Source organism: Mchenga conophoros, linkage group LG19, assembly GCF_057382185.1.
Source record: "Mchenga conophoros isolate Kocher_MC1m ecotype Shallow Benthic linkage group LG19, M_conophoros_male_GT1.1, whole genome shotgun sequence".
Classification (NCBI taxonomy): Eukaryota; Metazoa; Chordata; class Actinopteri; order Cichliformes; family Cichlidae; genus Mchenga; species Mchenga conophoros.
Window position 1 is genome coordinate 27,866,243 of NC_140544.1, and position 141,358 is coordinate 28,007,600.

General features: G+C 41.4%; 9 protein-coding genes across 18 annotated transcripts; 4 read left to right on the forward strand and 5 right to left on the reverse strand.

Moving 5' to 3' along the window:
• Nucleotides 1-713: 713 nt before the first annotated feature.
• Nucleotides 714-57,680, forward strand: asap2a (ArfGAP with SH3 domain, ankyrin repeat and PH domain 2a). 3 transcript variants are annotated; one of them, XR_014890012.1, is made up of 29 exons: nt 714-1,253; nt 17,532-17,604; nt 25,145-25,290; nt 27,134-27,208; nt 34,855-34,904; nt 38,905-39,034; nt 39,896-39,981; nt 40,663-40,738; nt 40,819-40,905; nt 41,993-42,096; nt 42,660-42,729; nt 43,505-43,592; nt 44,329-44,377; nt 44,666-44,832; nt 46,272-46,405; nt 46,941-47,035; nt 47,949-48,138; nt 48,298-48,383; nt 48,754-48,869; nt 50,262-50,329; nt 50,436-50,543; nt 51,528-51,753; nt 52,256-52,396; nt 52,787-52,883; nt 53,310-53,368; nt 53,479-53,558; nt 54,131-54,250; nt 54,866-54,928; nt 55,904-57,680. XR_014890012.1 is itself a non-coding variant. In XM_085257795.1 (28 exons), the coding sequence occupies exons 1-28, from the start codon at nt 1,125-1,127 to the stop codon at nt 55,976-55,978; spliced, it is 2,922 nt and encodes a 973-aa protein (XP_085113921.1). In that variant the 5' UTR covers nt 714-1,124; the 3' UTR covers nt 55,979-57,680. The 3 variants fall into 3 exon arrangements, 2 of the variants coding, with proteins under 2 accessions (XP_085113921.1, XP_085113920.1); XM_085257795.1 differs by lacking the exon at nt 54,866-54,928 and having other exon boundaries at nt 54,134-54,250; XM_085257794.1 differs by lacking the exon at nt 54,866-54,928 and having other exon boundaries at nt 716-1,253.
• A 176-nt stretch (nt 57,681-57,856) lies between these two features.
• On the reverse strand, nt 57,857-62,022 carry itgb1bp1 (integrin beta 1 binding protein 1). Of its 2 annotated transcripts, XM_085257799.1 has the most exons (8): nt 61,980-61,997; nt 61,726-61,846; nt 60,064-60,178; nt 59,901-59,979; nt 59,677-59,807; nt 59,462-59,554; nt 58,916-59,065; nt 57,857-58,831 (listed from the first exon to the last, which is right to left on the reverse strand). In XM_085257799.1, the coding sequence occupies exons 3-8, from the start codon at nt 60,133-60,135 to the stop codon at nt 58,748-58,750; spliced, it is 609 nt and encodes a 202-aa protein (XP_085113925.1). In that variant the 5' UTR covers nt 60,136-60,178; nt 61,726-61,846; nt 61,980-61,997; the 3' UTR covers nt 57,857-58,747. The 2 variants fall into 2 exon arrangements, with proteins under 2 accessions (XP_085113925.1, XP_085113924.1); XM_085257798.1 differs by having other exon boundaries at nt 61,726-62,022.
• On the forward strand, nt 61,944-71,884 carry LOC146552471 (cleavage and polyadenylation specificity factor subunit 3). The gene is made up of 18 exons (XM_085257796.1): nt 61,944-62,280; nt 62,405-62,468; nt 62,719-62,816; nt 62,922-63,050; nt 63,129-63,306; nt 63,415-63,504; nt 63,607-63,757; nt 63,948-64,123; nt 64,211-64,369; nt 64,804-64,950; nt 65,044-65,196; nt 65,305-65,413; nt 65,604-65,702; nt 65,904-65,998; nt 66,417-66,504; nt 70,573-70,639; nt 70,775-70,871; nt 70,951-71,884. The coding sequence occupies exons 1-18, from the start codon at nt 62,210-62,212 to the stop codon at nt 71,050-71,052; spliced, it is 2,073 nt and encodes a 690-aa protein (XP_085113922.1). The 5' UTR covers nt 61,944-62,209; the 3' UTR covers nt 71,053-71,884.
• On the reverse strand, nt 71,879-73,656 carry LOC146552472 (uncharacterized). Its single transcript, XM_085257797.1, has one exon. The coding sequence runs from the start codon at nt 73,565-73,567 to the stop codon at nt 72,527-72,529; it is 1,041 nt and encodes a 346-aa protein (XP_085113923.1). The 5' UTR covers nt 73,568-73,656; the 3' UTR covers nt 71,879-72,526.
• Nucleotides 73,657-73,832: 176 nt separating this feature from the next.
• On the forward strand, nt 73,833-82,020 carry LOC146552473 (transmembrane protein 151B). Of its 3 annotated transcripts, XM_085257758.1 has the most exons (3): nt 76,733-76,868; nt 79,071-79,122; nt 79,296-82,020. In XM_085257758.1, the coding sequence occupies exon 3, from the start codon at nt 79,374-79,376 to the stop codon at nt 80,895-80,897; it is 1,524 nt and encodes a 507-aa protein (XP_085113884.1). In that variant the 5' UTR covers nt 76,733-76,868; nt 79,071-79,122; nt 79,296-79,373; the 3' UTR covers nt 80,898-82,020. The 3 variants fall into 3 exon arrangements, with proteins under 3 accessions (XP_085113883.1, XP_085113884.1, XP_085113885.1); XM_085257757.1 differs by lacking the exon at nt 79,071-79,122 and having other exon boundaries at nt 73,833-76,868; XM_085257759.1 differs by having other exon boundaries at nt 76,819-76,868; nt 78,180-82,020.
• A 1,240-nt stretch (nt 82,021-83,260) lies between these two features.
• On the forward strand, nt 83,261-88,418 carry lrr1 (leucine rich repeat protein 1). Of its 2 annotated transcripts, XR_014889968.1 has the most exons (6): nt 83,261-83,801; nt 85,218-85,316; nt 86,512-86,764; nt 86,978-87,452; nt 87,553-87,933; nt 88,227-88,418. XR_014889968.1 is itself a non-coding variant. In XM_085257424.1 (5 exons), the coding sequence occupies exons 1-5, from the start codon at nt 83,619-83,621 to the stop codon at nt 87,806-87,808; spliced, it is 1,266 nt and encodes a 421-aa protein (XP_085113550.1). In that variant the 5' UTR covers nt 83,261-83,618; the 3' UTR covers nt 87,809-88,418. The 2 variants fall into 2 exon arrangements, 1 of the variants encoding a protein (XP_085113550.1); XM_085257424.1 differs by having other exon boundaries at nt 87,553-88,418.
• Nucleotides 88,419-88,498: 80 nt separating this feature from the next.
• On the reverse strand, nt 88,499-91,004 carry dnaaf2 (dynein axonemal assembly factor 2). Its single transcript, XM_085257423.1, has 2 exons — nt 89,016-91,004; nt 88,499-88,925 (listed from the first exon to the last, which is right to left on the reverse strand). The coding sequence occupies exons 1-2, from the start codon at nt 90,774-90,776 to the stop codon at nt 88,545-88,547; spliced, it is 2,142 nt and encodes a 713-aa protein (XP_085113549.1). The 5' UTR covers nt 90,777-91,004; the 3' UTR covers nt 88,499-88,544.
• Nucleotides 91,005-93,497: 2,493 nt separating this feature from the next.
• LOC146552476 (Krueppel-like factor 11) lies at nt 93,498-97,081 on the reverse strand. The gene is made up of 4 exons (XM_085257697.1): nt 96,894-97,081; nt 95,797-96,099; nt 94,493-95,432; nt 93,498-94,278 (listed from the first exon to the last, which is right to left on the reverse strand). Exons 1-4 carry the CDS (start codon nt 96,906-96,908, stop codon nt 93,977-93,979), a joined length of 1,560 nt encoding a protein of 519 aa, XP_085113823.1. The 5' UTR covers nt 96,909-97,081; the 3' UTR covers nt 93,498-93,976.
• Nucleotides 97,082-107,365: 10,284 nt separating this feature from the next.
• Nucleotides 107,366-123,169, reverse strand: grhl1 (grainyhead-like transcription factor 1). Of its 4 annotated transcripts, none has more exons than XM_085257524.1 (16): nt 123,004-123,169; nt 120,651-120,840; nt 120,302-120,375; nt 119,671-119,804; nt 119,334-119,566; nt 118,627-118,709; nt 118,192-118,345; nt 117,753-117,864; nt 117,268-117,362; nt 114,399-114,642; nt 113,802-113,929; nt 112,167-112,195; nt 111,882-111,967; nt 110,355-110,440; nt 109,887-109,951; nt 107,366-108,657 (listed from the first exon to the last, which is right to left on the reverse strand). In XM_085257524.1, exons 1-16 carry the CDS (start codon nt 123,021-123,023, stop codon nt 108,543-108,545), a joined length of 1,848 nt encoding a protein of 615 aa, XP_085113650.1. In that variant the 5' UTR covers nt 123,024-123,169; the 3' UTR covers nt 107,366-108,542. The 4 variants fall into 4 exon arrangements, with proteins under 4 accessions (XP_085113650.1, XP_085113649.1, XP_085113652.1 ...); XM_085257523.1 differs by having other exon boundaries at nt 120,651-120,843; XM_085257526.1 differs by lacking the exon at nt 123,004-123,169 and adding an exon at nt 122,724-122,977 and having other exon boundaries at nt 120,651-120,843.
• Between the last annotated feature and the right edge of the window lie 18,189 nt (nt 123,170-141,358).

Genomic DNA, 141,358 nt, shown 5'->3' on the forward strand with positions numbered 1-141,358 from the left:
GGGAAGCGATTCCGCTCCCTGAAGACCAACACAGAGAGACTGAGGAGGAGCTTCTTCCCGCAGGCGATACGGTCTCTCAATCACACCACCACACAGTACTGACCCACACATATGGTTCTTACACACACTGGACATTCTGGACATTGTTTTCACTTCATTACTTAAATCACGCTGCTGTTATTGTGTATATGCTGCTGTTATTGTGTATATATTTATTTATATTTCTTCATACATTCTTATATAGTTCTATATTGTGTATTTTGTTGTACAGTTATTTTATTTTCAACTTTAATTTATATATTTTATCTTATTCTCCCAGTTAAATTTACCCTTCATTCTAATTTGTGTTGTACAGTTATTTCATTTTTAACCTTAATTTATATTTTATTCCTTCCTAGTTAAATTTACCCTTTTTAATTTTTCATATTTATTTCCTATCTTATTCATAGCCTTTTCCTTTTTTGTTTTCTTTAGGTCACGAGCAGTTGTCCAAGCATTTCACTACATATCGTACTGTGTATGACTGTGTACGTGACAAATAAAATTTGAATTTGAATTTGAATTTATATATCACAGAAATCACCTTCCTACTGCGGTGCTATAATTTACAAGCAGCACTGAACGCGGCGTGTCCCCATTGGCTGGTGCGGGTTCATTGAATCCCCTCCTCTACCTTTGTCAGTTCCTTGCGCTCCCGTTGAAACGCCTGGTTGTTGTTTCCCGGGGCTTGGAGGAAGGAGAAGTTACCTCTGCTCTGCTGCAGGTTTTCGGGACACCGAGAGAGGACAGCGGGATCTGCCGAGGAAGCTTTTCTTTCCCCTGTGACCACCCGGCTGGCCGTTAAACTGAATGGAGTAGCGGGATAAAAAGGCAGGAGGGATTTAACCTTATCCATCACCTTGTAAAGCACGGCGCGGTGAGAGCGGCAACGTGCAGCACTGCTGCGCTGGATTGTGTAGGGAGCAAACAAGGGAATAACACAAACAGAGATGGTTTACTACCCGCAGGGACCTTCACACACACCACTGCTGCTACTGCTCCTCTGAACTTTTCAGTCCTAGAAGTGCGCAGACGAGAAGGGGGTTAAGAAAAAGGGGCTCGTTCTTATCAGCAAGAAGGGATTAATGATGCCGGACCAAATCACAGTTGCAGAGTTTGTGGCAGAGACCAATGAAGATTACAAATCGCCGACCGCCTCTAACTTCACCACCAGGATGTCCCAGTGTAGGAATACAGTGGCTTCCCTGGAGGAGGTGAGTGATGGTAGCCCCTTGTTTTGCAAACATAAATGAGTTCTATTCAGATTTTCCAGTATTGGCAGGTAGTGACGTAAACGGTTACCACTCACTTACACATCCCTTAACCTTTATATTCACGCTTTGGCAAACTCAGACATCATTAATTAGAGGTTTTTTACTGTTTTGCGTCTACAATGTGCTCTGGTTGTAATTCAGTTTAATTTTAATGTCCAATTAGAGATCAGTCCTCACAGGTTTGCACAGCATTTCCAACATATCTATCCGTAAACCCCCGATTCCCCAAAATGGAAGGAATCTAAAAATGTATAACAGAGGAGAGGGGTTCTCCTTTCTAAGAGGACTAGACATGCAATAGATGTCTCATGTACAGAGTAAATGAATGAGGTAAATTAGGGGCTGTGAGAGGATTTAAAAAAAAAAAGAGAAAGAAATCAGTCAAATATACACGACTTTTCACTGTTCCTGCACAGAGAGCACTTTGTGTTCTCCTTTAACTTGCAGGTCATCAGGAGGAAGGACACTTCCGCTTTGTTTCCTGACAGCCCTCTGCTGCCTCCCTCCCTCTCTTGTTGTAGTTTCCCTACTTTGTGTACTGTAATGGCAGAGCCTCGCCCTGCCTCCTGGTAAAAATAGAATTTCCCACATGAGTAGCTCCGTTTGTTATGTGTGTTAGTGTGTCGCTGCTTTGTTTGCCGTTGGGTGGCATGTGGAGGGAATGGGGGGTTTAATTCTGGTGTCATTAAGGTAAAAAGTTTTGGAACTGGTGCAGTCATTTTTCCATCCAACACCTTTTTATTTAAAAAAATAAATAAATAAAAATGACAAGATGAGGGAATCTGGTGGCTTAGATAATCCACATATGGGCTCAGTGTCAGCTTAAGCTTCCTGATCCTCCACACCTTGGTGAGGGTTGTGGCTTCATTTTTAACCTGTGTATATATGTGTGTGTGCGTGCATGGAGGACTGAGCCAGGCAGACGGTCACACACCTGCTCTAGCTGACAGGTGCTTCTCCTTGGCATCAGTCACCATTCTGCACATACTTTGCCTCAACCTTTTCATTTATTTATTATTTATTTATTTTGCTGCTGCTCATTTTTTTTTAAAAATAGCCACTAATCTCCAGTTGGGAAGGATTTTCAGCACTGCTCGAATGTCTTTTCCCGTAGAAGTAAACATAAAAGTGTTTTTTTTCTCTTCTTAAATAGCAGGTCAGCTGTAATTAGTGGCTTTGTGAGCTTGAATTGTTGGGTTGAGAGACTAATTCAGCAGCTTTGTTTTAGAGTGCTGCTGCCGCTGGAGAGGCGCACAGAGTGGCGTGTTGTTGTTTCACATTGACCTGCCCAAAGCTGAGGCTCAGGGAACACAGGGCCTTATTGTTGGGCCTAGCGGAGCTCGCTCACTTTGGTCTGTTTGACCAATTAAACGCTGCAGTGGAAGGGGAACACTTCCTCTCATTGTCTGCAGGCCTGCCTGGAATTTCAAGCGCATGTACGCAAACATAAACACATTTACATACACATGCGTGCACGAGCACCTGTTAGTGGTGCTCATCTTCCTGGTGGCTCATCTTGGAAAAAACTGACTAGCAGTCAAATGGACAGCGTACTTCACGCATTTAACCTCGAGTATAATAATACACCTGCATACTGTCTAGTCATGAATGCCAGATGAAGATTTTCTACTGCTGTTTTCAGCATTATACCGATCGTCGAACCTTGTGCTGATTCTGGCCTTTCTGTTTGCTGTACAAGTGCTCATTTCTTTGCTTTTACCCTTCAGCTGACAGTCGAGGACAGAGCAGCAGTGTACTCTGTGATGCTACAGTGTGTTGGTATATGATTTCAGGTGACACTTGTGAGCTTTGTTTCCCTGTACAAGCTCCACTCGACAAGTAGAGCTTCTCCACTAAAAATGTGTTTTTATAAAATGACCACACTGCTATCATTTGCACAAAAAATGCATTTTATGGTGCAGTAGTGTATCGTGGTATCTCCTGTTCCACTGCTTTAGGAGCTTGCCCCCCATTATAACTTAGCAATGGGTTATTTATTAGTAGAAAGGAATGATTACTAGTCTTAAAACAGTCCTGTTTGCTGTTTGGGAAAATACAGGAGGTTTATCTGCTTTATCCTGTACTGTTTTGGAGATGCAAACTGCTTATAAACCTGGACGCCTCACCTCTTTGGAAGGTTGCATCCAATAATCCGTTTTCCTAATGAAGCGTGTTGTAAAGTACCTGATGGGCTTACAGTCTCAACTTCTTTAAAGACTCTGATCTTTGTTTCTGGCTGTTTATAGAAAAGCTTTAAACATGTTAACCAAAGCGGAGACTGCACCGCTCTGAGAGTTTATGTCAACGGGTGCACATTGTTGTGTAATTATTTCTTTCCAAACTTAATTGCATCTGACAGAATCTTAATTAGGCTAGTAGCTTTAAAGTGCTGGCTATTAGGAGGCCATTCAGAGAGCTTGTGCGCATGTGGGTGCTCGTTTGTAAAAACCACAACAATAAAAAGCTGTTTATCCAGTAAGAGGATATTGGGCTTTGTGTCATGGCCCCCCTCTGTGCTCATGTAAAACACTTGTGCTGACTTTGCTCTGGGCACACTTTTCAGCAGTCGAGATGTAGGATCTGTTTTTCTTTATTCGTAATAGTCTGTAATCGTTTTTTCTCATTCCTTATTTAAAAATATGACACTGAGGCAATCGTTATTATGTCAGCTGTCAGGTTTTTTTTGTTTTTGTTTTTTGTATAACACAGACTGTGCATATCAGGAAAAACCATGAGCTCAAGTGGAAAGCAGGACTTGCCCTGAGGGATGATCTGATCCCTGTCTATTGATCACGCTGAAGAGTCATGCACTCAAGGCTCACTCGAGGAGAAACTCATGAGTATGTTTCGCTGAAGTCAGAAATTGGCACACATTGTAGTCGTCTCAGGTCTGTTTTTGCACCTTTTTTTTCCCCCCTCTTTCAGTTACTAAAGGCTGCCTGGCAGACAGACACCTAAAACAGCTGCAATCAATAGAGTTGCCTCCAGGAACGAATCTCACGTGCTTTCACTTCTATCTTTGGCAGCAGTACCTGGTAGTTTCGTGTACTGTCACTATGTTGCGCTTGAAACTCACAGAGGAGGTTAAAGAATTACTAGTACATTCATTCTGTGGTAAAGTGGGTCACTTACTGGGTTCGCGATGTGTAACATCAACAGTCCTCTCAAACCGTTTGCTAACGGTATGAAAGAGATGTTAGTCATACTTTAGACTGCTGAGCAGCAGCGTCTTGGGCTGTAAAACAGCCGTCACTACTTGATATTCAAGACAAGCTTTTGTGTTCTCAGCCCTTTGATCAACCCTTTGCAGGCAGACACACAATATCCGTTATGACATTACAGCTGCTTTCTCATTTAAAGTTGTTTGACAGGTAGAGTGCTTGCCTCCCCGGTGTAGCTTCGTATGTAAAAGTATCCCTAACTTGTTCCTCGACCTTAGTATATTTGTCTTTCTGTTGTTGTATAGTTATATGATATGTGTGTTGCTTTTGTGTGTGTGTGTGTTTTCTTTTCTTTTTTCTTTTAAGGATCATGTAAACCATTGTCCACCACAATACACACACAACAAAGGAAGACAATTACTTCATGTAAAGTAGCATAAAGTATTTATGAAAGGCCACTTATCATGCAAGTGTTTCAACATTTGACAAAAAGACACCTTACAGCTTGCTCTAAGTGCATGGTTTAGGTAAGGCCTCAGTTAAACAAGACTAGAGATGAGTCAGCAACCTCTAGCTGCTAGGGAAAATGTGTATTTCCAGGGAAAAATGTTTATCTCCTGGCTGTTTGTGACTGGTAGCTGGCACTCACTGTGAAATTGACTGCTAAAGCCCTACTCACACAGACCAAGAGAGTGTTAAGTGATCTCACTGTTGACCACAGAGTGCTTGGGAGAACTTTATATTCTTTAACCTGTTGAGGTTTCTGGCAGTCGCTGGAGTGAAATTGGCTGCAAAGTTCAGTAGATGGTACTGCACCAAAAACCTTCCCGTGATTGCTTTAGTTGTAAGTTGGGTGCGGTGGTTGACAATAGTTTTCATGGAAGGTGCCAACTTGTCTGCAAACACTCGCTGTTTACTGTACATTGTGTTTACTTTGGTTTACAGTGAAACTGCGATGCAAGCCAGAAGTGGAGACCGTTCACTTTCAAAGTAACAGTTGCTTACTGCTTCAACCAGCACTTTCCAAAAGGTGCAACTTTTACTTTGAAAGTCAACATTTCTAATTTTGGTTTGCATCACAAGCGTTTGTTTCAAGTCACCATCTTTCATGCAGTCTACAGGCAACCATGGTGATGAACTAGAGACCAGTTGCAAGGAGGTTGTTGTAGGTCTTTAGCTTACAATGTGAAGCTGTTGTTGTGATTTGGTGCTGTGTAATTAAAGTTAAATTGACTTGCTACAGCAGCCAGTTTCACCTGGTGACAGCCGGCAATGTCTAGAAACCACTTGCCATCTGGTTGAGGAATACATGTTTTTCTGTAGCACCAGCAGTTTCAAGGGCATTGTCAACTGGGCTCGATGCGATTGTAAGTGACGTGTCAGGATACCGCGTGCAGGATGCAGCACCAAAGACATCTATTTGCCCATGCGTGCATACAGATTTTATACAAGGCAGGTTAAACAACAGGTTAAAGATCTGCTGATGTCCGATCAGGCGGTTTAAAATTTGCATTTTTACATGCACTTCCATTTGTTCAAGAGCCTCGGGGCTGCAGTGCTTTTGTGAAAACGGCTCAGGTTACTGAGCCAGAAAACTTAATGAACCATGACAAGGAGCAACTAGAGGTCCAATCTGAAGCTTTAAGTGACTTCAAGTTCATTGAAATGCTAAAAAAAATCAGTTTCTTGATGTAATGGCAATAGTAAATGACTGATGCAGAATACTGCATGGCTTATGCCCTCTAATACACCCACTCAGTGGGCCTCTCCTTCCAACCTCTATCTCATTGTTAAGTTTATTCATTTTTTGCAGATGAATAACGGTTATTTATAGCCAAGTCAGCTTTTCATGGATTGTTCCTGGCGTTAAGGGCAGTTGGGGGTAACTCGGTCTTGAAGGCTAGCATCATTATTCATCCATCTGGCTATTAATTCACCCAACAGAGGTCCATGACTCTGGCATGCCAGCTATGCATTGTAAAGCCTGCTGGATTATTTGCACTTGATTTTGTAGTGAGATTATTTTGTGAGTATCTCTGGGAATGGAAATGGCATTCACAGCATGCACGGGTGCTGGCTCTGCAGCCCATACCAGTCTGCAGTCTGGTTCTCACAGACTGTTACTAACTTTTCTAATGCTGGTGTGCAACATGGGGATGTGGCTTATGAAAAAAAAAAGTGTGTTTAAAAAAAAAAAAAACAGCAGCTGATTACTGCCTGCCCTGAGTCTTTAGCCTCTCATCTCTTTATAGCACCTCTAAGCCTAATCTGAAGCCACCAGTTGTTATGGGTACATGCTCTAACTTGACGCTATCCTCTGTTAGCACATGGTGATATCTCTTAATTTCTAGTCTGTTCTGCATAACCGGTTGGAGCAGGACAAAACATTTATTCTTCTCCTACTATTTGCGTTGACATGTTTTACCTAAAGTGCAACAATTTGTGGTGGATGTGTCAACATCTAAAGACAAATGTGGTCTCCTAACTCATTTTACACATGTCATTCTGCTGGCTTGTGTTGATTTTCCAGCAGCTCCCGGGCCTAAAGAGAGCGTGGCCTTCTCCTGTCCTGATTGCTGCCCCATCCCAGGCGTGGTTGGTGTTAACGGCTGTGACCTGGTCAGGGACAGCAGCTGCACCCCCATTGGAACAGGTGGCCTGGAGGAAAGTTTTAACAGCCTTCAGACAAGGATTATCAGTGCAGGGACAATCCACATCTAATAGCTTTAGAGCCACACAGTTGGATCTATAAGCTCTTACACATACGGCCTAAATGCGCCGTCTGGTCCAAGTGAGCAACCCAAACCCCCAGCCACCTTGGCCAGTCTTCTGTATCCCACCAAAGAAGCTTAATGATGCTCTCAGTAATTGAAATGGGATTTCTGGCACGATCACAGCAGTCTTGTCTCCTCCCTTCATTCTAACTCTTTATCCGTTGTCCCTCGACTTTGCCTTAACTGTAGTTAAGGCACCAGAATAGGCCAAGTATGTTGAAGCAAAGCCAAATCTTGGGATGAGCTCTTGAATTTTTAGCTTTTAGTTTATTTTCTATAGTAATCTTGCTTGAGGTACTGGTGATGGAATACTTAAAGTTGATATCTGGGGAAAGACATGTTGCATGTGATTAAACACTCTCACTTTATGACTATATCTGCGGTAAAAGTCCCTTTTCATTATCTGTGTGGGACTGCTAACTCAATGATTCCCAAGGGTTTCAAATGGGAGGTGGCTGTCCGGCGTCTGGGGCCTGGTAATGCAGTGTTTGTGTTATCATCCTCCTCAGATGGACTCTGGCCAGGACTCTCTATGATGTACCTCATTAAGATCTATTAGCGGCAAGCGTCCCAGCCTTGTCCCAGTCACTTCAAAGCATTGATGCCTTTTATCCTCCGTGGCTTTGACTGTTACGATGTGATATTTTATTCAGTTTTGTGTGCTGTCTAGACTTGTGGGTGAACGCATCAGGACTTGGTAGCGAATTCATTTTCCTTTATTGCAGCCTGTTAGTCATTGTTAGACCTAATAAGTCTGTTTCATTAGGAGACAGGGTGAAAATAGTCAGAAACTGAGTCCGGCATGGTGAAAAGGACTGAGGTTAAAGGACAAACGTGCTTCTCTCTGTCCTAAACAGAGGTTAGGGGGTTAGACACCAGGGGCACTTGGGGATGCCTGGAAATTAAAGCCCATCTCATCCATCAGAGTGTCCTGGCCCAGATTGTGAGAGACGGCTGCTTTTGATGGCTTTTGTTCCCTCACAGGCTCTACCTCTTCCATTAATGAACTCCGCTATTGATTTGTAGTCCCGTCCACTCCATGTTGCTTAGGCCCACGGTGCCGTGGGAGGGGTGAATCCTCACAGTTGTGCTGTCCTGTTGTCACTTTCACTCAGAGATCTGACCCAGACCTCTCCTTTGTTTGTTCTAGCGTTGCCTCCTCGGAGGCTCTCAAGGCAATCTTAGTTCGATTGCTTCTGACTCGCTTGGGGCCTAAGATCAGTTGTACGGTGTTGGAATTACACATCGGTAGTCTGGAAGGTGTGAAACCGCCAGTCGAACCTGCACCACCACCCTTCAGTTGTAGTACTGCTCTGTAACATCCAACATCTGTCCTCCTGGTGTGCAGTTTTCATAATATCAGTGATAAATTAAATGTTCAGCATAAGTCACAAAGCAAATGCTCTAAAATAGATTTGTAGAATTCATTTGTGGGAGTCTGCTACAGCACTGGAAACAGTGATACTTCCTGTAATTTTTGAAGCATGTTTTATCTGCAGAGATTGCCCGAGTCTGACACTTTTCAGATTGTCTGAGTTTCGTAGAGCGGAGTGAGTTCATGTCAATCGGAGCTCTTTTCAAGTTCTGAGTTCCCGGCGGAGTTCAGAGAGGGTTGTGTGAAATACAGGTCATCCTCGTCTCTACGTCTGAAGTGCGCTCTCAAGCCAACAACGGCACACAAACACAATCGTGGTCTCTGTAGTTTTTTTACAGCAGAGTTTTCCAGGAGAAAACAGGTCATTTTCCCCTCTGTCTCTCAGGCATCATGTTGTAACTGTTGGTCTCTGGCACAGGAGTCTCTGACACCGTGAAGCTGGCACAAACCTCCGTGTGAAAAGAAGCCAAACAGAAACTTTAAGGTGAAGTCAGAGGAGGGTTTTTTCCCCACTGCTTCCTCAAAGTGCAGCACATTTGGTCCTTATTTCCCCCCCACCCTCTCCTGCAAACTTTTATCAGCCTCCTGCTACTTTTATAAACTTCATTAAATACTCCCCCTCAAAGTTAGGCAGACCGTTTTAGCAGGTTTTAAATACATGGCGCCATCGGGGTCTTAAGCCTGCTGCTCATTTAACCCTCATTTTTAAGATCTTTTATGTTATATTTGAAGTCATGCACAGAGCGTGGCGGATACAGTGATGCAGACCTGAATCTGTTAGTGATGGGCTGGGGCTGCTCAGATGCTATAGATGCATTTCACTTTGATGCAGTGCAGCTGTCTGGGGAAACCAAAAGGAAACCATACTTGCATTGGGGTCTCTCACCTTGTAAAATGTAAAACACCCTGAAATACGCCTCGGGACTTAACATGAAAGTTTGTTTTCTCTGCCACTTAAAGCGCTGCAGTTGATGTTGTCATCCCAGTGTGATTTCTGGCAGCTGGTAGTCAAGGCTGTGGTCCAGCAGCGGTCTTTGTAGTGCTCACCGAGGAGCTGTAAAGCAGCGAGTGCGCGGTACTAAAGTACTTGTGGGTGGATGAGATGTTTTCAGAAACTTGCAGTTGGGGAGAAAACTTAAACAGAAACGAAACCGAAACTTCCCAAGTGAGTTCAAGCTGGAATTATTAGGCTCCCTGGAAAAAGATGTTGACTCATAATAAATGTAGTCACTGTTTAGCTTTGTGCTGGAGTCTTCATCAGTTCTGTCGCCAGAGATGCAAAAATGCACGCATTTCTGTGTTAATGAGCTCATGTCAGCGTGGAGTTTTCCATGCTGACCTCGGGCAGACTAACTTCTCACATCTCTGCAGTCGAGGGAACAGAAAGCTTGCAACTATGGCCCGTTAGCAGTCCACTCCACGAAACCCACCTCTGTCCAAATATTGACTTTTCTCACTCAGCACAGAGAAAAGTTGTGAATGAAACACTTGAAAGTGGCTTTAAAGGAGCTCTTTTAAAGAGGGAATTCATCTGCAGCTCAGCTGAAGAGGTTTAAAATCGAGATTATAGATAAAATCTGTCTCGGGTGGAAAATCAGAAGCAGAGACATAAGAAAACGGCATGGCTTGAGCACAGCTTCCTCAGAGACATGCCTCTTGGTTTTAATGTCTGCATGTTTGGGGACATATTATACTCATTATACATTTCAAAGTAGCCCTTATATTTACTTTGAGCCTCGATGCAACTAAATTCATCCACTGTTGGGTTGAGCCTTTTTTTCTTAGCTCCTGTTCCTCGCAAACAAAAGGTTTGAACAGGAAGAGAGACGGGCTTCTGCGCTCAGTGTCGCACCTTTGTCACAAATGAGATGATCATATTAAGCCACATTAAACATGTTGCTTCACATCATACAACATCATACAGAGCCAAGAGTTTAAAAAGCTCTCCAAGGGGATTACTTGTGGCTATTGTGACCTCAATGTTTGTTTAATATAATAATAACCACTGTGAAGGGAGACTTATGACAAGATATAAGGAAAAGCATAGTAGGTCTACTTCAGTGTTCTGAGTTTTGAGCTGAGACACAGATCTTCCTTCACCGACACAGAGCGAGTTTCCCTTCCTGTGTTTACACTGTGAAACATATGGAAGTGCAGACAGCAGCCCGAAGGCTGGTCAGTACTTTGCACTGTGCAGCTGCTTCAACAGCACACCTGCAGAAAACCTGACTTGTCCCTTTTTTGTAATGTTTCAGAGAAGACTGCATACAAATGTAATGTTTTATTTATGTTTCTCTTGGGCCCAAGTATACTTTTTTTTTCCCCCCCCCAGGTGACTCAAAAAAAGGGAAAGTTTTTGATGCAGTCTCACACAGTGTATAGATGGGCGTTAACCTCGTACACCTAATGATAGATGTTCATAAGACACTTATGTAGCGCTAGTGGTCGACCTGCTACCCGCGGTGAGTCAGTTGCTGTTTGGCCTGTGAAATCTTTTACACAGCTCATCTGCTGTTTCAGATATGAAGTTAGATCTGTCTCATTAAGAGATCCTGTTCCAGTTTTTGCTGTGTGGGCTGACCACCTCGCAGTGGGGAAATAAATATCAATGTGATGTTGAGTGCAGTCAAATGATCTTCACATCAAAACTTAGGCTTTTTCTGTCCTATTAACTCACTCTTTTAGTTGTAGTTGTTTTTTCCGTGGAGCTACTGTACCAACACATGCAGCAAATCCTAGGCTGCTGCTTTCTTACTCCCTGGTTTCCACTATATGAAGCAGACGCTTCCTTGGGTCCCCGTCGCAGGCGGTGGGGAGCTTAAAGGGTAAGGCAAGGTTATAAGACGACTTATAAAGACGCACAGACAGAGCGCAGATGTGCGTGTGTGTGTGAGCTTCAGAGAAGTGTGTGAAGATTTCTCGGATTGCCTTTCTTTAAAATTTAACGTGTTTGTTGTCTGCTGATGGGGCCTCTGAGGAAAGAGGGACGGCATCTTGCAAAGCAGACATGCTGTCATCAGCAGATAGTTAGCTGGCAGGAACAATGGGGCTGGGTCTCTGTCTTGTCTGTCAGTCACTCCTGCATGCAATCATCCAGGAATGTGTTTCTTCTTCAGACAGAGGAGAAAGAGGTGGAAACTGCTACGATAAAACAGCCCTGTTAGCTGGACCCACTTTTGCTGGCGTTGTCTATCACTCCCCGCTGTCTCACATGGTCTTCGTGTTCTCTCTACCTCACTGTGTTTTGGGTTTTGTTTCTCTTCTCAAGATATAAAGGTTCTTTTGTCAGTTACAATTATTTTGTCCTTATATAATGTCACTTTTTTCAGTCTGAAACCAGATTTGAAGTAAGTTTTAGTTTAGAGCAGGTCACCTACTAATTGGAAGGTTGTTGATCTGCATGCCAAATATCCTTGTGCAAGATAGCAATCCCAATTTGCTTTCCGATGCATCCATTGGAGAATGAATGTTATCAATGTTGGATAGAAAGCACTTGCATTGGAAAAGCATAGAAAAAAGTGCTTGTATGAATGAATGTTAATGAGTGAAGTTGTATTAAAAAAAAATTCTTTGAGTGCTCCGTTTGAGCAGAAATGATATGTGTCCGCTGTTTTTTTTTTTTTTTTTTTTCTCCTCTTAAAAAACCCTTTAAATTCTTTTAATTTTTTTTAAAATGTAAACTTTAGTGGAGTGGAGTTGAGCATCGTCAGCATTATTCAGCTTTACGGTGTCTTCTTTCCTTCTGTCTCTGATATTATCTATCAGCTGTGGGCTCACGGCGATCAGTAACATGACATATAATACTCAGCAATTCAGGAAATGTACAAACTCAAGTGAATGGATCACTCTGACAGTCACCCCCGTGACCCTGCGTTAGTCTGCGCAGATCGGCTGCAGCAGATGCTGCTTTGTTATAATCACCACGATGATGATGCTGATGTCATGCCTTTAAGATGATTATCAGTAGAATTCAGTTTGGGTCTCTGATCCTTCACAAGATGGGAGAAAAGTGCGCTTCTAGTTAGTTTACTGTGAACTGCTAACAGGGAGGAGAAAACGGCTGACATCGCAGAAATGTCACATAAATTTGGCTGGTGAAGCAGCTCCAGGCCGGGTGACGAGGCCTATTGTGTGTGTGGATTCAGCTCGGAGCCTGGGCTGATGAAATATTACAACACCGCGGAGTTCCCCTCGCACTGTGAATACATTTCTGGGTTACATTTCTGCTTCAAACAAGTTTTTACAAAATGTCGCGCTATGCTCAAATGTGGGCAGTGCATCGGAGTGCAAATGTGTGAAAGTGATTGATGAGTCATGTGAGAATGAGTCAGAGGAGTGTGTTTGGTGGGTTTATTACCCTGCTGGCCTGTCAGACCACTCTGTGCTGATTGATGGTGTGCTTTGTGCTTGAGCGGGGGACACCTTGTGTGTTTGGGAGGCGAGATGCCTGTTCCAATGTGCGTGTAAGCCTTGGACTCGTCACTTAGTGTTGTTATGAGAGAGGTCAACCAGAGGTTTAGAGGTAACGGTCTGTGAGAGCAAAGTATTGACAGCTGAGCAGCCAGAACATAAAAATTGGCTCTTTAATATTGTGCCACTGAAAATAGCTCTGACCCATCGGATCGCACTCCGGCACCAGGTCATTGACCCAGTGTGTGGGGAGGGAATCGTGCACTCTTGGAGCTTATCCTGGGCTAGTTTTGCAATTAGGTAGGGCACATTTTCTTCCAGCTGGAGGCATCTGTTATGGGGGAGTCCCATTAACCTGTTTGGGGAGAAGTTTTAGGAGGGGTGATACATGTCAAAGTAATATCCACAAGAATGAGAAGACTCTAGCCAATTGCAGCACACGAGGCAGCATGTGAGTAGTGAAATGTATTCTGGGATAGCGCCGCATCCACCAGCGCACCCAGTTTGCATATGCATTGTAAACCTACTGCAACACAAACCTGCTTTATGTGAACAAAGCTGGACTCTTTTATTCATCACAACTGTTATAACCTGCACAGGGAAATGAGGTCACATTGAAATCAATGTTGCCTGAATGTCAGTGTTTCCCTGTGTACTTTGCAGTAGTTGACAAATAACTTCTAACATAGAGGCTGTTTGCTGATACTGATGCAGAACACATAGCTGCCATCTGACTGCTCTGATACAGCATATGCACCAAAATCTTTAGTCACAAAACTAACAGATTGCGGTAAATCTGATCCATTTGGCTCGTCGTCCTCCATGAAAACATGCACTTTATTGCCAGAGAGTCCCGCTGAGTCAGAGTAAGAGTGCTCCATGACTACCGACCTCGTCTTGTGTCGTGTATTTTTTTAATTTAACATATCATTCTTATCTCTTGTTATAGAACTCGCTGTTCAACTTAACTGGAGTGAGCTTGCACCTGACTGTTATCTCAGTGCATGCAGCACACATTTTGCACTTGTGTTTTAAAATTATGAATTAAACATACACAGATGATTTATTTTTTTATTTTTTATGCACAAAACTCGTCTGTAAAATTCTGCCACATGCGTTAGCTTCCGCAGCTCACCTCTGTTTGACCTCTCGTCCTCCAAACCAAAACACACTCAACCTCAGATGATCAATAAACAGATGAAAGGTTCAAGCATGTTTTTCTGAAATTGCTGGCTAGCTTAAATTAATTCAGCTATACGTGAGGCAGTTTTCATGACACCCTGAGAGTTACAGGGTAACTGTGAAATTGCACATCATATCGCCTCAAGCGCCAACCCCTCACTATGTTTGATATGTTTTGAGCCTGAAAATCATTAACTCCACCTTATGTTGAAGAGGGGATCAATGAGATCCTCCTGGAAGCCTTCTACACTCTCGCAGAAGCTCAGATACCAGCAGAAATGCTTTGAGTGCTTTTATGGCTTTCGTTCTTAGCACTTGGAGTAGACTTGATGTACAAAGGCAAGCCCCAGGTGAGATTAGCTCTACTAAAAAAATGCGCTCTGAGTTAAAAGTCTTTGTGTAGTTGAATTGGTTTGGCGGCGTATGCAGAGATGATACTCTTTGTAGGAAAGCTGTACTTTTCCTCAGTCCTTTTTCCGATTGAAGCTCAGTCAGAGCTACAGCTGCAGAGTCTGTCTGAGCCAGACAGAGCTAATGGGATAATGGCATATGTTACAGATGAGTCATTTAACGGTAGCTGAAGGAACTAAAACCACAGAACTGTAAGTCCCACTTATATGCAAAAGCTTCTTTTAATTTGCACAGTTCCTCTGGTTAAATACATCATATTTTATTTTTAGCACGTTACTGTTACCAGACGCTGCTGTCTGGAAGCTTAGTTGTATAAACACATATGTTCAGGGGGGGAAAGCAGTTATATTTAGAAATTTGAAATATTAGCACTTTGCACATGCCTGTGTTTTCACAGCATGAAAAATGCCTGAACTGTATATGGGAGAGATTTGGTCTTCTGTGAAACGCCAAGTAGAGGTTGACAGTGCGGATAATGTGCTGCTGTTTCAGGGGTCAAGGCTAGGTGAGCGTGACCGCGGGGTATTTTTCAGCTGAAATGAGCAGACTAAATGCATTTGTCAAAGGCAGGAGTGTGTCATGTATCTTATTAGTTTAGCATTTGTGTTAACAGTTCTGCACATATAAAAAAAAAACAACTATTAAGAAGTTAATAAAGAGAGTAATGAAACAGGAAAATGCCCACCAGTGTCTGCTAATAAGGGAAGGTTAAATCATTCATCACTAAAAGTGAGTGAAGTTGATTGAGAGCTCTCCTGCTGGGGTAGTTTCTTTTTGCTTCATGATGGATGTGGGAAATAATCTTCCTGCTATGTTTCCATCCTCAGTCTGCTAATCTGCTGATCTGCTAACTAATTTTCTCATCTGCAAATTAGTGATTTGCATCAAACACGTCAGTGCCAAAGTGCCTTAAGCTAGCATGCTTTTCCAGTGATTCCAGTAGACTGCTTTTGTTTCAAAAGAGATTTCCTATTGTAAAAGACTCCTCGGCTCGACTCATATGGCCGACCTTGTGAATGGTAAGTTGTATCCCTCTGGTTTTCCGTCAAACCCACTCTTAGTTACAGGCCTAGAGACCAGTGGGGAGTCCACTGGCAGTCACCAGTTCCTCCACCCAGTTTGTGAGTGGTTGCTAACAGCTTCTGTGAAGCCGTTTGCTAAAGCTGCTGTCATGTATTTTGAAAGTAAAAGTTTAGCCTTTTTTGCCTTCACTGCTGCTCGGCAAGTGGTTGGATAGTGTTTGCAGACTAGTTGGCAAGCAGCTGTGATATGCCAGAAAGCACAAGGAGGTTTTTGGTGCTCTTTGCGTCCAATTTAACATAGTGACAGCCTGCGTGACATAAGATGACAATGACTAAAATCATCACCTGGCAGCTCCATAATAGTTGTTAGTTTCATGGTTTCTCTATCCATTTTTTTTTTTTATTTACAGTTTTTTGAAGTTACATCGATTTTACATTGAAGTAAGTGTAAATGTCATAGCTCATTAAAATGCTGTTAAACTATAAAAGTTTCATCATTCTGTTCAAGACTGATCCCCCACACCCCATTAGTCGTTTTTTCCCTCTTCCATGAGTGTAACTGTATCCCCTAACAGACTGACAGGGTCCCCCCTCTTTACCCTTATAGGTGGCCTCTGTGAGCCCGTACTGACAGAAGAGTGAAAGAGGACATTGTGAATGTTCTTGTCTTTTCTCTGAGCTCTGTGTTTTATTCTGTCTGTCCCTCAACCAGTGCCACTTAATTTATCTGTCACTTTCCCTTCAAAGTCTCTCATCGCTTCCTCTTTTTCTGTTAGTGTGGGTGAGATGTGACCTCAGGGAAAACGACGTGCTGAGCAGTTATTCAGCATCTCGGAGCCTGGATATTAAAACGATTTATGGATTTAATAAGTTTTGTCATCGCATCTTGTGCAATTGCAGAGTAGAAAAAGTGCGTGTGTGTGTGTGAAGTATGTGTGAGTACATTGCTGAATGGGAGTCATTGTCTATTTTTGTTTTCAGGGAGTTGAGGGGATCTGATGGGTGTCAGTAAGACGGGGAGCGGGGCAGAGAAAAGTGGCGCCTGCTTTGCCCTGGTCAAGCGGACATACTTAATAAAGTCTCTAAAAACTTAATTTCCTAAAAACCCCCTCACCCCAAAAGATTCCTGTCATCACTGACACAGTGGCGCATTGTGTGAGCTTTTCTCTGTGAGACTGGCCTGAATGCATTGGAGGGAAGGTGTGTGCGTGCATGTGTGTGTGACTTTGGTTAATCATAGACTTGTGTATATATTCATTGCGGGGAAAATGCCCTTGTTGCAATGGACCTCAGTTACTCACTGCTCTTGCCCTACGAGCCGTTACAGTGATGAACACACACACACACACTGACACACACACACACTGACACACTGACTAATGAGGGAGCCCAGGTCTATTCTTGGCTTTACCTTGAATAATGCATTGCTAGGAGCCACATCGGTGGGTTAGAAACGCACAAACTGTAGCGACCACACACAGGCGTGGATTGAGGTTGTGGACTAAACCGAAACCACTCAACGCCTCATTACAATTCAGAGCAGAAGCACAATCTGGGATTAGGAGGTAACTATCTAACAGTACACATTTAATAAAGGTGGTACATTGTGTCACTGCAAAGCATGGCTGCTTGCAAAACCTCAAAATCTCCACACAAATATGAGCGATTCAGATATGTCCATCTACCTCACAGGAAAAGGGACCGTACAGACTGGTGTTTCTGTATTCTGTGCACACTGTTGCACTACATCCTACTGAGTTTACCTTTGGAAGAAGAGTAAAGACCTCATGCAGACTAAACATACGCCATCTTTTTCACGCCATAAATTTGCACGAAGTTGAACGTTGACTTCTTAATGTGCTCTTCTCTGTGTGTCTGTCCAGGCTCTGGATGTGGATCGCAGCGTGCTGTACAAGATGAAGAAGTCTGTGAAAGCTATCTACACGTCTGGGCTAGGTGAGTCTTGACTACGCTCCATCACCACAGCAGATCGCCGGCCTCTTCTGCATTACTGAAAGAACAATGCTGCATGATTCAAATATTATGAACCATTTTAACATGCCAGCACTGAAGGAAAGAGTTAATTTGCAGTAAGACTAGATGCTTATGTCTTACCTTTTGAGTCTCCTTTAGGAGGAGACTCCTTGTTGGAGTGCAGTGAGCAGAATATTTCTACATCTTTATTTAGTAAAAAAATATTTAAGAGGTTGGTTTGCTGGAAATGCTTTTTTTCAGTTCCTTTGGTCTTTATTTTCTGTTTGATTTTAAAAGAAAGTATATCCTCTGTCTTTGAGGGGGAGAGAGAGGTTTGTCTTTTAAGCCCTGTGTATGTGTGTGTGTCATTACCATGCTCATTATGCCTGGCTGTGCCAGTGTTGGGTGTTTTTTAGTGTCTTTTGTTTGGCCTGCCTGACAGAACCCTGCTGAGAGGCAGAAATGGAGAGAGACCTCTGAACAATGTGCTGAGCACGTCTTTTTCAGAACAGTGTGAGCTCTGTTCAGGCAGGAGGGACAGCTGTCTGATCCAGACCCCCGGAAGGAACAGCTGGGGAGGGGCACAGCCTGTGTTTGTATGTGGCCGCTGAGGCATGGACACACACGTTCTCACGTCACTCTTAAACATGCATTTACATTTATAACGTCCAGCACTTTTCAGTCCCATGTAATCTTTCATGCAGGTGTAAGCGTATAAGCTGCAAAATGTTGCCGTAGGCTCTTCATTTGAATCTTTTTACTGGGACGTTGCTGCATTTCAGACGGTTTTTATAAATGTTTGGAGTAGAAACATTGCTTTGTCTGTAGGAATACCACAGGGGATGCTCTTATTTATGCTCGCATGAATGGAGGTCACCTTTTGTTATCAGCAATTATCAAGGAGAAGCAGCCCAGACACCAGTGTGTTTTGAGTATAACCCAGAGGATTTCAGTTTCATGTCTGTGTGATCCTCATGTGCCGAGTACATGGCACTTTTAAATGGAAACACAATAATGACAGTTGTTTAGTATATTTTCCAAATACAGGCTACTAAATTAAAAGCCATATCTTATACTTAAAGTTTTATTGATCCATATTTCTATAATAACGGTACATCCACTGAGTGTTGTGACAAGGGCAGTTTAAATTACTATCTGCCAGTTCACTTCAGGCTTTTTGTCGCTTACATCTTGCTAACTCGCACTTGTTTTTATTATTAGGCGGCTGCAGACCTCCTCTGTTGTGGCTCAGTGTGCTCCCTGCCCAGCAGCTAAGTGTATACAGACATTTAGCTGCTATGTGGGGAATATAGTGGAGTATGTTGCAGGTGAAGCCAGATAATTACCTTTTGGATTTGGTGGTGATCAAAACAAGAAAACCAGAAAAGTGACTATTATGTTTCTCAGGTGACCAACCCAACAGTGTGTATTTCCTCACTCAGCACACCTGTGTCCCAAATGAGCGTTGCCAGGTTGTTGTGTTATCCTGAAGTCTGACAGATCTCGGTATCATTAAATCTAATGTTTGTCACTTCAGGGCGGCAGGCTAATGCTAAGGATTTAGAATATGAGCGATCTGCTTCCTTTGCTGCTGCAGCCGACTACAGAAAGCTCGGCTTGCTTGCTAGTGGCTGCATATTTCGTAGTTGGACGGCAAGGCAGCCTTGTTTGTTTGACAGCATGCCAAAATATCCCGCACATCAGTGTAATGTAAATGGGTTACATAGCGCCGTAAATAAACAATCCCTCGACTGTAGTTTAGGAGCAGTGTTCATGTGGGCGGCTTTGCAAACCCTTTTACCTGCAGAAACAAGCTACATACACTCAAAAATGATCCTATTGGCTCTTTAAAACCAGCTGAGATTAATTAGATTGTAAGTGGTTAATGACACCATGCAACTTGTATCTAAAGCCAAGCTCTAACATAAATATAGAGGAAAAAGGATCACTTGAGTTTTCTTAATGTTCTCCAGACAAGGTGTTGTGGGTAAAGTGTGAGTAATGTGACACATAACAGGGAGCCTCAGCACCTGCTATGGCTGACTGACTCTTCCAAAATTCTGCAAAGATATTTTAGGCTGAGAAATAACGTTTTGTAACGATGAGGAGAAAGAGGAGCTGGGTAAGCAGAGGGAATGTTGAATGTTTAGAGACTGTATTGAGGTCAAATCAACGATTTTTTTAAAGAATTACCATCTCAGGGAAAATCTGAGAGGCTGAGCGTGCATGGTGAGTTTGTAATGTGGATAAAGAAAAAGATGGGAAAGGGAGCGAGAAAGGTGGAGTGGTTTTAAATGAGCAGGAGAACCCTGTGTTGCTGCAGAGACCTGTCAAGGTGTCAGCATGTGGGTTTTGATGAATAAACCAGCAGCAGCATCTCAGACCTCAGAAGGAGCAGGAGCTGATCGCGCAGAGCTGCTCGGACAGGCTTGTCAGAGCTGCTGAACAGAGGATAACTGGAGGGGGATGATGTACCTGTAGCTGGGAAGGACATTTAGTTGCTGAATATAATGCAGAACTCAGACCACGCTGCATCAGAGAAACACTGAAGTTGATCATGTGTCTGCAGGTAGCAGAGAAAACGAGATTCTCCATAAACTTTTAGCACGATTACCTTTAATGTCTGAGATAAATGGGCCGAGGAGAAACTAAAATAAATGCAGAGAGGACTCAAAAAAGAGCTCATGCTACTTGTGTAAAGCGGTTTCTTAGATTTTAGTAAATACAATTTAGAAAATATAACGTTGTCTTTGCAAGACTGAAGGTTTCAGGTGGAGTTTGCAGCTGGTTAAGCTGCTGGGTACATAATTGATATTTAATTATTTATGTTTATATATAAATACGTATATCAATGTTAAAATAAATTATTTGCATGTGCATTGGCTTGCATAGAAATGTAGCTTTAGACAAAGTTAAGTTGGCCGAGCTAACCCCGCCAGTTTCTGTTTTCATTCTAAGCTAACTGGATTTGTACTATAGCACATGTTCTCACTCACTGTCATCTCACTTACTGTCCTCGTTCCAGGAATTTGCAAAAAAAATATTTTAGCAAAACATCAAACTTGAACTTTAAGGAAAGTTTTCTTTCTCCTTTGATTGTCTCTCATGCCTCTGCGATTCCTTGTCTCTGTCCCGTGGGATTAATAGTCACGCTTCCTTTTCTGTGTGCTTGTGGTCATTTTGCTCAGCGTTGTTTTCATTGAGTCCTTAGAGAGATCTGGAATTGATCGGAGGTCACCGGCGCATTGTGTCGCCGAGCGTCAGCTGACCCGGACTTACGAAGCTGTGTGGGAGAGACGGAGAGAGGAAGTTGCTATCTGGTGATTAAATCCCGCATGTGTGGGAGAGAAATGGAAGAGGCTGCAAAACAAGCCTTTGGGATGTAAGATAATCCTCAGCAGACGCCTGGAAAGCTGTACATGTGTGTGTTTGTAAGTTTAGGAGGAAAGATACAGCGGTGAATGCCACAGGCGTGAGCAGGCTTCTGTCTTGCAGTGAATGCAACTTTATCATTTCCTGAGGTTGAGCAACAGGAATCCTTTTCTCTCCCTTTGACGCACAATATGCTGCCATTTACTTTCAAGCCGACTTCTTAAGCCATTTCTCATGCTGATTTTAAATAGACAATAACATCCACTCTCAAAGTTTCCCTCAAAGGAAGATGAAAGTACTGACTTCAGTTATACAAAGGAGAGGGGACCATCTATCCTTTTATTTTCCTTATCTTCATACATTACTGAGACAATATACGCTCAACAGCCAGTTTATTCAAACTGCGTATTAATGATCTATTGCAAATAACACGAAAAAGCTTGTTTCAGAGATACCAGGAGAAGCTAAATAAAGATGACTTATTATGAACTGTGACTCATGCAAAGCTACGCTAGTAGAAACTAAGATTAAAAATACGGACTAGAAAAAAGCACAACATTCCCCACATTGAGTTTTTTGCAGAAGGGTAAGGGTTTATGTTAAAGTGGGCTGAATTGTGGTTATTTGCATACCTGTGCAATAGCCTGAGGAATCACTAAGAACTCGCAGTCAGCCTGACAGCTCTTCACTAATTGTAGCTCATTTAGTGTTGTTATATTCTGAGTTTGTCTTCTCTGAGAAATTTCCCTGTAACCTCTCGTCAGAGCCTGAGTTGGCGTCTTTTAGATCTGCAACAATAAAAATCAGGTAAAATCAGCTTATGTAATGCAACAATCAATGAATCTTTTAAGCTCTAATCATATAAAATCCCAATTCCCCATTTTCTGTTGTTGCATATCTTTAAGTGAGGTTCGGAACACCAGTGTTATTTCATGGAAATGTTTACTCAGTGTCTACACATCTGCAGGTAAACAAGGAATTAGCAGGTTGTGTTTGCAGTGTAAACTACAGGAAAATGTCTCTCCTGTCCTTTGTTGGGTTTTTTCCTGCCACGTAAACTCACACGCCCTCTGCTCTGTACTACGGGGCTGCATGCACGACATGTTTGGGTCATGTTACAACAAATACACATGTAGTCACTAAGCTGCCCTGGAGGGGTTTGTGCTATTTGTCAGCTTTGAGTAGGGCTCTCATGTGCCACTTCAAAAACAACAACAGGACCCCGCCCTGTTGGCTCGAAACCTGGCTGAGCTAAACAGCTGGAGCGGATTTGGAAAGCGGGCTGTGGATGTGTGGCAGTGGTCGGTTTCTGACACATGACTGTGATTGAAGTTTACTACATCTTTGCGTGGTACATCTCACTGCAGGTCTTTGTTATGTAAAAGAGGATTTGGTGCTTTTGGTTTTTTATTTATTTAGTTTTTTGGATGAAGAATTGATCACTTTATCGAAACATGAGATCGTTTTTTTCCCCCTTTATTTATTTTTGTAGGTCTTTTATTTCTGCACAGACCACAGACAGAGGGGGGAAAGTCTCATTATAACACATACTCGCCAGGCTTCTCATTTTGCCACTTCCCTTGTGAGTCTCGCGGCAGCTTTCTTATCATCGACCTCTGTTATTGCGTCAGATGATATTTTGTGGCTTAAATTAGATTCGTCTCGTGAGCATGCCTGCAGGTAGTGACTCAGGCTTTCAGCTCTTCCCTTTTAATAACCTGATGGATACGTCAGCGGCCAAGACGTGAGCTTATCTAGTTACCTGGAACATCTGTGCAGTTGCTCGTTGTGTGTGTGTGTGTGTGTGTGTGTGTGTTACCTCTTAAATGCTGAGTCATAATGTGGTTGCAGGTGTCTTTTGGCATGCATCCTCACAATTTCAGACCCCCCCACCACCACCGCATCCCCTTATTTATTTATTTATTTTTCTTTCAGTTGTTCCTACTTCCACCCCCTTCCTTCCACCTCTGTTGCGTTTCTCTGCAAGTTGTCGTCATAGCAACAGTCCCCTGGCGCTCCATCCCTGGCTCCACGGCTATCCCAGTGGCATTGGTTGTTATCAGCAGCCTAGTGTGGCGTGAAGTGCATTAAGTGGAATCTCCTAGGCCTAACCTTGTGGTACATTAAACCGATTTTAGATGCACTCTGAGATTTTGGGGCAGCAGGCGGCATTAGATGAGGGAGGCCTTTTGTGTGTGTCTTGCGGATTACATTGAAAACCGGATGGCAAGCTTGACACGATGGTATTGTCACAATACCCAGGAAAACACTCAATAACATTTTTCGATACCACAAGGAAGTTTCACCCCAGATTTAACAAAATAATTTCAGATTATCATCAGAGGTTTCAGTCATTTTACAGATTATGAACATTTCTTTACAAAACCTAGTAATAAACCAAGGGTACAACAACACAATACCTAAAGTCACAACAACTTAAGTTAGAAGAGCATAAAAGTTGAACTTTGGATAAATTGTTGTGGTTAACATTTCTGATAACTGGTTAATTATTCAGTGGTATTGAAATGGGAATTTTCCTGACCTTGTTTAATTTAATATCAGTGTTTATTCTCTATTAATATTTGAGTATTGATACATTTTTTTTTTTCCTTTTTGACAACCTTAGTGAGGATTTGAGTAAATTAAAGAAAACTTGAGATTGGGCCGTCTCCGGACCAGTTCAATCAGTGGTGATCAGTGCTGCCACAGGGTCGCTGGGATATCGGCTTAGTGGGAACTGTTGCACATAGTGACCGAGCCCGGCAACCATCAGATGCTAACATTACGTGTAGTAGTCCAGCTTGCTCTCTCTTGCAGCCTTTCACCACACGGGCGCTAGGATATTTCCTGGTGGCAATCTCGTGCTTTTGGACGACTGTGAACAGTGAACCGGAGTTGGTGGTTTGCTGATTACTAACTGTCAGGATTTGCATACATACATCCCAGGTCTGCACAAGCAACTCACTGGCAACAAAATCTAGATAAGATTGGCAAAATATTATATAAAGACCTTGCCTAGATGATAGCTAAAGTATATGTAACACATTTAAAAGGGACCAGTTGTCCTTTTTTCCTTATTTCTGTCATTTATTGTTACAATAAGCATTCATCAGTCAATTTTAGTGTCAAAATTGGGAAGAACGATAAAAGAAACTGCTGATCTACTGCAGTTTTCCCACCCAACATTGTTCAGTCTTTAGCATGAAGACAATGAAGACAAAATCAAGTCCATCGATGCCATCGAGTGAAAAGGACGGTATTGTAGGAAGAGGAAAGATGGCAGGCGGGGAGAAGATAAAAGAGTTCATTGCTACAGATGAAAGCAAATGCTGAAAAATAACCCTCAGATAGGGACCAGTTCTCAAAAACGTGAGTGAAAGCACAAACACGCTTGGCCTTATAATATTATTATTGCATATCATTTGAACATTTGCTCTCTCTGTGTATCATTCTGTTTAGGCTAATTATCTCATCATTTGTATTTGTACGACCTATAAAATATGAGTATGCCCAGTGGGTGTAGACACACTGTAGCCTACCAAGAAAACACACTTCTCTGGATAGAGTCTGACCAATTTATCAGGCAGCAGATATTAGCCATTTGTCCGTCTATTGGTATCGCCAGTTATATCAGTCATTAAAGGGAAAATTTAAAAAACTGAAGTAGAGACTGGAGAAACACCCTTCAACCATGTTATGAGTGTGGATGTTGACTAGTTTGTCCACCAGAGGGCACTGTTTGTAATACCACAAACACGTAAACATATTATTATTGCACATAACAAATATTAACTCCTGTATTGTTGGTCTCTATAATTCACCATAGCCTCATTGGTCTGTCCCATCCTTTTTTTTTCTTTCCAAAAATGATTGCAACTATAACTTGACTGAAACATTTTATCAACATGTAGGGTTAATTTGTAGAATTTATGGTTTGTGCCGGGGGTGAGTATCTCTTTTGGTCCGTCCCTGCTGACCACCTTCACTATAGATGTGTGAGGAAAACCGTGTAATGGAAGGAAACTGGATTGTTTTACACTGGAAGACTATCACCATGCATTATTAATACTTATTGATTGACTTTTAACTTGTTAGGATCAGAGAGAAAAAGACTTTGGTTAATCTGTGTGTATATATGTGTGTTTTTCAGCACATGTAGAAAATGAGGAGCAGTACACTCAGGCCCTGGAGAAGTTTGGAGAAAACTGTGTGTACAGAGACGATCCTGATCTGGGCTCGGCTTTTCTCAAGTTCTCCGTCTTCACCAAGGAGCTCACAGCGCTTTTCAAAAACCTTGTGAGTTCACACTGTGTGTGTATGTGGCTGTATGTGTGGGTGGGTAAAGTCCTCTGGGACAAAGACAAATTTTCATGCTGTCCTTAACTGTGTTTATTCCACCGTGTGTGTGTTCTCTAACACACACTGATCACACACCAAGTCCAGCTTGAACTTAAAGCCCTGAGGACATAGCCCTAGTTTTTCCATCAAGACATCCGAAGAGCCAGTGCAACACCAAATATCTCCTGGATCTAATACTGCCTGATCTGTTAAGCCCAGGTCTTGTGTGAAAGCCAACGCTTCATTAAAAAAATTTGACTCCATCTTGTGAGGTCTGTCGCTCCCCTCGCACACTTTATCAGCTCATACCGAGAACAGGAGCTTTAGATTTTGTGTTGGTGTGATCTCAGCGTCTTATATTAAAGAAATATGAGCTTCTGCCTGACCTGGATGTAAAGATGTAATCTCCAATAGCTTAAGAAAGCACTGGGTTCCTAGATTGCGTGTAGGGGCTGGCCTTTATAGCAGCTTGGAAACAGCCGAGTTAAAGGCAGAATTTGTGTCTTTAACAAGTTTGAAATGTGATTAAAAATGAAAATGATACCAAGGGTGGTGGAATTTTTATACCCAAGACACTGAGCTATGTGTAATTAACCCTTTTGCACCTTCACTCGATGTTTTCTCACAAGCTTAACGATTCCTGAATCCGTTTCAGACTAAAATCTTAATAGCATTTCGTTCAATTCACTTTTGTTTAGATGCCACCGATTCACAATAACAGTCACTTTGTATAGTAAGATCTGACAGTGTTAGAGAGGATCTCCTACAGTTGAACAAATGATCAATTCAGGTCTCAAGCACACAAATCTAGAGCTAAGTCCGTGACTCTCGTGGCAAGCATGGTTTCCAGGAAAAAAATCTGCATTCCTGGACTGGTTAGCAAGTATAATCAGTCCCAAAGAGCGTGCCGCAATAAAAACCTCCCTGTGATTGCTTTGGTTGCTAGCAGACTGTAGTGATCGCCTATAGTTTGCATGTACATGGACTTTTCTGCAAACACTCACCGTTTACTCTCCGAGAAGCAGTGAAACTTGAAAAAATGGAACACCAACCAGAAATCGAGAGCATTCTCCTTCAAAGTAAAAGATTTATCTCACTGCTGCAACCAGAAGATTTTCAACTTTTATTTTGAAGGAGAACAGTATTTGCTTCCTGTTTGCGTGACATTTTTCACAGTTTCACTGCTGTTTTGCAAGTAGTTTGCAAGTATCTGGAGACTTCTGTGCAAACTACTGACGACTGCAGCAACCTGCTAGCAACTAAAGCTATCACAAGTAGTTTTTTGCTGCCAAATGGTCACCAACACGTAACTAAGCCTGTGTGACTGAGACCTTATCTTCATTAAGATGCTACATACTGCAGGCTTAAAGAATAACAAAACGAATGACCTGATTCAGCTGATTTCCAACCTTCCTTGACTGAGAAACCATCCATACCACTGCTTTTATTGTAAAACATGACCAGTTGTGTATACATGCTGTCGCAGTAGATGTTTACACATATTTATTTTTAGTGTTTAGTGACTGTTTCCACTGAACCTGTGTGACGTGTTCTGTGTTACAATTTGTCTGCTAGTGGCTTCTTTATTTGCGCAGCATTAGCCTTTCAAGGCTATTATTTACTTAAGATGAAGAGCTGAAACTCTGGATACTCTGGATTTTGTATGTCCACTGCAAGGAGACGCAGCACACAGGACACTGCTGAAAGGATTACGTCTCAGTGACTTTCAGTCTCCTGCTGTCTTAAAATCTCTGACGTAACCTTTCGACTCTTATTTGTGTCTCTCTTCAACTTCCTCCAGTTCCAAAACATGAACAACATCATCACCTTCCCTCTGGACAGCCTGCTGAAAGGAGACCTGAAGGGTGTCAAAGGGGTAAGGAAACTAAACAGCAAGTCTTTGTGTTACTCTCCATGTGCTGTGTTTTATACAGGAGGAAATATTAAAGCCATTATTCTTGGATGATGCCCTGAAGTACCTCTTATTCTGCGATAGTGGACGGACACTAAGGGTTGTTCTTGCACTAATTTCAATGTAAATGTCAGCTGATGAACATATTCATCTTGCAGTTGTTTAATCCGTCAAAGAAACCAGATCGCAGAGTGAAAACGGCTCACTAGACGTACAGAGAGACCTTCTGAGTGGTTCAAAGCTGCTGGACAATTATTACCCTCCTTTAGGTGCTGCAGTCTAGCTATCAAGGTTAATAACACGCTGCTTTGATCTCAGACCACGTTCCTGTTCCCAAAAAAGTAAAAGTGGAGCTGGCAACACAGAGAGAGAGAGAGAGAGATGGTGGATGAAGCAGTTCCTGGAATATACCTGTCTGCAGCAGAGCTGATTCATCAAACTGCAGAATAAAAAAATCAGCCTCTGACTGAATGAATATTAATGTTAATGTTTTTGTGTAGTTATGCAAAACTATGAGGGATGGAGTCCACAATCTCTCAGCTTGAGTGATTATTTATTAATGTCTTGCTGCTACAATGGTGCAGGTTCATATTAAAATGGCCATAAGGTCAGCAAGCGTGCAAATAACAACACCAGTGAGAGCAGATATTCTTAATAAGGTTCTCTCAGGAGCACAGCTGCTTACAAACATGCTATTTATATGCTTTGTTTGCAAGGGGAGGCCAATCAGATACTTGACTTAAAGGGAGAAGGGCGCTAGCTAATAATGTATTGACTTTTTCAGATCGAGGATGAACAAGGCCCAGAAAATAAAGATTATTTTGAACCATGAATTATGCAAAGCTACTTTTTAGAGGCCGTGAATAGAAATGCGGAGCATATGAATGTTTGAGAACGTGTTACTGTGCATGTGTTTGCAGGATCTACTGCAGTGCTTCTCACTTTTTCTGTTGTGAGATCTAAAACAATATTCATTTGCTTGGCTGGTTCAATCTATAACTGTGTGTTTCTTGTTTAGCTTGGAGAAGCAAAATAGTTTTCTGCCCATCATGGGCGGTTTGTTTAATTTTGCAGTCCTTTCAGGTATAGAATAATAAATATGTTCTCCTGTAAACTCTTCTTCTTGAAAGCCTACTAGGAGTAAACCCTGAAGCTCTTCTCTGAACTTAGTGCTTTCTGTGACATTTCAAGCCTTCTTATAGAGGAAATTAACTGTGTGTGCATCAGAAGTTAGCTGGGGTGGTCTCTGCCTGTGCAGCTATGCTCTGAAAAACCTGGAAACTATTTTAATACTCCTTAAACGGAGTCTTTATTGATATTTTACGAGGTGTCAAAACAAAGTCGTCTTTATCGGGGGAAGAGCTAAACAACCGTGAAATGCCACCAAAACAAAAGCAGTAAATTAAGGTGGGAATAAAAGACCGTAGCTCAGTATTTTCGCAGGTTTTTAGTGCTACGTTTGGAGACTGCAGTAAGCGAGGGGAGGGGTGACACAAAGACTCGCAGCAAGGAAATGTTTAATGCCTGCAAACACGCTTTGGTCTGAAATAAAGTGTGTTGAGGTTTAATAGACAGGCCTGTGCCTTGTGTATTAATGCAGTCTGCTAGACGGTCATGTGTGTCCACCAATCAGACTAAACCCAGACAGACACTCATCAACAGTCTCTGCCAATCTGTAATGCAATCAGACTGTCCACAGTGGTCTGTGACCTTTCACTCTCTAGGCACATGATTAGATTTGGTTTCCACTGAGGTATGATGTAGTTAAGTCGGCTCTAATGAGGGTGGTTGCCATGGAGAAGCCAGTTGTCCCCATGACCCCTGGCCACTTTGTGCTGTCTGGCCCCTGAACTGCCCCCCCCCCCCCCCCCTTTTTTTTTTTTTTTTTTTTTTTTTTTTTTTTTTTGCGTTCTTTCCTCAAGTGTTGTCGTTTTGGCTTCAATCTCCTTTTCTGTTCTGTGATTTCCTGCCTTTGTCCTCTCGTCTCTGTTTTAACTCTGCTGATATCTCCGCCTTTCTCTCTCGACACTCCCCCCCCCACCCCGCCCACCCGGCTTTGGCAGCCAGTTGTCTCCGCAATGCTTGCCCACTTATTGCTCATTAGCCCACAGATGATTCTCATTACCCCAGTGGCAAAGGACTAATGAGCTGCTGGTTATTTTATACTTCAGGGCACACTCACATTTACACACACTTATATAAATGTCACCAGTGATGTAGTCACTAAACCTGGAAGTTAGGCTTCTACACAAAGAGAGAGAAAAGGTCACAGAGATGTACAGTAATATTTACCTGTTGCTCACTTACACAGCCCAGAGGCTTTCCCTCGTCTCTTCCTTATTGCCATTCATTATTCATTATTCCACCACTACCACGGGAAGTACCTGTTAGGAGAGCGGGTGGGGGAGTAGGAAGAAGTCCAGACATGCACGACAGGCTGTTTACACTACAGGGAGAGGAACAACTGAAGTATAATATATTAATTGGCTGATGTGGATGTCATTAAAGAGTAATGTATTTAAAAGATCAAAGGAGCTTACGAGGAGGAATGCATTGCAATGCGGATGGGAATTATGTACTTCACCAGTCACAAGCAGGAACAAGATTTACACATTTGTACGCTCATTTTAAACGAGTTGTGGTGTTTTTGGAACAAATATGCAACAATTTTACAAGCAAATCAAACTCGCCTCGAATAAATGTTGATGACGGAAACCTGAGTTCACTTTTATTAATGTAGCTTCGAAAGCAGACCGTGCTTGAGGTAATAAAATGAACTTGTGCTGATTTCCCTATTTTGTTCTTTGACTTTAATAGAATGGCTTTGCATGATTTAGGGTTCAAAATAATGCTTGTTTATGTTATACCAGTCCTGAATAAGACATCTGAGCTCACCTACCGTTTTAGCACCTTAAGCCCGTCTTACCTATAAGTCCCCCCCCCCCCCCTCTTTTTTTTTTAATAGGTAGGATTAACCCTAACTTCTGCCAGTAACTCTTTACTCAGCATTTAAGGCTAAATGTATATCTTGATCAGATCATTTCTCAAAAATTTACACACAAAAGAGGGCATCTAACAGTAACACCTCAACAAATGAGAAGTATGCTGCGTATTTTGAAATGTACTTCCCTCTTGCCGTTCAGTGCAGATCAAAAATGCAGTTTGGTCTCTTAAAATTCTCCACGTTCAACGCTGCGGTGTGGCAGCTTCAGTAGTTACCAGCCTTTACATTTGATTTAATTCAGGATTTAATGGCTTTCTGGTGACCGGTGCTCACATAAACCCTGTTAATATTCTGCCAGTGCTGTCTTCAGCAATGAGTGCAATGAACTCACTCTGCAAGAGGCAGCAGCTAATGGCTCTGGGATTAGAGGGCTAACACTTAACAACCTGTCACTGCTGTTACTTGATTAAAAACCCCGACCATCTTATCACAAAGGAGAATCAAGATTTCATGTGTAAAAGTCAATTTTAAGGCAATGCAACACCCTTCTTCTCTTCGTATTTTGCTAGGAAAATGTGAAATGCATTTGTTATGACCATCTTTATTCTTCAACACAGCCTGAAGTCTCTCAGGCTTTTTGTCATTTCTTTATGTAGTCTTCAGGAATAGTTCTCCAAGATTCTTGAGTGACATTTTGCTCTGTTTTTTGTCAAGATAATCCAACACTGCTTAATAATGTTGTGCTCTCTGGGGAGGCGATCCATGTCTGATGGTGTTGCACTGTGTGTGTTTTTTTTCCACTCATTATGTCTTTACTGAGATCATTGTGATGCTGAAAAATGAATGTGTTCGTGCTGCCAGTGAGAGGCTTTCCAGATGGTACTCCATGGTGAATTAAAAACTGATGGCAATTTTCTGTGTTCATAATTCCATCAATTTTCACAAGCACCAGTGGCTAAAATGCACCTCAAACCACGACAGTGTTTTACAGATGGTCGTGGAAGTTTTGGTATACCTCAGCATTATTTCCTTGTTTCCCTTCTTATAGAAAATGGTCAGGTACAAGGACTGGACTGAATGAAAAATCGGCCAATATCCAAAGCAAAACCTTGAAAGATTTCAAAAAACATGAACTATTGATCAAGACCACTTTGAAAAAAAATGACAGGAGTAGAAGAAAGTCTGGCTGCTATGAAGAAATTAGTGGTGGCTAAAGAAGTTTTGCACAGTAATGAAATTAAGCCCTTTCACTGTAGTACCAACAAGAATGCCGCTGTGAGGGTCAGTGGAAAGCCCAGTAGTGTTATTGCTGGAGATAGACACACTCCCACTCAGGAGAAATTAGAAAGTGTTGATTTCACCAGTCTGTTCTGCTAATACTGAATTGTGAGAGTGGATGCCTGCATGACATCATACCTGCCGTCTACTCGCTCATCACATGCTTATGGAGAGGTCTCTAACACACCGTGAATCATATCAACTTATCAGTATTCAACCCCAGTGACTAAGGGGTGCAGAACCTAGTGTGTGTGTTTGGAGCTTTGGTGGGGGGAAGCTAGTGTGGACTAATGCATTTGGATTGAGGGATATTAGTCCAGCTGTGTCCCCCCCCTCATTGTGTTTCAGTGGATCGTGAACACCCGAAACCGCCCACGCATGCTAGCTGTTGGAGGTTTTTTAGATGAGAGCTGATCTGTGTTTGCTGATCTCATTAGTTTGCAAACCAAATACTCTGCAGCATTAGTGCTTTTAAAAATGACATTGGCAGACATTTAAAAACAGCACAAGGAAGTAGGTTAACGTGCCAGTGGACCTCCGCTGTAGTAACCCTTTCGTAGCACCACGTCACATGTAACACAGGCTTAGTCATTATTCTGGTGGCCTCGCATCAATTCAACTCCAAGCATTTTTATTTATTTTTTTGCAAGTCATCCCTCTGCTTTCTCCCTACTTTCCTGCCTCTCTGAACCTCTCTGTAAAAAAATGAAAAAATAAAAGGGAAAAAGTAGGTCAGTAGACAGTTCTACAAAGTTTTAAAGTTAAGAGCCTCCACATCATTGATACATTCGAGTTTCATCTTATTACATCCCTTCTTCTGTTTCTCCACTCTTGCCTGATCATATCTAAGATCCCGCTGTGACATTCAGGGGTCTTTTTGCTGCTCACACTTTCTTCCTTTCTCTCTAAATATTCTTTAGCCAGTCTGTTAAATGATGACAGTAACATTTCATTTGTTTCTCTTCCTGATAGGCCCCCCAAAACATGCTTTTATTTTGTCCATCTTTGGCTGTGACGATAGAAGGATTATGGGCTGCCAGCCAATGCAAATGCTACGTAGTTCTTTGTCTTTTGTGCCCTCTGTCTTCTTTGCAGCAGGCGATAAGCTAACACACAAAAAAGATCCCAAACACAAGCAAGAGTAATCCACAGTACTGTTTTTTTCACATGTTTTTGACAGCTGCAGCATGTAGTGATTCTGCCAGGGTGTACATAGACCCCACACTCCCCCAGTGGCACCCTTACCTCTCATCAAGAGCCCTTGAAAAGGACTCCGATCTACTTTAGGTTGCACATTTAGTATATCTGTAGGAAAAGGTGTGAGGCACGTATTCCAGGAGCTGCTAATCCTTCACATGTATGCTCCTTGTATGGTCCTGGGTAGTAAAAGGTCGCCTTCTCCATCTTTAGATTCAGCCAGACAGGATACAGAGTGCTAAAAGCCTGCATATCTCTGAGGGAGTGTTTTGCCCCTGTGCCTTGTCCTATTCTGCTCTGCCCTTCCCTGCCCAGTGATGCCTCTGTCTGGTATTTTTAGCCATTGTTACCATTTTTCCTCCTCTCTCCGGCTCTGACATTTCCTTCCGCTTACCCTTTTTTTTTCTTTTTTTTTTCTCACTTGCTCTCTTGACCTGCAGTTCATTCTTTTAGTGGCTTCCTTCTACCCTTTGACAATTTTCCCCGCAGTCCTGTTCTTTTACGTTGGATTTTTATAACCTTTTATACTCTCTTTTCTCTGGCGGTTTCTGCCGTTGAGCTGGATGAGTGAATGGCTCCCTGCCCCTTGAATTGGCCCAGTGAACCATGTTGTGATCCTGTGGGCCGACAGGTCGAGCCTGTCACTCCTCTGCTGTTGAAGTGGAGGTCAGCGGTGGGGATCAGCTCACTCTGGAGATCTAACAGTGGCACTGAAGCCGTAAGCAAAACCTAAGGCAACAGAAATTCATAGCAAGGTGAAGAAAAGTGCTGCATGATTTGGTTTGGCTTTCTGTGGTGAGCTCACTGTAATGTTTTAATTACAAGAATTAAAGCAGCTTAATTGCAGCTAAATCCTTTAGTTTTTTTTTTCTGTTTCTCTGCTGTACAGCAGATTTTCCTGGCCTCCTGACCCCCCTCCACTCCTCATAACAACACAACAGTTGATTTTGGTGTATTGGTTGTTTTTTAGGGAATAAAATGGGCAGCTGTACCCAGTAATGTCTGCTTTGTGCGTCCTAATCACTGTTTAATCAGCACTGGAGGACCAAAGAGGTGCTTTAATCAAGAGTTTTGCTCAAGCAGCACACGACGGCAAGAAATCGTTACCAGAGAATTTGCGTTATGAATGCCAGAAACAGTCACCTTGTGCTCCTGCTCACTGTTGAGACAAATGCCGGCTGTATAGATTAGCTATATTTTTTTTGCAATGTTTTGCTATTGACGTGGTGAAGGCTGTGTCATTCTGCATCCAGTTTCTTGATTTCTGCTCGCTATTTTAACAGTGTAACCACACAGTTCCCGAGTTTTCTGCTTGATGCGCTTGTCTGCGTTGATTATGTATAGTACATGTAGGGCTCTGACTATCAGTTACTTTCATTGTTGAGGACCTAAGAGTATTTATTAACCGTGTTTGGAAGTAATATGTGAATAAAATCTTTGCACCTTGAGAAGCTTTACATAAATACAAGAAATGGGTAGAAGCTGCTAGTCTCTCTTTCTGAGAGGTAAAAAATAATATATATATATATATAGATAGATAGAGATATAGATATAGATAGATATTTATTTATTTATTTATTTATTTATTTACCTGCTAGCGCCTCTGACTAAGTCTGAGGCTGGCCAAGATGTAGACAACTTCCCACAAAAGTGCAGCAACTTGGACTCATTAAACTAAACAGCTGTCACGAGTATATTAATGAGCTTCAGAGGCCTTTTATTATTTTTGAATAAACACAAGCTGTTTCCTCCTGTTTTCAGTCTTTCTTGTAACTTTTTGGCTTCTCCTTCGTGACGTCCGAAAGTAACTTCCCAATGGGTCTCAGCTTTCTTAATTAAATGTATGTGAGGATCCCAAAAGTTGCACCAATCACAGGAAAACCACAGAGTAATGTTTTTTTGTTTGTCTGTTGTTGTTTTTTTATGAAGATGCAATAAAGGCTTTGTTCTGATAAATGAACCAAACAATTAATAGACTGTAAGAGCCAAACTACCCCGTTCATTCAGCACCTGCAGCTTTGAATGTTACCATGTGCTCCACTTAAGAAAATGTCGTCCCAGTTTATTTCTCGTCTATGTTCTACTCAACCCTCGATCGTCTCGCTGTCTTTCAAAGAGCTTGTTGCTGGTTTTGTTCAGTTTTTAAAAATAATTATTATATTAATTAATACTTCCTTTTGTTTTTTCGCAGGATCTGAAAAAGCCCTTCGACAAAGCCTGGAAGGACTACGAAACAAAAGTGTAAGAAACTAAGCGCATCTAATCAGCAGTTCTTTGTGTGTTTTCTACCATATTTGATGTTTGCACTGTTGTTAGTCCATGACTTGTGCTCATGTAGTTATACGTAGTTTAACACTTCAAGTTAGTTTTGTTTGAATGATTTTGGGCAGTATGTTTAAAATCAAATGTTTAGTAAGTGTCTTGTGTCTGTCCTCCATGTTTCCCTTTTAATGCCTCTTCCCTTGATTAACAACTCAGGCAATTCCTTATAATGTGAATAACCCACTGTCACCTTTTCCACTTCCACACTGAGACTCCATTTTCACCGACACTCCTTTGTGATTGTGCATGCAAAGAACTCGGGAGTTTTTATAGCACTTTCATATATTTTACAAGCAGCAAAGGACATTCTTTACTGAAAGGGTAATGCGTCTTCTCTCCAAACCGTTTTGATCAAGCAGTGCAGACTGTGTGCTGACATTAAGGGTTCATCTAGATGCCATGTGACCATTCCCGACCGTCCTAACTTGTTCTATTTTGTTCGACTCCATTGATGGCTAATGGAGGCCATCAATAGAGTTTTCTGCCTGATATGAAAAGCATCCAAACATATCAGTGATCATCTAATCTATCCGCTGTCTCCATTTCATAGGCTCAGTCAAAGAGCAATTACAGTATTTGGTCAACATGGCATTGATTTCTGGTTTCCTAATTTTGTTTGCGAGCTCTTTGCACCCAATGCCTGATTTTGAATTCCTTGTTAGGGGTTCATCCCACATTAAAAGCTGTTTATTCAGGAAGTGTTTTGCCTTCATTTTCACAAGTGATTCATTTATATTTTGTTTAAATGTAGAAAAACTCCAAGTCCTTTGTCTTGTGGGTGCTTTGCTTCCTGAACCAACAGTAGTGAAAATGAATGGACTCTCAGCCCCGTCGTCATTTGAACAACTGTCAGTTTGGCTAGCAGCCAAACAGCCTGGCTAACACGTGTCTCTGTATTTGTTGGGGCTGAAGATTCATGTGCTGACAAAGGCCGGCAGTGTAAACCTAATGAAATCGGGTTTGGCACCTTCAGCAAAGCTAAACAGAAAGTTTAGGACAAAAACCAAAAAGCTTTTGGGACTAATGTCTGTGAGTGTGAGGTTGTTTGTGTGTGGTGTGCTAACTGTGTCTAAGGTTTTAACACTGTACCCATGAATATACACTCACTGGCCACTTTGCTAGATACACCTGTTCAGCTGCTCATTAATACAAATATCTAATTAACAGCTGAATTGATGCCAGATGCCACATTGCAGCAGCTCGGTACATTTAGGCATGTAGACACAGTTAAGGTGACTTGCTGAAGTTCAAGCCAAGCTTCAGAATGGAGGAAGGTGACCTAAGAGCCAGATGGTCTCTGAGAGAAAATATCTCATGAGCGGCTGTTCTGTGAAAATGTCTCGTTGATGTCAGAGATCACAGGAGAATGGCTACAGTGTTTCGAGCTGGTAAACAAACAGCCACTTGCTGCTGCCTAAGTATGCAGAAGAGCATCTCTGAATGCTCAGCACGTCAAACCTCTCACTCCATAACCACTCCTGTCAGCTAAGAACAGGAAACTGATGCTGCAATTCTCATGTTCCCACCAAAACATTGCCTCACTTTCAATGATGGCTGCTTCCAGCAGATTAATGTGGCGTGTCACAAAGCTCAGACCATGACGATGAGTTCACTGCACTCAAACGGCCTCCAGATCTCAGTCCAGTAGAGCACCAATAGACCTGATACCTCAAGATTTAAGGCACTTCTGAAAGCAAGAGGGGGTCCAACCTGATACTACCCAGGTGTACCTAAACACAGTATCCAGTGAGTGTACCTCCAATGAAACCTAGACAAATGTGACTGTACAACTAAATACAAACAGCTCATAATGTCACAGGTAAGACAAAATATTTAATTAAATAATTAATGGACTTGAAAGTAAAATTTTAAAGTTGCTTTTTTACTTTTGCTAAGATTCTTAATTTGAAGTTTTGAATATTAAGTTTAAGGTTAATAAGTGAGTTAAACATCAGGTAGTGAGCTAAAATGTCTCGATGCATGCTCAATCCATCCAGGTAAGGAAATCCCAAAAAGTCGATTGTGTTCATGAACACAATCAACTTTTGTTACTTTAATGCACATGAAACAGGCTGGACTCTTACGCAGCTTTCAGTCACATTTCTGCATAACTGTTTAAAAAATATGCTGTGAGAAAATGCGGCACATCCAAAAGAATGACCTGTTGCATGAAAGGTTCCCCCCCCCTCCCTTTGTTGTCTTTCTGTGTTGTCCTGATTGCCTGTGGAAGATGGAGAATTTATGGGAAAAACCGGCTCTGAGCGCTGGCTGTCAGGCAGCATGTATCTCATTGGCTTGTAGTCTCTTAGGTCCTACTCCTGACCTTTTTAGTACACTAAACCCATGGCTAACCTTAATCATCTTTAACGTAATCATCCTCAAACACTAAAAAAAACCCATGCACAAAAGAATCCTGCAAAAAGTGTGGAATCGAATCGCTGAGTCAAACCCCTCTCCCTGGTCGACATCTGCGCTCTAATTCCTTCTGCTTTATGTACTGATCTCAATTGTCGTCATCAGCGAGAAACTACAAGTGTTTGATTTCCCAAACAAGCTCTCAGCTAATTATGGAAACCTTCCAAAAACAGTGCTGATGAGCTTAGTGCAGTTTGACTCTTGGCACTTCTGTTCAAGCAGCTTGGATTATTTATTTATTTATTTGTTTTTCTATCATCTCAGTGAAATCGGTGCAATGAGCCGTGCGTTCCTCCTGTGCAGACACACCTACGCATTTGGTGTGTTTGCTTCAGGACACGATACATCTGGCAGTACAAGGTGATTAAAAAAAGGCGAAATGAGACACCAGCTCGAATTACTGAGGAATGAATGAAGTCGGCTTTGCAAGAATTACTTTCTAATTCATCATGATTGTCTGACATAGCTGGTGGATCATTTCTAATGGGGTGTCTGCAAAGGAAGCAGTTCGCTGATCACAAATTCGGAGAAAGTCGGAGAGATTCAATGATGACGGGTAAAAAAACAAAGTGGGCATTCCCCCGAGTTAAACTTTTCTCACTTTCAAGGCGACATGTGACAGAGTTGTGAAAAATCGAGGCAGCTAGAGCCTGGAATATCAAACATCAGCTGTATTCTTTGTTCTCATTGGTTGACACTTCAATCACTTGCTTTGGAGTTGAGAGAGGTTTATCTCAGGACCGGTCCACTCTTCATTCCCGAGCCTTTTTACACCCGTCGCTTGTCCCTTGAGCTTCAGAGCAAAGCGTGGCGAGTTAATCGTTCCCCGTATGGATGCCTTTTTGAACATCTCTCAACTCTGAGGCCAGTGACTGAAGCGGCCATCAATGAGAGCAAAGGATACAGTTGATTCACAGAGGGTTACCTAGGCAACTGGAGCCTGGAATGTCCTCTAGCGGGCTGGATCACTGACATAGGAAATCACTTCCTGTGCCGACGCCCCTCGGTGTTGCTCAATACTTTACTACGCAAGAACTTTAGGCACTTGACTAAATCTGCGTCCACGCAGCATCACTTTGTCGCTAACGGATGGTTTCTAGGAGACGTTTCAGGCTCCGGTTGCCTAGGTAACCCAGTAACATATTTAATACCAGGTTATGTCAATCCTGTGCTCTTATCAGGAGCTTCTTCAATTGCTCGCCTCGATATTTTCAGGTCATGAGACAACTTTTTTCACTCAAAATCGCCAAATGTAATCAACACTCTATGGTTTCTAAACATTAAGTTTTAATAAAGAGAATTTCTGCTTCTTCATGTAAGCCCATCTACTGCCTTGACACTTTTACAAAGCTGGCTTTTTCTCATCTTATATGTAGCTCAACCATGAACTGCCTGACAACTTTAGGGCTGATTTTTCACATTATGCCTTCTGTATGCTTTCGGTGCTGTTATGGATCTATTGATTGCTCTTTGACACCCTCTGCCACGCTGTCACTCTTGCCAGCACCAAGATAGAAAAGGAAAAGAAGGAGCATGCGAGACAGCATGGGATGATTAGGACGGAAATCAGCGGGGCAGAAATCGCTGAAGAGATGGAGAAAGAGAGAAGATTCTTCCAGCTGCAGATGTGTGAGGTTAGTTGGAGCGATTATCAAGAGACGGGTTTCATTTGGTTACCAGTGTTTTAAATATATATAACATGAATTAATGAAACATTAAAATTGTATGAAATCCTGTACTCAGCATGGATGATCTGATATCCTCGTGTTGGTGTTGTTCCCAGACCATCATGAAAATGTTGTTCCAGGTTCAACATTGCAAGTGACCAATCACATTGTTGTGACGTTATTCCTTTGCGCGCCAAGCCATTCGTGCATTTATGAAATTCCAATGTTGCAAGGACAATATTAATTCTGCTTACTGTTTATTAAAGGGTTAGGGTCAGGGTCCGTTGATCGGCGGACAGAGGCGGTTTCACGCAGCTTAAGTACAGTTTTTTGTTTTACGCCGGTTTTTCCCGAAGTCGCAAAGGTATGACGTCACAACATTCTGATTGGTCACTTGCAATGTTGATCCTGGAACAACATTTAGTATGATGATCTGGGAACAACACCAACACGAGGATATCAGATCAACCACTCAGCATAGTGTTTATCAAGAAAATAACAGGCAGTGGTGGGTTGAGAAAACAGGGCAGTTTCTGTCAAAGTAACGGTAAAAACTGAATACTGCGCAGCCTGATGGAATACAAAAATCACATTACATGTAAGCATGTTTATGTGCTGAATGCCTTTTTTTGATGTTTCATTTTAATGAAGCCTTGCTTGAAAAATTACATTTTTGCCCTTTTGAAGTGTCTGGGTATGAGATGAAAGTGATGTATACATTTGAGATGGTCCATGAGTATTTGAAGTCTCAGACTTCAAAGTTGCTTTTCCATCTGTGTGAACCTGGACTGACCCCTCTTCCTGGATCTGGATTCAATCTGTTTACAGTATCTCCTCAAAGTCAATGAGATCAAGATCAAGAAGGGGGTGGATCTGCTGCAGAACCTCATCAAGTATTTCCACGCACAGTGCAAGTAAGACGTGCATATTATATACGTCAAATTTATTTTACATCGTAGGCCACGTACATACTACTTTGATGCTAAGTGGACCTGACACATTGTGTAAAATTACAGAAAAGTTCTGGTAGTTCATCATCATCCAGACAGTCTTGTAATTATAACATAAAAAGATTATGTTATCATATAGAAAACTTTTGTCCTTTCTGTAAATTCACTGTTAAAAAAAACAAAAAAACACGTGCATTTATGTAGCAGATGGTGAAAAAAGTTTATGTTATTTAACTGTTGATGAGGCTCCTTTTATCTAAATAAAAGGCTGTAAAACCTAGGAAAATGTGGTTAAACGTTCAAGATCTGTGCACTCCTTTACATTCTCAAAAGCCATCTAGCGGGCGGAATAGGAGTCTTTACCAGGCCCATTCTGGCCCCTAGGCCCTATGTTTGACACCCCTGATACACGTGGTTAAATTGAGTATATATGAAAAGCATATTTTTACTGTCTAATAGTAAAGATTTAGTTTGAGGTATGCATACACAGTTGATGCTATTTTTAATGTATTATATCAACAATATATTTAGGATTTAGGCAAATCCAGTGCCCCGATCCACTGTCACTGCAAAGAAAAAGTTACTCACGTATACTGTAAATCTGTTTTGTGGCACTGGGATAAATTTGTGTGCTTCGTCATTCAGTTTCTTTCAGGACGGTCTAAAAGCTGTGGACAACCTCAAACCTTCCATAGAGAAACTGGCCACAGATCTGCACACGGTCAGAGCCGTTTCAATCCAGCCTGTTTGTCCACTCTTAAACTTTCCTTCATGACTTAGACATGACTTGTGTCTGTACAGATAAAGCAGGTGCAGGACGAGGAGAGGAAGCAGCTGGCTCAGTTACGAGACGTCCTCAAGTCGGCGTTACAGGTGGAGCAGAAGGAGGTAACACCCACAACAGAAACGAAACGATCAAATGCTTTATGATGTACCGGACAAGCTGAAATCTGCTTATTAAACTTCAGCTTCTCTCAGTGGTGACATTAAGTTGGGACTCACGCACACACTAATGTATATACGACTCCATTACTAATCTATCCCTCTGGGTTGGGATCTAAACTATAATTGAAAAGAAGCACATCTTTTTTTCTTTTCTTACATCTGTCTTGTTTCTTGCATGTGCTATTAGTCGTTTACTTCTCTACCCAAATGAACTGAGGTAGACTGCTCATCAGCTAGATGCTCAGTGAACTGTTAAATATGCTGCAAAGCGCAGCAGCTTCAGGTCTAATCTGAAGATTGTTTTCTTCTCTCCTCTGCCGCCGCCGCCTTTTGTGAAACAAGTCCAGAAGAGTAAGTGGATTTGTGGAAAAAAAAAGAAAAGCTATAGCATCTCGTGTTCCCTGTGGTGATGTCGTTGCTTCCAGTGCTCGATGTTTTCGATGTAGTCGTTCAGTGAGAAAAGTTTGAGGTGGGCCTGTCATATCTTTTTTTGTGTGTCTGCTGATATCGGCACACATCAAGCCGCTCCACCACTCAGAAGTCGTCCTCTCTGTTTCCCGTAGTGTTTCCACAAAAAAGGAATATGCAAAACAAAAAAAAAAAAAAAGTCTGGGTCCTCTTTCATGGTAGCTGATGTATTTAAATGAAGCCTATTCAGGCTGCATGTGTTAAAACAGCAAGAATTGCTAATGAGATTAAAATGCTAATGACACAATTTGGCCAGCTGCTGCTGCAGACTCTGACTTCAAAGGTGTACAAGCTCTTATTTTCTCCCTTCCCTTTATTTGCACAAAATCACTCAGGCTGAGAGGAGCAATCTTAACATAATTGATATTTGCTTTAAAATCCTCCGCGGAGCAGGAGACCCAGAAGCACAGTGTAATCCAGAGCAATTTTGCGCTTGTGCAGCTTCCCCTCGACTTCATACTGTTTTTTGCTAATTCGGTGTGTAGCTCCTGCCTTCCGCACCTCATTTGCTGAAATGACAGCTCTGCTTTGTCGCCTGTGTTTTTGCTGTTTTTTTCCTCAGGATTCACAGGTGCGTCAGAGCACCACCTACAGCCTGCACCAGCCGCAGGGCAACAAGGAGCACGGCACCGAGCGCAGCGGGTACCTTCACAAGAAAAGTGATGGGTATGTTTAGAAAAGGGCGTTCAAAAGATCAGATGAGTCACTACACAACAAACTATTTCTTCAGTGAAGAACGCAGAGAAGGCTGTGGCGTTTAGAGGCCTCATTATTCCTCCACCTCTGTCTCTCTCGTGTTGGTGGGTTACTAATGAGTGTTTGTCAGCAAGATTGTGCAAAAAATTACCTGCACAGTTTCATGCAGCGGCTTGGTGGAGCGATGGCACACGTGCAGTAAAAGAGCTGGCAAAATAAAAGATGTGTGGTTTGCTTTGTTTAAAACGAGCAGTCTGCAGATCATCTTGAATGCTGAAAATGTCCATAACAAGTAGTCAATGGTTACTTTGGCGATCCTGCTAGATGACATTAATTTGTCAAAATTGATTCAGATCATTTTGGCTTTTAATTCTTTTTATTGTTTTATTGTAGACATGCTCACCCCGTGTGTCATAACTAATGCATGTGAATGCTAGTGGTAATGTGATAATGATAAATATTTCATAGGCTTTACCGATTCACTGCACGGGTGTACGCGCGACATACTAATCGCTGCCGTCTCTGCGTCGCAGGTTGAGGAAAGTGTGGCAGAAGAGGAAGTGTACAGCGAAGAATGGATTCCTCACCATCTCACACGGCACAGTAAGAAAACAGTGGAAAGAAACACAAGACGACATCTTTTCTTCTGAAAACACACACAAACCTTTTAGTTTGTCTGCAAGCCTCATCATTGCTGCTTGTCTTCATATACATTGCAGTGAAAAAGCACAAAAGTGAATTTTTAGCATTTTTCACACACTTTTAACACACTTCAGTGTGTTCAGTGTTTTTTTAAAGTTTTTAAATGATCATTTTTATTTATTTAAGGGGAAATCTATCCAAAAGAAGGGAAAAAAGTGATTGCCCCCTTGTTAAATTATGATTTTTTTTTTTTTTTTTTTTTTTTTTAATAGTCCATCTCTGATTGAGGTTATTAGGTTTAGAGGACAATGGCTTTTTCACACAGGGGGAGGTGAGTTTGGATAACTTTTTTCCTCCTTTAATTGAATTAAATTATCATTTAAAAAACTGCATTTTATATTCAGCCGGCTGATTTTAAATTGCTTTGATGATCTGAAATATGACAAATAGGCAAAAACTGAACTGCACATTTACATTTTCCACAGATCAAAGGACAAAGTCTGCAAGTTTACACTCCTCGGAGTTTCAGTTCACTCGGCTCATTTACATTAAAGATTCGGTCAACCCCTCTCGCTGACACGGTTCATCTCTCACAGAGCTGCTTATCAGATGTTCTGTTTGGCTCCAGCAACAGTCAGATACACTTAAACCAACACTCCTGCTCACTTGTTCTCTCATTTTTCTCCTTCTCCCCCTTTCCTTTCTTTCCCTCCCTCCATCTGTCTCTCTTTCATAGGCTAACCGGCCACCAGCTAAACTCAACCTGCTCACCTGCCAGGTGAAACACAATCCTGAAGAGAAGCGGAGTTTTGACCTCATATCACGTACGTTCAGCCTCTTCTCTTTGCTTTCTGCCGCCTGTGTTCTCCAGTGTGTTGTTGTAACCAAATGCCTCTGTTTAATTGGCTTCGAGCAGCAGCTGGCTGAGATTTGTTATGTAGCTGAGCAGATTTCAATTATTTCCCATGCAGCAGAAAACAGAGATGATTAAGAGACAATATTAACACGTCTGACGCATCTGAATCCAGCGTGTAGACTAGACTCAAATACCAAAGAGCAAAATGATGGTCGAATAATTGCTTTCATGGCTGAGAGAGATTGAAAGGCTACAATGTTGCTTTCTTTTGTTTGTTTCTGGCGAACAAATATTCAAATAACACTTGCTTGGAAGTCTGGTCATAAAGAGATGGCAGGAAAGGAGGATGGAGAGAGGGATGATCTGTGTGATGATCATGTGACAAACATGGCAGTTTGTGGCTATTTAAATGAAGACTAAACTTCAGGCTTTAGGGATATAACACAGTTTAAGTTTCCTTTCATTTAGTTGTATAAAAAACTCCCATGTGAAGATGGAAACACTCGTACTTTATGTTTTTGTTTTGCAGCGCGCCCTCAGTCTGACCTTTCACTTGAGCACTTTAATGCCCTCTGGAGAGAATCACTCAAAGCTTTTTACTGCATATCTGCAGCTCTTTGACTGATCTTCTTCCTCTTCAGTTTTTTTCTCCCGCTCATCTTTTCTATTCCATCATTTGTTTCCTTTCTTTTTTTTGTTTTTAGATGACAGAACGTATCACTTTCAGGCCGAGGACGACCAGGACTGTCAGATGTAAGTGCTTTTCCCTTCCTTCCTCTTGTGTGTGGGTGCGCCTGTTTATCACCTCCAATGCTTTCCACACACTTCCTCCCTGACACACACTCAGTCACTTTACCTCCCACCTCATGCCCATTAACTGCCCTTTTACTCCAGTCTGAACCCCCCGTGTCTGCCTTAGCTGCGCCTGTTTTTACCCACTTTCCCCCCTTCTCCTCCCCGTGCTTCTCCTTTTGTCATTTTTCCTCTTTTCATCTGCCCGACTCATGTCTCCCGTGATCCTTTACTCTGTCCCTCCTGCAGCTGGATCTCGGTGCTACAGAACAGTAAGGAGGAGGCGTTAAATCAAGCTTTTAAAGGGGACCATCATGTCGGCGAGAACAACATCGTGCAGGAGCTGACCAAGGCGATACTGGGGGAAGTCAAGCGGATGATAGGAAATGATGTTTGCTGTGACTGCGGAGCCCCGAGTGAGTGGCACAGTTGGACGGGGGAAACCCTCAGATGCCTTAATAAAGTTCAATTTAAGCCTAAACAAATGGAAAACTAACTATGTTTTGAATCTTACATGATCATTATGTGATATCCCACAATTTAGATTATGCTAAACTCTTATACAAGCAGCTTTTTAAGACCAGAAACGACTAAGTATGCCTTTTTTCCATTTAAATACAAGGTTTACATGCTTTTCATGTTTTGTTTTGTTTTTATAATTGAAAGCATAGTGATGCCAGCTCATTTACTTTCATAAATGGACCAGATTGGGTTGAATAACAGGCGTTGAGAACTCAGGATTTCCTGGGATTTTCCTCCAGTATCAGCTCCTTTTTCCCTGAAGAACTTGTTTATGTGTTCGTGTACTAAGAGATGATTTATGGGAAAGACACGATTGCGTAACTGCTGTTGTGTAGACCTCAAATTGTAGTAATTCAGAAACCATAACGATCTCAAATTTTAGTAGGCTGGCGTGCGCACATAGTTGGTGGGTCTCCAGTCATGAGGATCTTCCGATTTCTTCAATTCCTTAAACATCATTCGGATTAAAGATTTTTAAGTCTTTACATTTAGCTTCAAATATTACTCTTATATAATTTCAGGTGTTTTTTTTTCTGTCTTGCTTACAGCTGGGATCTTAGTGAATGCATATACAGTGGACCCTAAGAGTATTGTTCCAAATAGAGCCGCACCGAGTGCATTTTACACAGCACAGCAGCCGATAACTTCATTAATTATTTAAATCTCCTGACACAGGGGACTGGATCAAATCAGAAATCTCCACAGTTCTGCAGTCACGATCAGATTTTCTGGAAAAAGCAACATTGACTTTAACATCCTTCCGCTTGTATCCTCGATTCCTAAAGGCAGCGGACACTTAGAAGCCTGCCTGGAGGCAGATCAGACATGTGCACACTGCTTTGGCAAAGTGTTTGCTGTAATTTAATGTAGTATACAGTACTTACGGGGAGCGGGTAGTGTAATTCATGCACACCAGTGGTATAAATTCCTCGTATTGAAAACTCTTAGAGTGGTTCCCCTGAGGAAATATTCTGCCACAACCTTGAAATTAGTTTTGTGAAATCCCCCAAACCCATGAAATACCCCCACCACAGATCTGTACTTTATTATAGTATGTACGTACGGCAGGCACATATACCTACACATGCACAGAGTAAGAAGTCCAGCTCGGTCACTTTCCTGTGACAGTGTGTTAGTGTTAGTAAAAGGCTTTTCAGGCAGCCATTGGATTTCCACAAGGACACATCAAAGTTGGCTCACAGGCTGCTGAAGTGACTTCTGCTTCAGTGCTTTTCACCCACATACACTCCTCTCTCATGTCACTCATGCATTGTTTATGTCCCTTTTTCTCCATTTTCTTTACAATGATCTTTCCTTTTTTACCCCTTAACAGACCCGACATGGCTATCCACCAACCTGGGCATCCTCACCTGCATTGAATGCTCAGGGATACACAGGGAGCTGGGAGTCCACTACTCGCGGATCCAGTCCCTCACACTGGATGTACTCAGCACCTCAGAGCTCTTGGTAAATCACTACCCATCTTCTTGTTCCTCTTTTTCTTATCCAGAGCTCTCTGGAATATTTTAAGCAGGATAAGCTTGGAAAATGAAACAAGAAAGGGAAAAAATAGAGGGAGATTTTAAGGACAGGTGGACAGTAAATAAAGATTGGGTGAAAATGAGAAGCCTTACAGTGCCTTTTGCGTCTTCCTCTTTAAAAGACCTCTGGAAGTCTGCACACTCAGAATAGCTGAGATTTTGTTTGGCTTTTCTAATCACCGTTTGGAGTAGTGATTTACTGCCTAAGGGACGGTCGGGATTAAATGCTTCCAGCCATCATTGCTTTCCCTGGTGTTAAGACGCCAGTCATGTTGGCCACAGTCAGACGGGGCGTTGTGGAGTCTGTGAGGCTCCACACTTGGAGCTCAGGATGTCTCCTGCCTCCCGGTGGGGGCGTGATTGGAGCTGATGACTTTTGAGTTAATCGATGTGGCTCAGAAAATGACACATAACTAGTTTTAATTACTGTGTGTGTGTGTGTGTGTGTTCGTGTTCCACAGCTGGCCAAGAATGTGGGGAATGTAGGCTTTAATGAAATCATGGAGGCTTGTTTAAGCGCTGAAAACGTGGTGAAACCCAACCCGGCCAGTGACATGTAAGTCACCCCCTCACACTCCATTCTTCCTCTATCCCCTCACCTCACCTCCATAGCTCTTCTGCTGCTCCCGTCTCCTCACTGATCTCAGTTTACACTCTACACATCGATTTGCGATCCTTTTATGTGACCCTTTAACACATTTTAAGTAACAAGTTTGACATGTTTTTATTGATTATCTCTTCTGTTTTAAAAAAAAACTAAGAAAATAATCTGAAATCTGATCAACTTTTTATCATAATCACAAAAGCTGTTTTTGATCCTCAGAGTGAGAACAATTAAGGCGACTTCTGAAAGAACAGTTTAATGCATTATTGAAACCTGGAAAGGTAGTGTTGAGGTGTTGTCTTGAGGGAAGAAGTGTGATTGGGGGGAAGAAAATCTTGAATGATTCTAACTTTTGATTGGATGGTCGTAGATCGCTAAACATTAGCAGAATTCATGGCTCTTGTTAATGATAGTGAAAATAAGAGCATTTCCACATGCACGGTGCAAAGAGGACTCAAGGGTTTGGGGCTAAGCAGCTGGATAGCCTTAAGAAAACCACTTGCCAGTGAGACTAATCGGAGAAAAGGGTTTCAGTGTGAGATTCAGCTCTGGAGCAATAGAAAAAGGTTGTGTGATCTGATTACTCCAGATTTAGCCTGTTCCAGAGTGATGGGTACATTGAGGTAAGAAGAGAGGAAGATATGGTCATGCACCCTTTATGCCTGGCGTCCACCCTACAAGGGCCAGAGTGATGATCTGGGGTCACTTCAGCTGCTAGAGCTGATAAGTTCCAGGTTCAGCAAGATTAAAAAAATGAAGACAGCAGATTAGTTTTTCCATCAATGGATTTTTTTCTTCCCTGATGGCACGGGCATATTCCAAGATGACATGCTAAGAGCATCTGTGTCCTCGTGTTCTCCCCCAGGCAGGCGAGGAAAGACTTCATCACAGCCAAATACACGGAGAAACGTTTCGCCAAGAAGAAGTGTCCGGATGCGATGTCGCGGCTTCACACGCTGTGCGACGCAGTGAAGGCCCGAGACATCTTCTCCCTCATCCAAGTCTACGCTGAGGGGGTGGACCTCATGGAGCCCATTCCTCTGGCCAACGGGCATGTCAGTGCACAACATATGTTAACATTTTCCTGCGTACCGTTTCTCCTCCTATTTATAATAATCTGTGGCATTATTATTGCTCTCTATCTCCTTCCATGAACCTGAAATCCACCACACGTTCCAGAGATTTCATGCAAATGCTTGATCGTTTTATTTCAGGAACAAGGAGAGACGGCTCTTCATCTAGCGGTGAGGCTAGTGGACAGAACGTCCCTTCACATCGTCGACTTCCTCACTCAGAACAGGTAAACACAGCACTGAAGGCAACCAGAAATCAATATGCTGAGATGGTCTGTCAGACCATCATAAAAAGACCAAAAGCTTATTTTCAGTCCTGCTGGTTTCTTGACATCCACTTTTTTTCTGTTAACTCTCTTTTCTCTATGGACAGAAACTATTTGCTTAATAATAACAATGATGCATTAAAAACAACAATAGAGCTTTGTTTTGCTGTGGTTTGCGTGCTAAAAACACAATTTTACAGAAAGTGTTTGTATTGGCAAAACTACTCCCTGGTCTTATGGAGCACTGAGGCAGGACAGAAGAAAGCTGGATTTTATATCCTCTGTGTTGGGATTTAAAGTTTTTCCCCTCTTTGTTTCTCTTCCCTGGAAGTTTAAATTTGGATAAGCAGACAGCCAAAGGCAGCACAGCGCTGCACTACTGCTGCCTGACTGACAACAGTGAATGTCTGAAGCTGCTGCTGCGGGGGAAAGCCTCCATAGAGATTGGTAAGGAAAAACACCAGAAACAAACAGCACAGCCGCAGTGCATCAACAGTCCATTGTTCTTTTTCTGCAGCAGCTAACAAAGTGCAAGGACTGAAATATTGTAATTACAGTTTTGAGGTAATTGTGCTTTGGGTGTTTCCATGTCCATCTATTTCTCTCCCTGTACATTTAGTCCTTTACATTTTTCTGACAGCGTGAGACACCGGTCATTTTAATCAGGAATCACAAGCACAAAAAAAACAATTTTGCAGATTAAACTTGATCACAGTACAGTTTAAATTGCACATTATTGCACTGTGCAAAAGTCTGAAGCCCCCCCTCATTTCTTGATATTTGGATTTCAAGGAGTTAGACTTTCTTATAGTTGTAATATTAACTGGTTTAAGCACTAGCTCTCCAAAGCTTTCTAAAATTGTCAAAAAGGGCCTTTTAGGACAATTTTCTATCATTTTCAATCCACTCCTTGTACTTGATCATTTTCAGAGTATTATTTTTTTGTGTGTTAAGCCACTTAACACTGACTTCTGAATCATTCGAGCTTTAAAAAAAAAAAAAGCACCTAACTTAAGGGATGAACCATTTTTTCTGCCTACATATAACATACGACTTGGCAAAGAATTGATTTTAGGTCTGAAGTGGTGTCAGAAGCCATTCTTAAGGAAGGGAAACTGAGAGAAAAGGCTGAGGTGTGCCGTATTATGCAAGAACTGGACTAAAGAATCAATGAAAATAGATCTTATATAGTAATGAAATGATAAAATCATCAGTTTGTGTGGAGGAGACCATGAGGGGCACAGTGAGTGTAAAACATGGCGTCATGCTTTGTGATCTGGTCAGAACTGAATATAGAAAAGTCACTTGCGTGCAATACCATAGGAAAAACTTCTAATCAGCATGGCAATGTTCTTATTGCTGCACCTATTTACTAGTAAAATATAAAGAAATGAGGGGTGGCTCAAGACTTTTGCACATTATATAGAGGCCACTGCAATGGAATTTCTTCATAACAGTGTGCTTAATACACGAAAGCTGCTCGTATTTATAAAGTTGCTTTTGAGTGAGACTTTTGAGTCCGGGAGTTTGTTTTCTCTGGTGGCCTATCTTCATCTCACACTTGGTTCCCAGAAAACAAGCCGTGGCAACTTTTTCTCACAGCACTTATCTTTCTGCTCTGCTCTGCTCTGCTCTGAAATCAAACAAAACAGCCAGATAACAAATGAATGGAGACGGAGCACAGAGAGACACCAGAGAGATGCTCGGTGTGGGAAACTGTTTAATTATACATTTGTCTTGTCACAGTGACAGGAAAGGGAGAAAATGGGCCGTGTGTTTGTGCTCATGTGGCTTGTGAGTACAACAGTGATTATATGTGTCTGTTGTTTTGCCTTCTAGCTAATGAGGCCGGGGAGACACCGCTGGATATCGCTCGAAGGCTCAAACACCTACAGTGTGAGGAGCTGGTGAGCTTACTATGTTTAGACTTGGCTTAATCCTGCAAGCACATCGTCGCTTCGTGAAATGTAAGAGCTGTCAGTCATTTGCGTTTCCGTACGTATGTGTTTACAGCTGAACCAAGCACTGGCAGGAAAATTCAACGCCCACGTCCACGTCGAGTATGAATGGTGCCTGCAGCACGAAGACCTGGATGAGAGCGACGAGGATCTGGATGAGAAGGTGAGGGATGCTTTTGTGAATAGTAATAGTTCCTTTTTTCTTTTTTTTTTTTTAAAGATTTCAAGACAAAAAAAGTTTTAAAAAAGTGATAAAGAGACAAACAAACAAACAAACATGAAAGGGATGAAAACGACTAACGCTTGAGAGAGAGATCAAATCAGCTTTGTAGTGAGGCTGCTGTGAAAAACAACCTGAAGAGCTCTGAATTTCTGCAAGAGGTTTATTTTATTTTGTTTCCACTAAATACAATCTCCTTAAATTAAACACTAAACTCCTTATTTCCTTTGTGCTTTTTAATGCGCTTTGTCATTCTTGCTGCCTGAAATGATTGAATGTGATTGGATTTTGGACAAGTTTAATTATTGATAGTTAAACATGTTGTTTTCAAGGCTGAATTTTAACACAGGAGCCTTATATATATCTAGGAGGAGAAATGGTGCATTTTAATGCAGGAGTTAACCTGCCTCAAGTGGCCATTCGAGGAACTGCAGCTTTGGCGCTGGCTTGATTTTTCAAACCCTGAAAGTTGCCACTTAGATTTGATTGGACCTGAGTTCATTATTGAAAACTCATCAGATAACTGAAACTGGTTCAATTTTTGGGGGGGAATAACCATGTTTTAATTTTATTTTTGTTGTGTTGTTGCCTTTGTTGAAGTGTTGTAGCCAAATGAGAAATCTCCTAAATACTAAAATAATCATTCAAAGTAATGCTAGAAGATTAGTGAGAAGCTTTATTAAAAGGCAAAGACAAAGTCCCATGACTGGGACATTGCTGCCTGCGCAGAGCGTGCAGGAGTCACATGACAGCCATACTTCACTATGAATGCTCACGTGCACCTATGTCAAGTAATGTCAATAAAAAGTTCATGATTGTGGTGCATGTGTAAAGTGCATGGTACCTAGGTTAATCATATATGATGTGCTCCTGTCTCACATTGTGTAACTGTAATGCTCACATCCTCACATGCATGCCTCCCCTCAGCCGAGCCCCCATCGGAGAGACGAGCGACCGGTCAGCTGTTACACTCCGAGCAGTAACTCCCACCACGTACAGTCCGGCCTCGGCTCCGCCGGCCGTGAAGCTAAGGACAAGCAGCGCCTCTTCATGCCCAACCTGGTCAACAACGAGACTTACGGCACCATAGTCAACACAAACCCCCCTCAGCCCACCACCAACTCTGCTCCACCTCTGCCCCCGAGGAACCTGGGTAAGCTCAGACAGGAGAAATAAAGGCGAATGTAGGTAGAAACCACTGTGAGCGAAACACACCGGCAGGCATTTAATAAATCTGTTACAGTTTATATGAATGGAAAAAGATGATCTCATTCTCCAGATAACACAGATAACCTCACTTCTTCTGAAGCTGGCCTCTTTGCCTGCCTATAAGGAAGTGATATGAATAAAAAAAATCAATAAATAAAATCTAGTGACTTGCCACAGTCGGCCTATAATACCATTAGTGTCTGTTTGGAGTGCTGCCAACAGAGCAGAGGACGAACAGCCAGCTGTGTCGCCCCCCTCACGTCCCCACAGCTCTCAGCCTCGGCATTCATTGCCCTCATTAACCGTCGCTCTCAATTACACTGAAATGGAAACGACTTGACTTTATTAGTGGACGCTGGTTCTGGCAAACAGCCCTGCTCTCTCTTAGTCTCCCTTCTTTTTCATTTTAATAACCCCCATCTCCTTTTTCCCCATCTCGTCTCCAGTCCAGTTGTCCGGCCCGGGAGGCTCAGCGTCCAGCACCTGGAAGCCCAGTCCTTTAGACCTGACTGGCCGACAGAGGTCGTCCTCAGACCCCCCTAACATGCATCCTCCGCCGCCGCCCATGAGGCTCACTTCCACTGGAGGTATGGCCCCAGTTTTGTGCACGCTTAAATGCTGCCTTTAAGGCATAGAAACTCGTTCTCAGTCTTGACCAGAGCTACAGTGAAGTGATTTAATAAGACGTAGTGGACATTTTATAGATGTGTTTGGATCGCAGCTCTTCTCAGCGTCTAATAAAACATTTTACTGGAAGAAAGCTGTTAAATGTTTCATTTACATAATCGACACATGCACTTAGCTCACGTTCAGTTTTCTTTTCTTTCCACATGCATATGTCAAAGGTTCTTCTGACCTTAATTTATCAGTTGATCTATTTAAAACCAGACTTCCTGACTCATCACAACATCAGCTTAGTCACATTTTTCTTCACACTGTAAACAAATGAGCTAAAGCAAAGGATTGCTGTGTTCCAGCTCTGGGTCTTCCTACTGCGATGAAGATTGACTCCATGAGCAAGTCAGGTCAGGGGCCACTGGGGTCCCGGGCGGTGCCACCTAAATCTCCCGCAGGGTAAGAACATAAAGGCGCATTTATTTATGCACAGCAAAGTTTTAGATTTCCTTAGATGTAAAAGGCGTGTCGACATGTACTAGAGCTTTCTGAGCTACACAAAAATATTCATGCATTCACACATACACATGAAGATTGTGCACTGCGGTCGTGTGTCTTGTTTTGGCTGCTTGTTTTGTGGCGTTTCTTTCCAAGTGGATAGAGACGCTTCTTTAGCTTCTAGGCTAAGCTCCACATCAAGCCAGACAAGTAATAACTTTCCTCCACAGTCGTCCTTTTGTCCTTTTTTTTTTTTTTTTTCTTTTTCCTTCCCACAGGCCTCATAGTGTTGTGATAAATGCCTTTGAGCTTCCTCAAGAGCTCTTTTCTCCATCTTGGTACGACTATCACTCTTCTTCTTTTTTTCCTTCTTTTTTTTATTTCCAGAAATGATAAAAGCTTCAGCAGAGGGCCCCTAAATCGAACAGAATCTAAAGAAAGAGCATGTGAGTAACATTGTGTGTGAGTTGTTTGAGTATTCGCTCAGATCCCGTTTCTCCTCTGGAAACGTGGAAAGTTTTGTTGTCACTGTGATCTAATTTCCTTTTCATTCCAGCTAAGGAACTGCCAGGATGCCCTCAGAACTCCATAGGTCAGTCTCTGCCTCCAGCCCCCATGCCGAGGAAAGCATACCCAGTGAGTCCCTGATTTTTATTTTTTCAATTAACCCCCCCCTCCACCCCCTTTAATTATCATCCAGATTTTACTTTGCATATTCATTCAGTTTGCAGTACAGACTCATCTGCAGCTTATTTCCTAATTCATGGCTTACTGCCTTTGTAGAGCTGTGTAAGTCCCCTCCCTATTGTTTCAGTGATTCTAGTGCTTGCTTGTAAATTCAATCCCTTCTGCAGCCTGACTCCATAATTTGGCCTTATTCTGCATGTGAGAGGGCTACTGCTGGCATTATGTGTTTCATGTTAGCACATTTTAAGCGTTTTAATATTGCAAAGCGATTTGAAATTGACTAGAAAAACCAGAAAAGAGTGCACGTCTTTCATTTGCATGGTCTGTACACTAATCCCCCTCGCTGGCTTCTAGTTGTTGGTATTTGCCAGTCCAATCCCATGCAGTGCCGCGATGATTCACAAACCTCATCTTCTCGTCAACTTTGCCTTAGTTTGCTATTTAAAAAGTAAAATCCCACAGATTAACGCAAATGCCCTTGAAATCCTGTGTGTGTGTCTGTGCTTGTTCCCGTGTCCCAGAAGCAGAGGCCAAAGCGAGTGAAAGCCATGTACAACTGTGTAGCCGACAACCCCGATGAGCTGACCTTCTCCGAGGGCGAGGTGATCGTGGTGGACGGAGAGGAGGACCAGGAGTGGTGGGTCAGTATCTGTCACGTTGAAGACTCGGTGTGCAAGTTGTTTTGTGCATCTTGGATGTTTGCACGTGTTTTCAGATTTGAGATATTAAGCATTCTTTGATGGATGTAACTTTGATAAACCATGAGCTCATTCCCTCCTCCTCTTTTTCCGAATGCTGCTGCTTCTGCTTCCTCTGTGGAGCCCCTTGTGTGAACGCTGACCAGCTGCAACTTGTTTTCTCTGAGCCACCCCTGCAGATATGACCGTATTTAGTCAGTCTCACTTTGTGTCCCTCCATGGATCCAGAGTTTCCCCCCGAGGACCCCGTTGCCATGCTTCCTCTCTGTCCTATGTCCAGCTACATTATCACTCTTTTTGTGTCTGAGATATCAAATAACAGCACAGAGCTGCGGCTGCACAAACGGGTCTATCATACACTATATAAAGTCTGTTTCCTATGAAAATATTCTAGAAAACCGGCATAATGAGGAAAGAATGCTTTACAGTGTTTAAAACGTGACTTTTATCTCTGACGTAGTTCCTCTGATAAGCTTTGATCAGCATTTGATGTTGTTACTTGCCATGTTTCATTTAACTTTATCGGAACAGAAACATGTCCTAGCTTTTTACTTTCAGGTATAGACGACCTTTAAAATGTCTTTAATGGAGATAATAGGTACTGTCTTCTTTATCCTCAAGGTAATTTAAAAGGGGAAAGTCTTTTACATGTAAAGCTCTCATGTTTGTTGTGACGTAGCCTTTTATTACTCTTTGCAGATTTAGATGGTGTTTCTGTTGATTCAGTTTTGTTTGACAAAATCCCGATTGATTTACATGGATACATGCTCATTTTTCATATAGCTGAAGATGTATTTTTTAGATTCTGAGCCAAACACAGAAAATATAGAAGTATATCAACTAAATCCAAGCACTTTAGAGCCTCTAACGCTGCCTGCTGTATATCCTGATGATACTTGCACACATGACAAATGCTCGTTTCCCCCTCTGTGAGCACTGAGGGACTGTATTTGTGCATTTTCACACTTTTAGCTCAGTATACTTGTGTCAAGCATTATAATATACACCAATAAAAGCCAATGAAGTATGTAAGTAGTAGTTTTGGGATTTAAAATCTCAAAACTGAATCACATGGGTTGAAATCACAAATATTGGAAAAGTCTTCCCCACCTGTTTTTAACTACTCTGTCATTTTCTGTGGTGTTTGGTACTGTCGTAGACTGTATGTTAAAGATGGGCGTAGCTTCCTGCTCTAAAAAAGTGAAGCCAATGCTGAAGTGCCTGAAAGCTGCATTGTTTTATAACGGCCAGCAGGAGGCAGCACTGCTTATTGCCAAAACAGGTGCAAAAACAAACCCTGTTGCTCATTTGATTTGATTTCTAACCTCAGTAAACGCTTCAAGTCTTATTGCATACAGCTCAGTCAGATCCAGGTGTTTGTCCAAACGCTCAGCCTGAGGCTACACAACTTTAGTCAGCCAGTAGGTGACTTCCCCGTGGCTATGTCCATCTTTTAGATGAAGTCTGTGTATACTTTAGTTGACTCAAATAATTTAAGCATTTCTACCCAAACAGACTAAACCCCTCTGTTTTCTTGTCATGGCTGCCTCATATCGTCCTCCGACCTCACGTCTCATCTGTCTTTGCTCTTCGCAGCTGGGCCACATCGAAGGCGAGCCAATGAGAAGAGGCGCCTTCCCCGTTACGTTTGTGCACTTCATCGCCGACTGAAATCCGGGACTCGGGAAGTATCACACGTCCCACTATCACCGACAAAACATCCACCATCGCCCCAGTGTTTGCAGTCGACGTCATCGGCACCATCATCACCATCTTCGCTGGCGTCTTGAGCGAGCTCGTTCAAGCGTCACTGCTGCTCCAGCGAGTCTGGGTGTCACAGGGGACTCATCGGACTCTGTGGTTTTAATGCTTGCAGTTAAAAAAGAAAAACAAAACAAAGATGATTGTAGTGAATGTCCTCTCACAATAAATGCACTTTTCTTGTCTTTTCCCTTGTTGACATGTATGTACAGGATTCCTGTCATCCATTTTCTCCATTATACAGACAGTCCTTAAAGCGACAGCACTGAGAAGATCACAGCGTTGTGTTTTAACTTACTAACAGCTGTCAATGTGAACTTAGTCCCCATGCTTACATTCCATATCTGTGCATGAGCAATTCTGAAATGCCTGCTTTTAGGTGCAGCTTTCCACATATGTAGTAGCCCTCCCGTGTGGAGGTTTTTCTAATGGTGCTAAGTTAACCTTAAAATATGCTGGAAGTTGCACCCAAGGGAGCCTTTCCCTGACCCAATTTCAGTGACTGACTGGCAATCGAGAACGGGGATGCTGCATGTTAAAATAGCCTCCAGCCCATCACACCTGGGAGAGTCCACTTTCCCGAGCCGGCATAGAGTAATAGGAACATGCATCCTCTGCAAGGCTTTCCCCCACACATGCACACTGTCTGCCCCAATTTAAGCTGCGGGGCAGGGGGTCATATTCAAAAGCAACACTCCAGTTATTCCTCCTCTTCTTCCTCCTGATGCAGTGCTGACTGGAGCTGCAACAGGCAGTAATTACCTTTATGCTGAGTCCTGACACCTCAGGCCATCTCTGCCTGTCATCTGCCTTATTAGAGGAATAGAAGCGTGTGCTTGTATGTGCGAGTGCATGTTTTGTCTGTACGGAAATAAGCTGCAAACGAAAGCATATTCAAATAACAGGGAGCAAAAAAAATGAGAGCGTGGGAATGAGATGAAAAGCGGGAGTACGCTCTGTGACTTTTGTTGCTTCCTCGAGACTTTTTCTTCACAGATGAGCTAAATAGAGAGGGAACACCCTTCCTGCAGCTTAAGCCTCATATAGTACTTTTAAGACAAGTTTATCTAATGCATTGTGAAATAAATATTAAACATAGTGTAATTAACTTCATTTTAGTTGCAGAGCAACTTTCTCTCTGTTCATATTGTTGATATTTAGGCATTTAACCTGAAATCGGAGCCTTTTGTGGATTTGTGAATGGCGAGAGGGTGGTAGCTGATGCGCACTCTCTCCACCGTGTTGATTATTAACTCACTGGATTGTTAAATCTGTTTGTGTAAATAGAGCAGGTTTTGTTTGTGGATATTTAAATGTAAAATATTGAAAATAAAAGGAGGGGGAAGAAAAAAAAAAAAAAAAGCAGGTTAACCCGGGCAGTAAATGTCTTTTAATGCACTGTGGTGATGAGCAGTCACACAACCTCAGCTGGGCCTGTGTGTGTGCTGTAAACATGAATACAGATACTAATGTGTGCACGCACACACACAAACACTATTCAAATCATTCTCATTAACAGTCTGTGAATCACTGCATTGACTCCTAACTCTGTTGTGCAAGTAAATCGGAGAAAAACAAACAAACTGGAACAATAAAATCTGAAATAGTGCAAGGCGTCGGTGTGTTTCTTCTTCAGAGTTTGTGATCCAGCAGCAAGTGTTTTTTCTTCCATTACCATATTTCGTGACCTGCATTTTAAAAACAATCTTGTCAAGCTAAGAGTTAAATGATGTCTCATGAGCGCCCTCTGCTGGCAAATGCACTCAAGAAAAGGAAAACGCTCCTCTGCTGTACCTGATCCACGTCTTTATTTTCCTTCTTCACACACATTTTCAACTGGACCAAAGTATTATTTCACAAGGTGAAGTCAAGTTAGTACCACAACTGTAAACAAGTCCCACAAAATCTTACATGTGTCGCTACCAGCCTGTTAAAATTTACTTTTTCCCAGCTAATCACACTTTTGGTACCAAGAGTTTAAAAAAAAAAAAGAAGAAAATTTTAAAATAAGCTCAAGTAAATCTTTAAAAATGAATAAATCCCACAAATTAAGATCAATGTGTCCAAAAAGTCAGGCGATATTTGTAACATTCCTTCTGGTCAAAAAGCGACCACTATTGTACCAATACTGCTGTTAGAAAACAAAACACTCACAGGGTTTCAAAACCTGAAGAGGGATTTGAGTGATTTCCTCTTGAAGCCAGCTGTCACATCTGTGTACCGAGCAGTTAATCCGATGATTGTCTTCCATGAATTAACATATGCCAGCAAAGTTTTAGCACTATGTAGTACCATTGCGTACATTAAATACACTTAACGTTACACTTATAAAAGCTCTGCATTGTGTCCCAAAGCTATATTTAATGCAACCGTTTGCCTCCTTACTACACCTTCTTTTAATATTTATTGTGAGAAGGCAAAAAAACAACAAATTCCAGGGAAGTGACTCAGAAAAATTCACCACAGTTCTGTTTTAACTGGATGGATTACAGGAAGGGGAACAACAGCTAGCTCACGCCAGACTTTTCCATCAATAACAAAGATTACGCACCATCAGATCTGCCCTTTAGATGACCTCTCAGAAGGGTAAGAAAGCAAAGGTGCAACATTTTTGCCAATAACAATGCTGGTTGTCTAACTGTTGCTGGTTTTGCAGATGTTTCGCTCTCATCCCAACTCTCACTCGGAGCCTCTGGACTTGTCTGATGTCAGAACGCAGTCGAAGGAGGCCGACAACACTTTGCAGATGGACTGCGCCTGCTCCTGTTCAGACAGACAGCAGATGTCACGCATCAGGGAAAGGAAACGCACAGTGACCGTGTAAAAGACCTTCCATTTCGTACTTACTGAGCTGCTGCACTGGTACACCCAGATGCTGCACTCTTCTTGCTCTGTGTCAGTGGTTTTCAGAGCCAGCAGGTTCTTCCCCGCGCCTAGCCCGTCATCGTAGCACAGCATACGCACGATCAGGTAGAGAGGATGGCGATGCAGCACATTCTGAGAGTGTAGAACAAAAACACATAGTAGGGGTCTTTTTCAATTTGTTAACTCCGTTTCCAAAAATGATTTGCAAATCATTTGTGTGCCATGTTTAATTTAAGTTAAATTACGTTAAAATTAAACTGTTAAATCAAATCACATCAAAGGTTGGAAGTGTGAAATTTCACTGCACATTCACAGAATTCACGCTCACTTTGAATTTGATGCCAGCAACATTTTTCAGTGCATTGAGGGCAGGAGCATGTTTACCACCCTGTTGCATCACCTCTTCTTTTTAAAATTCAGGTAACCGAGGAGCTCAGTTGTTGTAGTTTAGACACCAAAATGTTCCTCCGTTCTTGGGATACTCTTCGAAATGACTGTGTACCACCTTTCTATTCCTTTACTACTCACACACTGGTCCAGCGACGCCACCTTGACGCCGTACTTGGACACTACGAGAACCATCTCCTCATCTCCGGGAACAAATGGCAGCTTTCCATCTTGCTATGAGAAGAGGAAGCAAAATTTGCAGTACCTTCTCTGTTTTATATCAGAATAATTACAGCATGTTTCCAAGGAGAAAGGTTAAAGTTAAAATGTGCCCAGATCTTTCTCCAGCTTCTTACCTGAGCAGCATCAATGTAGTTGATGAGGTCCAGCGGTTCCTGGAGGGTCTTGCTCATGTCAAACTTTAACTTCTCAATAGCACCCACATATTTCACCCGAAACTCAGCGCATGTCTCAGATGTGTTGTTCCCTATAGACAAAAAACAACAACAACAAAAAAAACACCAGTTAGAAAATTAAACTGCGAGGCTGCTTCAAAATTTTAACAGGAAGTCAAGCTGACCTGAGCTTTTGGTGGAGTCCGTGTCAAGGCTGGCAACAGTACTCGATCTGGAGAGTCCTCCCAAGCTGGAGTCCACAGACTGCAGTGAGACAGAAACATTAGACAGCGCCGCCTTAATGAAACGCAAAGACACACGTGTCTGCATGCTTGTGTTGTTAACCACCTTGCTCTTTGTGCTGATCTCACTGCTTTGCGAGCTGCTGCTGCTGTGGCGCTTTTTGCCTTTCCGGAACATCCTTCACCATGACGACCGCATCCAGCCCTCCAGACCCGCTGACCTGGATCATCACAGGGCTCAGAGTTAAACGCGCAGCATGGCTGCCTTCTCAGGTGTTAATGGAGCCCATAAATAATTAAATGCAGGACACAGGAGCATATACGGTTTGAATAATTGATACCTAGTTTGTTCCTCTTTCTTATAAGAGAAGAAGAAAAATAAAGATGATCCCACACTGCTTAAATGACACTGGGGGTCTGGGCTCTGGGGAGGCCAATCCATGACTGATAGTGTTCTACTGTGTGTTTCTCTACCCTGGTATACTTTTACTGCATTGGCAGTGTTTTTGGGATTACTGTCATTCTGGAAAATAAAGGCGTTGCCAATCAGGCCCTTTCCCGATGGCACTGCCCAGTGGATTAAAATCTGATGGTACTTTTCTGTGTTCATAATTCCATCAATTTTAAAAAGGTCCCCAACAGCACTGGCTGAAAAGCAGCCCAAACCATGAGAGAGTAGTGTGTTTTACAGATGGCTGCACACATTCACCATTGGACCGTTCTCCTCTCCTCCTTTATACATGCTGATGACATTCTGAACCACTAATGGCAATTTAAAGAAAGAAAAGATTCATGGGTGTGTGTTTAGTGGCTTCATTGAAAGTAAAATATTAAGAAATGAGGGCTGGCTTAAAACAACTGCTAAATATCTTTCATGAAATTCATGAGATTTCTTGGATATTTATATAATTTGTATTACTTTGGCAAGTACATGTTTCCGGTTGGTTTCTTTTTAAAAAATTTAAAAATAAAAATTGGGCTTTATTTTTATTCTAGCGAACTAAAATCCTTTCCCTCAGTCTTCTAGACCAGTTTTAGTTAAACTATAATAACCTTGAGTCATCCACACAAAAAGACATCCTAATTAAAATAACAACATCCACAAGTGAAAGGTGAGATATTTGTTCGAGTAGTTTCTTCATGTAGGAAGGTGTACTTGTCCTGGGAACTCTGAAAGCAAAGTTAAACTAAGGCTAGAAAAGCTACAGTATATTCAGTCACCACCGCTGCTAAACCGCATTTCACTTTCAACTTGAGTTTAATCACGTCTGAGTCTGAAAATAACTCAGGACCAGAAAACTCAGAATAACAGACGATATAACACTCAAACAAGAGCCTAAATTGATAATATCGATTATAAACACAAATGTGTGAGATTATTTGTACTTTTTAACATTATAGTATAGTATTACAGTACTATTTAACAACGCGTACAACCACCAAGTTTAAAAACAGGAGCACCATTTAAACAGGAAACTACACCTGCAACTGTAACAGCCTCGTTTAGGTGCGGCTTGAACAGCGTGTCTGTAAACAGATGAAGCTAACGGAGTCCCAGGCTACAGACACCAAAGGTTAAGACGCCTATCACCCAAACTACGAGCTGCTCTGTGCTTGTAGTGCTGTAGCTACAAGAAAACCTGAGTGACTCAAACTTATCCTACTCACTCTTGGTCGCATTCATTTTAAAAGTTACAAGCCGAGGACTTCCTCGGAGGGGCTTGTAAAGAGAGTGAATTATCTAACGCTAACATGACTCGAAACATACCTGTTGTAACGAGGTGCTCTCAGTGTACCGTTTATCTGCTTTTCTTCCAATCCACTTTCTATTTATCCACAGTTTGACTCTTCGGCTTCCCTTTGAGCTTTGAAGCCTACACCCAACACCACTTAAAGGGGACGCAACGCAGAGGAAAAATAAACACATAAAAATCCTACGAATAGTACGGATTATTGTGTCGATACATTGCTGAACTTAAAATAGATAATCCTAAATTGAGCTAATATATTTAACTTCCGTGCCTCTTTTTGCGTCGGGTTGTTTAACAAATGTTAGATCAAAGCTGGTAAAAGCCAACCGACGTGCGTCTCGGAACTTCTGTCACACGACTTGATTCCAGTCGGGCGTATTTTGGACACGCCCCCGGAAGTTCATTCAGAAAACACATTGAGTGCAGTATTATCGGATTTGTTATTATTATTTTATTTTATTTTTTTGTATTTTAAAAATGACACTAAAATTTTAGAACAGAATGGCCACAAAACGCAAAATAGAGATAATTGTCCCTGCCGAGGAAAGCGACCAGCTCCTGATTCGTCCACTGTGAGTTAATTTCTATTTTTTAGATATATGCACATACATATAAATATTATATTTTATGGCTGATTCATTGTGCCACCATAAAACCACATACATGCACTGATACCGTATTTGGCTCATGTTGCAGCGGTGCTGGGCAGGAGGTTGGGCGGTCATGCATTATCCTGGAGTTCAAAGGAAGGAAAATTATGGTAAAATAAATAATAACAAATAATTGGTTATACACTTATATCAATAGCAATAATAACTATATTACGGTTACCTGTTTGAAGGAGTACAAAGTGCAATTTTTTGTTTTTGATCCATTCATTCAATACAATTAAATTAATTTTATTATTTTATATATTTTGACATATAGTTGCCATTGTAGTATTTCATGTCCGAAAGCAGCATTGATGCAGATTGGATTTAAATGAACAAAGCTGTATTTGTGTGTGGCAGCTGGACTGCGGCATTCACCCTGGATTGGAGGGGATGGACGCTCTCCCATACATAGATTTGATTGACCCAGCTGAGATAGACCTGCTGCTGATCAGCCAGTGAGGCTCAACTGCCCTGTCTCCTTTACATTTTCACATTTTTCCTGCACAGAAACGACAGTTTAGATCTCTAATTATTGCTGGTTTTATGTGTTCTCATTTCAGCTTCCACCTGGATCACTGTGGAGCTCTGCCCTGGTTCCTCCAGAAGACCAGCTTTAAAGGAAGGACCTTCATGACTCATGCCACTAAAGCCATCTACCGCTGGCTCCTATCAGACTATGTTAAAGTCAGGTAGGGGCAAAGGTGCCTAGAGACAATTACCTTTTAATTGCAGTGCAGCATACAGTCATATTTTTATTATTATTGCAGTAACATCTCGGCAGATGACATGCTTTACACTGAAACCGACCTGGAGGAGAGCATGGACAAGATAGAGACAATCAACTTCCACGAGGTCAAAGAGGTGGCTGGGATCAAGTTTTGGTGCTACCACGCTGGTCATGTGCTGGGAGCTGCTATGTTCATGATCGAAATAGCTGGAGTCAAAGTAAAATTGCTGTTGTTTAATCGATAATGATAAGAAAGGATTGTTCGCTTAATTTTTAAAAAAAAGCTAACCTACATGTATATTCCCCATCTCCTTTTCCCTCCAAAGCTTCTGTACACAGGAGACTTTTCCCGCCAAGAAGACAGGCACCTCATGGCAGCTGAGATCCCCAGTGTCAAACCTGACATCTTAATCATAGTATGACATTATTTAACTATAATAAGTCATATTGAACACCTTTTTAAAAGGCTCCGTAGGTGATCGAAACATAGTCAGAAACTATTATTTGTCTTTCTGCAGGAGTCCACCTACGGCACTCACATCCATGAAAAAAGGGAAGAGCGAGAAGCTCGGTTCTGTAACACCGTCCATGACATTGTCAACAGAGAGGGTCGCTGTTTAATCCCTGTGTTTGCTTTGGGACGAGCACAGGAACTGCTGCTTATCTTGGGTTAGAAGTCATGTTTGACTCCCTGATACTGAAAATGTGATAATGTGTGTCAATATTGTTAACCTCAATGTTCAAATTTATGTTTAGCACTGGATTTCCTCTGATAGTTATGACTTTGGTTATTTGTCTTCTCTTTATCCCATTATCACTCATAGAAGTCTGTAAGATTGGGTTTAATGTTCTCTTGCAGACGAGTACTGGCAGAATCACCCAGAGCTCCATGACATCCCCATCTATTATGCTTCTTCCCTGGCCAAGAAGTGCATGGCTGTGTACCAGACATATGTTAACGCAATGAACGACAAGATCCGCAAGGCCATAAATATCAACAACCCTTTTGTCTTCAAGCATATCAGCAATCTGAAGGTAGAGACTGTCACAGAAACCCTGTGCATATTCTCAGGCTTGACTGTCTCTCTCCAAAAATAAAGCAGCACTGTCTATTCTTTCCAGAGCATGGATCACTTTGATGATATTGGCCCCAGCGTGGTGATGGCGTCTCCGGGCATGATGCAGAGCGGGCTCTCCAGGGAGCTCTTTGAGAGCTGGTGCACCGACAAGAGGAATGGAGTTATCATCGCCGGTTACTGCGTGGAGGGCACACTCGCCAAGGTTAGAGCACAGCAGGACAGCAAAAAAAAATTTTCTGAGCAAAGTGGGAAAAGATGCTGTGATCTAATAATCGATATGCTGATTCAATTGCACCAGATTGCCGTTATTTACAGCAATTTTCAAGCCATCAAATTTAAAACTCAGAAGCTGTGACAAAAGACAGGAATTACTCATTTTTTAAAGAAAAGAAATTAAGTTGCCACAAGAAGAAGGAAAAAAAGTTTTCAGTGTTCTTTGTTCATTTTCTCTAATAAAAATGAATCGAACATGTGAAGTTTTTAGGTCATTAATTTGGCAAAGCAATCAAACTGAAGGCTCTAAAAGCAATTTACGTGCCATTTTCTTTAACTATTTTCTAAATCCTTTCACTGACTAAATGATTTATCAAGAAGATAATTGTAAAATCAGTCCTCAGTTATTTGCACACTCTACAGCACATCATGTCTGAGCCCGAGGAGATCACCACCATGTCGGGACAGAAGCTGCAGCTAAAGATGTCGGTGGACTACATCTCCTTCTCCGCCCACACTGATTACCAGCAGACCAGCGAGTTCATCAGAGCCCTCAAACCGCCACATGTGGTATGAGAAGAAAACAGTGTGGTGAAATTCACAGTTCTCTTGACTCGTCTTTTTTTGTCCTTTGCATAAAATGTTGCACATGTTTAATTTCAGATCCTGGTACATGGGGAGCAGAATGAGATGGCGCGCCTGAAAGCCGCGCTGATCAGAGAGTACGAGGATAACGACGAGGTTCACATCGAAGTCCACAACCCTCGCAACACTGAGGCTGTCACGCTGAACTTCAGAGGAGAGAAGCTGGCTAAGGTGCAGTACGCTTTTTGTGATCAGCAGTCGCTGAATTGTGCGTATGCTTTTTAATGACACTGTTAAAAATGACAAATCCACTGAAAATGGATACACTTCTCTTCTCAGGTGATGGGCTCACTGGCTGATAAGAAGTGTGTTCAGGGTCAAAGGGTATCAGGCATACTGGTGAAGAAGAATTTCAACTACCACATCCTCAATCCCTCTGACCTTTCCAGTAAGTTCACTTTCATTGTCCCCAGATGGAGAACAGGGCCACCAAGGCATTTTAGTAGCGTTGATGCTTCATGACTCTGTCATTGTTTTGGGGTATTTGGCCTCAAAACTAAACCAAAGTAGACTATGAATGAATGAATGAAACATTCCTCCTCTCGGAGCTGTACTGACCTGATCTGTCTGTTCTGCAGCGTACACAGAGCTGGCCATGAGTACAGTGAAACAGACCCAGGCCATCCCCTTCACTGGACCCTACTCACTGCTTGTCTGCCATCTGAGGAATCTCACAGGTAAGACTGCGTGACCATTTCTGTGGGAATCTCGATGACCATCTCTGCAGACAGTAGACTGTCTGAGACCATCCAAACTCATAAAAAGAAACAAAAAAACACAACTGCCCACATTGTTGCAGTTTGACACGTACTGCAACCTTTTGAGTTTTGTCAGCGTGTGAGTGATTTTTACCCCGTAGTGGTGACCGTCTTTCTCAGGTGATGTTGAAGAGCTGGACGGAACTGAGAAGAACACTTTGAAGATCTTTAAAAACATCACTCTAATCCAAGAGGCCGGCATGGTGCTGCTAGAGGTGAGAGCCCACAACGTAGCGCTGTGCTTTTCACACCAGTGTGCAAAACTGGGAGTCCTAAATGTATTTCTTTAGAGGATAGACACAGGGTTTGATATCACTGAAACACTCTAATAATCCTTTTAACAAGGTAAGAAGGTGAACACTGCACCAGTGTGCCACGTAATAGCAACTACTCATTTATGTTTTCTGCTGCTTTCCACGTGCATGTGTCCAGTGAACTACAATCCTGGGTTTGGTTCGGTGCAGACTATTGACTGGATCACTCTCCTTTGTAGCCATATAAAATCTAAGGGACAACTTTATGATTGGTTATTTCTGCTCCTAGCCACAGATTTTTAAAGGGAGTGTACGTTGTGATGCTCAGAGACAGCTTGGGACTTGTGTTTTATTAATTTGTCTTTATCTGCTGTTTCAGTGGATAGCTAACCCTCTAAATGACATGTATGCTGATGCTGTCACCACCGTGGTACTGGAGGTGCAGTCCAACCCAAAGGCTCAAAAAGGTCAGCTTGGTTATATAGACCCATATAAAAGATGCATGTAGGTAAGATGAAATCGCACACTGGTTTGTTCACACACACTTTGAAGCCTGAAATTAAACAGTTTGGCTGTGACATTTGAGCTAAGGGCTGTTGAAATCCCCAATCCACCTGATGTCATAGAAGTCATAGTCTTGGTGATTCTGGCCATTAGATTGTTTCTTTAATCATTTCTTTTGGTCGATGATCATGCACTCCTTGTTAGTTTTTGGTTTTTATGACATATTAAGTTCCCCTTTGTTTTTCTCCTTGCTATAATCAGGACCTTTGGATGTGTAATACACCTATTATGGTCTAGCATCCAGAAACTGCACAAATGGATTGGGTTCTGTGCACAAAGTACTCATGCACTATATTAACAGTTCACTCAGAACTTTATATATGGGATTGTTATCACGAATACCCATGAAACACCTGGAGTTGCTTCATGGCACACTTTTTGGGAATTATTGTCTTTAATCCTGCATTTGTGTGATTGAAAAGTGTGTGCAATGACACCGTTTTAAAGATTTGGCCTAAATAATTCTGGAGTGAATGAGCCTAAACATGATGACCGGACTAGTGACACCATATAACCTGTGACTCTCACACATGCACGTATGACTTGCCAGTTTCAGCTGAAACAATTTCAGTGTTTCAAACCATGTTCCAGAGTTTTTAGTTCACCATTCATGAGGTTTCAAGAAGAAAATGAAAGACAGATCTGAATGTTTGAAAGTGTTTTGGAAAAACTCTGTAAAGATTAGATGAACAATACTCAAAGGATAAATCCAACTGGTTTATTTTGTTAGATAAGTTGAACAAAAAGTTAAACAAGCAAGTAAATAAAGAAACAAGGTAAAATGAAGTAAGAGCAAAAAAGTTAACAAGTAAATAAAGAAACAAGGTAGAGGAGAGAAAACCCCAACAATCCCCTCTGAGCAAGCACTAGGCGACAGTGGGGAGGAAAAACTGCCTTAAAACGGGCAGAAACCTCCGGCAGAACCAGGCTCAGGAGGGGGCAGTCAACTGCAGTCAACCGGGACTGGTTGGGGGGGTGAACAGAGGTGGAGCAAGACGAGGCTACATCAGTTGAAGAAGCAGTATTGTCCCTCTTCCGGAAAAAGCTGAAGAATTTTTTCTTCTTTTTCATGGACTTTTCCACGAGGGCCTTTTTGTCCAGGATGAGGGTTCTCAACTCATCGATGGTTTCGGTCTTTTACTTCTCAAGTTTCTTGCATGTTTGTTCCACCTGTTCTAATGTTGCTTGTGTTTCTTCAAGCTTTTCTTTGAGGTCTTTGGATGTTGCCTCCTGTGTCAGCTTTGCCTTCTGCAGGTCTGCATTTCTCAGTTGATCTTCTTTGTGCAGGCCTTCTAGCTGCTCATTTCTTTTCTGGATATCGTGGAGCGTACACTGCAGGTCTTCATGCGTTCTGTCTTATTTTTGCTTTTGGGCCTGCATTTCTGTGTTTTCCCGCTTCAAGTTGTTGAATTCCAACAATATCCCCTTAATGAGCTCTGAGTTGTTTTTTGCCATTTGATCGATCCTTTTCTGCATCTGTGAGCATCGTTTTTCCAGTGTTTCCTTTTCTCCCTCCAGCTCACTTGTTTTGACCTTCAGTTCATTACAGAATTCTTGCATTTTTTGATTTTTACTCTCAAAGTCCTTGATAATGCACTTTTCTTCTGTCAGTCTTTCTTGCTTTTGCTCTTTCTCTTGAAGGAGGTCTTTCTTTTGGACCAGTGTTTGATCCAACCTTACCTTCACCATTCTGTACTTTTCCTGCATGCCTTGGAGTTCGCGCTGCAGGTCGTTTTGCTTTGTGTCCTGTTGTTCCTTCTGTTGGAGGACTTCTTTATTTTTTTCTTCAGCTTCATCAAGCTTTTTTTGGAGCAGGTGATTCTTTTGGTCCATGTATTAGAGATCCCACTCTATCTTATCAATCGTCGCTTTCCTGCCTTGAAGCTGCTCGGACATTTCTTTAACTTCAGCGCTCTTTTTCTTGTTTTCTTTGATGAGGGATACAATCTGCTCTCTGGCTTGAGCAAACTTGATCCCCCAGCCCTCATTAATAATGTTGATGTCGGGCTGGCGCTGTAGTGTTTCTTCCAGGTGTTTGTTTTGTGCTTCCATTTGTAAGCACTTCTTCTCCAGGTGACGTTTTTCTTCTTCAATATGTTGAATTTTGTTCTGGAGATGGTTGTTTTCATTCCTACTCTCCTGTAATGCCCTTTGGGAGGCCATTTGGAGAAATTGGCCGGCCACGCGTTGAAGGAGAGGCGGCGTAATCTTTTTGTCTTGGTTGCCGTAATCTTGGATACATGTTGGCGTTTGTATCCGATGACTCTGAGAGGTTTCCAAATTTTTCTGTAGTGAACGTTTGAAGGCTGCAAACAAACGAACTAAAAATTGCTGTTTCTCACCCCTACTTAAGGAAAAACTTCAAAGGATCAAAGATCCTTGTGACATCATCACTCCTAAGCCAATCAGATTGTCACATGACATTTTGAAATGTGGAATGGGGATATATATTTTTTTAAACAGTTTTCAAATTTAACTTAATATTTAAGTGTTTCTTACTTGACCCGCTTAGTCGATTAAAAAGTTAATTGCCACGAATACCCCTAATGTTATATAACAGACCACAGAAAAAAGACAGGTTTTTTTCTACGTGACAGAGCTATAATAAATGTTTAGTTTTTTTTAATCATCCTACTTTTTATAAAAGGGAACATTATTTAAAGAATATGTATTTAATTAAAAAACTCTGTATTCATCTAAAGGGTATAACAAGAAGGGTGACCTTCCTGCTCGAAAATGAAATGACCAAAATAAATGTATTTCTCTGCAATTACAAACTCTGTGTAAACAGTCTTGATGTCAAAATAAAGCTAACACTGGTGAGATGTCATCAGAGCTGTAAATATTACTGCAGAAGTTACTGTGACTCAAACATAGAAAATTAGATTTTTTATTTCCCTCACCTAATTTTTAAAAGTATTTTATAGCAGCGGTCCCCAACCCCCGGGCCTCGGACCGGTACCGGTCCGTGAGTCGTTTGGTACCGGGCCGCGAGAGTTGAGGCTCAGGTGTGAAATGTATAGTTTTCAGGGTTTTTATCGGTTTTCAGCGTTATTTTGTTATCGTTTTTATTGTTTACTCGGTTTTCCTGGGTCTCTTCACGTGTGTTATGAATAAATTTTCTTTTTTTCGGTACCGGTACTAGTTTTATTTTGTTGTATTTATCCGCGACACCTTAAAGGCCGGTCCATGAAAATATTGTCGGGCATAAACCGGTCCGTGGCGCAAAAAAGGTTGGAGACCGCTGTTTTATAGCATATAACACCTTTGAAAATATGCTTTGGTTCCCATTTAAGTCCAGAAAATCCTAAATCAAGATATGGATATTACCTGTCCACAGATTCATGGTGACGTAACTGCTCTTTTAACTGTCTGGTGTCTTTGCTTTGTTTGTTGTTTGCAGACATGGTTTACATGAGCTTTTAGCTGAGATTCAGAGGTTTCTGTGGACACTACTCATGTCAGCACTTATATTTCGGACCTCGTGTTATAATCGATTAAACGCGATCTCCTCCCTTTTGCCCTCATTTTTGATGTTTTGGGTGCAAATGATCAGGCATTACATTCTCATAATAAATCAGATAAGATACTGCAAATAATTAAGCATACTATACTTTGTCATATATATTATGTTACATGTGACCATAATTTAAAAAAAATATTTAAAAGATATATAGTCTTAGTCTTTAATTGAAGAATGTTTTTACTAAAGTCATAAATCAAATGAAAAGCAGGGAAATTGTAACATAAAAACTGACATTTTTTGCTGTAAGAGGAGTCGCCCCCTAAGGGCCATTAGAAGTACTGCATTGGTTTCACATTTCAGAACTCGATGTTACATCCATCTTTTAAACACAGTTAACAAAGCGCCATTAAGCACGTGGTTTACACGTGTGTTTAGTTGCTGCTGTAAGTTTGAGGCGGGTGCTATCTGGTTAATGCCAGTGATCTGCTTTCTGCCTTATGAGCAGTGATGGAGACCCAGAGCAGCACTATGGACATGGATGTTTTCCATACTCGGCTAGAAGTCATGTTGCAGTAAGTGACAGAATAAATCCATAAAACATTTTTATAATGCAGTAGCATGAATATTTTTATGGAAATGAAGTTCCTCGGATAAATAGTTGCTAAGCTCTTAATGAATTATGTTATTTGTCTGCTGTCTGTTTTCAGGGACATGTTTGGAGAAGAATGCGTGAACTTCAGCGATGGTAAAATCATCTCTGTGACTGTGGACGGGAAGACGGTGCACATTTGCTTGAAAACAAGGGTGAGGATCTTTTGTCCTGTTAATGGGAGCTGCTGATTTGGTGTTTGAGTATGTCGCTGACTTCTTATCCCCTCACCAGTCTGTGTGCTACGAAGATGAATGCACAGAGGACGATTCACTCAGAGAGATGGTGGAACTGGCGGTGCAGCGGCTCTATGACGCTCTAAACCCCGTTATCTGAAGAAAGACACACACCTGCCTGCGGGTCTCCAGACATTGTTAGTGATCAGATATACACACACAGTTGGGACATCGTGTTAATGTAGATTAAAAACAAAATGCTGTGATTTGCATTGAAAAACACATTTTATCCACAGAGCATAGAAAACATCAAATGTTTAAACTGAGAAAATGTATGATTAGCTCAAGACGAGCTCATTTTTACTTGGATGGCAGCATCACTTCTTAGGAAAGTTGGAACAGTCATGTTTATCCACCAGATTGTCTGTTTTATGTATTGTAGATGATGAGACAGTCTTCGTAATTTTACAGAGGAACATTCTGAAATTGTTCCACAGTTTACAGAGCTGTTTCACAGACTGAAGAAACACAGTAACAAGTGAGCAAGACTGACTTGCGAGAATAAGCTATGTGATGTTATTTAACAGATTCTTGTGTTGTTTGTATTGTAAGCACTTTTAATTATAAAATACATCATTATGTTAACTGCGTTTGAGTGTAGATTCACTGCAGGTTTCATTTGACCTGAGTTCATTATTAATATGCACTGATATGACTTGTTTACTTTTAAATGTGATGATGTGTGTGAATTTCTAAATGCACTACATGTGCTGTAAGTATTTGTTGTTTTAAGAAGGCTTCTACTTTAAAAACAGTGTTGTGTTTACTTTTGTCAATTTTAAATATACAGTATTCATTGTAATCGTGTGATCTTTGGACATACACATGCTTGTTTTATGTAATTTAATATTTATTTTTGTTTTAAAATCTGTTCTCACTAAAAGCACTACATGCATTGACAAAATCAAATAAAAAGAGGCAACACAAACAGTGCCCATAAGTCTTTTATTCATTAAATATCTGAAAAAATATACCCAGTAATTTCACAATAAATATAATCAAAGGCACATTCTTTAAAAATAACCATCTGATTTTAACCATAAAGTTGCTTTAATTCCCATTTTGGCTGGACTTTCAAGATATTACCACACCCTTTACTTATATTACTATAAATATGTCATAAATAGTAACACATTACCATTGAAGCTTGGCTTGTCATTAACATTTGTATAATTTCTACCAGACAAATGACTTTATTAAAGCCAAAGGAGCTGAAGTGAACGGTTGTAAACCAACCACCGAAGCGCTGCTGTGCAAAAGGTAATACAGGATGAACCAAGACCACAAGTGATTTCTATTTTGTCATATTTAACCTCTTCTATATGATGTATTCACAAACAGCAAATGTGCATGTTGCACATATAACTTTTTTTGCTGATCAAAGCTCCAGAATGAGCTATTTTTAACAACACATTTGAACGGGGGGGAAAAAAAGCTTTAACTAATGGATGCTTGTTGTTTATTTTCATGACAATTTACTACCCGACTTAAAATTAGGTGAAATGTTTAATAGTGTGATCAGTGGAGGAGTTTCAAGGGGGACCACAGTGTCCCTCATTTCCCAGCAGATTTATTCATCCCCGTTTTAAGTTGATTAGTAAACCTATGGCTACCACCAGCAGCATACCAACTCCCAGCTCCATCATCTTGCCCATTTCCTTCTCGCCTATAGTGTCCTGTTTCTTCTTCAGTATCTCCTCTTTGCGGACTCGGATGTCTCTTTGCCTCTGCAGCTGCTCGCTGTAGTGGGACTTGTAGAACTGGTCGAAATCAAAGATGCCTCCTCGGCCGTCTGGGTCCACCATGGAGCGTCGGCTGTCGGTTTGCCGTCTGCCTGCGCTCCCGCTCGTGTCCTTGACGGAAGGCCTGACTGTAGCGGTGAGGTCTGCCAGACTCAATAGTCCCAGGTCATATTTCTTCCTGAGCCCCTTGTTTCCCAGCACGGTGTAGGCCTCGCTGATCTCCGAAAAGCGGACTGTGGCCTCTTCGCTGCCAGTGTTTCTATCCGGGTGGTAGGTGAAGGACTGCTTGTAGTACGCTGTTTTTATCTGGGTTCGAGTGGCGGAAGGTGCCACTTCAAGGATATCATAGTAGCCAGTTTTGGTTTTGTAAAGAGGCTCGGATCTGGCTCCATCACCGCTGTAAGCCCTGATAAATGACCGCTGCCCGTGTTGCCAGTACAAATGCTGACTATAAGGGCTCTGCTGTCGGCGGAAAGTGCGGGGCGAAGTCCTCCAAAACCCGGCGCGTCTCCACTGTCGAGACAGATTCCTGTTTTCTCTTTGTACCTGGTTCTTATTATAAAGAGAAAACTCCTCAGGAACATAGTAATGGTAATTTTCTGCAACCGCTCCGTTCTCCCAAATAGCACCAAGCACCGGCTTTACACTTGTGTAACCGTCCCGAGAAGCTAGAGCACGGTCTGTGTGCGCGGCGTCTTTGGCTCCATACGGCCTGCCATTATGACTATCACCCCAAAGAAGCCCTGCTGGCAAAGGCGAACCGTGTGAGGCACCTTTCTCGTGTTTACTGTGGCTGACACGTAGGCAGTAGTTATTTAATTTGTGTAAGAAACCGTGCGCCCTCCTTCCAAAACAACTCCTGACCTCCGCCATGTTTCCTCTGACGAGTGCTATGTTCGAAGCGTGTGTCGGGTAATCTCGGGGAGTTTTTGTCTTCTTCTTCTGTATAGGGTTTACTGGCGGTCGGCAAACAGCAAAATGGTGCATTACCGCCACCAACTGGTGTGGAAAGAAAGAAAGAAAGAAAGAAAGAAAGAAAGAAAGAAAGAAAGAAAGAAAGAAAGAAAGAAAGAAAGAAAGAAAGAAAGAAAGAAAGAAAGAAAGAAAGAAAGAAAGAAAGAAAGAAAGAAAGAAAGAAAGAAAGAAAGAAAGAAAGAAAGAAAGAAAGAAAGAAAGAAAGAAAATCCAAATTCTCCCGAACAAATGGGTCTGCCTTAAAAACCAAAATACAGCCTGATAACTTTCACCTATAGAGGTCGTGCGAAACAAATCAAGTCGAACTTCACTTCCAATATAAAAGAAAGAAAAAAAGTATTGCTATTTATTGAATACTTTCTCTCTTTTTAAACTGGGACGTAGAAACACTGAAATAAGAGGTCATGCATAAATAAACTAAAAATCAAGACACTTATATGTAATCAATTATCATCTAGCTTCTTAATGAGAGAAAGGTGAAGCCAGATACATCAGTAAAAAATATGGACACTCTAAGTGACTTAACAACAGTGATGGGAATAAAGGCGTTACAACTAACAGCGTTACTAACGGCATTACTTTTTTCAGTAACGAGTAATCTAACTAATTACTATTCCTATCGTTACAACGCCGTTACCGTTACTAACAAGAAAATGCGGAGCGGTCACGTTACTATTTTTCAACAAACAGACGGTTGAAGCTGTGTTTAGGTTACTGCACCTTATATCAGTTGCACGGAAGTAGCTGTAAGTAATCTGGACGCTACAGCTTTAAGTAGCTGCGCGTGCTCCTGCGGGTGGCAATCACTTTCTGCCCAACGATCACTTTTTTGCACAACACCTGGAGCTAAGGGGGCAAAAGAATCGCATGAGTGCTGCTGTTTAACTGAGGAAGAATAAAGTAGTCGTAGTCGGTAAGCCAATCACATGACCACTTCAAGATGACAAAGCAACAAGGTGATATTTTTAAATTTTGAATTTTTAAATTGTGTTGATAGGCCACGTAAAACCAGAGTCATGATAAACAATATATACATGGCGTTTTTTCCTCAATAGTTTTGTCAAGTTTACTGTCTAAGGACAGCGCTAGCAAGCACTCTGCTTATGACCAAAAAACGAAAACAAAAACCCACCCCTTTCGTGTTGGTGGAAAAATTCACAATGTCCACCAATCAAAAACTGATAGGGCAACCTGACATTTGGTTGTTTAGGAAGAGGGGGAAGTTTTAGGAGTGATGAGAGAGAGAGAGAGCAGAAAAAGAGAAAGAGAGCGAGTTTTGAGATGTGAGAGGTTTGTGACGCTTAACATGTTTGGAGTGTGTAGTTAATGTGTTGTCTCGTGTAGTTAGTGCGTAGTGTTGTGTGTGTGTGTCATAACAATGAGGTGACTGCTGTCTGCAGGTATCAGGCTGTGATGTTCTCCTTTATAGTGGACAGAAATTATTTTTTCGGAGTGGCACAAATAATTTGTGTGGCATCTTATTGAATGCAGAACAGCTGATTGTTCTGTAAATAGTTTGAAATGGTTATTTAAAAAAGGGTAAAAGGTAAATGGCTGCAAATAACTTTGTCTGCGAAACTTGTGCATATGATTTTAAAATTGACAATTTATATTAAAGTTATGAAATATGATTAAATAAACATGTTTGTGGTTGTTACAAAAAACTTTTCTACTTGGGATTTATGTTTTTTGTCTGATTTTGGATCAATTTTATTAATACAGTATGTCAAAATGAAAACATAACTGTAAATTCAAACACGTGAGGTTGTGCTGAAAACAATGATACCAAACAAGGCAAAGTAAATAGTTTTTAACGGTGAAATGTAGAGGAAACATCAAATGTAATGAAAAATGACCAATTATACCCTGGACCCCAGAGGGTTAATTTTTTTTTTAAAGTAACGCAATAGTTACTTTATAAGTAATTCATTACTTTTAGAATATTGTAACTCAGTTACCAACTCAGTTACTTTTTTGAAGAAATAATTAGTAACTATAATTAATTACTTTTTCAAAGTAACTTGCCCAACACTGCTTACCAATATAAATATCACTGAAAAATGATATGACATATATTAGTGGACATGCAAATGTCAGACTTTAATGTCAATTTTATTTCTATAGCACATTTGAATGCAACAAGGTTGAGCAAAGTGCTTTATAAGTTGGTCAAACCAAAAAAGATAAAACCGTAGATCGATCGAATTAATGGAATAAATATGGAATAAAAACAAACAAAAACAATAAAATGAGCTATATTGGTGGCGGGGTTAGCACAGAGAGACAGATAACCATTCACCATCCACAATCATAACATAAAAAAAACACATGGTACTCAAACTTAACCCAAGTTAAAAAAAAAAAAAAAAAAAAAGCGACCAGAGCAAAACAAAACACACAAGTAAAATATATGTGTCAAAAACAAAGACATAGCCTAACATATTAGAAAACCTAGCCTTATTGTAAGGCTGTATTTGTTGTTTGGTTAAAATGTAACTAGTTATAAAAACATTATAACTTGACTGACTTAAATTTCATAATTTCTAGAAGATTCTTTTGTCCTCAAATATAATGATTAAATAATAACAATTTAACGTATATATTTTGACAAATCTATTCTAAATCAATTTAAAAAAAAAAAAGAATGCATTTTTATTGTGAAGGACGCCGTTTGATCCTAACCGGAAGTGAGTGCGGTCTTCTTTGTCGTCGTAAAACATTTCATACCAGCGTTTCGGATCCACTTAGTGCCTGCGTTAACAAATGCAGCGATGCCCCTTTTTTATGGTCTTTCTCAGGTAACTTCAGCTACTGACTTAGTACACTGACTGCATCATGGTTAACCTCTGCTGTCTCTGCTGCGGTGAACTCCCTGAACCCCGCCCCCCTCCTCCGGGAGCAGCGCGGGACTCCCGCTCCGCACAGCAGCAACATCAGCAGCAGCAGCCTGCTGGCTCCGGCCCAGACGCCTCGGGGCTGAGGGGGCCACCAAAGGGGGGAGCGAACGGAGCGCTATTAGGAGCGAAGCAAGTGAATAAAAAGGAGTGAGCTTCCAGTTTCTCTCGGACATGCGAAAAAGTGCAGCATGCTCTCATCCGATCAGGACTCTGCGGAGGACGCGGCGGCCAGCGGTCTCAATGATGTTGATGGAGAAGAGGAGGAGGAGGACTCACCGGCTGAGAGTGATGTCCCGGAGGAGGTAAGAGCAGACAGATGTAGTCATTATTTTTTCTTCTCTGATAACTTCCAGAAAAGTAAGTAGTAGGTAATAAAGAGCCATATGTTCATTGTTCAAATGTAGGAGGAAAAGCCACACAAAACATGCGGTTTTGTTTCATTACTGCCTTTTTGGTGCCCCGTGCAGTCATCTCTGTGCCATCACTTTCACCTGCAGCCAAACAGCATCATTGCTTCTTGAAATGTCACAGCACACTCGAGTGATGTGGAAAAGTACTGTAACGACAAAAGCACAGATTATAGTCTTGCACAACACAAGTTTACATGCATGTGTCTGCATTAGTTCCTCCACGCCCTTGGTGTTTACTGTCATCGCGTAATTACTGTGCTTCTGTCTGCAGGGGGATGACTCTGACCACATTTCTGTGGTTGCAAACAACTTGTGCCTATTTTTCCCCTTACATTTCCTGAGTTCAGCTTCCTGTAAACTGTCTCCATGACCAAGGATCTAGCATATATGAGTCAGCTTTTCTTTTTTATTAAAGGGTAACCTTTTTCAGATGTCGCACCTATGATGTCTGCAGTCACAAGGCTTGGGCCGCTTCAAAGTCCGCCCTCTCTGGTTCACAAGAACCGAATCCCTCATTTGCTCCACAAATAACTCAGGTGGAACCGGCAGTGTAAGGCATCTCCACCCCTGTGGCAGTGCAGTAATGAATGGCTGGCTGTCAGGATAAATCCTTTCACTCCATAAAACACCAGAGGTAGTCAATGTGGAGGAATATCACCACGAGACAAAAACAAATTTAAGCATTTGAAATCAGGAATCTCAGATAATTGCTTGACAAAATGCAGTCAATTTAATTTCAGTAAATAGTCTGAGCTAAGGTTCTCTTTATGCACTCTGGAAGTTTTGACTGTTAGTGTTACTGATGAAATAGCATTCAGCCAGTGTGTTTGCTGAATAGGACTGTTTGACCGCTGCTCAGTTTTGCAAATGGGAGCACTTTATGTTTCTGTTTGGGCGCTCCGCTCCAAACCTCCCAGTGCTCCGCAGAGTGATGGATGGGTTTGTGACAAAGTGGTAACAAGAGAAGCTTTCAGGACATGTACTCAAGGGAGAGTGAAAAAAAAGTGGAAAAAAAGATACTTTTACCCTACTATTTCTTTGGGTAGCTAAAAGCTTTGAGATATATTTTATTCTTTACTAAGAACAGTATAGGCCAACTGCAAGTAGAATAAAATGGACATGTTCAAGAGAAGTACTGGTGCTTCATAACTGAAATTAACTGTGGTCCATCTATAAATTTTCTTAACTGCTTATCCTGTTCAGAGGTTGCGGAGGATGGAGTCTGTCTCAGCTGTTATGGGGCAAAATGAGGGCTGCAACCTGGACAAGCAGACACCTACGGCAAGTTTAGAATCACCCATTAACCTAACATGCAGGTTTCTGGAGGAAGTCAGAGTACACGGAGAACATACAGCTCCATGCAGCCTCACCCAGCTGGTGCATGTGAAGCCAGGACCTTCTTTGTGTGAGGAGACAGAGCTATGAGCCACTGTGAACCCACTGTGTTCAGTTACAGTCGACCTCTATTTACTTTAGCTGTAATTTAGCTGTTAATGCAACTAAAATGTGTTGTTTGGAGATGGAACAAACAAACTGCTTCCATTATTGATAACTGGTGGAACTTTGTTTTGCAAAATAGCATGAAAAAAGCTTGTATCCATGCCGACACTTCCATTAAGAGTCTTTCTTTCAGGAATAAATCTTGTTTCTCTCTCAACATCATGCAATACTTGATTTCTGCCACTTTATTTTTTACCTTTATTATGGTGATCTGACTTTTACGAATACACCTGACCTTACCTAAAAAGATCAGATGCTGTCTGCCGTTGTTATTTACATTTTTATCAGATTCTATCATAGTCATGTACACCATTGTTCTCTGTATGCTGCTGTTAAGCGGCTGTCTCTGTGCGCCCGCAGGCACAAACGTTTGTCTCCAGACTCAGAAGAGAATTAGAAAATAAGACTCTTTAATAAGCAGCCGCTATTATCCAGGAACAATCTACAGAAGGTGGTCCTCCACAGTAACCGGTGTAGGATCAAGAAAAAAGTTCCCTTGATCTGCTTAATTGCTCTCATAATTGCTCTTGTTTTTGATATGGTATTGCATATGATCCGGTTAACTCACTTGTACATGTTTTACTTACATTACAGTCCCTGCTGAATCCCAGTGTTCTTCCTTCAGTGTGATTTTCTCTGTGCTTAGGTAGGGAAAAAGCGCTTCGATTTATAGCTTAACCACTTTCATTTGCATTTCTGCTGCGAGCCTTAAAATCGCTGCCATGTTTAGCGGGTTCATTGCTTTAAGTGTGTTTTTTCATTACTCTCCCCTTCATTTCTTTTCCATCCCTTTCCCTCGCTCTCTCTTTCTCTCTGCAGCAGCGTCCAGTCAAGCAGTCCCTGGGTGCTTGCGTCTGTCGGGAGTCCCACTGGCGCTGCCTGGTGCTCTCCCTGCTCATGTACAGCTGCCTGGGTGCAGTGGCCTGGTGTAAGCTGACCCGGGTCACCAAGATAAGCTTCAACTCTGCCCTCACCTCCTCTTTAACATCCTCCTTTACCTCCTCCCTGCGGGGCGCCTCTGGGGTGGGCATCGGAGGACACGCTATGATCTACCACGACAGCCCCTGCTCGGACGGCCTCATCTACATCCCCCTGGCCTTCCTGCTCATGCTCTACGTGCTGTATATTGTGGAGTGCTGGCACTGCAGGGCCAGGAGCGAGCTGCAGTGCAAGGCAGACGTGGACAGCGTGTACGAGCGGGTGCTTCGGATGCAGCGGGCCCAGCCTTGCATATGGTGGAAAGCCATCAGTTACCATTTTGTCCGGCGGACACGACAGGTGACCCGGTATCGTAACGGGGATGCGTACACCACCACGCAGGTGTACCACGAGCGAGTCAACACTCACGTGGCCGAGGGCGAGTTTGACTACAGCCACTGTGGCATGAAGGATGTATCACGTGACCTTAGAGGCCTGGAGAGGCATCCAGCCATTCGCCTGCGCTTCACCAAGTGTTTCAGCTTCACCGAGGCGGGCCCAGAAAATGATTACCTCAGCCAGAGAGCCAGGTTCTTCTCTGAAATCGAAGGTTTGGATGATTACATGGAGGCTCGGGAGGGGATGCAGCTGAAGAATGTGGACTTCAGAGAAAACCTCTTAGCCTATGTAGACCCAGACAGCATGCCTTGGTACACTTCCCAGGTTGCCTTCTGGCTGGCAGCTCTGCTCATGCTTTCCTGGCCTCTAAGAGTGCTCACGGAGTACCGCACTGCTTACGTGCACTACCGCATCGAGAAACTGTTTGGGTTGGAGTACACCCACAGCAGCCCCTCCCCTCTAGATGAAGACAGGCCTGTGGGGAGAAATATTGGTTGCGTTATTCCCAGAGTTGACACGCTGGACAGCACTGAGATGGAGTGGCACATACGCTGCAATCGCCAGGTGATTCCCAGCTACTCTGAGGCGATGCTGTTAAACATGAGGACAGGGGCTTCTAATTCATTACAAGACACGTCTTCCTCTAACTGCCTTCTACTGGACAGCAGCCAGACTGCTGAGAGCTACGGAGCGCTCCAAAGCCAGGACGACTGCGAGCAGTGCAGCGAGCTGAGCGGACAAGGAGCTGGAGGAGGCAGGAGGAGGACGATCACCAGCTCCAGCTGCTCCTCCATCCTGTCCTGCCGCGGAGCGCTGTTCCACTCGCACCTCTCCTTGGACACTTCTCGCTTTTCCCTCTGCCGCATGTACGGCTCCCATCGAGGGAGTCGCAGCAGCAATCTGACGGAGCCCTGCTGCGCGGACGAGCAGTGCTGCCGGTCGGACTCCAGCCAGCTGGCGCTCAGCAACAGTCCACCAACGTACAGAGACGCACACTTCTTTCCTGTTCTCATTGTGCACCGGTCCGAGGGCAGCGAAGGCGGGAGGGAAGTGAGGCGCTACTATGTACGGAGGGGGTCATCCTGTGTGGAGACGGCCTTGTGAGACAGTGGTAAATACCAGATATGATGGAGGGTATGGTGGGGTTCATTGCTATGTGGATCAAATATGCACTTTTAGCAAGTTTCACAGTAAAAAGAAATTAAAACAAAAGGAAACCAAGAGTGTTAATTTATTTATTTTGAAAAAAGTTACAGATAGCGATAGCACTGAACTTCATCCACATCCTGTTGCTACACCAGGGAGTCTTATCTTGGAATTTTCATGTCTTTGCTGCATGATCTGCGCATCCTGCTAATTTCATCATCTGTCATTTGCAGAAATATTTTCATTGTGTGTGTGTGTGTGTGTGTGTGTGTGTGTGTGTGTGTGTGTGTGTGTGTGTGTGTGTGTGTGGGTGGGTGAGGTACCTTTATGGTTACAGAGCGTTGATCCATTCAGAGGCACATGTAAGAAAAAGAGGTAAAATTTAAAAAGTTGCATGTTGTTGCAGACCATTTGAAAAATTAAGACACGCCAGGTTGAAGCCAAAGACTTTTTTTAATGTTATTTTTTATTGAGACCTAGAAAAAAACAATGTGGAACATGTGAACTGAAGACCGTGATGTGAATGTCTAAGTGAAAACAATAAAGGTGTCAAAATGTCTAAAATCCCAATGAATGTTATCACTAATAAAATGACTTTTTAATAAACTGTAACAAATATTATAACATGTGTGTCTGTGGGGCCCTCAAAGCACAAGATGAGAAAGAAAGGAGACAAAACAAGGAAACAAGATCTGAGTTAAGTTTTTTTTTTTTTCTCTGATCACATTGATCCAAAGCGACAATGTCACACACTCTCAGACTCACAGCTCACTGTTACGTCTCCTGTCCTTAACTGCAAGGGCACAAACTCTAAAGATAGAGTTGGGACTTCACTTCAAATAACACCAGAGGGACGAGTGGTACAAATGAAGCATATATTGATACAAAAATAAATTCAGCATGCCTTTTAGACTGGAGAGTTCATTTTCTGAATAGCAAGCTAAGTTTTTGATTCACTCTACTTTAAATTCACCCAGTCTTATTAGCATAGTAAGTAACTGCGCATTGTTAGAGACTTCAAAATGTTTTTCTAGAAGAATTTCTAGTAAAATTTGGGGTTCTAAGACTAAGATCTTTAACTGAGGAGAAAGATTTGATCCTTTTAAACTGGAAGTTATCAATCCTTTTATCTCATTCAACTCATGCAACTTATTGTAACAATTGGTGGATTCCCCCCCCCCCCCCCCCCCAAAAAAGAAAATGTTTAAATAGTGACATTCTTATTATCAAATGAACAATTTTTTTCTTTCATCTGCCTACTACAAAGCACCGTTGGTAATACTCCGTTTTCCACTTATTTTCAGAGGAGATTTTCTATTTTGAAGATTGTTACACATCAATATTATTCAATTAATATTAACCAGATTAATGTTTATAAACAAATTTACAATTTTAATGTAAAACCATTCTAAATTTGCACACTACAAATTGTAGTTTGAAAAACACAAGGCCACTTAATATTTTATTTCATTTTATTTTATGTCAGGCATTTACATAATTTGCAAAAAGTCATTAGTAGGCTATATAAAATAACCTATATGTGTTATAGAGAGATCTTTGTTAAAATTATTATCATCTGAGAGGCTGATATTAGTTATTTGCCGATATATCTGTATCAGTATTTATAAGGGCCAAATAAATATGTTATTAGTATTGATGTTGCATAGTTTGTCCACTAGTGGCCACTCACACAACTGGAGGAAGGAACACATAAGCTGAAGTAACCAGTGATTTGTTGTGACAATAAAACCATTTTTAAATTCATTTTTATATTATCTTATTGAGGACTCATGAGTAATCTGTTTATGTTTAGTGTGTCTAAACACTGGCGGATCGCTTTTTAAAATCCCGAAAATATCAGCTAGTCTTAAAGATCCTGTACCAGTCAGGCGCTAGAAATTATAGGAATTTTGCGTTATACTTTGGCCGGAGTAATACAATAAATAAATATGGGCATTAATACCAAATCTGTAAAAATAATAAGTATTCATATCAAAGTATAAAATATTTGTAAAACCCAAGTAAAACTAAACATTTTCAAACAATAAAAACTACAAACTCCCAAACAAAAAGTCAAAACAAAATAAAAACTAGTAAGATAATATAAAAGTATAATAACTCATATTGGAAGATTAGAAAAAACTTTGGATGGCCTTAATTTTTACTTTTATATTCTGATCATAGGGTAGGAATTTGTTGTACAAAACACTAAAAAAATAAGAATTAAAGCACTTCTTAAGTCAAACTGGAGTACCTAATGAAGTGGTCGGTATGTGTACATGTTTATCGCGGGCTTGGTCTCGCGCCTCCCTGACGTCACTTCCCTATACACGCGAGGTTTGTGCTAACGGCAGCTAACAAACCAACTGACAGCCGAGAACGTTCACTGAGCTCTGTAGCTTAGTCAAATTAATGCGAGGAAAACCCAAGTGACTATCCCCGCGGTAGATGCCGGCTCATTTTTTCGTCAGCGGTTTAAATGCAGCTGCGGCTCTGTGAAAAAGGCTGGTCTGTTGTTGACATCCATAACGAGCACGGATGTGTCGCCAGCCTAACCACAAACGCTTCGAGCTAGCCTAACTTTCTCACGGAAGTTTTCCACCTGGTATGCTTTTCAAGCATTTGCTCACTGTAACGCGGCGTTAGGCCGGACTTAAGTCTGTTACTTAAGAGATTGCGATGAAGCTCCAGTGTGATGTCGAGGTGGTGAATCGGATGCTGCCGACGTTTGGGATGAAAAGTCGAGGCAAAGGGACAAGAGCAGTGCTCTCTATTGGAAAGCATTTGGACAAGACGACTCAGCGCAGCAACATCTACTTGATGATCTGCACAGCCAAAGACAGAGCCGGATCAAAGTACAAGGTATTTTACTCCTTACTTTAAAAGCTATTGTACAGCAAGTACTATCTGTTCAGTCTGGAGCTAATGTTTATCTCTGGGTGTGGTGCGTCTGTTTTTATTTGGTCCCTAAAGTAAGCAAATTACAAGATGATTAAAGCTAATTATTTTATTTAATTTACTCAATTTTTCAAAGTACATTTTAAGACCAGAAACGTGTAATTTAGTTCTTCTGGCGTCTGTTTGTTATGTCATGGATGGCATGAGAAGTGAAGTGACGCTATCCCATCATGCCTTGCTTTTCAGACACTCAGGGGGAAAAAGTAAATAAATATATAATGAAACCCAACGGCACGGCTCTAAAAAGTTAATAACTTACTAAATCGTGAAAACTATCAGTTGATCCGGCGACTCAGCATTGTTTAGAATATTTAATAAAGTAAAATATACTTGAAATGTTACGGTGTTGTGCCAAAAAGTGATCGCTGATGTTTATGTGTTTTTAAAATCTAATATCTTTCCTTAAGTTGATGAGTAGACTATAGTCAACTGGATTTAGTAAGGGGGTATATATAAAATAGAGAAATTACCTGTTTTGCTGCTCTCTTTATGACTCTGTTCTGTATTATAGTGGCCACCTACGATATCTTTATAGAACTAGTATGTTATATTTGTTACAATTTCTGCTCTCCTCTTGTTTAGACCTGTTTTGGTAAAAGGCATTTTTAATGTCAGTGACACTTTTTACCTGGATAAATGAAAGATATAGAAAAGCCACTTTGCCAAAAACATATGACATAATTTTTGACTCAAAGTGTATTTATATCATTAATGAGAGATATGTTTTAGATGTGTTTGACAGATTACACCCTAACAAGTCATTTAAGACAGTTTTAATACCAGTAATCTTTTTTTTCGCAAATACCAGAAAACCACTGCCTGTGCTGTTTATTGGTCAGTGAGAACACACAGACCTTTTCTTTTCATTTTCAAGCTCCAGCAGCTAATATATTAATCATTTAGTTTATTGATCTATGACCAGTTTTCATAGTGAGTTAAAGATTGGATCATTTTTCAAATAGAAATTCACTAGTTCCTGTGCACACACACTAAATGATATTTAAGAAAAAGAAAAAAAATTTCCCAAATTTACCTAAAGAACAAACATCAGGAAAATCTCACTGGAAAGTACTGCTGGAGTTAATCAGATCTGCCTTTTAAAATATTCATTATTTTTCCAATAGTGACCTAAACTGGAAACCCTCGTCATATTGTTTTCATTTTGTCAGCCTCTGATGTAAACGTTTGCAGCTGTTGTCACCTAGCTGTTGAATGTTGAAATTCAGTATTCCAGTCTTAACTTGCTTGATGCACCACCGCCCTGAAGTTGTGTAATGTTTTTTCCCACCGCTGAAATTTGACCATTTATTTCTCTTCTAGCTAAAAGGCAACATAGAGAAGTTCTTCACTTGGTTTGTGGAGGAAGGCAAGGCCACTGTGAGATTAAAGGAACCTGCTGTTGACATTTGCTTGAGCAAGGTATGACATAGAGCACACCGTGACTGCAGTCTTAGTAAGGAGTATACAACTGAAGACCCTGAATTAAATTAGAAGATGTATGTACATTACAAGAGTGAAACAAATTGTTTTGCATTAACTAACTGTCCAATTCCACTGTTACATGGTTGTTTATTGAGCTTTTAGTCAGCTAGTTAATAAAAGTTTGACTGTAACATGTAATTTTTACATTGTTTTTACATTTCTCACAGCAGAGTGATGTATTTTATGAGGATGTTTAAACTGTAATATTAGAAAAATACACAAAACCTGCTTCAGCCGCCTAAGCAGTCTTGTTTGAGTCTGTGTAATAGGAAAACTCAGAGGACAGAAGACACTTTGTTTGATTAACAGGCTGTTGTTGGATGTGCCTGGAATAGTCTTAGCCTTATTCTTTTAGTTGGTGTTCAGATTTCTGAGAACACTGAAGAATGAATATAAACACAGAATTCAAGCCAGCAAGTAGGCTTAGCTTACTTCCCTGTCATAGGATCATGTCACTGTATTAAAGCCCCCTCCCCGCTCACTAAGTACCTTGCTAAGAGTCTAATTTTGCATTGTAGTGCTGGCCCTTGGAATGGTTGTTCTCTTTGTCTGTCCTGGAAAAAGAACTTTATGTTCTCTGACTCATTTGTCAACCACAGACACACACACACACACACACACATACACACGTCAGTTTCAACCCCAGTTCATGCCATAGCAGAGAGCTTAGATGACTTATTGTTTGTTTTTCTTATGTTGCACAGCCCTCCGAGGTGTTTAACGCGTCACACTCTTAGAAAGCACACAGCTTCTCACAGGCTTTTAAATTGAGCAGGTAAACATGGAGAAATGTGTAAACCAAACCTCGGTTAACCTGCTTGGCCACAGTTTTGTAAACATTCTACTTCTCCTACAGTAAATGGATTAAATTACCTGTCAGTGCACTGTACAGGTGCACAAACCTGTCTCCAACTCCTCTATTTTCTATCCAACCGACAATCTCTCACTCCCAGCTGCATATAGTCCATCCTGTTCATTCAAAAGAAGTATGTCAGAGCATTCTAGGTCAGGGAATCTGGGTTAGATATTTCAGTGAATCTAGTCATGCACCACAGCGACCTTTGAGGAGCCGTGAAACTGCTGTTTCCTGTTAATCCACTGATCCAGAGTAACTGTATTTATCTATCTCTAGGCCGACTCCAACAGCTTGAAGAACTTTCTCTCGGCGGCTCGTCTGGCAGACAGAGGGAGTGACACGAGCAGCCTTCCTCTGTCCACACTGACTCCTGTTCGCGCCAGAGACGTAGAGCAGCCCAAGAAGAAGCTCGCTATCGTCTCCAAGAAGGATTACCCACTCACCTCCAACTTCCCTCACTCCCTGGAGCAGCTGCAGGTGTCGTACTGCAAACTGTCACGCGTGGACATGCGAATGCTTTCACTCAAAGGTAAATTGATAAATAAAATAAGTGAGTCAAGTTGGTTAAAGGTACCATGTCTCCTTGTCTATGCAAATCCAATAATAAATAGTTGGGTGTAGCTCCAAGTCACACATGGGGAAAAAGCCATTTCAAGACCCCAGACTCCTAAAAAGTGAAAATTTGTGTGTCAGAGTAGACTCTGCTCTCTAAGTTGAGGTGTTTCTGTTTGATTTTTTTCAGCTCTGCGCAAGCTAGACCTCAGTAACAACCATATCAAGAAACTTCCTGCCACCATCGGTGACCTCAGCTGTCTTTCCGAACTCATCCTTCACAATAACCACCTGGAAGCCTTCAGCGAGGCACTCTGTCTGTCCACCCTCCAGCGGACCCTCCAACACCTGGACCTCAGCCAGAATCGCTTACAGACGCTCCCTGCTCAGTTCTGCCAGCTCAGAGAACTCGTGAACCTTAAACTGGACGATAACGCACTCCTGTGTTTGCCGTTCCACATCGGCCGACTCTCAAAGCTGAGGTTCCTGTCCGCGGCACACAACCAGCTGACTGTACTGCCCGGTGACTTCCGCAAGCTGAGTCTAGAGAACCTGGACTTGTTCGGAAATCCATTCATCCAGCCCAACCCTCTGGACCACAAAATGCAGCTTACATTCCCACTTCCACTTCAGGAGTTGGCCTCCAGAGCCGTGGCCAATCTCAGGTTAGATTTACATGCTGCTCTGCATCCAGTTTAGACCTCACTGTGGTTCTCTAGCAAGTATAAAACTCATTAATCCTTTATTCTTTCTGTCACTTTACAGAATCCCATATGGACCTCACCTTATCCCTGCTCACTTGTGTCGGGACCTCAAAATAGCCAAGACCTGTTACTGCGGTTGCATCTGCATCAGTTTCTACATCAAGACTGCAGTGAGCATGAACCTCCACCAAGTCTCTCACACAGTTGTGCTGGTGGATGACATGGGAGGCACAGACGCACCGGTGGAGCAGCACTTCTGCTCGCTTTCCTGCTACTCCGAATTCTTAGACAACTCCCTCCAGAGAGGAACCAGATGAGGACGGAGACCTATTTGATCGAAAAACATTGCCGCCTAGAAACCTCTGTGCACGCGCATGTGTGCGCTGCAGTAGGTAGCATTGTGGGATACAGTCTAAGAGTACGTGAAGAGGAAGCTGCAGTGGTAAATGGCTTTGCCGTAGTTTCCTTATGCTGCCTTTGTGTGAAAAGACAATATTAAGTTTGTTGTGTTTTTAAAAAGAGCTTCAAGCTGTTTGTTATATGCTTACATTTATGTTCTGAGGCAGTTTCCGTTTATCAAAATGGGCTCTGAGACAAGCATGAATATGTTACCTCTTGCTCCATCTGAAACAGAGTGGCACTTACTGTACGTTATGATAGCAGGCAGCACAAAACCTTGTGCTGCTGGCAAGTCTCTTAACAGTATTTTTTTTTTTTTCTTCCTTGTGTTTAAAGAGACTGCAGGTTCACCCACTGACCTACTTCCATCAGACAGGGGAATTACAAGATTAGATAAATTTCCTGAAAACAGTGCCTCAGGGTCAATGACTAACAACCAAAGGGAGGTGCTTTTTACTGTGCAAATGACCCACAATTTTTACATATGTGAAAGATTAAATAAAAGTATTCATTGTCATGTCTTAAGTACTTTATTCTGTTGGATCCAAATGATTTATTCCCCATTTTTGTCACAAGTTTGCATGAAATCAGCAAAAAAGGAACGTCAGGTTTTTAAAAATTACGAGCAATGTTTCTGCATCCTTCACAGCACCATCAGTCCAGCTCGTACATTAGAGTGTTTAGGAAGGTGAACCCAGCTGATGATGTATGATCACTGATTACTATCTCATTTCCATCCTTATCAATTTCCCTCAGTAATACAGGTGGAGGCTTGTTACGTTGTAAGACTGGTGAGATTTGCTCCGTCTGCAGGTCATCTTCATCCATTTCCTGCTTTGCTGAGCCTACAGTGACGTCTTCAGAGCAGAAGGTGACCCGCTGGCCCGATTCTCCTCCGCTTGATGTCTTCACGTTACGTGTTGGATGCGTATCCTTGGACTTCACAACCCTCTCAGAAGTGTCGCACTCATCCATAGCTGTTTTTCTGGCTTCGTCACTGGATGTCTGGTTCTGAAATGCTGCATCTTGTTCCATCTGGCACAAAATTGATGAAAGAAGAGGAGAGAAAAATCAGTAGTTTGTAGAAACTTGTACCAACAAACTGAATTTTACAATTGATCTCACCTGCGCCTTTCCTGCTACATTTGCTTTTTTCTTTTCAGTCTTCTCTTGGATATCTGAAGGTTTCATTTTGGATGCCTCCTCCAAACTAGAGGCCAGATTTACATCTTCCTCTCTTATTGCACCATGGGATTGTTCAGTGGAGATTAAAATGTGCTGATTTTCAATCACAAGGCCCTCATCATCAGCCACTGGGCCTCTTTTCAGGGCAAAAGCTTCACACAGAGTATCATCATCCTCTGCTGCTCTGTCGCATCCACCTTCACTTGACTTCTCATCTTCATTCTGATTACCTTGTTTTGCCCATTGCTTCTCCTCTTTTAATTTGTCCTCCTCCTGCGCTTTTCTGCCTTCGTGACCTTCAGTTACTGTTTCCTCCTCCACATGTTCCTGGCCCTTCTTCCATTTTGCCTCATCTGCACCGATCGCCTCTTCCCTAATTTGTTCTCCTTTCTCTTGAACTCCGTCTTCCTCTTTTTCACTATTTTCCCCCCCTTTCTCCTGCATGGGATTTTCAGTTTGTCTTTCTTCCTTTAATTCAGCCCCTTTCTGTAGCTCCTGCTCCCTCTTCTCCCCTTCCCTGTTTTTCTGTTTGTCTTCTTCTTCAACCTCACTTTTGTCCTCCTCGCTCTCATCACAACTTGCACTCTTATTGTTGGCCATTGCTGGCCCTTCAAATAAATCAGGAGGCAAATTATGAGGAAGAACAGGCAGGGTGACGATGAGCTGTCCTCTCTGTTTGTTGAACTTGGCCTCTCCTTTGTCTTCATCCACGGGGTAGGCTAAATGTAGTTCCAATCTGTAGGCTGGTTTCTTGGTCTCCAGCAGCAGTTGCTTCTCTTTTACTTCAAGGCTTGTGTCTTTGACAGATTTTAGAAGAGGCAAATCAACAGTCACCACAATCTCTTTGGGCCTGGGGCTTTGGGCTGAGTCTCTAGAGCATCTAAAGTCCTGGAGATCAATAAGTGATCGATACTTTACTGTATAGTTCGGCTTGGTTGGCTCTCTGGTTTTCAGTAAGCTTTGAGGTTTAGAATCAGTACTGTTTTTTGTTGTTCTTGGTGCCTCTGTGGGCTTTGATTGTGTGCTCGGTCTTTCTTCATCTGGGTATGGAAAGGCAAGGGGGTCTGGAGGGTCTGAAGACTCCTTGGCTTTGAATCCAGGTATGGCTTTTCTTATAACACAGGGCTGTGGGGTGCCTTTGTATTTTGTTTTCATTTCTCTCATGTTCTTTTTGTCCAGAGTCACTTTAAAAGTGCCCTGGATTCCCTGGATAGCTATACTGTCCACCATTTCCAGAAAGCTCTTGTTTTTGCTTGCCATGCGGGTAGTGTCAGGGTGGAAAACAACATCATAAATCATCATTTTGTTACCTTTAGGATCTGTGTCCTGCCTCCCAGGGTGCAGACTGTGAGGCAAGGACCAACACTGACCTCTGCGGCCATTCTCCGACACAACCCACTTAGATGAAGGCTTCCCAACTTTATCACTGGCGCAAATGTTGATGAAACATTTCTGCTTGCCGTCCACGCTGGTTTTGATGGCCCTAAACGGTTCCGGGTGGATAAACTCGACGGTGTTGCCTCGCTCCTGCTCCAGGATTTTGATCCCTTCTTCGTACATTTTCCTGTTCTCGGGGTCTGATATTTCTTGGGTGTAATCCCGGAGCATTTCCCGGAATTTCTCGTCTTTGAAAGCTTTCGTAAACCTGTCGACTTCATACGCTGTCAAGTTGAGCTCTTTGAGCTTCTCCCCGAGCTCCATGCTGACACTGGGAGAACAGAAGCGCTAAGCTGAACGTAGCTCGGAGGACAGAAAATGGCCTCAAATTTCCGTGACTTTTAATCTTTGGATAAAATAAAGAGGTGAAATTCAAAACACATTTATCACCTGGTCTTACTAATGTGAAAGATACGCGATATATTTTTCTTCTTTAGGTCCAATAATAGACGGTCCAGCGACAGTGTAGCGGAAGCAACAGTTGTGTTGATGTAACTATAGCAACGACAGACCGGCGCAACCAAAAATACCGACTGATAGCCCACCCCCCCCCCCCCTTTTTTTTTTTTTTACGGATTAAAGGTTAAAATCCAATAATAAACAATAATAAATGTCGTCATTTAACGAATGAATACCAAAAAAAATTTAATATGAATGAGAATATGAGACACTTTTAAATCCCATATTTGGGAAATTATTTTGTTAGAGCAGGTGAAGTCATGATGAAATGTGCTAATAATATTAATATCATTATTATTTTATTATCTTTTTATTACTGTGTTACACAATGTGACAGCATGCGGTATCAAAGGCTCGCTATATCTGTCTTAATCAGTGTATTCAGTTTGTTGATGCCACAAGTTCCAACTATGGCAAAGTGCACTGCCTTCCCATCATTTTGCTTCACGTGTACATGTTGAAGGACCTCAGCTTCCTTAGGAAACTCAATGTGGACACTACTCTTCTTATAACAGCCTTTGTGCTGTTCTTTCAGTTCAGTCTGTTGTCAATGTAGACACCCTGGTACTCATCCAGTGTGCTGATGTCCTTGTGCTGAAATGTGCACCGTCTCTCTGATGTTATTTCCATTCAGAAGCTGATGATTCTTGCCAGACCACTCTATCCAACCAATGTGGAAGTATAAGAGTATTTCTGTACATGGCACGACTTGGAGTTGTACTGGAAGGCTCAGGTGTAGAAGGTGAACATGGATGGAGACAGCACACGCTCCCTGTAGAGTCCCCGTACTGCACATCACCAAATCAGACAGAGAAGGTAGTCAGAGATGGTAGATATGTTTTCTGATATTACTACCAATTCACTCCCAAATCTCTTAAACCCAGGTTTGTAACAAAATTGTGTGCAAGCGAGTGACTCTGAATAGGGTTCATAGGCACAGGGTGTTACCTAAAAACACACTGGAAGAGACTTCATCAAAGAAACACCAGATGGACTTTAGTATTAGAGCATTGCAGAAAACATTTCAAAGTTACATTAAAAAATTCCACTAAACTGCTGACCTTAAATGTGTAACAACGTAACGAAATTGCAAAATTTTATTTTAGGTTACAAAACAACATTTACGTGTGTCAAGGTTTGTCTTCCTATTCTCTTCTACAATGAAAAATTCCACAAACATGCCACTGCTACAGTTTTTTAAACAAATGTTTTCCTGACCTTTAATAGTTTAGTCTTTACTGTCATTTCAGAAAAATCTTAATTAACATTTTGATCATTTTTAAAATATGATCTGTTCGGAACTGTGATTAAGGAGACATTGTATAGTAGATACAATTGGTCCCAACAATAACTCCCAGTAATACCTAAAATCTAGTCATTAGAGCATGCCACCTAATCACAACCTATGAATTAAACAAACTCTATTAATTAAAGCTTTAAGCAAATAAATTTGAATAAAATGCATAGTACAAATAATCAATTAGCTACCCTTGAACTCTATACAGTATACTTTTTAATTTCTACTCATTATGTTATCATGTTAATGATGACATAATGGGTAGGCCGCTATTTGTGAAATATCCTTTTTTTTCTTCTTGTTTTCTTGTTTTTTGTTTTTATATTCCGGGCGTGTTTTTTCCATCGTTGCAAGCAATAACATTACACAGTCCCACCAGCAGGTGTCTCCGTAGACCACAGTTCAGGTGGAACTCAGCCAGTTAGTATATCGGTTAGTAAGGCAAATGGGCGGGTGTGCGAGCGAGAGAGGTGATTGGTCGCACCCCCAGCAGTTCCTGTTCCTCACTGTGTGATTGGAAGGGGTGGACTGTTACTAGGTATGGGACCACTGCTTATGAAACTGCGTGTGTGTGAGAGAGAAAGCGGCATCACAAAGAGACAGTACATCTTTATGATTCATAAAAAAATAAAGTTCTAACAGTTTCTCAGAACTTTGCACGAAAAAAGGTCAGGCATGTGACTTTATTCTAAACACCAGTCCACATATGCTAAATACACCAGGGACATTATAATGAACTTAGTAGAGTATTATGCAAGAGCTGTAACTCGTGCCCTCCTTGCTCCCATGTGACAGATCTGAATGTGCTCAAATATGCTTCTAATGAACTCCAATACAGAACAACCAACTTGCCTGTCTGTTCTGACTCATCTGGCTCTGTCTCTGAGCTAATGAACAGGACGCGATGTTCCCAGATGGATTTGCCAAAAGAGCTTTTATAACACCCAGAAAAAAAATCATTCAACCAGCAGGAAGCTACCCACAGGCCAGTCAGCACATTTGAAAGAACATGAGTGAGCTTCAGTTGAGGGCGGTGGCGGTAGTGGGAGTCAGCATGACACACACACACACACACACACACACACACACACACAGGATGTGGGCAGGCACCACTTTTGTGTATTTGTGCGTGAGATGACTGGGAAAGATTGCTGACTTCATCTTGATCCCACACATGATTTTTTTCATTTTTAGAATATGGGAAAGGTCACAAGACTCACAATCACGACTCATTTACCCTTGTTTTTTATTACAAATATGTATTAAATAATATGAAAAGGTAGACAGGGAGATACAATCAAGGTATAATTATGGTACTGATGATTACTATTCATATGTACATTTCTTTTCACCCATCCCCCCCCAAAATGTGACAAATTCATTTCATAGTACAACAAACAACACATTCACATACACGTACATGAATATCAACACAAACAAAGGAGAGGTGCAGAAGGTGAAATGTATAAGACAAAACTTCATACAAAGGCTTTGGCAAGAGTGCATACATATAATCACAATTATATAAACAAAGAATCTTTTAGAGAAAATATGTGTACAAATGAGCAGTAGAGCAGGAAGAGAGTCCAGTGCATGATTTCTTTTTCATTCCCATGATTCAAAAGAACAGCAGTCCCATGTGCTTGACTGCTTCCTGTGTGTCCCTCTGGTATCTTGGGAGTGGGTCGGGTGGCAGGTTGTTCATTGTTTAGTTTGAGCCAACAGGTACCAGCATGCTTAGCGCTGCAATGCCAGACTTCGAGGGAGGGATTTTTCCTGTGGCCATTTTGTTCAAACTCCTGACGTCAGCCTGCCAGGAGGGAATTTTCTTTGTGGTCATGTGGCGGCGGGCGTGTTTGGTCAGGTGATCGCTGCGCATGAACCGCCGGTCACACACGGGACACACAAACTTCTTCTCGCCAGTGTGCGTACGCCTGTGACGGGAGAGCTCGTCTGAGCGGGCGAACCTCTTATCACACCCGTCCCAGCTGCAGCTGAAGGGCTTCTCACCTAAGGGAGGACCAAGTGAAGAAAACAAGTGAGTCACATTGTAGTCATAAAAACTTGACACATAACTGAGCTTGGCTTACAATAAAACAATGAGCTCACTCTCTTTCCCGACAAGAATAACAAGGTTGGAGAAGGAATGTTTTACAAACAGGATGCAACACTCATTTTCAGTCCACATTCTCACAAGCAACTCTGAAGGCAGTAAACCCCCCACCTGTGTGTGTTCGAAGATGAGCTTTGAGGTGTGAGCTCTTGAAGTAGGTCTTCCTGCAGCCTGGGAAGTTGCAGACATAGTTCCTCCTGCGGGAAAAATCCATCTTTGTGGCTGTTGTGGTGCTGCTGGGTCCTGTTGACAAGTACACAGGGGCTGGGGCCAGAGGTAGTAGCTTGGTGTTGCCCAGGGTCATGACAGTCTGAGGGCAGTGGGTACCCTGAGAGACGGATGACTGAGGGAGGACCAGCATCACTGTGCCTTGGGGCACTGAGGAGCCCACAATCAGGGACTGCTGGACAGGGGGGTTGTTAGCTGAGGTGGGTTGGGGGAGGATGGGTGTGGCAGCAGCCCGAATGCCAGAATTGGATGTCTGAACCGCACTGGGGATGAAGGCTGAGATTATACCCGATTGGCTGCTGACAGGGAACATCTGGCAGATGATTTGAGGGCTTGCAACTGGAGGAGGGGACACAGTTGTGGGAACAGGGGGAGAGGGTGGGCTATTTTGCGGTTGGCTGTTGACAGGAGTTAGGGTGGGGACACTGTCCAAACAGGATTTGGGGGGACTGGGTGGCTGCTCTGTTTTTGAAGGTATGAGAGAAGCAGGAGGGGATGGAGGTGTGGTTATCTGCTCTGTGTTTGTGATGCACTGCTGCTCCTGCTGCTGGGAGACCATTGTAGTAGCTGTTACCATGTCCCTAGCTTTCTCTGGATTGGGGGCCACTGGAATGTGGTGCTGGCAGAGGGTTCTATCCGCAGTGTGGCGGATCACGCTTGTCGCCATTGCTTTGCAGGGCTGTGTGAGGGGGAGAGAGGGGGTCTTTTCAGCAACGGTTGCCAGGACAAGTTGCTGTGTGGATGCGACCAAGCCAGAACTTGACTGCGACGCGGTGCCTGATGATGTTTCAACAAAGCTGGGACTGTGGGGCGGGGTCATACACTGCAAAGAGACAGTCAGAGAGTTAAAAAGTGCATCTACTGTCTCTAGTTGCATAAGAACCTACATTTGCAGTGATAAGCATCACAGGTGGCAAGAAGATAAGACATAAGAATAACCATCATAATGAGCTATAAAACAGTGATTTTTATGACCCTGCCTCTGCAAGAAGGAACTCTGCCTGACAGTCAAACACCTAACTGTAACAAGGTTTTTCTTGTTGTAGCAATTGTCAGCTGCCCCAACCTCATATCATTAACACTTATGCATCACAAGGTCAAACCTTTCAGTCCTTTTAGTTCAAACTATGATGAAGAAATGCTGCAGTGGTGGTGCCCATATGTTGGTGCTATATGATATGTCTTACCAGGGAGGAGAAGGACACAAAGTCCTTTGGGGGGTCTGGAAGTTCTGATGGTGGGAGGGAGTCGCCGGAGTCTGAAGCTGGGGTTAGGGGTCTTGGTTTGCAGGTCTTTGGCTTTGGTTTTGGCTTTTTGCGGCTAAAGAAAAGATCTGTGCTCCAACAGCTCATGCACACCAGAGCCTCCGCTGCTTCCAGGTCAGTGTACTCCAGACCAGAGCAGTCGAAACCCAATCCACTAGAGTCAGAGTGCTCGCTGTCATGCCTCCTTCTCTTTACATTAACCTCACAGGCATCCATATTCTCAGTCTGGGGGGGGTGGAGAAAATTAAATTACATTTCTGTGTTCAGGTCACTGACAACACACGTACAAACACACAAAGCTATTTTCCACGCCTATTCCACATTATGTTTATTCAGCTTTTCTCCGATCGCGCTTAGAAGGAGACATTTTTTTATTCTATGAACCCGAATGGAACAAAAAAAAAAAAAATTCTATTTCCAGTTATCATCTGCTCAGTCACTCTTCCTGTACCTGAAGTTCCCGGGCCAAAAAGGAGAGGGTGCTGGTGACTACACCCCACCCCATGCACTGCCTCTGGCCCGAAGCCAGGACACCTCCCATGACCAAATATAGACCAAACAGTGACGTGCTGCCGAGATGAGCCATGTGAAATCCCCATAAAGCGGGTTTGCATCAGGAAGTAGGCTTGTCACGTTCCAACTTTTATTATATATTTTTCACAGTAAACAAAGCATATTAGTAATTCTCCACAGAAATACACCCGGACTAAAAAAAATTGACAGCGACAGAGTTGCGCGTGTCGTTGCGTGATATTTTTTTATTTTTCTTATTTTATTTAAGGTTGAATAAAATGCTAAAAATAGTGTTCATGTTAAATATGTTTTTTGTGGCACTATTGCAAAGTTAATTAGACAAAAAATTATAATAAATATACTTTTTTTAAAATGTCGAATTAAGCTTTTCATTTATGTAAGTGCTGAAATGTCAAAGTAAACAAGTGGACGTTAAAAGAATTGAAGTGAAAACAAACAAAAATGTTGCGTAAAGCTAAAGTGACAGTTTAATAAAATTGCCTTACCTCGAGTGAGTCCATTTCGTTGAATTTTCGCGATGGCACTGAGGAATAAAATATTTTGATATCGCGTTTTTGTTTCTGAAGCCAGTTTAGAACAAAGAGACGGCGGTTGCCAGAGCTGCTGCCTGTTCCGATAGGGTTGAGGTCGTCTTTTCTCTGACTGGCTCCCTTTTCTCTCAGCTGTGTGTGTAAAACGTGGGGGGTGAAAAGGAGGAGGGGGAAGGGGAAAAAAAAAAAAGAATAACAAAACTCACAACACGCAAAGGCGGGTGGCAACACTCCACCAATCACGAGCGTGCGTGTGAAGAGCTTCAGCCAATGGGAGAGCAAAAAGCGCGTGAACAGTGCGTGCTCGCTGGACGGTTGGAGGAAACAGGGTGCGTGGTCGTTGGTGGGCGTGGTCACAGGAGTCAGCAGTGTCAGGGTAAACCCGATGAACTGCCATCCGCCAAACTAGGCGAAAGGTCGTTTCAGTGTATGCTGCATTCATGGGCTGTAGGAATAATCTCTCGGAAATCTCACATAACATTAATTTGGAGCTTAAGCACAATGTATGTCCTGGAGAATGGTAAATCGGATTCATTTTAGTATATGTTAGAGTAATATATTATAAGACAAGAATGAAAAACAATGGCCAATAAATGTTCATAAGTGATGACTGGTGATTAAAAATTATTATTTTTATTAGATCTACCTTTCACAGTCTAAACATTTCATCAGACATTTTTAAATATTCAAATAATAGCCGCTATCTCTCTCTTCTTTTTGATATTAAATAAGAAATTGCAGTGAACCCTCTTATATGAAGTTTTAACTGTATTTTTTTCTGCTTTTTTGTGATGCTGTACGATATGTTTTTTAATAATCTAAAATAGAATGAATAATACAGCAAAAAGTCCACGTCTAGTTGATTATTTTTGAAAAGCATTTGCAATAGCTCATAAGCAAGCAAACATTTGAATTTGTAGTTAACTATCTAGAAAAACATTTCAGTAGGCATATTAAAAAAAAGCTTTAAAAAAGCACCGATTTAATTGTGCTTTATACTCAGCTGATTTGACTGAATTTATGGAAATGGGTCTATCTGAGAAAGGTAGCGAAGTCATTTTTACCAGCTTTTCCCACAATACCTTGAATGCAACACGACTGCCTGCCGAAACGCGGGGTTCTGTCTCCCGCGCTCGTGTGTTTTGTTTTGTTCTGCTGTTTTTCAAGGTGTTTATGTCGTTTTCTTGCAGCTGTTAAGCAATTGATTACGTATCAAATTCACGTTTTATAACACAATGATACTCAGCCAAGTTTCCTAAAGCTTGTTGTTGCGATCTTTAACTTTGTTGCCAGAAATAATGTATCACTCCCATGTTTCAGTTTTTCCCCCTCCACTGTAAACTAGGCCATCCAGGAAAACACACCAATTCACTGTCAGTCATGTTTTCCTGTTTTGTTTTTTTTGTCATAATCCTCGAGCCTTCTTTTGTCTTATTGGGTATTTTATTTTTATTGAACATCTTCATACATATGAAGACATGCTATGGCTTAAAATAATTCAAGTCTCCACAGGGCAGTACATGCTTATTTGTCCTGTATGTAGGGCAAAGGGCTTTCTGTGTTATGCATTGTGCTTCTGACTCTAAATATGTTCTGAAAGCTTTATGTAAGTGTGTGCTGCATGTTTTTCCTGTGTCCTATTGTCTGACCATTTGTATGAGCACATCTACATGTAAGAGAAACCAAACTGGTCCTGACCTACATGTGCTGTTAGTTACATCATCACCAACTGTATTTGGACAAAAGGGGGAAAAATGTGTCAGAACTTCTAACAAACTTCTGGAAACCACAATATGAAAAAAAGTAAAAATCAGTGCTTTAAAAGCATTTTCTTGTTGTTGTTTTTATTTTTAGTATAATCACAAACTTTGAAAGGAATAGCAGGTCCACTGTGATTGTTATGATTACCATTGTATTTTATATTTTATTTCTTGTCATTGGTGCTTATACAATAAGAATCTGAACACAGTTTACCTAACTGTTAAGGTGCTGCTTGCTTGCAGCAGGGAGGGGAGTAGCAGGTGTGTCGGCTCAGCCTTGGCAGCGCATGGCTGCTAAGGAGGGCCTGGTCTCGGTATGACTCACATAAGCATGACCTCAGGGAGCATTGAGGGCTTTGGAGCTGCGGTAATGCAGTTTCATTGCCAGCTGTTAGAGAGAAGAGAGGGGAAGAGGGAGGAGCTGCTAAGAAAACCAGTTAGCATGCAGGCATGACAAGCAGCCGGGTCTTACGACAGCAGCCTGTTTGTGGGCCAGTTCACTTCATCTTACTTAAGGGAATCTGGAGGAAAGGTTATGCTGGCCCTATCTGGGCCTCTGCATGCACAACTCCCCTGTCCAACCCCCCCCACCTCAGCAACTCCTGGACCGGAGTCAGGAAATGGGGGAGTTGCCCCAGTGAGGTTAAATATATCACCAGGGGCCACATTTCACTAAGAGCCTCTGAACTTTGACACCCATCCACAGAGAAGGGTTTCTTGTCTAAAAATGTAAAATATCATAAATATCACTCACATTAATCCAAATTTATTCATCTGTTTGCTAAAATATGAGGGTGTGCGCATTCATAACTTCTCTATAAACAAACTTAGCACGATCTCAATTCATTTTTATGGACCTGAATTCAAAGTGAAGCCTGCAAATATGTGGCAAGATTGTTTACCTCCCAGTTAAAGAAGACATGCACAACCAGTTTGTAGTTCTTGCTGTCCTTTGCAGAGCTACGTTGTTGTTTGCAGATCATTGTTGCAGCTCGAATGTTGCAACCCTTGGCAACACTTGCACGGTTTCCTGATAGTCACACACGCTAATGCTAATATTACTCAGAGTGCTTTGTGGGCTCATAGAAACACTGTCCAGCAGTTGCTCCTTTTCACCATAACTACAAACTGGCATCTGGGTGAAAGGACACAATACATAACTACATGGCTGATAAGGAACATTTGCAGTATGTGTTGAAAATGATGAATTACACACTGACATAAAGACACTATTTTACTTTATTATATTTGAAGTTGAGATTTGCAAAGTTATGAGAAAAACGTGTATTGAAAAACAAAGCAAAAGACAGAATGGATGTTTCCTTTAGAAAAAATTATTAAAGTGTGTTTTTGTATATTTTAGAGTCGCTATTTAGTCCGTAAATGTATGTTTTTTTTAGCTTAAATATTATTTTGAATGGGCCTTCCAATGGACTCTGACCTGTTTAGGGTGTACACCACCTTTTGCCCTATGACAGCTGGGGAAGGCTCCAGCCCCCCTGCCCCCACAACCCTGAACAGGATAAGCGGCTAAGAAGCAGCTGTATAGTGCTTAACAGATACATTAGACCACATGTCATAAAAACAAGAAAACACAAATATTTTAGAAATCTGTCAAAAATATATTTAAAAATAAATCCTACTGAATTCATTGAACAAAATTCAGGTTTTTGTACACAGATTTGAGCAACTGTACATTTTTGAGAAGTGAGAAATGAATCATGTAGAACATTCAACCACTAAAACATTTTGTTTCTGTTCAGGAATGCAAGTAAATACATTTAATTTGGCATTTTAATTAAAAAAGCCAAATCATTATTTTTTCTGCTTTTTTGTAAAGCAATACATTTGAAAGCTCATGGATAACAACAATTATTATATTTTTAGTATTAAATATATCATTTCAATTGAAGAGGTCTAATAAATTGTTCTAATAATTTTTACAATGACCAGTTATTGTGTCAATTACTGGCACAATTACTAGTTCTAAAGGAACTTCACTGAAAGAATCCTTTGAGCGTGCATGAATGTAAAAAACAAAAACAAAACAAAGCAAAAGCACTGAAATACGACTGAACTCTTCATCTTAATAATCACAGTTGGTATGCAATCGCTCTCAACTTTATTGGAAAAAGAGGAAAAACCAATTTTATTTCCTGCTCCTGATGAAATTTTTTGGTGTTTATTTCCAGCCACAGATGACCTGTAGTAGTCTGCAGTGAAGGATGTTTTATGTACCTCACACCATGTGACTCCTCCCCCTCTCCTCCTACACATAAGAGTGGAGCAACAACAGGGAGTTCTCATCCAGCAGCCGACTCCTGATTGGTCAGAATGGGATTCTGAAGACAATCTGTTGCTATGAGAGACTGACTTGTGTGCTGCAAGCTTGCTGTCTGTTGTCCTGGCAACATGAGGAACAGGAGGCAGGTTTGAGGGCTCCCTGGAGGAGCTTTCCTAGAGGAGACGATCTAATGATGTGTGGTGCCTAATGATGTGGGCTCCATGTTGTTATTAAATATTACACTTTGAATTTTGTTCTGTGCGGCTGTCGGGCCACTTGGTTCTCTGTGCTGCTCTATTCATCATCCCCACTTTCTAACACCTACATTAGTTACATTACAAACTATTTCTGTGCTCCATTGTAAGTCTGAAAACAGCTCAGGTCTACTCAGTGTGTGCTCTGTTGAACCTCACTATCCTATGTGCTCTCTGTGTTTTTAAGATATGGACTCCAGCCAATTGTCTTTCTAATTCTGGGCATTCGATGAAACTCAGGGGCATTAAAAGAAATACAGCATCAAAAAAGAATTAATAAAAAACAACTAGCACATTTTCAGGCTCATGAGCAACCCCAAGACCTGGCTATGAGGGCACCACAAGTTACAACAAATACAACACATAACAATATAACAAGTAAAAAACAAACACAATATTCCATACAGACAAGTGAACATAAATAAGTGAATAATGTGCGATAAAAGTGTGCGGCAATCGCACTGTCCAAAAAGGCTATTCTCTCACTCCTTTAAAATGGACTTAAACTCCCCCATTGTAACCATTTCTGAGATTTGTATGCTGTTGTGATAGCGTAGGCTATATTGGTTGTGGCTTTTACACAAAGAAACACACAGATAAGAAGGAACCAGCCAAAGCAAAGATTTATAGATAAAAGCCAACCAATGGGAAATTCTGCGGATATGAAGAGATGGCCAGTGATGTACACAATTTCCACAGGCAATAATAAACCGTAAAGAACAAAAGCACAGTATCACAACTGCACAGGCCTTAAATGCATTGCTTTGTGGTGCGGTGAAATTATTTGGAACCTTAAGGAAAAAATCATAATCCTACTTAGGTAACTGTAAAAATGCTTTTGTGCAGAGTAGTCTTTTTCACAATATTAAACATTAGACTGTATCACTGTATCATAATTCATTAATGTATGTATGACTTTAACACTGCAGCAGGAGATAATTTTAATTAGATTTCCACTACTGGGCATCTTTCCTTTTAGTAATAAAGCATCCATTTATCACTGCACCTGGGTTATTGACTGAATTTTGAATTTTGTGGGTTTATGAGTTCTGCTGGTTTTGAGAAGGGACACCCACTTTGGATCCTATCAGTCCATTCAAAGGGTTTTATTAGAGGTAAACAGACCGATAAGAGCCAGACTGGGCCCTCTATCATCCATTCAGATGGATGGCCACCAGCTGTATTATAACAGAAGACTCCAGAATGAAGGGATTATGTAATATTTATAGTCTTCTTTTAGTGATGCAATTTCATATTCCCTGGTGTTTTTAAGTTTCTTTGCTTGATTATAGATGAATTTGGGTTTATTAGTTCCTGTTTGTGCTTCTACTATTGTTTTACTGGTTGTCTTTCTGTGCCTAGTTTGTATGTTTGAATCCTTGTCTCTGTGTCTCTGTGTTTGGTTTTTGGTCTCATGTGTTTTATATTTCATTTGACTTCCCCTGGTCTGATTATTCCAGATTTATTCCCACTGTGTTTCCCACCTGTTTTCCCCTCACCTCATTACCTTGTGTATATATTGTCCGAGTCTCCCTTTGCCCTTTCTTGTGTCCTCCCTCTTTGTAGTGTGCCTCTCCAGTTCCCGTAGAGTAATTTGGGGCTTTTGGTTATTCATGTCAATGTTCAGCCTTAAACCTGAAAACAGTTGTATTCTAATATTATTAGTAGATTTATATCTATATTATATCTATATATGTAATCAGAACTTTTAAAAAATGACATGGAGTATAAACTATAGTAAAGTAGAAGTAGAAAATAGTATAAAGTATAACAAATGTACTATAGAGTAGTAGTAAATTAAGAAGAAAACGGTGCAAATATATTAAAACTGCTCTTCAGTAAAGCACTTGAGTTCCTGTAGTACAGTTTCTGTACTGTAGCGGGAACTCCGAGGATCTCTGCAGGAACAGCCAGCGCAAGCTCGCTTTGGTTCTTCACTATAAGTGTTAGCAACTCTTTGTACCTAAGAATATTTTCTAAGTCTGTTGTAATTACATTTACTAAGCTGTGGTCTGTTGGGTATTAAAAGGAAAAGGATGGTGTTAAAAATGCAATGAACTCATCAGGAGCGGACACGGACAATGTTCATGGAGCAGGGAGAGAAGGGTCTTCTGAAACCTCCTCTTCATCCGCACACTTCACTAGAGATGACTCAGCTTTCCTATGCAATATCTCTTTACAACTCTATACAGCAGTACTTTAAACCCTTCATTTTAACCCTGAACTGCTTGTTGTACTTTACACTTTGTTTACGCAGTCACTTTAGTTGTCTTTTTCGGCTACATTTAATAACCTGTTGTTATCTGCTGTTGTAACAATGCCGTATGTAACTATAGAAATTTTGAAATCCAGTGCCAACGCTTAACTTACTAATTTCAATTTAAATCAATTTCTTTAAATCAGGGGTGCCCAATCCCGGTCCTCGAGAGCTACTATCCTGCAGCTTTTAGATGCATCCCTACTCCAACACAGCTGAATCAAATGGTTTGATCTCTTCAGCATGCCATCATGTTTGGCAAAGGCCTGATAACAAGCCATTCATTTGATTCAGGTGTGTGGGAACAAGGATGCATCTAAAAGCTGCAGGACGGTAGCTCTCGAGGACCGGGATTGGGCACCCCTGCTTTAAATCATATAAGAGAAGAGTTGTGATCAGGAACCACTTTCCTGATCAGTCATCCATACTTACAACAGAAGTTCCTTCATGACACCAGCAGTGGGTTTAATGCAAGACGTTATGCTAACTCAAACTAGTTGAAAGAAAATGTCCAAAACACACATTTTTATTTGTCTTTACAGGATATATCCACCATCATTTATGCAAATTAGTGCATTTCAATAAAAATAAAAATCTCATTGTGGCTTCATAATGTGGTGGTTTACACTATTTTTCTCCCAGGAGGAGACAAAAATCCCTTTGGGTTTGTGTCAGAAAGAGCATCTGCTGTAAAAAAAAAAAAAAAAAAAATCTGATAAATCAAACATGTGGAGCTACCTGCTGTGGTGACTTCCTGTGAATAAGGGAACAGTTGAAAGTAGCTTTCAGGGCATTTTAATGAGATCATTTGCATATTCAACATTTTAGAATACAAAAACATAATAACAAACAGTTTTATTCAGTAAGCAAATAATTCAAGTTTATTTATATCGGGCTTCCACAGCCATAAAAAAGTTTCATCATGTGTAATAGTAGAGTTTTTTTCTAATCTATTCTCCTGCAGAATGAGAAAGTAAAAGACAACAGATGGTGGAAGACACTTGAAGGCATCGCAGTGTGGCAACATGACAACATGGCAACATGGCAACAATGGCGAGGCTGGTTGGTTAAATTCTAACCAAATGAGTGCTTTCTCCTCTTTATAACTGCACAACTGAACCATAAGAGAGCCCCCTCTTTTATGATCATATGTTTAAAGGGATCAGATTGCTTCTGTAGCCATAAATGGTAGTACTGCATGAGTCTACCTACTTACTGACAGCTGTAAGCAGGGCCGGGTGGGTAACTTTGGTGAGACAAAACTGGAGGTTAGAGCAGGTAGCTACTAATTTGCAGGTTTTTGTTTTGGATCCCTGTTTAGATGCTGAAATGTCTGCTTTTGTACATGACCACTAATAAAAATAGACAGACTAAACAACTAAGTTCAATAAGCATGACCTGCATTCACTGGTCTGTCTGCTTTCCCAGGTGTTTGGCTATTCTTTACATAACTTTCCCACACTATAAAACTCAATGCTGACATCATGGCTCTAGTCCAATCATCTTTCTGACCTCCTTCTTTAAGCCAATCAGCCTTCACTCTCAACCTAAATCACACTGCTAATCTCTCATTCTCTCTTGCAGATTCCTTCGTGCAACTTGCCTCCTCTCCATCTCCGCCTTACCCAAATCACTTTATCCAAGCCTCCATGTTATCTTCTCCACCACCAGCTTCTAGACTCTGGGGAGCGGGGTGAGGGGGTTGTTTGCCCTAAATTCTATTAATGCTGGGTGTCTATTCAGTAGTGATGGACCATCCAAGCTTAATCACTAGATAATAAATTCTGTATATCAATAAATCATGTTCAGCTCCTTCTTATGATCTTTCCTTATTGAACTAATATTAAGAACATTAATTTGCTCCAAAACACACCGATAGAAGCTGTAAGATTGTCTCCACAGACAGGAACAGCAGGAATCAACATCTGCATCTATTGATAACAGGATAGAGAGAAAGACGTTCTCCAAAAGCTGTGCAGCTGATTATAAATGCAGTTATAATTAATGCTGTTATAGCAAGCTGTAGGCTGTTCGCCCAGTTAGAAAGGGTATTTCCGTTTTCTGTGATGTTTTTTTTTATTGGCTGAAGAAAAAGAAAAATATTCCTGTTTGGTTTTGGTTGGTTTGGGTGGGCCAGACAACTTGCTTGCCTGGCAAGATTCAGTAAAACAACCTCCAGGGCTGGAAAATGAAGCAAATGCAAAAGTACCAAAACAAAAAAACTGCCATTAATCTGACCAAGGCAGCTTGAGGTCTATGGACTCAGTGGTCTTTATCAAGAAACGACTAAAAACAATTTTTTTTAGACTTGTGTTTAGTTAACTCTTTTTTCCCCATTTTTAAAAAAAATACTCTGTTATTTTCTGGAGGAGCATTTTGTGATCTTAGTCTTGAAAAGTGATATATTTCAATAAGGAGAACTCATTAGAAGGAAATGAACATGATTTATTGATGTAAAGAATTCAGTTTGAGGTATTTGGCGGTTAGACCCCAACGGCCCATCATAGTGGTGATAGGGTTTAGAGCAGGACCCTCCCAGAGTCTAGACGCTGATGGTGTAGATGAAGATGGAGGCTTGAATGGAGTGAAGAGAGGCAGTGATGGAGAAAAGGTGGGCTGCATGAAGTCGACTGCAAGGAAGAATGACAGCTGCGCAGGGAGATTTAAAGTTTTAAAGTCAAAGCTGGCCTGAAGAAGGCCAGCAGAATGCTCACTGGACTAGACCCGTGATGTCACAATTGGCTTGGCAGCGTGGGAAAGTGGAAATGGTGCAAAGCTTAGATTACCTGCCCACAAAGGTTGATTCTGTTCATCTGGATGTAGCGTTTTTTAGTGGGAGAAACGATTCGTTACTCATCCAAGTGACTTCTTCAGTCTCAGCTGACTGCAGGTTTCCCCAATCTTATAAACAGTACATTTGCATAATGAATGAAACTAGCACCACTGAGGGAACAATGGACTGGGAGGTCATTAATATGCAAATTCTCATGATCATTGATTAACAACCACTGATCAAAGATCATTGATCAAAGACCACTGATTAATGGCCATGACTACCATTCACAGAGAGTTGGGGAATGGCTGATGTACACATCCTGGACAGGGAGGAATGCTGGTTTGAGCGCGGAGTCAAGGAGGCAATTTACATGAAAAGGAAAAGACCATCTCTGAATTGAGGAGGGGGCCTAAGGGTACGTCTTTTGCTATCTTACAATTCTGCATTTTTACACTTTCTAAATCACCAAGTTAATACATGCACAATTCTGTGATGCAGACTTTGTACTTAATTCAGTGGTTTTAGTAATTTACAACTTGACAAGTTGCACATATAAAACATATTCTCACTTACACTTAAAACATGTTTGAAATAAAAGAATCGGTGAAAATGAATCAGTGAAATGTAATGTTTCCAAATGATTTTAAACCGAAACATGAAGGATAACCTGCCTCCGATCAGGTTTGATATAGCTCATTAAGTCATTATAATCGCTTTGTAGTACACCGCTCTGGGTGGTAAACTTTATTTTAAAAGCGTGGGTACTGTGTTTTTCTACATTTTTACAAAAATGAGTAATTTAAATGTTAATTGTAGCATTAATGTATCAAATTTCAGGACCTAGCGCAATCAAAGCATGCCAGCTACTGTATGTGGAAATTTGTGGCCAGGTTTCCGACAGAGAAGCTTCTCTGCACCAGGCTATCCTGTCATGCCCACTTCCTGTCTGCAGGGTTGGAGTTGATGCCCAGACATCTGCTCCTGTGGACCGACAGTTAATCTCTGCCACAGCCCAACAGATCAACCACCATCATATCTGATATTTAATAAAAAACATCTTATTAGAAGAAAGAAAAAAAGTCTTACACAACCAAAACAGCAGCTACAGCAGAGCTTTTATTAGGGAACAAAAACAACAAAAAGATGTTAACTTTGTGTTCCTGAACGTGTAATTTTTGAATAACTTCATATAAAAAGAAAAAAACAACAACATTATATTATGATGAAATAGAAATCTATATATGGTTAAAAAACAATGACCCACATCCATTCTCTTAATAAATATATACACAATAAGTACTGAGATACAAAAGAGAGATCATTTAGATCCCTTTTTTCTTTTTGCTATGTACAAATAAAAAAACAACAACATGATTTCTATAGTGTATGTTATGGCAATTGATGAGATTTGTTTTCTGAATCATCATATTGCACTTCCAGGACAGCCATTACAGACTGTGCTAGATATTAATTGACCTATTTTTACAGCATTTGTGAATCTACTCTAGAGGAAAAGGGTAGTTCTGTTTTTGCAATATTATCAACATATTTAGTGACCATTTAATACTTACAGAGGAGACCATTATTTAAATTGATCTGAGAAAAAGCATTTTTTAATGGCACCTAAAAAAAATCTTCTAGGCTAAAAAAAAAATACATTTACAATATTCTACCAAATTATATGATGGTTTTACACACTAAATACTGCCACGTTTTGTTTAGTATTAATACACTGAACCTCTGGAGCTTCGTCAACAATTCAAGGGCATTTTACTACGAATTTCTGGGCGCTAAACTTTGCAGATCATCAGCGCTGTGGCTTTAGAATGGGAAAGATAATCTCTTTCTTCTGATGAATGAATGAACTCTGCTGCTTTGTATAGCATGAGGTATAGCAGCACTTCAACTGCTCTGCAAGCCTGAGCAAAATATACAAAAGCAGGCACTGACATTTGAGGCTCAGCTCATATTCTCACTAAATGCAAAAGTGTCATGTCAGTGTCAAATATGTCCTCACTTGTTAATTCTTATGCACAAACAAACAGCTTTATAATGATCAAAATGTATAACTTACATCTCTAACCAGTATCCGTTAAGAGCTATGGCTTTTAAAAAAAGGAAACAAACAAACAAAAAAACATCTGTTGGACGCTAATACAACACGCAGACAACATGAATGACAGGTCCATAATCACTGCATAGCCAGAAGTGTAAACTTGACGGCTCCATTTGTCCTCAGCCCCTCTTTTCAGGGTAATCTATCACATCTCCAATCAGATTTCAGTGAGGGTGAGTTTGTACAAGCCGCCCAACTCCTCCATGGAGATCTGGAAGGTGTCTTCGTTGGAGTAGTGTTTGATGATGTTGTCATCCATGTGGACTAGAATGCTGTCAAAATGACAAAATAGTGTGTTGAAGTGAAATATTTTAAAATGTTTTTTTAATATTATGAATTATTGTGACATATATGTAATTTTGCAGTGGTACATATTCATATGAATCATAGCCAAAGTTTTAAATACGTCAGTGTATCCACAAATAATCCATATGAGCCAAAAACATGGGCTTCAATATGATCCAAACAAATCATTTCAGACAGCTTTTTCTACTCTTAGCTCTGTATGACATCAGTGACAGGGGAAATACTTAATATGGTCATTTAGGCTTAGTAACCCCTCCCACCTACTTTCTTTCAAAGAGAAGACAGCTGTTTTTTAAGGGAGGTGAAAAGACTGATTTTTTGCTTCACATAATGGCCCAGTATACAATAAATACACTTATTTTGAACTGTGACTCATGCAAAGCTACTCTAATGGAGTTCAAGAATAAAGACACGGAGCTGGAAAGGGGCATATTAGAAAGCATTAAGTTTGGGTGCGTGCAGGACTAACCATGCCAGAGCCACCAGCTGGTTAGCTTAGCATAAACACTTTCTCCCATTATATAAGTGTAATTCTTGTAAGGCATGTGCGTATTTCCTCCCAGGTCGTGATTACCTCATCTGCATGTGCTAATTGCTGATTGGTCAATTAATCCCCAAGTTTACCGTTACTTTATGTGTGAGGAGAACCTGTTGTGATTTAATTATAATAGTGCTGTCAGCATTAATATTGTTAAAATGACGTTAATGCGAGTTAGCGTGGATCGCCCCGTGCTGCACGGCGTCAACACATTAACGAGCTAACCGCAGTAACGTGTTGACGCCGTGCAGCCCAATGCACGGGGCGATCCGCGCTAACTCGCTGACAGAGATTTACTGCATTAGTGCGGTTGTGGCGTTAACGTCATTTTAACAAGATTAACGCTGACAGCACTAAATTATATATATTATTATAATATAAATATATTTTGTTATAATTTATATGATATAATATATATAAAATAATTTGATGTAAAGGGGAAAAACCAATCATTAGTCTAGAAATACAATGGAAAAATATGATTGGTTATAACTAAATGATCTATTTCATCTGCAGGTGAAACAGTTCAGTAAAGCACCAAGAAATATAGAAATACACTTTATGAATTTTGTATTCATTTGTTCATGGATAACAGATTTCCTCCTTCACAAAGTTTCAAACATAGTGTGGAAATGTGATAAACATGTATACACTCACCCTTTCTTGCACTTCTTGTAGACCTTTCCAACCTTATCATAAGGCAGTTCATACTTCTCCGAAATCTGGTTGGAAAAAACAAAACAAACACAAATTTGTGTTAAGAGAAATACAGAACACCTCTACTACCTGTTATCTCACCCACTCCACATAAGTACTCTATTACTAATATCCATGACCTTCACACTCTTTTTCATCTTTTTAAACTTGATGACCCCTGAAGTACCCATTCCACTTTTTTCCCAGGACATTTCCACGTTCCATGTCTTTTCTAAATCTTTTCCCCTAACCCTCCCCTCCATTAACACCTTTTGTCCCCTGTGCAATTCTAAAAAACACATTTTTATTTTTTCCCCAATCACTACTTTGCACGATTCCTGTGTTAGTGGCTCAGCAAAGCTTAGATGATGCAAGAAACTGTTCTTTAGTACAATCCATAGCTAGTTCGGTGAACTGAGGACAACTTACAGCTTCCACCAGGCCTTTCAGCGTGGGATTCTTCAGCATGAGGGCATCAAACACCTCGTCTGTTTCCTTGCGCACGTACAGCAGGACTGTGTGGTGAAAAAAGAGAGAGGAGGCAAGCAGGCGTCAAAGAAAAGCATGCACGCTCATGGACTGAACACAAACACAAATTCAACCTCAGACAAATGTCAGCGGCAGTCATAAAAGGGTTTATCTGCGTCAGACCAGACTGCTTTACTGATGCTTTGGTACATTTGTGTGGGTTTGAGGATTTGAGGTTTTACCACATCTCCAAAGGACTTTCAGAGTGGTGAAGCTGCATGCATATATGTACACATATGCCTTGAGCCATTAATACATTTGCAGCTATACTATATATAACACTGCAAGCCATCTCTTTGCTAGACTGCAGAAGAACATGCAGAGATCTCAGATAGAGCGCTCCTAGAAGGTTCACTGATACTACACTAGATCTGGTTCCAACAGATTTTTAAGACAATTAAAAAATAATACAGTTTGCTGCTGTAATCTGAGTATGTGGCTAATTTATCTACTTCTTTATGTGGACTAAAAACAAACAAGACAGGGGAAACTGAGAGATGCTTTTATGATGACACAAGCCAGATTTACACATTTACACTGAAGTAGCCAAACATAATGACAGATTTCAGTTTGAGGAGCCTGCACAGGAGCTGACTGACTACTCTCTACGTCACTGAGACGTCAACAAGTCCCCAAAGCTTACAGTTTTACAACAAGGAAAAACATGACTGCTGTGGAAAGGTAGTAAACCTTGCCACAACAGTAAGCCAGTACAGAAGGGTTTGTACCACTTGCAGTGTTACAGCACCTTCTAAATGTAGTTACTTCCACTTTTCTGCCTTGTGTCCCCTTGAAATGAAGCAGCATGTTTAAAGACCACAGAAGAGAAAAAAAGTGTCCAGTTATTGATGAAATTATTTTGAAAAAACATGCAATCGGTGACTCCTTCCTCCCCTCTCTGTGGTTAACATCATTCCGCAAGAATGTATTTAACAAGGTCGAGTGTGGCTTTGTGAAGGTACGAGAGGTGTATTTGTGCAGAAGCACTTTGAAGCAGGCCTGAATGTTTAAAACATTCCTCCCTAAGCTACAAAATATTTCAAAACATGCATTTACAGATTTGTAATGTATTGAAAATTGTAGTGTCTATGAATGGGATAGGTGGTGAAGGGCAAATGCTTGTTTGCATAGATGTCTGCATGCACGCAGTGATCTGTGGTATTTCGTTGGGTCAGTGGAGGGCTGGGGCACGTGTATATGTTGGAAGACTTGGAATTATCACATGGCCCAGAGAGAGAGCGAGAGCGAGGGAGAGTGTGTGTGTGTGTGTTTGTGTGTATGTATGTGTGGAGCTACAGGCGCTGACCACAGCAAACACAGACGGACACGCACGCACACGCAGCCGCACAGGGGAGCATCACTCAAAGGCTGCTGATTAGAACATGAGCAGTGTGGACATTGCACTACAGCAGCAAACACACGTAGTACCTTTCTTTGCTTCCTCCACTCTCGGCAGCTTGTTTTGGGGTGAACCGAACTCATCGTCACTGAAGGGTAATCTCTTCATGCCCGAGCTGTGGTTGAAACACACACACACACAAACAGCTGCTTAAATGGTCTCAACAACCGGCTGACAGGCCATAAAGCACGAGCACAGACAAAAAAGCTCACGTACATTTCCTAGAAACCGCAACCCTGTATGCATTTTACCGGGAAGTGTCAAAGGTCACGGCAATTCAAAGCTACCATGAAGCAAATGTGAAGTGAACTCACCTGTCTTCTCCATCATCTGTGGAGAAGGGCTGCAAAACAGAGAAAAATAAGAATTTCACTCAAATGCAACATAAAGGTTACAAACTACATACAGCATCTCACAATACATTTTATTTGCATTATAGTTAATTGTTATCAAATATTTATGATGATTTGTTAAAATATATCCAAAAACGTTTTTAACCAATTTCCTGCAGTTGTAACTTTTCACGTAACTCTTCATGGTAGTGGCTAAATCAGTCAACTAGGCCAAAGGTAAAGTCAACAGCCGAGTCCAAATAGTTTCCTGTGTTGCCCCATTTATTCTTCCTTTATCACTGAGAATTGGAACAGGTCAACATAAACCAGTCTGTACAGCTGTGGACGGTGAAGTGCAGGTCGGGTGGACTGACAGGACTCACTGGTATCTTGTGGCTCACGCAACTGCACTCCTTTTTTATCTTGTTAGCGCTCGTGTTAAATACCAAATATCGATTAGTGTCATTATTTATCTATCACCCGATTGAATAAATTTGACTGCAAAATGTGAGAATAAAGTAGAACTCGTCCATTTAGTCTCAAACACATCAACTTAATGCCTTCAGATTGCAGGCTCTTAATAAATATTAGAGTTTTTTTATCATATGAAACAAAGTAAAAAAGCAGATCCTCTGATTTAAAATGATCCAACTCTTTTTTTTTTGTAATTCCTGGAAGGCTGTTGTTTTTCTAGCCTTTCGCCCTTTGACTGTATCGATTACAGGCATTGCTGTGAATAGATTTTCTATTCTGAGAGGAACATCAGCAAACCCGTTGGTTATCAAAAACTGATAGCGAGGCTGCAGAGAGTTCGGTCAGGTTCAATGTCAATGGCATCCCCAAAAATAACCAAACTCCTGTCTCTTCCTCTGCTTTCCTGGTATTAATGTAAACGTCACATGCATGAGAGAAGGGGGAGGGGGTGGGGGGGTGGGGGGGGTGTTGGTGTCCTACTTGCATCATTTACCAACAGGGGGCAGTCAAAGCTCACACCTAGTGGAATTTCTCAAACGTCAGGTGTGCATGCTTCGCCGTGTGGCGTGCTCATCTTGAAAGTGCCATGTGACGTGTTCACTGTGGCAGAGCTCAGAGTCCAGTTCTAAAGAAGAGGCGCTCCTTCCGTTTAAAACTCATAAAAAAGCCAGATAACCTGCAGAGTTCAGGTAAACTCCTATATCTCTCCTCATCCTCTGCAACATGTTTCCACAAACCGACAGGAAAACTGCACTCCTCTCTCCCTGTGCACCAAGACTATTTTTTGCTCTGAGCATATGAACACATAAATCAAGGTGGTTGTATGCCGGTTTGTTTTGAGTCACTGGTAAATGAATCATGGTGTGAGTAACCAGTTTGAAACCTAGCCATCAGTATGTAGGACTTGTATCAAAGCTCAAAACCAGAACTCTCTGTTCTTGCCAACTAGCAAGCAGGCAGGTCACCTCAACTCAGCTGGCAGCCGAGTGGGCGGAAGCTGAAAAACAAACTGTTTATGGACCACCTAAGATGCTATGAATGTTGCAACAGACATGTTCGTGCTTTGGGAATGGCAGGAAACATACAGTTTTCAGTGGTGGCCTAAAAAAAAAAAAAAGTTTTGCGGCTTTGATCGGCACTCACATGACGTTGGAAGGTGGAGAAGTGAATGTCGGGAATGAAGAGGACAGGCTGGGTCTCGAGATCAGTCATCATCTTAAAGATGGTCACATCGTTACGTTTCTGGAGCATTGGTACTTTCATGTCTGCAACTTTGAGGGGAAGACAGCAGGAAGCAATTTAATATTCATGCAGTAGGACGAAGTCAAACATAACACGACATGAGTGAAACAAGGTTTGATTGAATACATGTTTGCTGAAAGTTATCCAGCAAATGCAGAGGAAAACCTCCTGGACACATGAGGACCACATTTACTCTTGTCTTTGCTCTATTCTGGTTTCCAGTATTAGAGTGTAGTTATAGTAAAGTTGTAGCGTAGGTCTTCAAAATAAAAATGTTTAGCTGAAGCAAGCTGAAACATGCTGCAGAGCTCAGAGGAACTACAGCTGCAGGGGGTAAACACACTAAGGGGATGTTTTCATCTACATACAGGAAATCATTTTAACAAATACACGTGTCAGGGCGACTTGAAATGAAAATTGATCGTACTGTGGAAGCCTCTGGTCATTTTAGTAATGATATGTTGTAGCTGATTATCCTAAAACTTAAGAGCAACTTACAAGCCAGCCCAGAGTTTAGGTCGACAACTTTCCCTTTCCTGCGGGACTGTTTCCTCTCCTCATCTCGGATCTTCCTCTCGGCGCCTTTGTCACAGAAGACTTTGATCTGGCAGTAGGCACGGTGGATGGGCTTGTTGCTGCGGTTGTTGTAACTGTAAGTGTCGATCTGCAGATTCAGGGGAAGACCCTTCACCCCTTTCTGAGAGGAGAAGTCTGTGCTCAGACAGTTGACGGAGATGAAGATCTGTGAGGGGAGGAGAGAGGAAGAAAGTTGAGGACCGAAGCAGACTAATGTACAACTTTAAACTTAAAAGTTTGTTTATTAAAGTAGAAACTGCTTCTTAATCATGAAGCCAATGCGATGACGTTTAACTTTCAGGAAGGCCTTGATGCAGCAGGTATCTCATAGTCAGGCCTCACATGCTTTCAGTGTCTTTTGCTGGCCTCTTTTGGTGGGCTTTAGTAATTACATGCTCATTTTACTTTCCTTTGTCCTGGTTATTTGCTTTGAAAACACACTCTAACTGTGTTAACACAACACACAATCAAGACAGGTTTAAAAATACCACATAGAAAAGTCTCAAGGGGAAAGTGCTTAACAAATTTATTAGATCACCACCAAATGTAAGGTTTCTGCCACACGTGTGCGTTTTCTTGTCTATATATATAATTTGCTGTTTTACAAAAGAGCAGAACAATAGTAAAGTAAGTCATTATTATGCTCGAGTTATTTCTGACTTCTCAGAGAAGTCCAGTGTTGAAATTTGGCTATAACCACCTGAACTATGTTCAGTGAATTTGATAGATTTTAGTTTGAATTGATTTAATTAATTTGTTAAGCAGTGTACAAATAAATATAGCCTTTGTCGTTCATTTGGTGTATTCCACAAATGAAGACATTTAACAGTCTTTAATGGTCCTTAATGGTCAACAACTATATTTTAAATGTTAAGGAAAAAGTCTGTTTGGAGCAGAAACATTTTATACATCATTTTATATCCATAAAACCTAATTGGGGACAATAATTAATAATTAATTTAAAAATTCACACATACTAAAGGAATACCAGGTGTTACTTTGAATCCAAATCATTCAATATAATGTCTTATAGTATTTAAAATGTAACCAGTTTAGTATTACGAGTAATGGAAGTCATGGAAATCATATGATAAAACTGCACTTAATAAATCGATAAACTCGACTTGATAACAAAAGTACTTTTAAAGAGAACTGATGCAGCGTCACAAGCTTTTCCATAGAGCATGTTACTGTGGATGATCTAATACTCTTTCTTCCTTTTTTGAGCTGTTTCAATCAATAACAACCACACACATGCAGACAGTTTGGATGTTGGTGCTGTTTTGATGTAAATATACTAAAACAATATGATTTGCAACCTTGATTTGATATAGTAAAGCCTTACATAACTTTTGCCTTTGTTCCTCATCTTATAACCTTTATTACCTCCATCATCACAGGACTATATAAGGGTTACATATACAGTACACTTTGATATATGCACATATACTGCTATGCATTCAGCCCAAGGGCAAACCACACACATACAGGTACTTCCTCTAACGGACTTCTCACCTTAACACACACCAAGTTTAACTAACACAACCAAATGATTAAACTCCTAATTATATCCTGAAATCCCATCAGCATGTAAATTGACCTCACTTCCCAAGGTCAGAAACCCAAACTGATCCTCTCAGACATCCATCCAAAGACACACACGCCAAACACCTTCATCTGTAACCAAACACCTCGCTGATGAGATGCTCAAACAATGTGGCTGGGCGGTTATACAAATGGTGAAGTAACAAAAACACACAAGGATGAACATCCTATGAATGCATGCCACAAGTCATGAGACAGTTAGACCCACATCCTGGTATGCAAGCGTGAGTGTGTGTATAAGTGTGTGTGTGCTTAGGAAGGTCTGTTCATGTGACTTTATTTATCCAAAGTGTAGCCTAAAGAAAAGTACGCCGGTGATGAGCGGCAGCGCTGTGTTGTCTCTTTGTCTGTTTGCCACCTTGTCAGTAGTCTTCCATCTCAGGCCGAGAGCAGAGCAGAGCCACAGGGCAGCACGAGGGTTGGGAACAAAGAAATAAACAATCATGAGTGGAGACGAGGACAGGAGCTCCTCCTTTCTGACGGATTTTGTTTGACAACTGTTCCATCTGGTCACCTCCCTTCCCAATGAGTTTCCTCATTCCTGCACTCTTTGTTTCTCATGTCCAAAAATACCTAAACATGCGACATCACAATAAGGGTGACAGGCAGGTTGGACCAGTCAAGAATATAAGAACAGAGTGTAGGAATAACTCTCTCTTTCACACACACTCACACACACACCTACACCTCTGTGTTTTTACACAACCTGAGTAACCACACAGGAGAGGAGTGACTGCGACATGACCGCATCCTCACTCTTCTTTTTTAAAACCACTAATTATATTTAACAACTGTTTTTGGGGGGATCAAAGTGAGCAAAGGGGATGACGATCACCCATAAAGGGGACTCGGCACCTGACACTGTCATTCAGGCACGGGGCCTTAACAAACAAAAAGAAAAGGAGGACTATTTTTAGGTGTCTAAGTTTGTTGTTGTTAAAAGGTCAAGCCTCATATTTAAACGTTCAAGACCAGGAAGTACGCGGAAGCCTCGGATCACCGGTGATCCTGAGAACCAAACACTGTTCTTGTTTTGACAGGAACACTGAAGTGCAAACAGTGAACTGTCATGTTTGGACTTGGTTCAAGCAACAACTGTGTCAGAGATGTCAGTGGGGGTGTCAGGCAGCCGTGTACCTGTGAAGATGTGGATGTGGGTGTGGATGCGTTAAGTCCACTGACTTACTTTGGCCTCCTCGTTTGTGTCCCAGGTGAAGGAAATGGCGTTATATGAAATCTCCTCAATGTTGCCGATGGTGTTGAAGCTCTCCTTGTAGTCAGCTGGAGCAACAGATGTTGGTTATTAATAAATGATGTATTGAAAGCATATTAACTGCTTTATGCCGAGTAAAAAAGAAATTAGCCCATTTAAATAAATCTAAATAAATGATAAAAAACAAACTGGAAAAATTAAGAAAGGTAAGGTAACTTCAACATATGCTGAGATTTATGAAAGTTACAGACTAACAGTAATCCATCAAAAGCAAAATGAGCTGTCACAATCAAAGAACACACCTTTTCCTGCTAAGATGTGCCTACAAACAGCTGCTTGAGTTTGCAGACAGATGAGGATTAGCGTGTCCGCTATGTCTCCGCACTCAAACTGGTCGGTTTGGTTTGTTTTATTTCACGATGTGGTTTATTATGAAAACATCGTTTTTCAGAACTTACCGATGTCGAGGCACCTCTGTTTAGCCGTGTGCTGTCTGGAGTGCCAGTATTTCCAGTGTTTTAGCTGGTCGTCTCTGCACTTCTCCTCTCCAAACACAACCATCACCACGCTCTGAGGAAAAAAAATAAAGCACAGTGATACCTTAATATGACTGTCAATAATCAGATTTTGCAATACACTTTCTCCTGTCTTCCTCCCTTCATCCCCAACCGGTCATGACAGATGGTTGCCCCACACTGAGGTTTCTTCCTGTTAAAACTGAGTTTTTCCTTCCCACTGTCGCCAAGTCCTTTGGGTTTCTCTGTATTTTGTAGGGTCTTTACTTTACAATATAAGGGACTTGAGACAACTGTAGTTGTCATTTTTATATGAATAAAACTGAATTGATCTGAAATGAATTATATGTCATTTCCTGGTTTTTTAAGTGCTCTTTCTTACCCTGACTTTGGTGATGGGTTGCTGCAGGCCTTTGTTGTCAATCTCCCTGAGGGTGATGGGGTAAAACTGGCCCTTGTTGAGGTACGTCATTGTCCCGTCACCTGTCTTCTGACGCAGAGATTTGGATGCCTCGAGAGTGTACTCAAAATTATTCCTGAGACACACAAAAATAAGGGTCAAATCTAGTGAATACCATAAACAACAGCACGCTGCGTTTAAAAAAAATCCCTTCTGTAAACAAATCCGAGGAGACGAATGAAACAGCAGAGTAACACCTAGCGGGCTTTAAATATGTGCAGACACTTGTGAGACACACAGACGGGAGTCTGGTGTCTCCCCTGTGACTGAGATGAATGAAGCCATTCTGCTGTGCCGTGTCAAAAGCTGAATGGCGGTGTGGAAGTTGGACGGTGGGCCGGCGGCAGGGCGACTTACCCCGGCATGGTGTCAAACTGAGTGTAGTCCTCGGGCGTCATGGAGGTCATCCGAAACTGGAGATCTCCTGGGAGGGAAAACACCTGAAGCGCAAAAAAGGAAAACAGAATCAAGCAAAGCATGGGAACAGGAAATACAACAGCTGCTTTGCATAAATTTTAGATGATTTTCTTCAACTAGCAAACTGTGTAAGCAACTAGATGAACACTGTGTTTCATTCTAGTCATTTATTAGGCTAGGCTTTCTCTCATCAGGTATAACAGTTTGTTTTGGTGTTTTTTATTCCCCTTCATTTTGGTTTTTGTTTTAAAAAAATGGCTCTGCGGCCACCTCCACCCCCTCCTGTACAGGGGTTTTGTTGGCTTTTCTGAGGTAATTCCCCTCCAGGTTAAAAAGAGAAAGAGGAGAGAGAAAGGGCTTTGGCTATTGTAGGAGAAAAGTACAGCACTTTATTGTGTTGGTGAGACAATGGCATAATAACACACTGGCCACTATTTTGGCATGTTCAAATAAAACCAGGGAAGGTTGAGCCCACCGCTGGCTCCATGGGATCGGGTGAATATCCTATTGTCTGATGGGAGAGATCTGAGAGGGGAGAGGAGAGGAACGCGAAGGAGAAGGAGGAGGTGGGGTGGAGGGGGTGCTGGGAGAGCATTGGCAGGGTTTTGACGGGGGGGGGGGGGGGGGGGGGGGATCGAAACACTCACTTCCTGGGAACCATCCTTAAAGCTCTCGGGAAAGGTGGAGTCAGGGGGCGTACGAGCCTGGGTGCCAGGGCTGAAATGGACCGCGTTGTGGGTGAGCTGGCGGTCAAAGACGCCCACGTGGCTCTCCGTTTCGCTGCAGTTGTTTGGCACAGTCACCGAGAAGCCGTGAGTGGGCACCTCTGTCTTGATAGTCTGGTTTGGCACGGTGGCAATGGAAACTGTGACAGTAGTATCTGAACAAACAAAACAAAGCAAAAAACCCCAAAACAGTTAACTGATCATCAGGTTTCTAAATTTTTCTGTTTTTTTCTGTTTGTGTTGCTGAATCAGAGCAGACCTGGTGAAGAAAAGTGGGCTCTCTTGTCTGGGCCCAGCTGAAGAATATTGAAGGGAGTTTTGAGCACCGGGATCCTGTTTTCCATACTGGCTTCCTGGAGTTGGACTATGGAGTGTCCGGCCTGGATCTGGTGCCTGTGACGAAGTAGAAGTGCACATAAATTTTAGATCTCCAATACAATACATCATTGCTTTGATAAACCTTGAAACAATGGGTTATTTATATGATATGTTTTTCTGCTTCTCCCTTTTCTCAGTCCTGGGTTTCACCTTTGGTGTTGCCATGCCTGAGAACTGATTAACGACCCATTGATAACACAAAGGAATTTGTACACCGGACATTTTCCTTCCTTTTTTGAGAATTTAAAGTTGTCTTCTATGACACTCGGAGCAGCTATTTTAGTACGCCTGACTAAAGCAGCAAAAGAAATCCTAATGTCAATAATCATTTTTCCTTGCTGCTCTGGAGAAAACAGGTACACTCCTGAGAATAAATGTGCATACAGTTTTTAAATAGAATTTAAAAATCATATCACAAGAGCTTGAATCGCTCTCTTGTTTTCTGCTGTTGCCCTCTGCTGTGCTTTTATTTTTAAAGGGGGAGGTGGTACGCGGAGAGGACTGCCGCTTACCTTTTGTTGGGATCCACATCAGAGACCAGTGTGTCTGTCTTGGGCTGGTGTATTGTTCTCTTTTCCCTGGGCACCTGTATACGAGAGTAAACACAGCCGCTCAGCGTCTGACCACATCACATCTACCAGACTGGGTCATCCTGCTGTTTGTACTCATAGTTAGATCAGTTACATGACATAATGTAGACTCTGTCTCACAGATGTTACTTAATGATCAGATGTCACTAAGGGTGAGGATCACAGAGGGAAAGTTTGCAAGAACCTGGCAACTATTCCTCCAGTATGTGATTTTGCACTACTCCTCATAGAAGGAGGGGAGAAACTATTCCTGCTGAGCTTTTCCTGATACCTTATAGTAGTCGTAGAGCAGACCCAGAGCTGCGGCACTATCCTCGTCTCCATTTATGCTCATCATCGCCTTGGTGGCAGCTGTCAGCGGGTTCTCCAGAAAAGATTTCCAGGCTTCATCCTCTGTGGTGAAAGAGCGACGCTGGCCGCCATAACCCGGCTCGTTCTGGAGAACCAGGACCGCACGTTTACTGCTAAAAGGGGGAGAGTGTGTGCTTTAGTTACCGCATACAAAGCAGTTAATGACATGAAATAAAAGCCATGGATGTGCGCAGCAAAAGGGAAGAGCCGTCCATACTAGAAGGGATTCATCTCCTGTTATGGACTTATTTTCCACACTGACTCCACATAAGCTCTCCAGACCGGGACCTGAAATCTCAGTGTCGCTCAAAACAGACAAACAGGTTATAAGAGCGAGAGATCACCCATGTAGATGTTTTTTTTTTTATCTGCAGGACCAGTTGGTCAGGCTTTTCGAGGATTGTGCAACAAATCTCTGCCGCTGAACCACAGAGGCAGAAGGTGTATCGAGAAAAAGATGCTCTACAGGATCGTCCAGTGTAACGACTCTAGTTCGGGGATCACTCATTGGTTGAGAAGCCGCCCGCATGTGACGCATCTGACCCGGCTGCATTCCTGCGCTGTGCTTGCAAACGAACTTGTTTGTGACAAATAATCATGAGATTTTAACGCTCAGTCGCCGCCTGCCTCGCGCTCCTTCTCTTCCTCTTCAAAATTCAACATCGCCTTGGTATGCTGTGCACAGTGTGCAACCTTAAGCTATTTGAACCTGGGTGCATTACATTTAAAGTAAAACAAAAACGCCTCTGCGTGTACGAAACGGCTGATGATGAGCCTGCGACGTTTGCACTGAAGTCACCTGTTTACAGTAAATTTTAATGTTTACACAGCTTCTGTTTGCTGAGACGCATTAAGCCCCAGTCAGAGTAAAGTCATTAATGGAGCTCTTGTTATTAAAGTTTCATCCACAAACTTCGGAAACCGCATATATCCCCTCTTCAGCCATCCTGCAACCACATCCAACAAAGTAATTATTATAAAGTGTGAACGGACTGGATCAGTTTCCATGTTGAGTATCTACAACAAATACAACTTTTTTGTCTCCCAGTGGTCAGAGAAAGTGATAATTAGTAACCCTATATCTAAACGCAACCTGATATAATCCATTATGTGTTGGCTATAAAAAAATATATCTAAGGTAAGGCAATATAAGCCATTATTTACTAAAACAATGGTAAATGGTAAATGGCCTGTATTTATATAGCGCTTTACTAGTCCCTAAGGACCCCAAAGCGCTGAAGAGTCTGATTGCTGATCAGGCAAAAATTACACTGAGATGTCAAGAAATAAAGTGAGTAAGGCAGCATGAGTCCAGACTTCTGTCACTTTAATGTACAGGAGCAGTAAAAAAAAAATAACACTACTTTTTTGGACATTTAGAGAAAAGAGCTTTAATCCCTCATTTTAAATTAAAAAAACAAAACAAAACACACACAGCAGTGTAGAGTAAAATCCATGAAAACCTCAGATAGCCCTGTGCTCGCTTGTCTATGTTAGTCGTGGGGCCAACGCCTAGCAGGTGTACGATTTCACTCCCCTCAAATGTCTCCTTGTCACTGCCCTCAAACCCCCCCACACACAGAATACAGAATATATCTCAAACTAAACATTTATATATCTGAAAAACACTGATTTATTTTTATTATTTTATTATTTTAAGCTCTATCTTCCATTAAATCTCTTTTACACCTGTGCAGAGGCAGTTTTCCTTGGCTGACACCTTGCTGCCGGAGACTTGTGCCTATTCCTGAGCAAACATCATTTCTACTATCCACATAACAGTTAAAGCTTAAGGCAAAATCAAACAACCGCCCATCTCTACTCCGGGACGGCTCTTATTCCAACAGTCGCCTCCAGCTCGCACGACAGGTGGAGGTACACCTGTACAGGCTCGAACATGACAGGTGAAACGAGCGGAGTTACAACACCATGGGAAACTATGAGACTACACCAACTCCCCGCTTGGCAACCCGCTGTAACAGAGCACACTTACCCTTTTAAAAGGAGCTATAATGATCGTAGAATAGGCTCATGCTTATATGCGACACGAACATCAGGACACGATTTTGAGAAAAATACAGAAGGCTGCAGCTGCAGGTCACAGTGTGACCTCGGCTTTTGAAAAATCCGTCAGTGCAATGAATGTATTTGTTTAAAAAAATAAATAGCAAAAATAATCAGAAAATCCACAAAAGCAATTAAAGTCAGTATTACAAGCTTATAGTGTCAACATGCTCGTTGTGCGGGCTAACAGAGGAGTCAGGACAACTTACTTGTCATGCTCCTGTGACATCTCGGTCGGTCGAACTGGACTTTCTAGTTGGTACTGAAAATCCGATCCGTCTTCTTTACCACCCTGGAAAACTCCGCTGCTAACACTGGATAAGGGCCACGGCAACAAACAAGGTGTCCCCTCCTGAGAGAACGGGTTTTGTCGGCTTTTCTCGCTTTTTGGGGCAATGCTTAGAAATTAAGGCCGGTTTTACCTGTGACAAGGACGCGGATTGGATTACAGGTGGACGGGAGGCGGGGTCTTACTGTCAATTGCCCTTGCCGGGCTTGTGATTGGCTCACCTGTTGGCCTACCTGCAGCTGTAGGGTGAGTTTGGAGAAAGCAGTGGTAAAACTGGGTTTTAAAAGCTGTGATTTTATCATATTGGAATATTAAATGAGAAATATATTCCCCCTACCCCTAAAAAAGGCCAGTGCAAAATTAATTGGGATGACTTAAAAATTAAAATGATTTACAAAAAAAAAGAAAGAAAGTCTTTGATGATTACAGTCACTAAGGAAATATTCACTTATTTGTACACCTGCAGGCTTCATAGATGTCACTATGTGGGAGCTACTATGATGGAGATTATTGTGGCAGAAAGACCTGATTCACTTCACAAAGACATGAACAAGCGCGCTCTTTTAAAGTCTACACCGATAACTCCTGTATAACACGGTAATAAGACGTTTAGTAAACTAATAACGTAATTCACTGATAAATGATCAACATGCTGTGGATAAGTGGAGACCTGTTTTTATGAGCATGAACTCAATTCAAAGGCGACAAATTAAAGGAGAACCCTCTGTCTCTGTATGGTGGCTCTGTGAGAGTTTTTTGATAACGTGGGTCTTCCTGGAAATCCTTTGCTATCCTACATGATGCTGTGGGAATTCTTTGTCATTGTTATTTATTTATTTCCTCAGTGTTTTGTGTTAAGCTGTTGGCCAACATGCTGTTGGCTGTTGTCTGTGCTTGCATTGAAAATGTGCATATGAGTATGACTAAGTAATGCAGCTCAAATCTATCTATGGGTACAAATAAAATAATCTAACCTCATCTAACCTAACTTGTGCCCTTAGAGCAGGGGTGAGCCATTCATTCACTAACTGTAAACACTTCTTTTATTAGTGGCAGTTTATAAAGACTTAAAATTGATGTTAAGCAGAACTGAGTTCAGATTATAGGTGCGACCGTACACAACAGTCCCATCCAGCCCCTTGGGAAATTTAATTGCCCACACCTGCCACCTCTTCTTCATCTAAGGGATTTCATTCATGTTGAACTATTTCTATCCTGATAGGATTCACCTCTTCCAGTATGACCTCCATCCATAAGGCTAAAGGAGTCCCTTAATGGTTTGGAAATTACCCGAATTGTGTGTTATGGCCTGTATGAAAATTTGGACCAACTTTTTAGCCAGCTGGCTCCAAGAAATATGTTTGAGTACCAGATTATTAGAATTTTGCAGCAATGATGCCAAGTCACACAGAAGCTGCTGTGATAACATCGTAAGAAGATAGTTTACACTAATTTCTTTGGGATGCACAGATATAGTAGTGAAACATGGGTATTGCCAATATCGGACCTGCTATTGAATGATATCAACAAATAAGATGCCATCTACTGACATCAGTGGTCGGTATATACCTGTGCGTTCAAATTTATGAATAAGTGACATGACAAATATCACAAGTGGTCTATCAGTGTGCCTGATATAAAACCATGTGTATCAGTATTTACTACATGAAACATCTTTGATGAATACAAACGCTTACAGTAACCTGTCTTAATGCAATAAAACAAGATGATAAAACTGTAAAGCAAGTGAAGAATTATGCTTTGGGCTTTTTTGTGTCAGTTTCTGGGTATCTTGAAGGCAACAAGAAACTGAATTTAAAAAGTTCCAATCATGGGACCCCTCACTCACCTAAACATATTCCCTCACATAGCTGGGGGCACTTTTTCCATTCTGTTTAACGGTAAGTACACCTTTCGTCCCACCTGTGTCTCTACTACTAGATGATGTTACAGAAGCTTGTTTACCTTCTTCCAGAGGACAGATAAGCATCAGTCTGCACAGCTGCAGGTAAGAAACAGGCAAATTAGTCCCGAAAGCCACATCAAGAGTGCAAATAAAGTGATGACACCACTGAACCAAGAGCTTGGAATAGAAGCACACTAGCACTGGCAGTCACGCATAAAAGTTTGAATAAATTAGTGGTCATGTGTCTATACGGCACATTTAGGATTGTTTGATTGCCATTTGCTCTGCAATTAGCTGTGAGCTATGACTCTAAAACAAGCAAGATGAAAAGGAAGTCTGAGTGAAAACAAACAGCTTTGTTAGCGATAGAAGGGTCTTAAGAGATGCTATCAGATATATTCAAAGTTTCCCCCTCACACAAACACTTACATAGAAACTCTCCAACGACCCCACCCACCTAGCCTAACTGCCTACCGATCCCCCCACATCCCTGACACACTCCCATGTAGACACAACCTCCTGCTCCTGGATCCTGGTGTACTGTTTATTTATCCCAGTGGAAGGACACCTGCTTCTACTGGTGCTTATTTGTGTTTGCATTGAGGACATGGGATAGTAGAATAAGGGAGGGATGTGAGGATGTGTGTGTGTGTGTGGTGCTTTGTGTGTCTGAGAGGGGAGGCTGGGAACACGTGGCTGCGCTGTTGATGGTAGCTGCTGCTTGATGCTGACTCGACAGAGCACATATAGGGAAAACACACCAAAGACAGCAGAATGTGGATCAAAGCACAGGTTCAGACATGAGAAAAGACCTGCTGAATCACTTTTGGGATGTAGAAGACACATTTCATCTGAACAACAGTGTAAAAGAACAAGCTTAAAAATGTGTTGTTAAGAATTGCTGAAAATTTTAAAGTGAACCGAATGTCTTTAAAACTTATTTTAGTTTTAATTTCAGGATGTCCAAATAAGCCTCTCCCACTTTACAATTCTCCTTTGATGCATCTTTTTGTCCCTCAGAGCGCCTGAAGGACAGTCAAAGGGGACTTTCTATAGCTTAATGCTTTGATTCAGAGCTGTTTGGTTTGTTTTTCTTTCTATCCAGACTTTTGAAAGTCCCTCTTTGTTTGAAAAAGAGATCTATGTCCATGCCACCAAAAAGCATCTCATACAACTTAAAGTTAATCACCTTCAAATAATGAGATTTAAATCAAATTTAACATTCCTGTCTCTGTTTTCAATGTGGTCCAGACAGGAAGGTGTGGGCTTGGTCACTACGTAGTTCGATTCTTTTACTACATGACAACATCTGATGATGTGAGCCGAGTAGGTAATACATGACAAAAAACTTTCATGAATGGTGCATTTATTTTCTTATGTTTACAACAAGAGCAGGAGTAACATAATCCTGTGTCAGCCACCCCTAAACTTTCTTGTAATTTTTATGTAGTGGGCTTGAGCAACAGTTCTCCAGGCTTTGTGAAGGTCTTTTAAAGGTTTTCCTTGGACATACCTGACCATTTTCAGAGAAGTGGTTTTTTTTGTTTGTTGAGTCACTTTACACTGACCTATAGGTCATTCAAGCATAAAAAGACACCTAACCTAAGGGATGAACCAGTGTTGTGTCGACACATAACAGAATTTAGCAAAGAAGCAATTTTGAATTATATCTTCAGACGCTTTGTTACTAGCAGCCTGTCTCACAATTTGTTTCATTTTCTTTAGTAGAATTTCCAGTTAAACTGGCATAAAATTGTATTTTTCCATCAACAAGGTGATTCCTAAACAGCTGCAAACTTGTGTATCCTTAAAAAAATTGAAGAAACTGGACAAGCAGGGAAGGTAGGCCTAAAAATGATCTACAGCAGATGAACAGTATCTGAAAGTCCTTAAGAAATATTAAAAAACAAACAAAAAAACAAAGACCTGATGCAGGACCTGAAGGCCTCAACAGTAATGTTCTCAGTGAAAGGGTGGCTGCCAAGAAGTCATTCTTAAGAAAGGGAAACAGGGAGAGGCTGAGGTATGTCAAATTACATAAGAACTGGACTGAAAATAAGCACCTTATGGAGTGAGTTTGACACTATTGGTTCAAATTGTCATCAGTATGAATAGAGGTCAGCAGAGAGGCTGTAGAGGATTGTCTACAGCCATCTGTAAAACACTGTGGAAGCTCTTTATTGGTTTGGGCCTCATTTCAGCCAGTGGTGTTGTGGATCTTGTAAAAACCGATGGAATTATAAAAACAGAAAGGTATAGCCATATTTCAATTCGATTGGTAATGGCTTCATTTTGCAGCATGACAATGATCCAGGAATCAGCGTTATTGATGCATTGAAGTAAAAAACTGAAGACGTCAGATGTTTTTCAGGAATAATTTCTGCTTTTTTGGAGCCGAGAGGACAGGATTCGTTACTCCTACTCTTGTCGTAAACGTAAGAAAATAAATGACAAGGAACAGTTTAAAAAGCAGCCAACAGCTGGACAAGAGCTTTTGAACATCCTTCAGGAAGCCTGGAAAACTATTCCTGAAGACTGCTTAAAGACATGAGAAGAAAACTTGCCTATGAGAGTTCAAGTGGTCGCACCAAATACAGACAGTCAAACTCTCTTAGAATTGAACAAACTCTGTTTTTATTTTGTGTGTACTGTATTTCCATGTATGTTAGCACATGTTTAACTGAATCACTATGTCTATTTCCAGTTTTCCTAACAACATCAAACTGTAATGATTGTAGTGCATCTATCTCTGTTTGTATGTTCCCTATCGCTTCCTAGGCAAGTGGAACACTCTTGATGAGATTTTGCATAAACACTGCCCAGGGCACCGTGAGCGCCAACATCTGCACAGCACATACAAATATTTTATAAAGAGCCCCTGATTGTATATATTTGTGCACTTCACAGCTCAACTGAGCAGCGAATGAAATGTAATAGTATGAAACGCTGTGTCACAATATAATGTATCATAGCATCATACTATGATCATGGTAGCACATTCAGGCCTGTTTGTACGTACATGTATTGTGGGGGTTTACTAGTGTACAGAAACGAGGGCTGACTCAAGATCTTTGCACAGCGCTGTAATATGTTATAAAACTGAAAACATTTTTTAAGCGTATGATTCGGGTGACCAGGTGTCTCCTTGTCTCACGTTTAGAGAAAATGTCCCAGATTTTAACCCTGGTCAGCTCACATTGACTCTCATATAGAGCATTTTTCTCCTGTTTTGGCTTCCCTTCATTGGCTTCCTGTTAAATCCAGAATTCCTGCTCCTCCTTAAATCCTGCTCCTCACATACAAGGTCTTAAATAATCAGGCCCCATCTTATCTTAATGACCTTGTAGTACCATATCACCCTATTAGAGCACTTCGCTCTTGCTCTGCAGGCCTACTTGTTGTTCCTAGAGTATTTAAAAGTAGAATGGGAGGGAGAGCCTTCAGTTTTCAGGCCCCTCTTTCTGTGGAACCAGCTTCCAGTTTGGATTCAGGAGACAGACACTATCTCTACTTTCAAGATTAGGCTTTAAACTTTCCTCTTTGGTAAAGCATATAGTTAGGGCTGGACCAGGTGATCCTGAATCCTCCCTTAGTTATGCTGCAATAGATGTAGGCTGCCGGGGATTCCCATGATGCATTGAGTTTTTCCTTTCCAGTCACCTTTCTCACTCACTATGCATTAATAGACCTCTCTGCATTGAATCATATCTGTTATTAATCTCTGTCTCTCGTCCACAGCATGTCTTTATCCTGTTTCCTTCTCTCACCCCAACCGGTCGCAGCAGATGGCCCCGCCCCTCCCTGAGCCTGGTTCTGCTGGAGGTTTCTTCCTGTTAAAAGGGAGTTTTTCCTTCCCACTGTCGCCAAAGTGCTTGCTCATAAGGGGTCATATGATTGTTGGGTTTTTCTCTGTACCTATGAAGCGCCTTGAGGCGACTTTTGTTGTGATTTGGCGCTATATGAATAAAATTGAATTGAATTGAATTGAACTGAATATAGAAATGTGTAGTTCATAAAGAAATGTGCCCGTCTATGGATGCAGCTCTGAAAGTGAATACAAAAGTGTACAAAGGCTTCAGCATCAGAACAATTGTATTAAAAAGACAATATAAATGTCCTGGATAGAAGTTTTATCACAATCCCAGACTCAGACTACCTCCCTGCATTAGTCTCATATTGGTCAACACGAGCACACTCTTTGCCCTACATGTAGCTTCTTAGAGTCTCGTCACCCAAATAACCGCAATCATGACTTTGCGTCTCATAATTATGACTTCTTATGAAATACTGGGGAAGAATTTCAAATTTCTCCTATTTGGACTAGCACAAAAACTGAGCACTAAATTTGAACAGAAATATTTTTATTGTCCTCACATGGGCACAGGGGGCTTATTTTACACTTATTAAGCAGAATGAAGTAGAAATTGCAGGAAAGCCAAAAAGGAATGTCGCCATACCAGGATAGGGGCTCAGGATGTGAAGTTCTAACGGCTTAGATATCATATTTATGGCTTTGTGTCCCATAAAATATGGTACAATCCCATATTAATGAATTTTAATGGCTTGATGATCTAATGACATTTTCTCATAATTATGAGTTTATATTCATGTGCCTAAAAATGAAGAAGTATAGTGCCCTAATTTTGACTGGCTTTCTTATTTTGATTACAAACTGTTTGAGTCAATTTTATTTATTTATTTTTTAATAACTTTTTGCAGAAAAGAGCTTCCATAGAACCCACATCCAGGCCAGTCTCCTTGTAGTTGTTCAACAGCCTGAGGCAAAGTGATGACGTCATGAGTGTTTGGGAGAGACAGAAACATAGAAAGAGTAGGGAAAAAAAGACAGACGGCCTAAATGCACCTTTAGTTTATTTTTTGGTGCAGTTCTCCAACAGTTTCCAACGACTTCAACTTGTCAGCACGCTCGTATCACCTGCCTGACAATGTGCCCACCGTTCACCAACCACTTTTTCCATCTTCCTCCCCTGTCATGCCTCTCATCTTCGTAGTCGGTTGGTGTTTAACGCTATCCTAGCACACTCCAGGCACATAACTGGGATGGAAATCAGATGCAAATCTTTACCCCGTTTGTCCAGCATGTGAGTACTTGTCTGAGCAGGCGGCATTTCTAACTGTAGTGAGGTCCTACGGTAGAGGGTGTTATTATTGGTTAAACAGGTGGGCGACCCTTTGCGAACAATGAAACAGTGTTGTAATGTGTCTGAAGATCATTATCATTTTTGCTGGCTAAATGTTAACGGACGTATGCGTACACAGAGCTTTTCAGCACGGAAAGTGATGCGAGCCGCGTAAATCTATTTACATGTATTAAACTGGCGACATATTAGTTTGACCTCCAAATGTTATATTGACATTGTGGGATGGTCACCATGCCTATAAAACTGCAATCAGTCATTATTCAATGAGGTCTTGATTTAGGAGCTTTAAGTGAAGGACAGTTGGAGAGTCTGATGGAAACAGCGCAGTAATCTTTTATGCTGAGGTCGGGGTTAGATGGTATCACGATGTTTCCAACTGATTACAGTAAAAACAGCCATGAGGACTGAGGGCACAGCAGACCCGCATGCTGCTTCACGGCAACTAAAACACTTGCACTAATACTAAAAACACACACACACACAGAAAGAGGGAAAGGAGCCGGTGTTTTTTCCGGGTGTTATGGGATTCTGGGATTCTTGATGATGTGTTTGTGTCTGTGTTTTGCTTCACAACACTGCGGATGTTTTAGCCCCGAGCTGCAGATATTAATGACCATTTTGACCTGTTGAAGAGACCCTTTTTCTTAATAACATCTGAATGCAGAGCACTTAACTGAGCTATACTTGTCATGAGAGGAGTTTGATCAATATGCCTATTTTATATATTATATACATATAAACATATATACTGTATATAAAGATTGCTTTGATATACACATACATTATGTATAGCTGTTACAGACCTCAATCAGATCCCTTCACTTTTGCCAACTTTATTGCCCTTTAACTTTGATTTTATCAGACTAATCTGAGTAATCCAAAGTAACAAAAATATTTGTTAAAAAATCATAAGGACACTTCATGTAATCCGTTTATAGAAGCTCTGTTATCAGCAGTTGCAGCTTTGAGTGTGTTTGTCTTTACAAGATTTGCACGCATGGATTTGGAGAGATTATCTCTTTTTTTTTCTTTTCCAGATCAGCTCAGTTTCTCTCAGAGTGACTGAAAATAGCACAGTGACATCTTCAGGAATTTCGATAAATTTGTCTGTTTAAGGTTCCTCCAGTGTGTAGTGGTTATTGTAGTCACTTGGCAAGTGAAAGGTTGCTGGTTTGATTCCAGCCAGCGAGACAAAAATCATTTTTTTTGGCATAAAACTGCTAAATCAAACATGTGGAGCTGTACAGTTTGTCTGAAGTCCAAAGACCTCCTGGGTTGTCAGAGGTGAACCATCTCCCATATCTCACAGTGCTGAGTTTCCTTAAAAAACGAACTGTATATAACTGCATTTAATCCTGTGCTGAAAAGCAATGCAATAACACAAGCCCACTGCCACCACAGATAGCTGCTTTAAATAATTACTAAACAATAAAAACTGAAGCCAAATCCTGATTTTTATCCATCTAAAATTGCATTTACAACGTTATGAAGCATCCAGATATAAGATTCAAGATTCTTTATTGTCATTATAAAGAAATATACAATGAAATTAAGTTGACCACACTTAATGAATATATAAAAATAAGAATAAAAAATAAGTTATGCTATAAATAGAAATAATGACAGTTAATTTAATTCATGCAGACACAGCACACATGAATATGAATGAATTTTAAATGAAACAACTCAGATGCAGTTGAACTTTCAGACTTTCAGCTTTAATTCAGTGGGCTGAACAAAAAGGTTGCATAAAAATGTGAGCAACTAAAGCATTTTTAACACAAGCCTTTTACTTCAGGGCCTCAAAAGTAACTGGACAAATTAATTAACTGAAAATAAAATATTCATTTCTAATGCTTGGTTGCAAATCCTTTGCTGGCAATGACAACCTGAAGTCTTGAACTCATGGATGTCACCAGATGCTGGGTTTCCTCCTTTTTAATGCTTTGCCTTTACTGCAGCAGATTTCAGTTGCTGTTTGTTTGTGGGCCTTTCTGTCTGAAGTTCAGAGTGAAATGCATGTTCAGTTGGGTTAAGATTTGGTGACTGACTCAGCCATTGGAGAATATTCCACTTCTTTGCTTTAATTAACTTCTTGGTTGCTTTGGCTGTATGTTTTTGGTCATTGTCCATCTGTCTTATGAAACGCATCCCAATCAATGAGTAGACAGTATGTCTCTGAACACCTCAGAATTCATTTGGCTGCTTCTGTCCAGAGTCACATCATCAATAAACATTTGTGTCTCAGTGCCACTGTCAGCCATGCATGCCCAAACCATCACACTGCCTCCGCCCTGTTTAACAGATGATGTCGTATGCTTTGGATCGCGAGCTGTTCCACGCCTTCTCCATATTTGCCATCCTTCTGGATTGTTTTTCAGGACCTGTCCTGGCTCTTTTAGAGGTTGTTTTTTTATTTTTTTTATTTTTTTTAGCAAAGTCTAATCTAGCCTTTCTATACTTCAAGCTTATGAGTGACTTTCACCTTGCGGGTGAGCCCTCTGTATTTACTTTCATGCAGTCTTCTCTTTATGGTAGATTTGGTAGACCCCTGCAGAGGGTTGTTCATGGTTGGCTATTGTTCAGGTGTTTCTCTTCACCATGGAAATGATTCTGTGATCATCCACCGCTGTTGTCTTCTGTGGACGTCCAGGTCTTTTTGCTTTGCTGAGTTCCCCAGTGCTTTTTCTTTTCCTTCTCAGGATGTACCAAACTGTAGATTTTGCCACTCCTTCTATTGCAGCATTTTCTCAGCTGGGTTTTTTATGTTTTCACAACTTAAGGATGTCTTGTTTCACCTGAATCAAGAATCCTTTGACTGCATGTTGTCTTTTAAGAGAAAAAATTTTCAAATGCAAGCACAACACCTCAAATAAACCCCAGGCCTTTTATCTGCCTAATTGACAGTGACATAATGAAGGAATTGTCGACACCTGCCCATGAAATAACCTTTGAGTTAACTGTCCAATTACTTTTTGGTTCCTTTAAAAACTGGGTGGCACATATTAAGTATCTGAAACTCATAAACCCTTCATCCAGTTTCAATATGGAAACCCTCAAATGAAAGCTGAGAGTCTACACATTATATCCATGTCCATTATATGACTATAATTGGAATATGTTTCAATGGACAGGTTAAAAAACCAAAACTTGTTCAGTGTCCAAATATATATGGACCTAACTGTATATATTGGTGCATGGACATCCAGCTTCCCCCTAAAGTCAATAATAATTAATTTTGCCTTTTTGAAGTATAAGATTGTTAACAGTACACCGCTCTGTGAAACCTCTGTATCTTCTCTCTATATGCAGACTTTTGGTGGAGAGCGCCACCACGGTTGTGTCATCTCCATATCAAACTATGGTGTCGTATCTTTTGCTGCTACTAGAAGGAATAAACAGATTGTCACAATACCGTGAAATAAACCTTGGGCTTAAACTAAAGTGTTGCAATACAGTGGAAATTATGAGACTAATGAGTTTTTTCATGATAGAGTGAAAATATTTTCTGGGATATTAAAGAAGAATTGTTGTGCAAGACAGCTGCACAGCTCAAGAGTCAAACGTGCGTCAGCTCAATTAACAGGCTTTATCTATAAAATATGAGGAACAATGACAGGTGTCAAGGTGAGGTGATAATCTGTGAACAGCTGCAAAATCAGTAGCATCAACAGTATCTGCTCTCTGCAGCCTCTGCTTCCATTTCCTTTTGATGCTTGTTTATCCCATAAAAAGTGACAACTTGCAACAGTTTTGTATTGACTGTAGTGTAAGGCCTTTATAAACAGCCGAGTACAGTTAACGTTGGCTGTTTGAGGAATGCTGGTAAACAGAAGTCGCAGCATTCCTGTGTGATCCGAACCTCGGCAGCGTGCTGCTTTAACAACATGTACAGGAAATGTTCCCAACTCCACTTAAAACATATACAGACACGCATTCCATGAGCAGAGCAGGCGTTACTCTTGAGATAAGATGAAATCTTAAAATTCACCCACTGAAAAGATAAAGAAATCCCCTTTTCAGTTTAGTGTTTTCAGATATTATCTGTCCAAAACTGCTTTTTTCTCTGTTGTCAGGCTTTGCACTTTTTGAGAACATTTTTAGTTAAGAGGTGAGTTCGATTATCATTTTCTGCTGATCTAAAATCCTGATCAGATAAGCTCTCAGTGAAAATGTCTTGATCTTATCTTGAAGGTTAGGTGCAAATTTTTTTTGTCTCAGTTTGTCCAGCTGGATGTGAATCTGTCTTATTATGTCAAATTTAAAGCATGAGGTTCAGTCCAACCAAACAAAGTCTTTTTTGTTCGTCTTGATAACACTTTAACCTTACTCATCGCAGTCTTGTGACTTACAGGTGCCTACAGAAACGCACAAACAACAATGCGAGGATTATTTTGCTCTATGGGGAAGACGTGCATAGATGGGACTGGCCTGTTGACTTCAGTGAAGGCGGTTATTGTTGAAGAAAGCGTGAGAGACTGCCAAACAAGCTCTGCCACTTGTCACCTAGTTCAACCTCCCATTCTGCCCAGTCCAGTTTTGTTTCTGCTGTGATTGATTTTACTTCACCTGCACAAGCAGCAATCACGGCCAGTGACTTTCCTTTAAAAAAAAAAAAAATCAGAGCACATATAAACATGAACAAAATGCAGATTCTTTTTGTATTGTAACTGGTCAAGACGGCGCTAATTTCAATCATTCTGTAATTGTCAGGCTAATAAAGGTAGCAAATGTGTCAGTAATAAGCCAGTCTGCTTCTTTTCCACTTTCTCTTATAGCTATCATTTATTTTGTGTACCTTTTCAGCAACTGGCCCTCCAAGTGCACACCATGAACTGACTGAATACTGAGTTAATGTCCCTGCTATGAAACCACTCACATGATCTCAAGTGAAGGCTCAACAACTGGGTAAAAGGGGCCGAATGTGTACAGAACACACGCATATCAAACATAATGCAAAAATGCAGTTATTATGAATAACACACAAACAGTTAGGTGCAACTACACTGAATAGTTTGAGTATTGCTAAAGTTGACTGACTTGTAAAAAACAGATATGGCACTAAATGCAGGACGTCTTAATACTGAGCTGAGCCAAAAGACCTGGCTCACTGAAAAATGCCAGTATTCCCATCTAATCTCATCTCCCTTCATTATATCAGTGTAGTATATCTTTATAGACTGCCACAAATAACAAGTAATTTAAGATGTCAAAATGTTGTAAAGTGCTTCTAATTTGCACTTCTTTGTCTTTCGTCCTTCCTTTTATCTTCAGAACTGCTTTTTGATCCAGATTAACATGATAGAACCACACAGCAGCTGCAGATTTGTCAGCTATGCAAATCTCCAGATCCACCACATCCCAAAGGAGCTCTATTGGATTGAGACTGTTCATTATCTCGTTGGAAGCAATCATCAGATGGGTACATCTGGTCAAAAAAGGCTGTACGTGATCATCAACAATGCCTACGTGGGTTGTGCCATTTAAATGCTGCTAAATTGATATTAAGGGGCACAAAGTGTGCCAAGAAAATATCTCCTACACCAGCAGCAGCCTGAACCGCTGATATAAGGCAGGGTAGATCGAAGCTTTGATGTTGTTTATGCTACATTCAGACCCTCCATCTGAATGCCGTATAGTTCTCTCCTTTTTGTTTTGGTGAGCCTGTGAGCGTTGCATCCTCAGTTTCCTGCTCTTAGCTGAGAGGAGTGGCACATGGTGTGGTTGAGCTACTGTTGCTATCAAACACTTCTATGCAGTCTGGCAACTGTCCTAACTCTAGCCTTTGACAACAACAAGGGATTGTCTTCTGGATTTTTTTTTCTTTTCTGGGTTGTTTTCTGTAAACCTGAGATGTTGTGCAGGAAAATCCCAGTAGATCAGCAGTTTCTGAAATAGATCAACAACCATGGCACATTCAAACTCACAAATCACCTTTGACTGGTGATCTTGAGCCTGTCTTATGCCTTGAGCTCCACTGATCTGCTGCCATGTGATTGGCTGATATTTGCATTAACAAGTGATTAAAAATGTCCTTAATAAAGTGGCTAGTTAGTGTATGTTACAAATGAATGCAACTGCAATGTCCAAAACACTATTCTATTTTTCCATTAGCAATGCAAAAGCAGCATATTATTGTTACAGGCAGCAAAAGCAGTGTTATTTTAGCTTTTAGCTATTAATTAGCAGAAGAATAATTTATTGATGAAATAACTTTTACTTACAAAAAACTTTGGCCAATGTTAGTCATTTCCACTTAAAAATCTGATTTTGGTAACTGCTGCAAAAATGTGAGGACAACTTTGTGAGGGCCGCTTCAGAGTAGAAGAAGGTGCTGGTTATGTTTTTACAACAGATTTAACACGGTATTTGTGGTCTCCAGAGTGGAAAAGGTTTTAATCTGCAAAATAATTATTAGCTTCGGTGAAGCAAAAGAGGAGCCATACTGTAGGAAGCAGATTACTTTAATCAATTATGAAAGAAAAATCTCAGAAGTGTGCATGACTAAGCATATTGCAGTACATTTCCTGGGTTACTTTCCATCAAAGCACTGGCTATATGTTCTTGCACATTATGTACGTGCTCTGAGATCTGTCGCTCGCATTTAGGTACACATTTATGCTCACCCCCACACTAACCGACCTGTGTGAGACACTCAGCAGACAGGAATCCTTTCAGACGAGATTAGCTGCCAAACCTGAAATGTGCCTTAAGAGGAAGCAGGAAACTGAAGCAGCATCTAAAATGTTTTCTGGAAAATTCATTTAGTAAAAGAACAACAGGCTCACACTAACAGTAATTATGGGTTTAGCTTCATGTTTTGCTAAAATGCATCAAGCTAATTTTAGTTCATAGGTCACATACAACCTAGCTAGTGGCAGGTAAACCGAAATTTAAAAACTACTGTTCAAATACTGAAAATGTAATGAAGTGTACAATGTAAGCATATAATGCAGGATCAGTTTTCCCACATTCAGTCAGCCTGTTCTCTCTGCATGCACATTAAGGTTTACAAACGACACAGGGGACTTGCAGTCATGGTAAAACAAAAGTAAACTCTCTCTCATAGCCATGATAAAATATCAACTGGGTGCTAGCAGTTCTCAAAATTAGGTAAATATAACCTGAGACAAACAGCAGCACATGATATATCACATTATGCCATTATTTATGTATCACAAACAAAGCCAAAATGCAGACACAGTGTGTGAAAAACACTGATTCGGCATCTTTTATGGGCATCTTTGCCCAGTAACTGTGCTGCAAAACAGGCCCGAATCATAACCACCACCATGCCTGAAAGTTGGTACAAGAGCCCTTTATCTGTCCAAAGGGAATTGTTTCAGAAGACCAGATGGAATAAATCACACTGCCAGAGAAAAGACTTTCTACATGCAACCCTTCCAAACAAGCCATAGTTGTTCAGTCTTTTTCTAAATGAGCTGTCATGAACTTTAACATTTAACATGCTAACTGAGACTAGCAGAGTGTGAGATGTAGCTCTTAGATTTTTTTCCATTTTCTATAAGCAAAAAAGCCTGAAACAGGACTGCCAGTAACTGTTTGTTTTTATGTGTCCTGTGAGCCTTGATCACCCAATCATTACCTAATCAGAGAAGTGAGACAGCAGGTTAATGCGGGTGACAAGAGAATAATAAGATGATGAATGAGGAAAGACACTGAGGGCATGCGTAACAGATGGACTTTAAATTGCTTGGAAATGGCCTCATAATTCTTCCTGGATTGATGGAAAGTCACAATTGCATCTCTGAGGTCAATGCTGATGTCTTTTCCTACTTAGCATCGTGTTAACATGCACCTGAATGCACCTGAACACACTTCACTTGCTGAAAACCAATTAATCCAATGCATTTGATTAACAGCACCTTGGTGCTACTTACCGTCATATAAAATCAAAAAGACTCCAACACTGCTTCTGCACTTCGGCTTTAATTTTTGGCACATGTATTATGTCTTACTTTGTAGTGCATCTGAATTTATAAACTGTTAAGATCACTGTACAATCCAGTGTAGGGGTTCTCCAATGTAAACATTCATACGTTGTAATTTGAGCGTTACTGCATTAGAAATAGCAGATCATTGTCTTAAAAGCCATAATCAGTGACTTCTTTGCAATCCAGGGGGCTGGACTGGTCCCTTTGGTGGACTGGTTCAAGCATGTGGGCCTATGTGTGGGAACCCTGACATCGATGGACTCTCAACCTGTTATTGTTTGTTTTTCACTTTCACAACTGTCAGCATGACACAGTGAAGCCTTCATACATAAATGGCTAAAATCATATATCAGTAGTACCGTTTAAGTTCACTCATAGGACTCCAAAGAGATCTTTCATGTTTATGGCTAAAATAATAAGCCTGGGAGAATATATGGACAACAGTGGGGACTGATGTTACACACAGGAAGTGAAAATAAAAGCTCTTCAGCTGCATCTGTTCGTACCGTGATTGATGAACGAGATGGTGTTAGCAGAGCAGCAGAGAGCCAGTGATATTAGGAGACGTTTCAGTCAGGGATAATCCATTTATAACAACACATTCACACATGCATGCACATACAGTCTCATATTTGACTCCTCTGTGGTGACACAGCGAGCAGGATCTCAGTGGGGCATGTATGTACCTGCTTGAGTTTCTGTTGTCTTCAAGCCAACCGTTGCTGCTTGGCGTTTACCACTGCCTTCATGCCGTCAACTAGCTGTTGCACTGAAACCCATCTGTTCTCTCCTCTATCCCCTGTTTAACTCTGTAAATGCAAAGTGGCTGATATTCATGGGGGGAGACGAGAAGGGTCTTTTTCTGCATTCTGGTTCATGCACGAGTCACTGAGGCTCGTCGTGTTAGTGAAAAGTAAGTCATGAACTCCCCAAAAAAAGGCGATGGGGGTTGGCGGCAAGTGACAAGTCAACCAGGAAAAAAAAGGGTAACGTCATGCCCGGACAGAGAGCAGGAGAAGGAGGTTTCACTTGAACAAGGGCCAAGACTTTTAGCCCAGGGGGAGGTAACAAACAGGAATAAATGATAGTGATGACACTCCTAGATAAATTTCATGTTCGTGTGATATTTGGGAATATTTGTTGTGACACAGAGTCTGACACTTACACGGAAATGTTTCCAACATCTAGCTATACCAATTCTTAATGGTTTTTATAACTGCTCTTCAACATGCTGACATTAAACTTGGCTTCTCAGTGAAAGGCTAAAGATTCTTAAACACTCTTTTGCTAAAAAAAAACCAGATCCTGCTTTAAAATCTGGCCATGACCTACTAGCTGCATTTGTGATTTCTTGATACAAAATTTCATCTTATTTTGTTTGCTTTATGTACTCACCTTTTCTGAATACAGCCAGATTTATCAGTGTATTATAGACTTTTCTAGATTTTTAATCACTATATATAAGTTGTAACGGGTGTTAGTGCAGTGCTGTGATTTAACAGGTTGTAGAAGCACCTTCTGTAGCAATAAATTGAAGTGATGGTTTCCTGCATGACTTTATTAGTCTCTCACATTGGTGTGGAGGCATTTTGGCCCACTCTTCAATTCAATTCAATTCAATTTTATTTATATAGCGCCAAATCACAACAAAAGTCGCCTCAAGGCGCTTCATAGGTACAGAGAAAAACCCAACAATCATATGACCCCCTATGAGCAAGCACTTTGGCGACAGTGGGAAGGAAAAACTCCCTTTTAACAGGAAGAAACCTCCGGCAGAACCAGGCTCAGGGAGGGGCGGCCATCTGCTGCGACCGGTTGGGGTGAGAGAAGGAAGACAGGATAAAGACATGGTGTGGAAGAGAGACAGAGGTTAATAACAGATATGATTCAATGCAGAGAGGTCTATTAATACATAGTGAGTGAGAAAGGTGACTGGAAAGGAAAAACTCAATGCATCATGGGAATCCCCCGGCAGCCTACGTCTATTGCAGCATAACAAAGGGAGGATTCAGGGTCACCTGGTCCAGCCCTAACTATATGCTTTAGAAAAAAGGAAAGTTTTAAGCCTAATCTTAAAAGTAGAGATAGTGTCTGTCTCCCGAATCCAAACTGGAAGCTGGTTCCACAGAAGAGGGGCCTGAAAACTGAAGGCTCTCCCTCCCATTCTACTTTTAAATACTCTAGGAACAACAAGTAGGCCTGCAGAGCGAGAGCGGAGCGCTCTAATAGGGTGATATGGTACTACAAGGTCATTAAGATAAGATGGGGCCTGATTATTTAAGACCTTGTATGTGAGGAGCAGGATTTTGAATTCAATTCTGGATTTAACAGGAAGCCAATGAAGGGAAGCCAAAACAGGAGAAATATGCTCTCTCTTTCTAGTCCCTGTCAGGACTCTTGCTGCAGCATTTTGGATTAGCTGAAGGCTTTTCAGTGAGTTTTTTGGACATCCTGATAATAATGAATTACAGTAGTCCAGCCTGGAAGTAATAAATGCATGAACTAGTTTTTCAGCGTCACTCTGAGACAGGATATTTCTAATTTTAGAGATGTTGCGCAAATGGAAGAAAGCAGTCTTACATATTTGTTTAATATGTGCGTTGAAGGACATGTCCTGGTCAAAAATTACTCCAAGGTTCCTCACCGCGTTACTGGAGGCCAAGGTAATGCCATCCAGAGTAAGAATCTGATTAGATACCATATTTCTAAGATTTTCAGGGCCGAGTACAATAACCTCAGTTTTATCTGAATTAAGAAGCAGAAAGTTAGCGGCCATCCAGGTCTTTATGTCTTTAAGACATTCCTGCAGTTTAACTAATTGGTGTGTGTTATCTGGCTTCATGGACAGATAGAGCTGGGTGTCATCTGCATAGCAGTGAAAATGTATGCTATGTCTTCTAATGATACTGCCTAAGGGAAGCATGTATAATGTAAACAGAATTGGTCCTAGCACTGAACCCTGTGGAACTCCATAATTAACCTCAGTGTGTGAAGAAGACTCTCCATTTACATGCACGAATTGGAGTCTATTAGATAGATATGATACAAACCACTGCAGCGCAGTACTTGTAATACCTACAGCATGTTCTAATCGCTCTAATAGGATATTATGATCAACAGTATCGAACGCTGCACTGAGGTCTAGCAGGACAAGCACAGAGATGAGTCCACTGTCAGAGGCCATAAGAAGATCATTTGTAACCTTCACTAAAGCTGTTTCTGTGCTGTGCTGAGCTCTGAAACCTGACTGAA

Coding starts and splice junctions, on each gene's coding strand:
- itgb1bp1 (XM_085257798.1), bottom strand. CDS start 60,135: ATGTTCCGGAAAGGCAAAAAGCGCCACAGCAGCAGCAGCTCGCAAAGC. Junction 59,808..59,900: donor GGACTCCACCAAAAGCTCAG/GTCAGCTTGACT, acceptor TTTTGTCTATAG/GGAACAACACATCTGAGACA. Junction 59,555..59,676: donor ACTACATTGATGCTGCTCAG/GTAAGAAGCTGG, acceptor CTCTTCTCATAG/CAAGATGGAAAGCTGCCATT.
- asap2a (XM_085257794.1), top strand. CDS start 1,125: ATGATGCCGGACCAAATCACAGTTGCAGAGTTTGTGGCAGAGACCAAT. Junction 17,605..25,144: donor TATCTACACGTCTGGGCTAG/GTGAGTCTTGAC, acceptor TGTGTTTTTCAG/CACATGTAGAAAATGAGGAG. Junction 27,209..34,854: donor ACCTGAAGGGTGTCAAAGGG/GTAAGGAAACTA, acceptor GTTTTTTCGCAG/GATCTGAAAAAGCCCTTCGA.
- LOC146552472 (XM_085257797.1), bottom strand. CDS start 73,567: ATGGCGGAGGTCAGGAGTTGTTTTGGAAGGAGGGCGCACGGTTTCTTA.
- lrr1 (XM_085257424.1), top strand. CDS start 83,619: ATGAAGCTCCAGTGTGATGTCGAGGTGGTGAATCGGATGCTGCCGACG. Junction 85,317..86,511: donor TTGACATTTGCTTGAGCAAG/GTATGACATAGA, acceptor ATCTATCTCTAG/GCCGACTCCAACAGCTTGAA. Junction 87,453..87,552: donor AGAGCCGTGGCCAATCTCAG/GTTAGATTTACA, acceptor GTCACTTTACAG/AATCCCATATGGACCTCACC.
- LOC146552476 (XM_085257697.1), bottom strand. Junction 95,433..95,796: donor TTGTGTCCTTCTCCTCCCTG/GTAAGACATATC, acceptor GTCTCTTTGCAG/TGTATGACCCCGCCCCACAG. Junction 94,279..94,492: donor TCATCTTCGAACACACACAG/GTGGGGGGTTTA, acceptor GTCCTCCCTTAG/GTGAGAAGCCCTTCAGCTGC.
- dnaaf2 (XM_085257423.1), bottom strand. CDS start 90,776: ATGGAGCTCGGGGAGAAGCTCAAAGAGCTCAACTTGACAGCGTATGAA. Junction 88,926..89,015: donor ATGTAGCAGGAAAGGCGCAG/GTGAGATCAATT, acceptor ATTTTGTGCCAG/ATGGAACAAGATGCAGCATT.
- LOC146552473 (XM_085257757.1), top strand. CDS start 76,755: ATGCTCTCATCCGATCAGGACTCTGCGGAGGACGCGGCGGCCAGCGGT. Junction 76,869..79,295: donor AGAGTGATGTCCCGGAGGAG/GTAAGAGCAGAC, acceptor TTCTCTCTGCAG/CAGCGTCCAGTCAAGCAGTC.
- LOC146552471 (XM_085257796.1), top strand. CDS start 62,210: ATGGCCACAAAACGCAAAATAGAGATAATTGTCCCTGCCGAGGAAAGC. Junction 64,370..64,803: donor TGGAGGGCACACTCGCCAAG/GTTAGAGCACAG, acceptor CACACTCTACAG/CACATCATGTCTGAGCCCGA. Junction 66,505..70,572: donor CAACCCAAAGGCTCAAAAAG/GTCAGCTTGGTT, acceptor CCTTATGAGCAG/TGATGGAGACCCAGAGCAGC.
- grhl1 (XM_085257523.1), bottom strand. CDS start 123,023: ATGTCACAGGAGCATGACAA. Junction 117,363..117,752: donor ACAGAGGTGCCTCGACATCG/GTAAGTTCTGAA, acceptor CTGTTGCTCCAG/CTGACTACAAGGAGAGCTTC. Junction 113,930..114,398: donor CCTAAACTCTGGGCTGGCTT/GTAAGTTGCTCT, acceptor TTCCCCTCAAAG/TTGCAGACATGAAAGTACCA.